The sequence below is a fragment of the Tenrec ecaudatus genome, chromosome 17 (assembly GCF_050624435.1).
Source record: "Tenrec ecaudatus isolate mTenEca1 chromosome 17, mTenEca1.hap1, whole genome shotgun sequence".
Taxonomy (NCBI): domain Eukaryota; kingdom Metazoa; phylum Chordata; class Mammalia; order Afrosoricida; family Tenrecidae; genus Tenrec; species Tenrec ecaudatus.
The window spans coordinates 3,248,398-3,392,576 of record NC_134546.1 but is presented as its reverse complement, the minus strand read 5'-3'; the positions used below and the strand labels follow the sequence as shown (position 1 = coordinate 3,392,576).

The 144,179-nt window shown below is 39.8% G+C and overlaps 1 pseudogene; it reads left to right on the top strand.

Moving 5' to 3' along the window:
- The first annotated feature begins 55,736 nt into the window (after positions 1 to 55,736).
- On the top strand, positions 55,737 to 134,650 carry LOC142430996 (etoposide-induced protein 2.4 homolog; annotated as a pseudogene).
- The last annotated feature ends 9,529 nt before the right edge of the window (positions 134,651 to 144,179 follow it).

Here is a 144,179-nt window from a genome sequence, read left to right as displayed (position 1 = left end):
GCCAAATTGCATGATGGATGGCTGGCTGGATGGATGGATGGATGGATGGATGGATGGATGGATGGATGGAAGGAAGGATGGATGGATGGATGGATGGATGGATGGATGGATGGATAGATAGATAGATAGATAGATAGATAGATAGATAGATAGATAGATAGATAGATAGATAGATATATAGATAGATAGATAGATAATTGTAACAACCTCTCTATGTGTCAAGAAACCCTGGTGGCACTTGGCTTTTTAGTGGTTTAGCAAGTAAGTGTAAACCAAAAAGTGCACCATGCTAAGCCAGCTTCTTCTCTAAGTGAGAGGATGTGGCAGTCTGCTTCAATAAAGAGTTACAATTTGGGGCATCTTGGGAGCAGGTAGATTTTGTCATGTAGGCTTCCTGTAAGATGAAATCAATTTGACAGCAATAGGAGTATTATGTTTGTTTATTTATGTACAGGCTGGAAAAGAATACAAAGTCATCCACGTGTGTACATGTGTGTGTGTGCATGCAGTTTTGAGCCAATGCAGGTTCATGTCGTCTTCTATTCCAGAGACCAAGGTTGGGTTCTCAGTCAACGCACCTCATGTACAGCCATCTCATGCCAATTGAACCTGTGTGCTGCCATGGCGCTAAACAGGCTTCAGAGAGCTTCCAACAAAGAGAAACGAGGAAGAAAGGCATGGTGCTCTGCCTGTAAGTAGGTGAGAGCCCTGTGTACCCCAGCAGTCCCACCCACAACTGATTGTGCAAATGGTGCAATGCCAAGCAGCACTTCATTCTGGGGCATGCAGAGTGGCCACCTGTTGAGGCTGACTCAGTGGAAGCTAATGGCAATAAGATGTGTAATAACATGTAAGTGTACGCATGTACATTAGAAGTATGCATATACATGTATTTGTGTATTCATTGACAAGTATCCATGTCTTCAATCACATGTCTGAGCATGTTTTAACCATTTTGAGAGATGCATCCCTTCCCCCTTCTCTCAGTGGTCTTCCTTTCTCTCCCTGCGCTCCAGCCTTCCTGAATTTGCATAGAATTGAAACAATCAAACACCCATATCAGTCAGTAACATCACCTTTAATGCTGAAAGACTCCTGTTTTGTTGTAATATATTTATGTCTTGTGTTCATCCTTCATATTCTTCCTTCTCAAAGAAATTAATTCTAAGTAAATAAATATAAACATAATATAATTTAAGTACAGTACAACTTTTTTACATATTATATATATAATATAATTTTGTCCAAGAGAAGAGGGAGAAAGAGGAGACGTAGAACAGAGAGTTGAGGATCGAGTGATTATTTTGGTTTGGTTTTGTTTTAACCTACTTATTTCAAGACAATGTCCCAGCACCAACCAACACAGAAAATATATTTTTGCTCCATTTATTGTTGAGTTATGAAAATATTCAAAGTGCCCTAAAAACCTAGTGCCATCGAGTCTCTTCTGACTAATACTGGCCGTGTGAGGGGGTTCTAAGGTTGTCGATCTTCACAGGCATACACAGCCTTGTCGGCCTCACCGAGAAACTGCTATGGTCGAGCTAATGAGACAGGCATATATGACTCTGTTCCTTGGATAGGGTCATGTTTACTTTGTTTACTACTCTCCACCAGTATGAAGTCTATGATTAAAACATATGACGGCTCTATAAATACCTACACGGAGACCCATGTCCTTCCCCCCACCAAAATTATCGTAGAGAAATTTCAAATTTTCATACAAATATAGAATATATGCTTCAAGTCTGCATAAATTTGCACGAACATTTTGTGAAAGATAAAATAATTAACATTGGAAGATAAAATTCCTTGCTGAATATGTAGCATTTGACCAAAAATATATCTGTGCGTTTTTATAAATATATGAGGGAGCTTCAAAAGTTCATGGGAAATTGAATTCAGCAACACTGGAATTTTCATGAACATCTGGAAGCCTTCTTTATGTATACAAAACATCAGCAGGTTATCTTCGTCAAAAAAGACGTAAGTTCAACATGTAGTTTTGTTTTCTTGTGTTGCCTACTCTTATTTTGACAACATGCATGCATGCTAAGGAGCCCTCCTGGCCCAGCAGGTTAAGCATTGAGCTGTTAACTGTAGGTTGACCCTTCAAATTCAACAGAAGCTCCTAAGGATAAAGACGAGTCTGCCTGCTCCTATGAAGATCTATAGTCCTATATTTCTACTCTCTCATAAAGGATCGCTATGGGGTGGAATCTGCTCAGTGACAGTCAGCATTATGTAGTAGGGTAAATCAGATTATTGCTACAAAATAATAGAAATATTTCTTAGTCAAAATGTGAGGCCAGTGTTTCTATACATGCCTCTAAGTCTATGCACTTCTGAAGGTGATGCTTTCATCGCTCTACCCTTTGTTCCAAAATTCTGAACTCTTAATTTCGTATGACGTCAAACGGCAGTTGCGTTGTCCTTGAGGTGCTCAAATGGTTTTCCTTTTAAATACTCGTGGACTACGGGTTCCCAACAACACTTTCCTGGAGCCTGGTGACCCTGAAACGGTGAGTGGGGCATGTTGCCCTTACTGAGGAGCAAGGTTCAAAGCCACGTGGTTTTCAACTCAGTCAAACTTCTTCATAGCAGGCCCCAAAGACATTCCTGTGATCGTTAAGGAAACCTATCACAATAACCCCTTTGGGATGTCCCCAAGAAATCGCCAAATCTTTCAGAACTGACCTCTCTACCTTAAACTACTGTCTCAGCAGATCCCACAGAAGCTATGGTTTTGAAGGAATCTTCCTTCCTTCCTTCCTTCCTTCCTTCCTTCCTTCCTTCCTTCCTTCCTTCCTTCCTTCCTAACTTCCGTTCATTCTTTAAGTCACTCTAGTGAGATTAAGACCAGTGTATTGTTGGGAGAATTTGCCTACAACCATCCACTGATCAAAGATACATATAAGCACATTTTGTTTAGAGTAAACCCATGCCCATATGAACAGGAATGCTAGTAATAATATTTGATGTAGTCTCATATGGTACATAACTGTATATTAGATGAGGGCCTTTCATTTTATCCTTCCAGTCATGTGAAACTCTATATTCTAGTATCTGCTTACTTAACTGTAAATGGTTTGTCTTAAATTATCACTCAACTTAATCATTTAAATTGTCTATGCTTTATTACTATGAACCCTTTACCACGAGTATAGATGCTTTTTTATCCTTATGATAGCTTTGCCTTACATTTTACCTGGGCTGATGTTACAGTAGCTTCAGTGGTTGCTGTTGGTTCCTATCCAGCTGGCTCGGACCCTCAAAGACCCCCGCAGACAGAGTCAAACTGCTCCCAGGGGGTTTCACGGCTGTGATCTTTCAGAAACAGACTGCCAGCCCTCTTCTCAGGCAGCTCTAAGTGGGCTTGAACCTCCAGCCTTTCTATTCAAAGACCATTAAGAGTCATATCCACTAGGTACAACTTCTTTCATTCACTAATTTTTATTATAAAAGTGCTTGTTATTGATAACAGATTGCTGGATTTTATGTACATATACTTTATGGAGAGTCTCAGTCTTCTCTTCTTTAAAACCGTGGTATCTTTTATGCCCTGATTAGCTTTTAAAAATTATTGAAAAGATCTTTTTATTTTCCTCTCTTTTCTTTTCTACCTTCTTTTGGCAGATCATGTTTTCCGTTGAAGACTTAAACATTAATCACGTTTGTTCTTATGGTTCGCTCTAAAATATTTAGAGCCATCATATGTTTAAGCTACTATATTGCTTTTGGTAGTTTGTTAAAATTGAGGCATTCTGCATGAATAAAAAAAATATTTGTTTCATAATCACTGGCACTAATCTCTCTTGAAACCAGAATTTTAAGAGCTTTTAATCATTTTTAGTAGAAAACAGAGCATTTTATTAAGCTATATACTATACTTTGTATACTCTTTTAAGTTGATTTCTATTCTGCTGAAACATATCCTCAATGATGCACTTGTCATTAAATATATATATATATATATATATATATATATATATATATATATATACATATTTATCCCTTATGACAGGCTCTTAAATTATACTGATGCTGAGACCCAGGATGCCTTGGTGTTTCCCTGCCAACTGGATTGCCTGGCACTAGTATGGCTGCTTTACGGGCATTCCTTCAGCACCAGGACTGTTGTGGGTCCGTGTTCGTGAACCAGCTCTGACTCACAGTGCCCTCTGCACTGCAGGATAAACACTCCTTGGGCTGGCGCCATCCTCACGATCGTTACTGTATTTGAATCCCTGTGACAGAGATTGTGACCATCCATCTCACTGAAGACCTTCCTCTTTACACTTAATCTCCCCAAGAGCATCTTCTTCTCCAGAGACTGGGGGTCGTGGCAACATGTCCAAATACATTAGAAAAGGGAGTGATTTACCCAGCGCAAGATGGACAAAACAAGACGGCAATACGATTTGCCTTTCCCATTTTCTGTCCTTAATACTTTTTGAAACTACCATTTAGCTCCGCAGTTTCTGCTTTCAGATGTTTTCAAATGAGCATAACTTTATTGCTGTTATTAATGACAGCCTTCCTCTCTCTTCTATGCATCCTCAAGATTGCATTTTGTAGTTGCTCAAAAATAAAAAGCAATAGAATTTTAAATTTGTAAACATGAAAACAAGGTGGAAGGCATCGTAATATCTAATACCACCCCCAATCTGATTTTCTTTTGGCTTTTTTTCTTTTTAGAAATAAGATTCAGTTTGAAATGTACTGGACTTTCGTGACTTAGTTTCTTTATTAGATGCTTGATGTTTACTAATTCGCATAAGATTTATGATACACATTTTTATGATTTACGTTACAATTTAATATCAACTGAGAAAAGCAGGCAAGTTTGATGAATGGTTAGAAAATTTAATATCTGTTCTTTCAATATAATGTAGCAGAGAGCTATATATCAGGGGTTAAATTCAGTCCATTTCCATATAAAATAACTAATTAAAAATGACTCATTCTGTGATCTTAAAAATTTGGAGCAGGATAATAAAATATACAAATGTCTAAGAAACACTCCAAATTTAGGATATCTAATATCTGATATAGTAATACCTAAAGATATTATAGAGAGATACACTATATTATCTGTTTTTGAAGGAAAATCTGATACGATAAATAAAGATGTGACAAATAAACTATAGAAATGTTTTGTACACTTCATTTGAAATGTCTTCATTATACAATCATATTTTGTTTGCGTAAGTACATAATCTATGTTGCAATGATAACATCCTGTCTAAAATTAACATTTGTGTAAAACTGCAATGTGAGTCCATAAATCAAAATCTTATGCTAAAGATAATTGAATAAAGGTGTATAGCCATACAATAATAAGTCATTACAGTTGCTATGATGATAATGTAATGGTTTCTCATAGATTAACTTCTCAATGTCAATTCTTACGAGCTTTCAAATACCCAAATACAATGTTAAATAGATTATAAACTGAATTTTAATATTACTTATTGAAACAAATTGGGAAAGCAAATCATATTTCAAAAACCATTCATTGCTTTTTCATGACCAATGCTTGGGATTTTGCATTAATGATTTTGTGTTTTCTGTTCATTTTTCTCCACAATTAATATGTGTAGTTTCCATTGGCTTTTTGAGAAACTGATTCATCACATTATGAACGTAGAATACCATGCATTCTATTTAGCCAATAATTGGTTAAATGATTTTTCAGCAACTTATGCTGTCTTTTAAAAAGTGAGCAGAAGTTTCTTAAATGGTTTATGTTTATAGAGGGTATAATGAATATATTCCACCGGTGAAAAGCTATAATATGAACATAAAAATATGATAAATCAGAATATACTGGACTTCTGAAATTTGGTATATGTTTTATTCTTTCCACAAACCATTGTCATTGAGGTATCTGAAAATAATTAATAAGTGAAAATATAATGCTAATTGCATCTGCTATGATTTTATTAGTGGTTAATGGACAATGAGTTGTTTCCAGACTAGGAACTTCTGACTAACCTGACTAGGAACTTCTGACTAAGGTGAAAATTCTTGTTCTTTTACATTGTCTGCACTACTAGTTCTTTAATTTACTACCAACTAATTTTACAATTAAATTGATGCAAAATTAAATTCATGTTTAATTGTTGTTTGATGCTATCAATAAAATGAGGTAGTAACTAGCTTTATAGACAAGGTAGTTCAGTGTTTAAGAGCATGAAGCATAGACATATCTCGAAAATATGTTCATTTTATTTCCAATGAATCCACATGAATGCTTTAGTTAAATATAAATTGAACAAAAAAACAGTTGATGCTACACAGCTTCAGCTTATGTTTAGAACTGTCTTTTGTTAAATACCAAGCCTGTTATTTTCATAATTGTTAGTTTATATTACCTCATTGAGTTTCATTCTGTAAGAATTTTCTACTGACTCTTTATGACCCACTTTGAAAATCTATATTATTTTATTCATGGATATTTTAAAAATAATAATGTGCATATAACTTATGTGTGTATTTTATGAAATTGGAGAGTCTAATTTTATAGATGTGGAAAGAGGCCTGAGATTTTGTATTTCTAACACCTTTCAAGAAGATGTTGACATTGCTTGTTATGAACTAGAGTGTGAGGGTCAAGTCCCTTTAGCATTCATGACCTGAATGACACAAGACATCCTTTGTTTTTTTTTGTGTGTAGTGATGCCACTGAATGCTTTTCTACACGAGTGGCAGTTTGCGACTGAGTAGAACTGCCCCACAGGGATGTTAGACTCTCATCTCTTCAGGAGTAGGCCACCAGGCCTTTTGTCCACACAATGACTAGTTGGCTGGTAACTTCTCAGTTGGCAGTCACATAGTTAGACATGTGGAGCTCTGGTGGTGTCGTGATTATGCCTTGCATTGCTGATCACAGGGTCAGTAGTTCAAAATCAGCAGCCACTCAGTAGGATAAAGACAGGGCTTTCCATTCCTCTAAACCTGTGGTCCTCAACCTTCCCAATGCTACCACCCTTTCATACAGTTCCTCAGGTTGTGGTGAACCCCCAATCATAACATTATTTTCGTTGCTACTTCATCACTATAATTCTGCTACTGTTATGCATCAGGCGACCCCCACGAAAGGGTTGTTCAGCCCCCAAATAGGTCATGACTCACAGGTTGAGAACAGTTTCTCTAAACAGTTACCGTCTCAGAAACTCAGAGGGGAAGTTCTACCGTGTCCTATAGGGTCACTGTGCGTTGGCATTAACTCTATAGCAGTGGCTCATTAGTCATTTGTACCATTAAGGATTCCCTACCTTTTTTGCTCATTATTTTCTATTTATATATATATTAAAATCATGTCCCAAACGAGATAGAAAGCTCTTAAAATGGTGTGGTGGCCTCCCTTCACTTCCGATGGTCACACAAGGAAGGAGATCCCATCTCCACCTCAGCCCCAAGCTGACTGCCGTCCTCCTCATCCTCTGCTCTGGGGCCGACCATTCCTCCCATGATGATCCCCTCCTCTCCTGGGCTTGATAATCCTTGTGTTGGCCACATGACCTCTCAGTCAACACTCACAATTATGATGAAGAAAGTTAACAGGTTACCACAAGCCAAGACCGGAAAATATTAAGGATAGAGTCATTGGTCCACAGCATTGCCTCCTCTCAGCCCCCAGCCAGGGCTCTCTCTCCTTAGTCACTCACTCCCTGAGCTTCCTTGGCTTAAGGAAGCCTGCCTGCCCATTTGCCTCCGGGCCCCCAGGTCTCAGAAGCACACCTTTCCGCCCTTGTTGCCCTGCCATTTCAAACAGAGATCTCATTTAGCCTCCTCTGGTAGCTCCTCTTTCTTGATGGTCTCTGTTCCTGAAATGGCAAAACTGACCAATCCCTGAGTTGGAATCTTACTTCATGGTCCCACCCAGTGATTTGGTGGGATTTATAGAGAAATGGATAGAAAGACCATAAATAATTCATTTCACAGCACCACAAAAACATCCCTGCAGCAACAATAACAATTGCTTCCTAAAATTTTTGCATAATCAGAAAACTTATTAACTTCAGGTTATTTTTTGGTGCAACCAATTATTTGCCAATCATATAGATTCCCAGATAGAGTGAGAAAGAGACGGGCAGGGCCCTCGGACTCATACGGTAGTCTACATGTTAGAATCAAGAGCGTCTTTGGATTACTCAATGATTTTAATTGCACTGGAAACTGGAAAACATCACCCACAGTGCTAACCATGCACGACAACAGATGTGCGTGAACTTAGCTTCCTTACAAACATGTTAGTAGGAGAGGCAGACCAATTTGAGGTTCAAGGGATCATCTTGCTCCAACTTAAGAAGTTAAGGACAGAGAAGTAATATAATTTTAGAATAGTATGTTGAATAATTTATATTTGTTTTACTGTCTATACATATTAAATATGTCACATAATGAAAAGAATTAAATAAAAACAACCTTTTTTTAGTGGCTACAAGGAAAAAACAGTAAGAACCCAACTCAGTTGGGTTTCTTGTCTTAAATGTAATGATATTTAGAAATTACTTGCAAATTGTGTGACTATTTAAAACTATGATATCTTCGTATAAAAGAGCATAAAAACCAAATGAGCATAAATTTCTCATTAGTTGCCCTGAGGTTGCCTCTGACTCATTATTATTCCATATATAACACGCTAGAAGGCGACCTGGCCCTGTGCCATGCTTGAGAGCTTCTTTTAGACATGACCTTGAAGCTTTCTTTTCTCATTCACAAGAACATATTTCTATTTATATCTGTCACCTTTGCTGCTGAGTGGAATCTGATGCAAGTAAGCAGCAGGACAGAGTAGAACTGCCCCAGGCTGTCTCTAAGGGTTTCATAACCATGTAAGACCAGCCAGTCCCAGTCTCTCTCCCACGGACTGGCTGACGGGTTCAAGTCATTGGCCTTTTAGTCAGCATTAAAGCACATGTGTGCCCAGAGAGCCTCTATTTATAACTATATCTGAATGTGTACTGATAAAGGGTACATAGGTTGTTTTCTATTTTTAAATAATTACACATTGTAATGTCTTAAGCATCATTTTAACTTATTTTGGGGAAGTATTTTTTGTAATGCAGTATTTCAAGGAGAACATCCTGACCAAATGTTTTATACAGTTAGTTATTTTTAGATTTTGAGAATTATGCTTAGAAAATATAACACAAATTTATATTCCAACCGATTTTTTTCTATTCTTGTCTTTAGCGTTTTTCCCTCTTATTTTAATTGAAAGTAGAATTTTTATCTGTGACTAGTCAAAACTAGTCTGTGTTGGAGGAAACAGAGAACTGTTAGACTGTGTTGGAGGAAACAGAGAGAGAACTATGTGGCTGTTTGAATGCACTCTGTCTCTCCATGATTAATAATATATAAATATTAAATGATATATGAATTATATTAAATATGGGAATTTAATAGATGAATAATTATAAATATTTCAACTTATACCACATCCAAACAGCAGCTTGAGTATCCTAAAGGAACTCATGTGGTATTAATGTTCAGTGTTCTTGGAGTTTTGGAATGAAAAGAAGTCTGATGCTTCCATCTCAGAGCTTTAGGCTGTTTGCTACTGTGAAGGTTCACAAACCTCAGAAACCTTGCATAGGATGCTCTGCACCAGAATCAGCTCGGCCCATTAATCTAGGGAGATGTGGTAAGACTCCCAGTGAAATATCTTTGAAAAGTGAGCGGTGCCTTTTCATGAGGGAAAGTAAACTCTTGGATGTAACTTTTCTGGCTTTTTCCTTCACCAATTTAGTTTCCCATTTTTATAAAACATCTTCCTAACAAACTCTATAATCGTCCTCTTCCCTTCAAAAAATCAATGTTATCCCTTTGCGAAGCAATAATAATAATAAAAAAACAAACACCACAAATAGTCACCATAAACTTGTGAACTGACTTTTCTTTAGATTTAATGGGCTCAGCAGATCCCCTCCGAAGCCAAGGTCGTGGTTGGACTCAGTTTCTGAAGACACGCTAGCAAGACTAGAAAGTGCTATGTCTAATAAAACGTGTCTACAACATACGCTGATCTCAGAGTCATGTTAAGCATGTTTTGTTTGGAATAAGCCCATGCTCATACGAACTGGAACCATGGTACCGATATGTATTGACTTACCTGCAACTTTTGAAATGAACGATAAGCGGGGGTGCTGTGAACAACTTGAGGGCTGATCACAAAACCCGAACACGTTCTGCCCTTTAGTCCATCTGGACTCAGAGCGACCCCGTCGGAAAGCTGGCACTGCCCCGTGTGTTTCCCAGACCGTTTCGTGGACCAGGAAGCTCGTCTCTAAACGAACGGCAGCCCTTTGCCCGCTTCCGTCAGCAGTCTAATGTGGATCCACCACACACGGCCGCAGTTTGTCTGACTGTCACTGAGACATTTGATCTGAAAGTTCATCATTTTGAATGCTGCTCGCTCTGAACGAGTTCACCCCTAAATTATTAACAGTCATTATAGTCCTAGCAGGTGTAACTGCAGATAGCAAAGATTTTAATACTTTGATATCAATATTAATGTAAATTTCTAGAGGTGTTCATACATCAAAGACAGTAATCTTGAAAACTCAGAATTTAATTTCAGGAGGCTATTAGAATGGTGTGCAGTTTTCCAATTCTATCCTCGGACTATTTCCCTGTGTGTGTGTGTGTGTGTGAGTGTGTGTGTGTGTACAACATGATTAGACAGTTACCAATTTCCATTTATCTAGGGAAATGCTTGTGGTTTAATTGATCAGAACAAACATTGGAACTTTATGAATTTTAGAGAATTTTTTACACGGGTTCTGTGTTAATGCTAATTAATATAGACTAGGGAGCAATTAGCATTCCTAATCCCTAGTGATTACAGGCAGCTAATTGCCAGGCCAGCAGTTCAAAACCACCAGTCACTCTGATGGGAAAAGATGGGGCTTTCTATTCCCAAAAAGAGTTAGAGTACTAAAGCTCACAGGGGCCACTATGAGTCAACCTTGACTCAATGGCCGAGCTTTGCTTTTGGTTGGACACTTTTTACTGGAGTAGAAAGCCTGTCTTTCTCTCACAGAGCAACTTCTGGTTTTGAATTCCTGACTGCGTGGGTAGCAGCCTCACATGTAACCACTATTCCATCAGGGTTCCTATCAAGTGTCAAGGTGAGATTAGACATCTAAAATATTCACATACTTTCATACATCAAATTAATACATGTTTTAATTGAGTAGCAGCAGATCCAAAACTTAATTGTGAAAATAATTTTTATATTCAGAGAACATTTTTCCATTTAATAATTCTTACAAATTTTATTTCATCTTATTCATTGCAAACCCTACAATATGACATCACTTACCCCACTTCATCGCTGGCTTTCCTGTTTGCATTCTTCTTTTCTGGTCCTTCTGAATGTTGCCCTGGGGTAAATGCGACCCTTTAGATCACAAAGGGTAGATACGTAGTCTGAGCCTGCACAGCAAGATCACCTGTGTTAGGGTTCCCCTTACAGACCTGTGTTTTACTGTCTTAAAATTGAACTATGAGCTTGAGTTCAAGTTCAGTTCTGAAGGATGCCTAAGGACCGTAGCCTCAAGTCTCAATAGTCCCAATTCAAACAGCACGTCTTGTCTCCTTAATGATTTTGAAGGTTTTTTTTTTACCACGTTTTTATCCCAGTCTATCCAGAACTTTCTAAAATGTTCCTTTTCAGATCTGTTGGTGGTGATAACTGGGCACCACCTAGTTGTTTTGGTGTCGGGGTGATGGAAACGGTAAAACAAAAAAAGAAGAAGAAAGAAAAGAAAACTCAAGCAAGCAACACCAAAGCAACTACATAAAAGTCTCTGCGAACAGCTTCCAGGCATACAGAAAATAAACAAATGCATTCCAAAAATATGCTTAAACAAATGCATTCCAAAATATGCTTAAATAATAGAGTATGTAATATTTGAAGAAGGATTAGTTCCTGCGTTTCCTGCATTATTTCAGCATGATGGAGACTCCAATCCAGATTGCTGCAATCTAGAACATAAGTCTCCTTCCCCTCAACTCCCTCTTTCAGAGGTTAACTTCTAGGATATACTGCTAAGAGATGAGGTTCTTTCTACCAATGCGGTCCCACTTTCCTACAGAGGCTTTACTTGGGAGTGGCAATGCTTAGGCCACAGTCCCCTTCCATTGAGTCCATTCTGATTCATTGTGACCCTCAAGGTGTAACTATTTACAGGACCGGGGAGTTTTCCCTCTCTCCACCAAACTCAGGGTGGGTTTAAACTGGATTTTGTAGTTAGCTGTCTAAAACTCATCCGATATTGCCACCAGGGATCAATGCTTACAGAGTAATACCATTCAAACAGATAAGTTTGAAAAATGTTTCCAGGAGTGGAATCGCAGATTTGACGAGTGTGTTTCAGTGTCACGGAGAGTACTTTGGAAGTGATAAGGTTGTTTTATAAAATACACACACACACACACTGTGTGTGTGTAGCTTTGGGGGGGATCCCCTTTTTGGGGTGGGTATCCCTCTTTGATTGTGAACATGAGAGCAACCAAAGGGCAATGGCATGTCTTGCTTCTAGAGTACCCAGCAAACTAAATTCCAGAACTTGGGTGGTAAAGGTTGTCAAAATGACTCAAATTATCAGTGATGTGATAGGAGTCAAAGTTCTGTTGACGAACATGTGGAGAGATCACTTTTTTGCGTGTGACTTTCTATTATGTATTAGAAGACAGCTTGTATAGTGGTATAATGGTTACTCATTAGGTTGATAACTGCAAGTTGAGCAGTTTGAAACCACCAGCAGCTCCATGAGCAAAAGATGAGACTTTCTACTCCCTTAGCCCTATAACACCGAGTGTGATGTTTTTGTAACATTTAATTAAATGTATATATTAATATATTGATAAATATTAAAGTAAAGAATAAAAACAAATTTTGTGAAATTAAAAATTCAGGCATTATAGGGTTAAAATTATAGTGTCAGAAACTCACAGGGGCAGTTCCACATTCTCCTGCAGGGTTGTTGTAATTCAGAATCAATTCGATGGCAATGTGTTTATCATGTACTGATTATATAAAGTTTAAGTGCTTAACTACGAATGAAAAGGTCAGTAGTTCGGACCTACGAGCCCCACTATAGGAGAAATGACCTGTCAGTCTGGTCTCATACCAGTCCCACGCTTGGGAGCACAGTGGGGAAGCTCTATTCTGTTATACAGGGCTGCCTCGAGTTCAGATTCACCTGAGGACACAAGAAAGCAACAAGGTGAACTGAGTCTAAACAGGAGGAACTCGTTTGAAATTTTTCTAAATAAGAGCTATAGACAAGATGTGAGTACTGAGTTGAATAATGTACTCCGAATATTTATGACCAACCTGAATTTGTGAAAGTGACTTTATTTGGAAATATGTCCCTATCAGGTACAATCAAGTTAAGATGAGATTATTCTGGATAATGAAGTGACTTATCCAAATGACTGGCATTCTTATAAGGAGGAAGCCTGGCACGGGGAGAGTGCTATGTGATGACTGAAGCAGATACTGGAGGGAGGAACCTACAAGCCTGAGAATGCCAACAATTGCAAGCATCCCCAGAAACCAGAAGAGGTCAGAAAGGGTTCTTTTCTGCAGCCTTCAGTGGATCAGGTAACTGTCCTCCAAATGGCTTGGCATACACGAGCGAGTGCTTCTAGTGTTTCATCAGCCTGTTGAAACATTTCCGTTGTGGAAACATCCCATCCATCCCCTGGTTTTTGGCTAGTGTTCTTGTCCATATGCTAACTTCTGAAATGGTTGTCAGCTTGGTTTTGGCACATTGAATCTGTGTATCCTTTCCATCTTCTCTTCCTGCTTCCTGCGTCATTCAAGATTTTACACGTAGAATTTTTCAGTATTGAAGCACAAGGCTGGCATCTTTCCAGTAGTTATTTCAATGCTGAATGTGCCCTTCCTTTTTGGTCTTCTAACTCTATGTACTCTCCTTGCTCATTAAATGATAATATTTGACTTTGTCTTATTAAGATGTCCTTTGACATTTTCAGTTCAGCTCTTTGATTCCATTTGATTTCGCTACTTTAAGATTAAGCACACGTTTCAGAGTGTCCTCTGAAATTATTTTGGTATTTTCTTTCTGTCACATTTTTAATGACCCCTTGTTTCTTTGATCGGGGTCGTGGTGTCATAGTGGTTATGTGGTGGACTGGTAACCCAAGGACAGCAGCTTGAAATCAGCAGCCACTCCATGAGACAATGGTGAGGCTTTCCACTCTCGTATGCATTGTGATAAGAGCTGTTAGAGCCCCCAAGAAAATAAAATTTAAAAAAAAGAGTGACAGTCTTGGAAACCTATAGGCACAGTTTTACTCTGACCTACAGGGTTTTCCTGAGTCAGAATTGAATCTTATGGCAATGAGTATAAGTTCTTTCTTTATAGATGATGTTCTTGGTGATACCCACAGCGCCTCAGATCTTTTTGGTCACTGTCTAATGAATCAAATCTGGTCCTGATGTGTTCTCAAAATTCAGGTGGATAGACTCCAGCTCATATTTTGGCTCGCATGGACTTTTAGACATTTTCTTCAGCTTTATCCTGAATTTAGGAGCAATGGGTGGTCTGCTCCATAAGTCAGTTTATGGTCTGGTTTTAGCTGCTGGTATGGATCTTTTCCAGCATGTCTTCCAACCAATGTAATCAACCTGACTTCAGTGTAGTTGACTGAAGAAATCCACGTGTACAGTTGTCTTTTGAGTTGTTGAATAAGGCATTTCCTATGAACAAGCTGTTGGTCTTGCAAAATTCAATCATGCAGATCTCCAGCTTCATGTCTATCACTAAAACTTTATTTTCCTATTACTGTTTCTTCCTCTTCATTTCAAATTTTCTTATTCCAATTGCCAATAGTCGTTACTTCATCTAGATTGCATATTTGATCAATTTCTGCCTGAACTCATTGGTAGATTTCTTCAATTCCTTCTTTATAGTTTTTATGGTTGGTGCATAAATTTTAACAGTAGTTCCATTGATTGGATTTCCTTGTCTGTGGATAGCACTATCCTGTCACAAACAGCATTATGCTTCAATGTAGATATTGAAATCTCCTTTTTGATGATGAGTGTAACGGCAATTCTCTTGTTTGTGCCATTCTTCCCAGAGTAAAATATATTATTTTCTTATTCAAAAAGACAGTTTCAGTGCATTTAAACTCACTAGTGCCTAGAATATGGATCTTTATGCCTTCCATTTCATTTCTAAGAACTTACAATTTTCCTAGATTCGTGCTTTTCACATTGCAAGTTCCAATGATTACTTTCTGTTTGTAACTGTTTCGGCCCATTTTGAGGCCTGCCTCATCAAAAATAAGGTCCCTTAGGTCCCTCCTGCAGGCATATGATCATCATTTACTCCTTCTGCAACATATGATCAAGTCTACGTTAAGAAGGTATCACTCCCTCAGTCCTATTATAAATGCCTTCTGACATCAGTGGCTGATCTTCTGGCCCTGTCTCTGACATTACTCTGCTTTTGTTCATTAGGTTTCCAGTAAATGGCAAAGACCAGGGAGCTATCTTTTAGGTTTCTTTTCACAAAGAAAATATTTTCAGTGCTTCATAAGATTATTGAGACATTTTAATTAGTATTCCATCAATTCCTAAGGCCTACTTTTATGCTAATCAGTGAAACTGGCCATCTGTCCTTAATCATAAACTACCTCTTGAAATGCTTGAATATCAACCAGTTCTATTTGGTACAGTGACTCTGGGTATTTCTTCCACCATGTTTTGATGCTTTCTGAACCATGCAATATTTTCTTCATAGAATCTCCATATAGCCACCGAGGCTTGAATTTTTCCTTTCAGTTTGATATATGCTGAGCCTGCTCCTTCCTTTTGTGTCTCTCTCTCCGGGTCTTTGCAGATTCCATCATACTACTTTACTTTCTCTTCTCAGGTGCCCTTGAAATGCTCCTTTCATTTCATCATTGTTTCCATTTGTTGTAGCTTTCTAAGTCCTATAGAAAAGGTGGGTCTCTTCTAGCACCCACTTTAAACTTTTCTTTCTTTCCTCTTTTAAATTACCTTTTGGTTTCTTCTTGTATGATGTGCTTGATGAATCCCACAGCTTTCGGGGCTTCTTTCATTGGTCTACTATTGAAACAATCTCTAAGTTCAGATGGGATATACTCAAGGTTGTATTTCCCATCACATCGACTTGTTTTAATTTTGTTCAATTTCAACCTAATCTTACATCTGAGTAATTATCAGTCTGTTCTGGAGTCAATGCCTGGTCTCATTTTAGTTGTTGATATTGAGCTTCTCCACTGTTTCTTCCCACAGATTTAATCATTGTGATTCTTGTGTGTTATTCCATTTGGATTAATGAACATCTATAATGTTCATTTAGTTTCTTGAAAAAAGATAATCACAACGAAGGAGCCATGTCTCTCTCCTAAAGTCGATTACGCAGCATAGCAACCTGATAGGTCAGAGCAGATCTGCCCTGTGGGTTTTGGAACCTATCCCCCTTTAAAGGAGGAGAAAGCTCCTTCTTCCTCCCATGGAGCAGCTGGTGGTTTCTAACTGCTAACCTCAAAGTGAGCAGCCCACTGTGTAACGCAGTACAGCAACAGGGCTTCATGCCATCGGTCTTACAAATAGTATCATGCAACCTCCAGCTTCATTTCTATCACCAAGGCCACATTTCCCAACTACTGTGCCTTCCTCTTTGATTCCACCTTTAGCATTCCAATCAGTAATAATTACCAATGTATCTTGATGGCATGTTTGATCAATTTTTGATTGAAAATTTGGTAGCATTCTTCAGTTTCTTCATCACTAGCTTTAGTGGTAGGAACCCCAGTGCTGTTGAGGTTACTTTAGGGCCAGGGATTAACAAGGTCAGCAGTTCAAAACCACCCACTGCTACTAGCGAGAAAGATGAGGTTTTGACTCCCATAAAGAGCTATAATTCCAGCAACTCACAGGACCAGGTCCACTCTGTCCTAAAGTGTCACCAAGAGTCAGCACTGACCCAATGGGAGCGAGTTCTTTGAGAGTTTTATTGGTTGTTGTGTACCCATGTGAATAGTAGTTGTATTGACTGGACTCCCTATTTGTGTGTAGGTATTACCCCTAACAGTGCTGTACTTCAAGAGAGATCTTGAAATTCTATTTATGGTGATGAATGCAAGGCCATTCCTCGTGAATTTTATATTGCAATCATAGTAAATCACAGAATCATCTGATTCAAAATGGCCAATATCAGCTCATTTCAGCTCACTAATGCCTAAGGTATCCATCTTTATGCATTCTATTTCAGTTTTTATGACTTCATATTTTCCCGGTTTCATACTTTGTATATTACATGTTCTGGTTATTAATGGATGTTTTTGGTTGTTTCTTCTTATTGTGAATCATGCCATCAGCAAAGGAAGGCCCTGGAAACTTAACTTTCTCCAAGTCATTGTGTCCAGTTCTATTTTGAGAAAGCAGCTCATCCTAAATATGTTTGAGTACCTTCCAGCCAAGGGCCTCATCTTCTAGACTGCGCTGTTCTTAGTGTTTTAGTATGTCCTTCAGAAGCAGACTGCCTATTCCATCTTCAGAGTCAATTCTCAGCCTGGAAGCTCTGCTGAAACCCACTCACCTGGTCAACCCCACCATTTGTCTGTCAGCTTGTCACACGGGAGTGGCTCACATTTAGCTGATGTTCAAGGAGATGGAGTGACACAATGGCTGCAACCATGCACTCAACTATCACCGTGACTGTGCGGCTGATGAAGCAGCAGGCAAGCTTGCATTTGGCATTGGTGGGGTTGTCGTGAGTTGGAGCTGACCTGAGGTCACCTAAGAAGAGTAAGTCAGGAGAGTTGAAAATGTAACTTGAAGAGGAATTCTTGTTCATTTTTCTTGTTGTTATCCTGAGCCTGTAGGTGAGGTGGCAGACCACAGAGTATAGTCTGCATCTCTCACTGAGACTTTCTTCTGTGTTGAAAATCTTTAACCCTTTCATGATATTTATGTCTGGTTATGATTTTAAATTCAGTCTACATGCCTCAACATTGGCCAACTATTTACTGGTAGATTGTCTTCAGGTTTGTTTTTTGACATTTTCTAGCCTGTTATTTGTAGTTATTTTAGTGAACAGCCTTCATGAAGCTTTTGAATTTGGATACCATTTTGAGGTTAGCAAATTAGTAATGTGTTTTAGATTTAATTTTTGCTTAGAGTATTTAAATTACATATGTATATATTATATTATTTATAATATAATAATGTTGATGAACTTAAACCTCTTTATTGAGAACAGAGACAACATTTTATATAAAAGTAGTTTTAGCTTAAAGTAAGTAAATATAATTTAATTTGAGCAATCATATTCATCAGCAAATTATTATCTGCTTCCTCTAGAATAGACTATCTCAATTTATTTTTGATTCCTCAATATTCTAAGTGTACAAAAAGAGTAATTCCTTTTCTAGTATTGTGGAATAAAGCTCCCCCATGTATTAATTTTTGTCTTGTGGAAAAATAAAGCAACTTTTGTCAGCAAACATTTATTTGTTTGCTGCTACCCCTGTCTTCTTTTCAGGACAAAAATCTTCTAGAGATAATGCACCCTAGGGAGAGAGTAAACAAATTATAGAAGAGCAATACAATTCCTCAGAGCAGGCTGGCAGACTGAATTGTGTATCTCTGGTTTGTTACACTCTGGCGAGAAATCTGTACGGGAGCCATTCTTCCTTGTCAGGGGCAGCACAAGCAGTATGTAAAAAGGTTTATATTCAGTTCTGATAAATTGAATGTGCTCCTTTGTTTAAAACACCGGTGGGTATTGGAGGAATACTATTTAATTCTGTTGCAGGAAGGGACATTCATCCAAACCACAGCCACTGGGTTGATTCTGACTCACAGTGACCATATTGAAGGTCTAACCATCACCAGAGCAGCTAGCAGATTAAAAAACAACCCAGATCCCTGCCAGCACGTCCATGCTGACTCACAATGCCCCTGTGGGTTTCTGAGACTGACACTGTGTATGGAAGTAGAAAGCCCAGTTGGTGGTTTTGAACTGTGGACCATGAGGATCACAGCCCACTGCATAACCCCAGGTAGCTTCATCATCTTCCCCAGGAGCAGCGGCAAGGTTCAAACTGCTGACTTTGCACTTTGTAGCCCCGCTTATGTCCCAGGAGCTACCAGAGTTCAAAACTAAATACAAGGACACAGGGAAATTGCACAGCATGATTGCAAAAGAGCAAGCATTTAAAGTTGTTTGAATCTAAGGTCCAAAAAAGAACAAAACTAAACTTGTCAAGTCAAGTCAGACTCATAGAGACCATATAGGACAGGGTAAAACTGACCTTGTGGGTTTCCAAGACTCTTTACTGGAGTAGGATTTCGAAAAGACAGTAGAATAAGATTGTGAGTGATCTTGAATTTGAGACCCAAAGAACTTGTATTTCAGTTGCTAGAAAATGAGACTCCAGAGACTAAGATGATAAAGAGGGGTTAAAGTGAAGCAACGGCAATCTGAGGAATGGCCCAGGAATGGCTGATGTCAAAGCCAAGGGCAATGGGGATAGAGAATTTGAGAAAAATATTGAGGAGTTTGGAACACAACAGAATTATTTCATTTCAATTAATATTTTATTACTATGTGCTAAGATCTTGTTCAAATGCATTATGTAATTTGATCCTCATGACAGGCCTACGGGTAAAACTATTAGCTCTGTTTTGGGGAGAGGTAGATGGTCCCAGACCCAAATTCAGGGACCAGTGGACCTCAGCTTTGACTCCCATCTTTCCGACCACAGAAGCTTCCCCTGTAGCCGCTGTGCCATCCTGGGACCTGCATAACGATGGGAAGACACAGCAAGGTGATTCTGACATTAGAAAAATTATTCCCAGACACAGTGACCAAAAGATAACCACAGAAATGTGGCATAATACAAGGGATTTTGATAGTTAGGTTTGTTGTGCCAACTAGGCCTCTATAGGAACACGTGGGCTGAGTTTAATCAGGTTGCAGCTTGATTGGAGGGTGACCGAGATAAATACTTCCTATGGCCAGCATCCCATCTCTCTCTTCCTCCCAGGTGATGGGACCAGCCTGCTGCTGCTTGAGCCAGTTCCCTGCCTTAACTGTGTGCTGCAGTACACCTGTGTGCCAAGCCCACCTGTGGATCCTTTTGCTGGAGTTTGGCCTTTGAGACCTGCTTCATGTGCTGCTGGTGCATACATCACTTGAGTTTGAGATCCCACTGGGCCTGCTTTGCTGAACTCTATGCACTCTTGACTGTTGCTGCCCCACCCTACTTGTTTTGTCTGAGGTCAGATTCCACTTTGCTTTCTACTTCCTTGACTTTGGACCGTTGACTTTGGACCGGCAGCCACAGTGAGTTGAAACACTTTCATTGTATTAACTTTTCCACAAAAGTGAGTTAAACTGAGTCCTCTACTGCTCTGTGGATTAATTAGCCATTATATTCCTTCTCGCGGTGTAAATCAATCTATCTATCTATCATCATAATTGTCCTGGTTTTGTTTCTCTGGAGAGCCCTGCCTAACACAGGGATTTTGAGAAATCTAAGGTGAATATAGTTTGGGACATGTTGAGTTTTAATCCTTTTGGAATACAAGCTTAGAGAAGTCCAGCAGGCAGTTGGAAATGCAAAGTGAGCTCAGGAAAGGAGCCTGGGGAGATACATCCCAGAGTTACCTCAGTGGAGGTGTGGAGGGTGCCAGGAAAGGGCACGAAGTTGACAGGGGAGAAAGGTGCAAGGAGGAAAAAGCAGGCCAAAGACAGGTCCTGGAGAAGTCAGGACAAAATGGCAATTACAGCACGAGACATGCACGGTTTCATTTCGGAAAGCTGAAGCATCTTCTGGAACACACATCCTCCCCTACTTGGAGAAACCACTGCACCGTAGGACACCAGGAGCCTATAAATCAATTAAACCCAAATTACAAAGTCAAATGGCATCTGTTCTCGTCCCCATGACTTGAAACCTGTTAAGATGAAGGCTCTCTAGCTGCAATCCCTTAAATGTTTTATAAGTTGCTGTCCCACTGAGCTGTTTCCTTCAGACAGTTTCTACGATGAAGAGCAGACTTAGGGCTAGAAGGGTCCTTGGAGATGACCTGGTTTAAAGCCTTCATTTCAAAGGTAAGACATCTGAGGCTCAGAGAAGTGACCCCAGGTCACAAAACTAGTTTTTCATAAAAGAATTCATTTATATTTATGCACACTCTTTGGGGACTAAACAGTTTGTATTTCATAAGGTTACTTACCTGAGAGTATTATTGAAATGAAATGCTTCATAATGTGTGGCCAGAAAATTTATTGAGAGTTTACCTTGTGGACTTTGTCCTCTCCCTTCACCAAGAAGGTAAGCATAATTCTTATTTATTTTGTTTTCCTCCGGGAAATTTTGGTTTCAGGGCAGAAAGTCAAGGTTTTTCTCAAGCAAGAGGCTCCCCAGCCACCCTCTCCTGAGATCACCTGAGTTCATTTAGTGGGTGGAGGAACAGGAGAGGTAGGTAGAATATTGGAAGAGAAGGGAAATGAGAGAAAGAGAAGAAGTTAAGAAGATGCCCCAAATAATAGATCTAAAATGATTAGTAAAATCAACAAGGAACTAACTTACTTATCAGTACAGTCAAACAGAGGAGATCAAAAGGGCAACCCTCATCCCCAAACAAAGGTCACAAAGCAGGAGGAGGGCAATCAAGGACAAATGAAAACAAGGACTGGAACCAATGTCACAGAACAAGTCATGTATAAATTGTTTAAAGAAAAGCTCTGAAACTTTCACCCAAAATATAATTACATAAATAGACAGGGATTCTAAGAGACTTAGTGCAGCTGTGTCCCCTGTAAGAATGTTCCTTTCTACTGTAGATATACTGAATTGCACTCTAAACTTCAACAAGTGATTCTTATGTGTAATCTCAGGGATTCTTATGGGTTTAAGACAAGGGCTAAAATATATTCTGATTCCATATACTTAGAGTGGAAATGTAAATTGTCAGCAATAAGTTGGGCCAGAGGATTTATGGGACTGCCCTACTCTGTCACAGAGGGTTGCTATGAGAAGGAATTGACTCAATTGGATACCAAAGCTACATTCTTATCAGTAATGTTGTGAGTTGCCATTGAGTGGGTTCCAGTGTAGGGCCACCCAATGGGCATTGAGCAGCACAGTTCACTAGGGCTATTGGGCCTGTGCTCTCTCAGCAGCAGCATCACCCGGAGGGAATGAGCTTCAGCAGAGCTCCAGGCTGACAACAGACCCTCGAGGAGGAATAGGCTGTTCACGCCTGAGGACCTGACCACCGAAACCCTAAGGAACGGCAGCAAAATATGGTCAGATATAACACCAGAGAGGAGCCACTTATGCCCCAAGGCACTTAAAATATGATTAAGAAAGTGCTGCCCTCTCAAAGTACTGTTGACCATAATGACGTGGCTGGGATAAAGCCTGCGGGTCCTTCATTTACTGATGGGGCACAACTCAGAATGAGAAGAGACAGCAGCAAACATCTATTAAAAACTGGAACTTGGAATGTAAGAAGTATGAATATAGGAAGATTAGAATACAAAAAGATAAAAATGAAATAGAATGCATAAAGATAGATATTCTAGGGATTGGTGAGCTGAAATGGAGTGGTAGCATCCAATTTGAATCTGATTTAAACATGGATTACTTTTTCAGGAATGACAAATTCATGAGGAATGATGGTACATTCATAGTCGAAAAAATCATTTCAACATCTGCCTTGAAGTTTGCTACTATCCTGATAAATTAATATTAAAATGTATACTACACTTGATCTTAGCCCAAAGGCCCAAAAGTGATATATCAAAATGTGTACAAGGAAATCCAGTTAGTACAACTGTTGTTCAAATTGATACATGAAGTAGTAAAGCTACAGATGAAAAATTGAAGAATTTCAGCATTTTCTGTCAGAAATTGATAAAAAAATACAATCAAGCTACATTGAACTATTGGTGATTGAATGCAAATGTTGGCTACAAAGAGGAAGGAACAGTAGTTGGAAATTATGGCCTTGGTGATATAGGCAAAGCTGGAGATGCCATGATAGAATTTTGTAAGACCAAGTATGAGTTACATAACCTGGTGTCAACTTGAGACTATTAAGAGTGAAGGGGCGGAATTTAGCCTATCAGTTAGGTCGCAGCTTGATGACCACATTCAGAGGCAGTATGGAGATAAATAACTCACTGGAGGCCAGACTCACACTCTCTGCTGACAAGACACATAGAGCCATGCTGATGGAGACAAAGCCCTGGAGCCGGAGGAGCCATGTGGAGACCCATGCCAACACGGAGAGCTTCCATCATGACTGGATCCACAAGACTTTCCACCCGCTGGCCTCTAATCTTCCTGCATTCAGCATCATTGCATGAGTCTGAAGAGGAATTTATAGACTGGTATTGGACATATGGGCTAATAGGGAGCTTATGGACTTGATCTGGACGGGGCTGGAATGTGTCCTCAATATACAAAACCTCTTTGATAGAAAGCTCTCTCTTAAACACATACGAGTGTCTCTGGATTTGTTTCTATAGTTACCCCAGATGAACACACCAAGGATTTCATCATCACAAATATCTTTGTTCAACAACATACGCTGCTGCACATAGATGTCTCCAGGTGAAGTACTCAGAAATCAAATGGACCACATCTGTGGTTAGAGACCACGGAGAAGCTCAGCACCAGGAGCCAGAATGAGGCGGGGCTCATTGCACAGGAGACTGTCAATTGCTCAGCAGCAGATTCAAGTCCACCTTGAAGAAAATTAAAACAAGCAAGTGCCAAGAATAGAACTTTGAGTATATCAGACTTGAATTTCAAGAAAGTCTCAAGAATAGATTTCACTCATTGATCACTAATCACAGAAGACCAGACAAGATACGGGTTGATATCAAGATCATCATATATGTAAAAAGCATAAACATCTAAAATGCAAAAAAGAAATAAATATCAAAGTATATGGCAGAAGAGATTCTGAAACTTGCTCTTAATCCTATATTAATGAAAGCAAATGGAAGAAATGATAAAGTGAAAGAGCTGAACATGTAAATGGCATCTGGAGAAGATGAAGGAAGGTACAAAGAAGCAAGTTAGATCATCAAAACAAGGAAGAGCATGCTCAGTGAGCCTTGAGCAGGAAAACGTAAAGAAAACACTCACGCCTCAGGTTGCCACACTAAACGATTCTATGGCAAAATGGAACCAATCAGCATCAAAAGAAGGTGGAAAGAATATACTATATTGAAGTGTCACTGTCCCCACAGCCAGAGGACGTTAAACCATTTCAAGAATTATGACAAAAAATACACGATTACAACTATTGATCAAAATGCATGATACAGAAGGTATTAGTGGGGGCAAAAGGCTCCAGAAATGGACAGAAGACCAATTGAAATGTCTCAACAACCTGAAGAAGCACTGGACACACTTACTATCTCTCCTCAGAAATTTAGCGTCACCTCCCTGACCAACGTACTGGGAGAGATCCCTATTTGCACTGATTCAAGAAAAGGATACCATAGAATGGAGAAGCTATTGAAAGACATCATTAATATTACATGCAAGTAAAGTTTTGCTGAAGATAGTTCCACAACGGTTGCAGCAGGACTTTGTCATGGAACCGTGGGAAATTCAAGCTTGAGTCTGGGGGGGTGGGGCGGAGGGGGGAGGAACAAGGGATATAGATCTGGTTGAAAGCAGAGATACTAAAATGTTGTTGACTTTGTTTAATTGACTAAACAAAGGCATTGACTCAGTGCATGGTAACAAAAGCTGGGTGGTCTTGAGAATAATGGGAATTCTGCACTGTGGTCATGTATCAAGAGGCAGTTGTAAAGCAACAAGGAAATGCTGCATGGTTTAAAATCTGGAAAGGTTGCATCCTCTCACCATATTTATTCAATCTGTATGCTGAGCAAATAATCTAAGGAACTGGATTATATGAAGAAAAGTATGGCAGCAGAATTTTAAAAAGGCTTAACACCATCAAAAGCAGATGACACAACCTTGCTTACTGAAATTGCAGATTATGTGAAGCACTTACTGATGGAGGTCAAGGATTATAGCCTTCAGTCTGGGCTATATCTTCATGTAAAATAAACAAAAATCTGCACAACTTGACCAATAGTTTGTGCCAATAAACACAGAGATGAATGAAGTTATCAATGATTTTATCTTACTGATGGCCATGATTAAGAAATCAAATGTTGGGGGGAGAAAGGAGGAACCAATCACAAAGATCTACATCTAACCCCATCCCTAGGGGACAGACAACAGAAAAGTGAGTGAAGGGAGACATCGGTCAGTGTAAGATATGAAAAAATAATAATTTATAAATTATCAAGGGTTCGTGAGGGAGGGAGGGGAAAACTGAGTTGCTGATATCAAGGGCTCAAGTAGAAAGAAAACATTTTGGAAATGAAGATGGCAACAAATGTGCTTGACACAATGGATGGATGGATGCGTTGTGATAAGAGCTATATGAGCCCCCAATAAAATAATTTAAAAAGAAATCAAATGTGTTGCATTTGGCAAATCCATTTGCATAAGTCCTCTTTAAAAGTATTGAAGAGCAGGAATATAACTTTGAGGATTACGGTATGCCTGACCCAAGCCATGGACTTTGTATATATACATGTGAAAGTTGGACATTGAACAAGGAAGGCGAAAGAGGAATCCATGAATTTGAAATTGTGGTGTTGGAGAAGAATATTCCAAGTACCATGGACTACCTAAAGAACAAACCAATCTGTCTTGGAAGAAGTGCCACCAGAATTCCCCTTAGAAGTAAGGATAGTTAGAATTAGTGTCCTGAACTTGGGTGTGTTGTCAGGAGAGATGAGTCCCTGGAAAGAGAAGGGCAGCACAAAGGAGGGAGAGTCTCAACAAGGAGGATGAACCCAAAGGCTACAACTGTGAGTTCAAACATCATTGTGAGGATGGACAAGACAGTGTTGCTTTATGTTGCATGAAGGGTCCCTATGAATCGAGTTCAGTTGGCGGCACGGAACAACAATACAGATAAATCAATGGCAAGGCTCAGATATCCCTTAAATAACCAAAGTCTGATGATCAAGTGTTGCCCATAAAAAAAGTAACAGTCTTAGATTGACTGCTACAAACAATTCATAGTCATATGGCTTTTACTACTATGGCTCCCTCCCACTCTTTTCAATTTGTCTCTTAATCCTACTTACTGAAGTGAATTTTGAGAGGAGATGTTATCCACAGAAGAATAGATGAAGGCAAGAAGAAAATAAAATAAAATCCATTTTTTCCACAATACTTTCGAATCGCTGATCCTGCAGCTCACAGCCCAGCGCAGGGCCCCTAGGCCACCAGGGGTCTGCACAATAATAAAGGAAACACAGTTTAGTTCTTGAGATTGGTAGGGTAGAGAAACCATCGTGTATATGGTACAAGTGATTATAGAGTTTGTTCTGTACAGAGAAGGGTCTCTCCTTAAGAGAGAAACTATTTTAAAACTTGCCTGAGAGATATTCGTATGCTACTTAGATTTCATAGATAACCCCCTTTATGTTAAAACACAGGATTTTAGTTTTCTCAAGTGCTTTCTAAATCAGAAGTTGATTATTTATTTTTAAATGTAGCAATGATGATTAGTGTACCTCCAGTCTCAATTCTAATTTCAAATACTGTTCAGGAAAGTGGATCCATTAGTCTCTCGTATCTCCTAAATATTAACAATATATAGGCTAGGAGAACACAAAAACAAGAATATTTAATTCATATCAAAACAAAAATGCATCTGCTGTGCTACCCCATTCCTCTTAGTTCTCTTAAAGCCTGACAATTTGTCATAAACACCATCTTTATTGATAAAGCACCTATCACCCAGGACAAATTTGTGCATTTAAGAAATGTTCTTGTCATAGGAAAATTTATCCCTGGTTTTCAAGCATTATGTTTGGTCATATTTTATGATTTTGTTTTCACAAACTGTGGCTGCTAAAATTGATGAACTACACTGGTACACAAAGCATGAGCATCCTGTTTCTGCCACCCCAAATCCATCACATTGCGAACATAAGTAAGGTGAAGGCCATGTGTGAACCCAATAGCAAAGGTAAAACACTGAGACTTGGGAACACGCCTTATATTTGTGCAGAGACGATGTCTGCACTCCGCGTGCTTCTCAGTCTTTAATGTGTGTAGAAATCGACTAGAATGGGACCTGCTACTGCCTCTATTTCTGCCAGACGCGGCTGACATTCACCGTCTGATCGCTCGGAACACAACTGCCAAATACGGTTTCTGTGTAAGTTTTCCTTTGAACCTGTCTTGGCTCCACGCTGGTATTCATGACTTGCCTACAAATAAAGCAGAGAGAAACTATGAGCATTTAGGGGTTCATCCTACCCTGTAAATGGATATGTAAGGATTCTCAGGTCATCTTTAATTAAGTACCTCATTACCTCTACCTTAGACTCTAGAGAGTTTTCAAATTTTGTTACTTTCTCTACCTAGATGATACAGATAGTTTGTCATTAAAAAAGTAGTTTTTCAGTGTAAAATTTCCAAGGGCGGTCTTCTAATGAGCTGGTGATAAAACTACTCTGAGTCTCTGGACAAGCAATATTCTGACTTGAATTAGGATTTTGCCCATGTGTAAAGAAATTGAGTTATGTGGCAATAAGTTAATAGGTTCTGTAACCAATGGAGCAAACTAACTGCTGCTTTAAAATTAACCCTGAACCCTATCTTCATTCTGTAGTTAATGAAATTGAGAGATGGGATATTTTATGTGCTATTTATAACATTAATAGAAAAATAGAATACACATAGCCTGACTTCATCTCCTGTGTCTTTAACTCTCTGAATCATTTGGAAAAGCACGGAATTTCAAGGAACTCTCATGAGGCTAATTAGTACCAGCATTTAAGAAATGCTTAATATATCTAAGCATGCATTACTCTGTGTATTAATTCCATGAGTCTTTACGAGGTTTAGGCAATTGTTTTTTGTTTTCATTGTAAAGGAAAGAACACTGAAGAGAATCGTTTAGTAATTGAGCCTATATTACACAGCTCAGCGGTGTCAGGGTTTGAAGGGAAGCATTTTGTCTAGTGTGTCTGTGCTCAAAACTACTGTGAGATTCTAGCTTACTGTAGGTATGCTCCTTTATCACCATTCCTGGCCCAAACTCCCATAGACATGAAAGCCTCACATATTTTGATTATGTCCTCCACATTTGGTTCCCTTATCAAATGTAGCATGTGTAAGCTCAGCAGACATGTCCATTTGCAGCAGAAAGATTTCTGTGTAAACAGAACCCTTTATTTGCTTACACCTAGACCTTACAGTCCTGGAGGAAAGAGTCACCATGGCTCCCCTCGATGTCATAAGACATTCTTCAGTCTTAGTCGAATGCCACAGAGGCTCAGAAGCATATATTTGGAATAGATCCTTGATATCATTGCCACTCACTTCAGCCCCGCCACCTCACCTTCTTCTGGCTCTCAGTAAATATCTCTGGCTCATGTTTCCCACAGTTGGTACCAAATCCCCCAAACTTCTTATTCTTGCAAACATCCTTGTACACTTCTGTCCAAGCTGCCTCGCCCTGCTTTCTGTTGGCATCCTTGAAAGTGATGTCCCTTCACGCATTACAAACTTAGCCTTATTTCTCTCTTATAGCTCAGAGCCTTTTACTCTGAAGCAAAGATTCGTTTATGTTAAAGTCTATCTTACAATTAACAGAGAAACAGCAACAATACTCTGAGCTGTTGTCCTTGTGAGGTTGTGTTTAGTCCATTTGAACTCACAGTAACCCTGCATTCACCAGGATGAAACATACTCCAAATTGTTCTTAGGTTGTGTCCCATTGTTGCACGCACCATGTCAATGCTTCTTTTTAAGGGTTGTCTGCTTTTTCACTGCCCTTCTGCTTTACCCTGCATAATGCCCTTTCCTTGGACCTGTCTCTCCTGACAACATATCCAGAGCAAGTGAGATGAAGTCTCGCCATCTTTGCTTCTAAGGAATGTTCTGGCTGTACTCCTTCAAAGACACATTGTTCTCTATTCTGTGCTTTCAATAGTGTTTGCCAGCATCATACTTCAAAGACACCGATTTATCTTCAGTCTTCCTTATTCTGAGTCCAGCTTTCACATGCACATGATGCAATTACAAACGCTATGGTTTGGGTCAGGGCACCTTCAGCCCCAAAGTTACACCCATACTCTTCGAAACTTTAGAGAGGTCGTCTACATTTTAAAGAGTTCTTGCAGGAGATTTACCCAATGCAATGCAATGCTTTGTCTGATTTCTTGACTGCTGCTTCCATGAGCATTAATTGTGGAGCCAAGCAAGATGAAATCCTTGACAACATCAATCTTTTTTCTGTTTATCATGATATTGCCTCTTGGTCCAGTAGTAAGGAATTTGGTTTTCTTTATAGTATATTATAATCTGTACTGATGCTGAAATCTATATGTATCCTGTATGCCATCTTGTTCACTCTATTTTTACTCCCACATATCCACCACAAAAAATACTTGAAATAGAAATATACACTATCTTTGCATTTTTATCTCTTTCTCTAATCAGTCTTTATGTTTGATTTAATTGTTGTTTTTTTTCAAAATCACTAATGTTGCTAACCTAATGTTTCAATGTATATCTTCTTTAATTCTTCAACTTTTTGCATTAATGTTATCTCCCTTTTTCTTAAATCTACTTTTTGGCTTCTATAATAACTTTCAAATGCAAGTAGTTCTAATAGGACAATGCTGACAGAAGGATGGAGGTGGCCAGAGCAATAGAACCAAGGGATCAAAGAGCATATATATTGCATTGAGTGAATCTGCTGCACAGGGTCCTCTTTACAATGTTAAAGAGAAAGTATGTTGTTTTGAAGACTGAGGTGTACCTGGTTTAAGCTTTGGTATTTTCAATTACTTCATATGCATGTGGAAGTTCAACTGGCACAGTGTCTGACTGAGAAGTGGTGGTTCCCACCCATCAGACGCTTTGCAAGAGAAAGAAAAGGTCTCTATTAGTTGGAATTGACAAGAATAGGATTTAAGATGTTCTACCTATGAACTTAGAAATTCTAAGGGAGAGACATGCTCGGCATATATGAAGCTGGAAGAACTGAAGAAAAATTCAAGCGTTGAGTGACAATGTTGACTGATTCTAAAGCAAAATACTGACCAATGCAGGAAGCATCAACAAGCATTGAAAAGCATACCCACAGTCATTATACCAAAAAGAACTGGTTGACATTTAACCATTTTAAGAAGTAGAATATAACTAACAATTGATACTGAAAGAAGTCCACGCTGCACTGAAGGTATTAGTAAAAAAAACAAGGCTCTGGGAATTGATAGAATACCCATTAAAATGATTCAGTGAACTTATGATGCACCAGAAGCATTCATTTGTTCATCTATGCCAAGAAATATTATTTTTTGCCATTCCAAATAGATTACCAAAGGTAATTCAATGACAGTTGCAATGAAAAATTGACAAGAAGCTGCCAGAAATTCAATGCAGATTCAGAAGAAAACATGGACTGAAGATATCATTGCTGGCATTAGATGGAGCTTGGCTGAGATAAGAGAAAAACAAGCAAGATAATTATCCCATTACATTGAAATTTATGTTCAACCATTATTATTGGTTTCCCAAGTTCTGTGAATAAATGTTGTGAGACACCACTTCAGAGATGCTGTTATAGTGGTTCTTTGTAGGTTCCCCCCAAAGTTTTACTGGCACATAACTTACATATCATACAATTGAATAGTTCATGCATTGAATCATATCAGAGGAACTGTACAATCAGCACCACATCTATCGTAGAGCAGACCCCGCCCCCATGGTTACATAGCCTTTAAAATGAGCAGTGCAATCTTGATCAGTTCTAGAGCTCCCTCCCCCTCTCCAGTCTCCAGTGTTTCCTCCTGAAATCCCCTTTCCCTTCTATCGCCCCTCCCCTCCCCTGCACAGCCTGTAACGCCTTGGATCAGTTATTATCATTATGCATCCACTCCTTCTGGGCTTCGTAGCTGGGAAAACCAACAGAAAACAATGATGAATAGACCGCACTAAGGTGGTAAGGATAAAATCATATTAGTATAAAGATAAAAATGCAAACAATGCTTGAGAGGGAGAAGACCCCATCAACTTTCAGGAAACCAGGGAAGAATTTTCTGTCAGGGAACATCGAAGAGATACTTGCACCCAGAGGTGCTGTAGGTCCTGTCTATGCGGAGGAGGTCCTGTCTATGAGGAGGAGGTCCTGTCTATGAGGAGGAGGTCCTGTCTATGAGGAGGAGGTCCTGTCTATGAGGAGGAGGTCCTGTCTATGAGGAGGAGGTCCTGTCTATGAGGAGGAGGTCCTGTCTATGCGGAGGAGGTCCTGTCTATGCGGAGGAGGTCCTGTCTATGCGGAGGAGGTCCTGTCTATGAGGAGGAGGTCCTGTCTATGAGGAGGAGGTCCTGTCTATGAGGAGGAGGTCCTGTCTATGCGGAGGAGGTCCTGTCTATGAGGAGGAGGTCCTGTCTATGAGGAGGAGGTCCTGTCTATGAGGAGGAGGTCCTGTCTATGAGGAGGAGGTCCTGTCTATGAGGAGGAGGTCCTGTCTATGAGGAGGAGGTCCTGTCTATGCGGAGGAGGTCCTGTCTATGAGGAGGAGGTCCTGTCTATGAGGAGGAAGTCCTGTCTATGAGGAGGAGGTCCTGTCTATGCGAGGAGGTCCTGTCTATGAGGAGGAGGTCCTGTCTATGAGGAGGAGGTCTTGTCTATGAGGAGGAGGTCTTGTCTATGAGGAGGAGGTCCTGTCTATGAGGAGGAGGTCCTGTCTATGAGGAGGAGGTCCTGTCTATGAGGAGGAGGTCCTGTCTATGAGGAGGAGGTCCTGTCTATGAGGAGGAGGTCCTGTCTATGAGGAGGAGGTCCTGTCTATGAGGAGGAGGTCCTGTCTATGAGGAGGAGGTCCTGTCTATGCGGAGGAGGTCCTGTCTATGAGGAGGAGGTCCTGTCTATGCGGAGGAGGTCCTGTCTATGCGGAGGAGGTCCTGTCTATGCGGAGGAGGTCCTGTCTATGAGGAGGAGGTCCTGTCTATGAGGAGGAGGTCCTGTCTATGAGGAGGAGGTCCTGTCTATGAGGAGGAGGTCCTGTCTATGAGGAGGAGGTCCTGTCTATGAGGAGGAGGTCCTGTATGAGGAGGAGGTCCTGTCTATGAGGAGGAGGTCCTGTCTATGAGGAGGAGGTCCTGTCTATGCGGAGGAGGTCCTGTCTATGAGGAGGAGGTCCTGTCTATGAGGAGGAAGTCCTGTCTATGAGGAGGAGGTCCTGTCTATGCGAGGAGGTCCTGTCTATGAGGAGGAGGTTCTGTCTATGAGGAGGAGGTCTTGTCTATGAGGAGGAGGTCTTGTCTATGAGGAGGAGGTCCTGTCTATGAGGAGGAGGTCCTGTCTATGAGGAGGAGGTCCTGTCTATGAGGAGGAGGTCCTGTCTATGAGGAGGAGGTCCTGTCTATGAGGAGGAGGTCCTGTCTATGAGGAGGAGGTCTTGTCTATGAGGAGGAGGTCCTGTCTATGAGGAGGAGGTCTTGTCTATGAGGAGGAAGTCCTGTCTATGAGGAGGAGGTCCTGTCTATGCGAGGAGGTCCTGTCTATGAGGAGGAAGTCCTGTCTATGAGGAGGAGGTCCTGTCTATGCGAGGAGGTCCTGTCTATGAGGAGGAGGTTCTGTCTATGAGGAGGAGGTCTTGTCTATGAGGAGGAGGTCTTGTCTATGAGGAGGAGGTCCTGTCTATGAGGAGGAGGTCCTGTCTATGAGGAGGAGGTCCTGTCTATGAGGAGGAGGTCCTGTCTATGAGGAGGAGGTCCTGTCTATGAGGAGGAGGTCCTGTCTATGAGGAGGAGGTCCTGTCTATGAGGAGGAGGTCCTGTCTATGAGGAGGAGGTCCTGTCTATGAGGAGGAGGTCCTGTCTATGAGGAGGAGGTCCTGTCTATGCGGAGGAGGTCTTGTCTATGAGGAGGAGGTCCTGTCTATGAGGAGGAGGTCCTGTCTATGAGGAGGAGGTCCTGTCTATGAGGAGGAGGTCCTGTCTATGTGGAGGAGGTCCTGTCTATGAGGAGGAGGTCCTGTCTATGAGGAGGAGGTCCTGTCTATGAGGAGGAGGTCCTGTCTATGAGGAGGAGGTCCTGTCTATGAGGAGGAGGTCCTGTCTATGAGGAGGAGGTCCTGTCTATGAGGAGGAGGTCCTGTCTATGAGGAGGAGGTCCTGTCTATGCGGAGGAGGTCTTGTATATGAGGAGGAGGTCCTGTCTATGAGGAGGAGGTCCTGTCTATGAGGAGGAGGTCCTGTCTATGAGGAGGAGGTCCTGTCTATGAGGAGTTCAACTGGACAAATACTTGAGTTGGTTGCAGCATAATTAAGATTACAGTGGCCTCTGCCTGATAGGCTGTTTGAGACTATTGCCTGTAACCACAGTGATCTGCCAGTTGCTCAGCCTGACCAGATACTCCCACCGCCCCCCAGGGCCAAATTGGGAGTTCATAATTTGAGCTCTAACACTTTTCTCTTCACCATAATCCAATTTTGTAATTGTCATTTTTGAATCACACAAGCTGGTGTGCTTTTTCCATAAGGACTTAGTTGACTCCTCACTTAGATGGCTGCTTCTTTGAATACAGCCCTTTAAGACCCCAGACACTATTCTGATTGATAGCAGGGCACCATCTACTTTCTTCAGCAGACATTGCTTTAGCATCCTTATCTTCAGTGATCCTTTTGCGAAGGTGAGAATCCAGCAGGCCCATGATAAAAGAACAATTATTCTTCAGTTGGAGCTAGAATTTAGTGTGAGCCCAGAACTCATTCCTGGATCTATGCCTTTTTTCTTTTTTCTTTTTCTTTTTTCGATTCGTCTTCCTTTTTAACCCCCCTAATATTATATTTTGTCCTCTCCGCACATTAAAATTACTAAACAATAAACTGTCTGATCTTTGTCATTTGTTTACCACATTTTCAAACCCATGTTTCCATAGGGACTTTCAGTTCTTCATGATTATTTTCACATAACACATAATTAGTGAATAATGTCTGCCAATCACGATGCGCATAATACCACATAGTACTATGAGCTAAATCCCAAGGTAGCAGGTTTAAACATACTTACAGAAAATGAATAAACAAGCAACTAAATGAATATTATTCATAATGTCTTAGAAAAATGGTGTATGTGGAGGAATCAAAATGTTTATGAAAAAATGAAAGATAATGGAATATTTCCTTGAATGTTTAAGGTTATTTGTGTATATATAATGTGTATATATATAATATATACGTAATAAAACCCACAAACTAGTCTTCAGAAGAAAGATGAAGCTGACGTTGCTTTTGTATAGATTTGCAGCCATAGAAATCCTGTGGACCAGTTGTCCTCTGTTCCATAGGGTTTCTGTGTATCAGTATGGGTTCAGGGCACTGGGTTTGGTACACACACACTTACCATCCAGGTGACTCTGACTCATAAAACCCATGTTACAGTTTGTTAGGCTATAGCATTTTAGAGATGCAGACAGCCTCCAATGACTATTTGATAGCACTTTAACCTTTTCCTTCCTCCCTGTTGTTAAAATGACCTTTTAATTTCTTCTTGCGTGACATTTTTTATGTCCTCTCACACACAACCCGACTGGTCTTCTCTAATTAGTGTTCAATGTATCAAACCTGTCATTTGGATCCTCTCTAAATTCAGATAGGATACACCAAGGTCATAGTTGGTCTTTCATTGGGTTTTAATTTCCTTCTGCTTCATCTGAGCAGTTTATGATCTGTCCCTTAGTAACCCCTCACCTGATTTAAGCTGATGACATTGAATTTCTCTATCAACTCTGTCTACAGATGTAGTCAAATTAATTTCTGTGTATTTCATCTGACAAGGTCCATGTGCATAGTCAAGAAAGTTATTGGAAAAGGAAAGGTATTTGCAATGAGCAAGTCATTGACTTTACAAAATTCTATAATCGATTTCCTTTGTTGTTTTTATCACAAAGGCAATAATTTCCAACTATTTATCTTTCCTTTTGTTTTCTTTTTCTTAATAACCACCAGTAATGACCAATGCATCTAGATTGCATATTTGATCAATTTCAGACATCAGAATTTGGTAGAGTTCTTCAATTTCTTCAGGATTGGCTTTAGTAGTTGGTACATAAATTTGAATGATGGTAATAAATATTGCTAATTTCTTCAATTATCCAGTTAAGGAAAATTGTCTTATTCTATTATTTTGAATTTGGGGTAAGCACTAGACATCTAGACACCCTGGTGTGGTAGAGATTATGCACCAGCTGTTAATGGAAAATTCTGCAGTTCGAATCGACCAGTTTCAAAAAATTTAGAATTACTTTCTTCATGTTCAATTTATGTATATTTTTATTCATTATTGGTATCTCCCTTATTCTCAAAATCTAAAGATGCCACTCCGCTGTTATACTTTATGTCCAAGTGATAAATTTAAAAACAGTGTTGCCAGTCCCAACACTCAGAGAATTCCTTTCTCAGAAATAGAGAAATTTAGGAAAACTATTATTTTTGTATGTGGTACAGTTATTATACTGGAACACAATTTTAAATTCTCTTTTCTCTTGGTTATAATATGTATCATCTTTGAATTCTTTTCTACCCTTGATGGAGATTTTCCTTTCTTTATACATGATGTTGTTAATGTCACCCCATAACTCCCATACTTTCCTGACTTCTTTGCCAGTTACACAGAGAGAAATTCATAGTTGAGCTTTTATAGACAGCAATGTAAGCAAAACGGCATCCTCCTCAGACATTCCTTTCTTTGTTTCCATGCTTTCTACAAAATATGCAACCATTTGGTCTCGACTTTGTATAGTTGAGAGGGTTTGACACTTGAATTTTGTTGTTGTTTTTCTGTTGGTTAAATATGGATGGTAGAAGTTAAACAATTGTACACACTGAAATGTAAAATATTAAAACCAAAAGCCCTCTCTGCCTTGGAAACATGTGTGCTGACTCAGTGATACTGCAGGACAGCATCAATCTACCCCTGTGAGGCTCTGTGACGGTACTTGTTTATGGGAGTAGAAAGCCCTGGCCTTCTACCACGGAGCATCTGGTGCTTTTGAACTGCTGACCTCAACGTTAGCCATCCGATGTGGAACCACTATGACACCGGGGCTCCTATGCAAAAATTAGTGGACTTACCATATTCCTTTCTTTATATCTGAGTATTCTTTCAACCTCCATGTGCATTTTATTTTATGAAGTCTACAAATGATGCCTTTCATTAAGGCTATGATATAAAATCCACAAGTCTTTTCTTGCCACATAAATTACTCCTTAAGTAGCTTTATTCATTGACATTTGATAGTGATTAAAATAAGAATGGAAACCATTATATAAAATAGTTCTTCTTAAACCTAGGAACAGAATGGATAATAATAAAATTCTGCATTGGTTCCAGGAAGTGAATGACATTCACGCCATCAGAATCCAAGTAGAAAATAATGCTTTCCATGGAGAAGTGGAAACGCTCCTTAAGATGAGATGAGAGTCTGGAGGGAGTTTGAGTTTTGGACTAAAGGGATCCCCAGGCTGCATGAAACACAGATTGGCTAGAGTGTGTTTACAGGGATGTTGGTAAGGGGGCCAGGAAGGAATGTTTGGGTGAGGTGAATTCTCAATTGTATTCTAACAAATAAGTGATCCCAGATGGATGAGGAGATGTCAGAGACAAAGAGGTCAAGTAATATATGAACAAGAAGGAAATAACTTGTGGATGGACTATTTCTAACCATTTTTACTGTTTCTATGGTGATATACAAATGAATTGCAGATACACATTTGTATCCATATGTGCAAGGAGATATGGATTAAATCAAGTTTCCAGATGTTGTATACAAACTTAGCCATTTCACTGCTCATGAAAAGACTTGATTTAAACTAGAAATCTCCAGAAACCCCACTATAATATTAAGATATTTTATAACATCATTTAATAGTGGAAAAATTCATGTCAGTTTTGCATACTATATTAAATTTTATATCATATGCTCTTATCTCTTGAAGCAGAAGTGTTGCCATATGAATGATGAAATCCAGGATATTGAAAAAGAGCCTTCAATTCAGAAGCTACTCTATAGTAGCATGTTATACATAAAAATGTAAAAGTCCTAGGAAGTGCTAGAAGCACAACAAACTAGTCTGAGTATTATGGCTTATTTTTGAATGACAAACTAACTCTGGTTTTCCCACTAGTTAATCAACAAGAAGACATTTACTTGCACAGACTGTGATGCCACAGGGAAATGGGAATAGGCCATCTTTGTACAAGTTTTACAAAGGACAACATCGCTATTAAAAGTAGACTCTGGTACTCTGTTTTCTCTCTCTTGTCAGAGTGGAACAATCCTGAGTCATAGCTCTGAAGTGACTTCTTTGTGATGTCCATGATTGTTGTCATTCTTAATCATCTCATATCCTCAGGTATCTGGACTTCAGAGTGTTAAATGATGTTGTCTTTCTTGTCAGAGAAGACGAAGCCCATTCTTCCACAAAAGGAAAGCAAACTGTATCTCTGCGGCTGTGATTAAACCCCAGGTCCGTCATCCAAATTTGCTTCAAAGAATAGCTGTTTGTCATCATGTAAGGGCCTAGAAGTCGAAAGTATATAATACCGTGCTGGTCCCTTCTGTGTTTTCTGAGACACTGTGGGCTCCAAGGGTGGATTACTAGAGACAAAGAAAAATTATGCAAACCTCTAGCTTGAGCATCTAACCCCCTGCCAGTAGCTTGCAACACTGCTCGCGCCCGTCCAGGGAACTGTGACAAGTGTTGCCTCGGTTGTGGTATTAATTGCATAAAAATGATTTGTTCATAAACACGAGTTTGTCATCTGTTTTATGAGACATTGCAAGACCTCAATAGCTGCCCTTAGCTGTCCGTCCCATGTTTGCTCTCTAGCTTATCTAGCGATTCTCTACCTGGGAGGATTTTTACTATTCCAATGGAACACGTGGACAGTCTAGAGAGAGCTCTGATGGTCACACTCAGTGTGGGGAGTGGCTAGAACCAGACATCCATTTCACCATGTGATCCATTCTCAGCCACAAAGAATTATCCAGTCCCCAAATCCATGATGCCATGATTGAAAACCTTAAGCTTCCTCTTCAGGATTCTGCTAGGAGAGCTCCACAGAGTTGGTCCCACGTCTCTTTTCATCTCAAACACTCAGTTCTTTTGGTCTCCGTATGTTCATTTGGAATTTCAAAAGAACATTTTGTACAACATTGTATCAAATAGTCTGTATCAAAATAGACCAGACTATTTACTTGAATAAGCCAGAGTTGTTTGCCTGATACATTCCATTAGCTGCACAGAATGGTGACGCTACTAGCCCCTGTCATTGTCCTAAGAAAACAGGGGCAGAATGAAGCGAATTTGATGCTTCTCTTGTGGTTAAATGTGGAATCTCTGATAATCATCAGGGATTATTAGGATTGTTTAAATTGCATCAAATTTAGATCCTGAGTTTTTAGATATCAAAAGTTGGCCCCTGATTCATTACCATCGTACATTCTAGCATTGTGGTGCATATGACTCTGATTAGCTAATTTTGGGGAAGTCGTTAGGAAGTTCATCTTACTCTTAAAGCTCTGCTGATACCTGTTCAACCTAGAGAAGCAGGCAAGTCTCCACACACACAGTGGCGACTGTGCGTGAAGGGCATCAGCCATGACTTGAGCACCGTCTCTTCATGCAGTCTAAAAGTTCTACCACTGAAGCACTTGTATCCACTAAAACATGCTCAATCCACAGTAACCGGGGTTATATCTAAAAAAAAAAACTCATCCTTCAGACACACAAACAATGCTCCTTTTCAACGTTCCTGAGCCTGGAGACCAAAGGGACCTAAGAAAGGACAAGATCAAGGCTAGCGTGTGGACGGGGAAGCAGGTTTCTTTCCCATTGCACGGTCCTTGCTACCCCGGACAAACGGTAGGCGCATTGTCGGGATGGAAAGCATTGCCTCAAAGATTTGTTTCCTCACCAATGGAATTTTTATCTAAAAAAAGCTTCATAATCTACCCTTGTGATTGTCCTGTGTCCTTGAAGACTCTCCACCTAGATTTCTCCCAAACAGTGAGAACCTTCCAGTGGACATGTGTCCTTGAATTGTACCTGCCCCGCAGATCCCTTCAGGGGCCAGTGCCTTGATTGCACTTTACTTTCTGGGGAGTATTGGTGAATACTCTGGTGGTTATGTGTTCTATAAAACCCCCTTTGTTGCTTTTATCATGAATAAAAGACTGGTAGAATGAATATCGCTTTTTTAAACGTTTTATTGTGAATTGGGTGAAGATGTACAGAGGATATACATTTTCCATTCACAAATCCATATGTTTTTTTCATGTCATCGACAGTAATCTCTACCTTGTAATGTTCCCTATCCCACTTTCTTCTTGTGTTCCCTGTTTCAGTTCCCCTTCCTGAACTGTGTACATGGAATATCATCTCCGAGTGAGCTGATCTTTGTCCAATAGCACCCATCCAGCCAAAAGCTTTCTGAGACCACAATGTTTTCCTTCCCCCTCAAGGTACAATATATTTTTATATATATGCCATAAGCCTAAGGCAAATGGGCCACTGAGAGAAATGGTCGCCAGCCTTCCACTGATGACAGACACATTTTACACCATGCTTTGCTAGGCATTTGTGAACCATCGCCCTTATAGAAAAGCAGTTGACATCCCCTTTTGCATCGAAGAGAATGCTGTCCTATTCTTGACCTAATAATGGTCCACATAATTTTCTCATGATTAATATGAGATGATTTATAGATGTGCATTTCTGCAGCAAATACAACACAGCAGCTCACATTAATAAAATGACCCTAGGTGAGCAGGGAGGAAAATATTATATATTTGATTGTGCTAACGATATATTTGAAGCAATTGTAGATTGATGGCAAACATCACATAATCAGTGGCTAAGTAGAATTTTAGCATTCCACATGCATTTAATTTAGTTAAGAAGCAGTCAGAAATTTGCCGAAAAATAATTCAAGTGTTTCATTTCTGAATTTAAACAAAGTGACCCACTTAAGTAGATTAGCTCTTTATAAATTTGAAAACATGCTTGTATTTAGCAGTAATTTGCAAGTTCTCTTATGGTCTTGGCTACAAATACATTCAGTGATGCTCTTTTTCAATATCAATGTCAAGGTTTTTAATATATGAAATCTCTGACATTGAGATCAAGCAATTTATATTTGGAGGGTTAAAATACCTGAAAACACATGGTCCTTTTCTGTTTATATGACAGGTAGTGAAACAATTATTCATGGCTATTACCGTATTATGCTTTCAGACACATATGCTACTTTAATTAGGTCATCCTGAGCTAATAGATGCAAATGGAGTGTGTAACCAGACGTTAACTCTTTGTGGAGCAGCAGTGCAGTGCTGAGACACAGAGCACTGTGCTCTGGGCTCATCAAGAGAGAAAGATGGGGCTTTCTGCTCCTGTAAAGAATTTCGGTCTCGGAAACCCTCAGGGGACAATTCTAACCTGCCTTATAGGGTCTCTATGGCAGGGTTTCTCAACCTTCGCTGTGTTGTGACCCTTTAACACAGTTCCTCATGTTGTGGTGACCCCCAGACCACAAAATTATTTTCATTGCTTCATCATAACTGTAATTTTGCTGCTGATATGAATTGGGCGACCCTGTGAAAGAATCATTCGACCCCCCAATGGGCCATGACCCATAGGCTGAGACCCTCTGCTTGATGAGTTGGCACTGGAAAGATTTCAGTGAACTTGTTTGTTTGTTTTTGAAAGTTTGGTGCCTTTTCAAGGACATGAAGATTATGATTGAGTTTATTCAGTAGAGTAAGTCAGGGTATGAGGTGAAGTTAGGAATTTAAATTTCAGTTAATGATAATGTTTACTGAGTGCCTACTATCTGTAATGGACTTGTACAGCACTCGGAAGTAGTGGCTGAGCGAGTTGCCTCTGTCTTCAAGGAAGGTGTCACAGTGTGGAGTCGGGACGCAGTAGCCACAGGGATGTAGCATTGGATTACAAAATGAGCGTCAGACAAAGGAGAACTAGAGTTATTTAATCGAGAGAATGACATTTTTCAATTGAGGAGGAAGATCAGTTTGTTTTTTCCTTTGAACCAAGCCAACTATTCCTGAAAAGATTTAAATTCTTTTCTATTTTTAGCCATAACATTCATATTATTTAAAGACACTAATACATCCCAAGAGCAACCATAAGCAAGCAATGCAATTATGCTTACTCATCACACACTCCCCTAGTTACTCTGCTCCATAGAAACATAAATGTGAGGGTCCTCTTTCTCTAACTGCTCTAGGCAAACAAGTACTCTGATGGTGGTAACTAAACTCCAAGCACGTTCCACCTTCTCCTGCCCTCCCAGTTATTAGGTGGTCTCCAGTGCTCTATTTAAAGTATAGTAATGAACCCAAAATATTCCTACCTTAGTTCCAGTTCTTACAATCACAGGTTTATCTCCAACCAAACATGTATAAACACGTCTCTATGGTTAGCTAAAGGAGTCCTGGGGGTATCATGGTTCTATGTTGGGCAGCTAACAGCAAGACTGGCAGTTCAAAACCACCAGCCACTCCATAGAAGAAAGATGAGGCTTCCTACTCCCTTAAAGAATAGCTAGTTAATCCTGGAAACACACAGGTCGGTTCTAATCTGTCCTATAGGGCAGCCTGGCGTCAGAATGCACTGGATGGCAGTCAGATAGTAGACGGATGCAGACTCATTCTCTCAGGAATACGTGTGTGTTGATCTCATTAGGGCACCTTCAAAAGAAGGTCCAATCAAGAAATGGTTCATGAAGGCAATTGCCAGGCCAAATTTAAGGCCAAGAGGTTAGCTCAGAGGTTAAAGTGACTGTTTTTGCTGATTACAAATGGGAGTTATCTTAATAGATTCCCTTGAAAGACACAGGACAACTGTGGGGGGCTTCTTATGAAGAATTTTAAGAAAATTGAAAACTCTGTTGATGATAAAAAAGTAAAGAAAGTTGTACCAAGACATTTTCCCCTCTTCACATGGATGCATCTGGTTGGTCTTTGTGGAGAGAAAGGCCTGTCCCATGTGAATTTTATCAGAGAACCCCATCTACCTTAGCCTTCTGAGCTTGTCCCTTCAAGATTTTATGATTTTCCCCCAAACTCAAGAACAGTATGCCAACCCTACCACTGTGATGTGATGTAAATTTAACCGTGAAAAATGATCCTTTGGAGAAAGGTTAGAGAGATGTGAGCATTACCTTCAGAAATGTCAATAACTAGTGGGAAGATATGTTGAGAAAACAATAGCTTCACATTTTTGTTTAATACAATTTCCTGTATTTTTGTTGCACTTCTTTTTGCTGACTCACTTGCCTTACACTGTGGGCGTACACACTTTGGACATTTTATCAAGAGAAGCCGCTTTCTTGAAAAGTGCATCCAGCTAGGTCAAGCAGAGCAGCAGCATGGAGCAAGAGGAAGACCCTCTGTGAGACAGATGGACACGGGGGCCACAACAATGGGCTCAAACCTACCCCGATTTGTGAGCATGGTGGACTATTAGACAACATCTCGCTGTGTTGTTCGTAGCATCACTATGAGTCCTAACTACCTTGATGGCCCCTGTCAACAAGAGCATCCTCTAGCTTCCACATGTCGGCTGATGTTTAGATCATTGGATGTGCTATGCTCCAGATTAACTCAACAAGGCTCTGGAAGTGGACGGTAGCATTCTTTCAACTATTCATGGAGATTGAGAGTCACTCTCCCACAGTAAACATTTCTAAAAGAGATTAATTGTCCCGAGGGACATTCTGACACTGTGCACAATAAGAGCCACTGCCACTGAGGAACATGTAAAACGTATGATCAGCCTCCGATATAAATGTATGAGCAATGGCACTCACTAGATCTTGGGGCCCAGGCATGTTGCAGTGTTGTAGGGAAAGAGAACCACTAGTCTGGAATTAGTATGGTCAGTTGGTCAGTAGTCCAGTGTGTGGCAGAACTGGTGCGACTGGAAGGCAGTGGACGTGATACAGGGAACACTGCTCCTGGTGGTATGAGACCACATCCTCACCACAACCACCTGAGCCAACCTCTTTCTTCTCTAGCACACAGGAATTCCAGCTTCCTGTGGAAGCCAGGGCAGACGGGTGGTTTAGGATTACTCTAGAATGATACTTCTTGGATGACACATCTTGGTAGTGGAAAAGACTGAGAGTGACATTTTTCAGTGTCTCTCAGAAAGTTCCCTGAAGACACTAAAAAAAAAACAACAACAAAAAAACCCACTGGCCCTAGTAATTGCATAAGCCAAATTACAGCAGATACCTCCAATCTGTAGGTCACATGTCCCACAAAAGAATGGGATTGAGGGCTAAAATTTTAGGATAGATTAACAGATTAAGACTAGAATGAGATCAACTTCAAAAGCTTTTGACTCCTTCCCTCTTCCCCACCCCCGACACCAAATTTGAAAATCCTACAACCCTATGAGGTAAGCAGCATGCGAGTCTAGAGTACGCTGATGGAAAATGACTAACAGCAACATCCTGTCTAAGATTGTACAAAGGTTAGAAAGCAGTACGCGAGTCAGATTAATTTAACACTACCCTAACTGTCTTGCTATATTCTGTTCTGACAGTGTGGGGGCCTCCAGTTGGTGTGGCAGTTAAATGCTCAGCCACTGGCTGTCAGGTCAGTGGTTGGAACTCACCATCTGCTCTCTGCAGAGATGTGGCAGTTCGTGTCCATAAAGATTTACAGCATCGGGAGCCCTATGGGGCAGTTTTACAGTCCCATAGGCTCATTATGCGTTGGGGTGGACCGAAAGACAGTGGATTTGGGGTTTTCTGTTTGGTTGGTTGGTTTCCTCTGACAGTGATAGAATTTGTGGACTTAATTTCACTAGGCGTTCGTGGCTGGCACAAGTGTTTAATGGGCTCAGGTGCTGGCCAAAGGGCCAAGAATTGCAGTCCACTGAGAGGTGACTTGGAGGAAAGGGTTTGTGGGCTAGGAGAATCTGCCCTCGAAAACCCTGTGAAGCACAATTCTACTTGGAGGCTCCCGGGGACTCCTTGAGTTGGAACTGACGGACGCGAAGTCAGCTGTTTGATCCCACCGTGTTGGGACATGAAGAGTCTAACAGATGTGTAGGTGCTTTGTCTATCTAGTAAGCATGTGCGTTGAAATCGCCCATCTCATTTGATATCAGGGTTTCTACAGAAGAAGGAACAGACAAACGGAAAATGAGAGAGCCACAGCTAAACCACGTGGGCCAAGAACTGCAGGCAAATAAATGAACTCATATGCAAATTAAGTGGGACAACATTTATAAAATGGTAAATCTAGATTTTGATTTCAGGCTAAAGAAACTCTAAAAGCATCTGTTTGTTTTCCTGAATTATGGATGAGAGATTGGGATTTCTGGACTACCCTGGAATGATTACTGCTAAGGGAGTGCTAAGGACGTAACTGCACTATTAGTTTAGACAAACTGCACTCAGAGGAGCCATCCCATATATACCCCAACCTGCCAGCTTCAATCCTCGCTTTGAATGGGTTTGGTCAAAGTGTACAGCGATCATCCAGCTCACTGGGAGTTATCCACAAGTTCTTCATACCTTGATATCCCTTTTAGCAATCAATCTGAGCAATCAATTGTCAGTAGAAAGCCTGGTTCTTTCTTGCTCATTTTTATCTTTTAGATTTCTTTTATCAATTAAATTTCATGACAAAGAAACAGTCGTTTGAGTCAAAATGGTGCAGGTGACACTAGTTGGCACTCTCTGCTCTTTCCTTCAAGGAGGCAAAGGACATGCGAGAGGGACCCACATTTCATCTCCCTATGATGCATTTCATCTCTAACTCCAGTATCATATGCATATATGAAATTCATATCTATGTCATATATCTATATCATTAATATAAAATACAAAATTCATTTCTTTAGTTATATGCAAACAGAGAGTGTTTTCTCCCTAGAAATTTGGAAAGCAAAAGCAAAACTCATGAATCCCTCTGCAGTAGAAACATCAATGTGAAGATAGTATTACTGAGTAAAGAAAATAATCTTTCCCTTTGTGTCTCTAAATCTCAATTTATTTATTTACTTACATTATATAGTCTAATGTTGAAAATATTTAAGGGGTTAATTATTGGATTTTTACATGGATTCACCATCAATACTCACGGGAGGAGCAATCAAAAAATCAAATAACATTATTGCATTGGGAAAATATGCTGTAAAATATTCCTTTAAAATATTTAAAAGCAAAGCTATTACTTCAAAACTAAGATATATCTGACTAAGAAATAACATTTCAACTACCTTATATGCATGTCAAAGCTGGATAAGGAAAAAGGTAGAGTGAAGAACTGATACATTTGGATTATGATTTTGCTGGAGAATATTGACTATATATTGGAAGAAACTAGCCACAATGCTGCCTATGGACAGGTGTCGAGAGACTGTCCCCACGGCTGTGGACTTGTCATCGGGAGAGGAGAGCCTTCGCGAGAGGCTCCGCACTTGTAAAGTGGGGGAAAGGAAAAGAAAACCCTCAATGAGACTTATTCGCACAATGACTACAAGCAGGGGATCCCATAAAGGGATGCTGAGGATGGCGCAGGAGTGGGCTGTGTTCCTCATGCTATCCAGACGGTCAATAAGCATCAGAACCAAGTTGACAGCGCCTAACCACTGTATGACAACATATTCTAAGGGGATAGGACATGCAAATATGTAGATTCATAGTCCTGAACTTGATCAGATAAGTGATGTGTTATACAATGTATGGCTTCATTTGCAGTTAGGGTACATGAGCTTGAGTAGGGTTCACGAAAGTGCATTCTTGAGCCAAGCTACCTGGATCCAGGGGGCATATAAGACAAGAGTGTTCTAAGAAGCAGATATAGTGGGAACTTTAGAGAATCTGTTCCAGTGCTAGTGACTCAGGAGAGCGATACCAGCTTTATTTAATTCAGAAGCCAAGTCGATCCTCCGCATGGTAGGCAGTTCAAAGCCAGGAGCAGCTCGGAAGGAGAAAGGCAGTCTTACTCCAGTAAACAGTCTAGGAAACCCCCAGGGGGTCACTATGCATCAGCATTGACTCAAAGACAGTGTGAGAGAGTTCTCTGCCAGAGTGGCATGCAGTGTGAGTGCGGGCACCCATTGTGCTGTGCAGAGAATTCCCAGGGGGATGCAGACATGGAGACTCAAGAAAATCTACTGGAAAATGTTCAACTTCCATATGCACTTGTTCCTAAAACAGATTTGTCTGAGAATAAGTCTGTGGTTAAGGCTTCATATAGCAGTCTGTTTCTGTTTTATTTGTATATTGTTTTAAAAACTTTAAACCAAAGTGTATATTTTAAGATGATACAAAGAGATTTCCTTAAGAAAAGGGAGGCAAAAGCGTTAGGAGTCCAGGGAGGACAAGTATGTTTGGAGACTGATTATGGAAGCAATCAAACAAGTCTGCTTGATGTGATTGGACTATGCTATAGTGCGACATATTTTTTTAACTCCCAAGTGACAACAAATGAAAAAACAAAACAAAATATAACAAGATTCTATGAAGGAAAAATGGAAGACAGCAGTGAGTGGACTTCAACTGAAAGAAGCTTCAAATGTATAACTCTGAAAAAGTGCCTATCCCAAGGATCTCTTCACAAACCGATCACATCAATTGTCTCTGAATGTTTTAGAGGATAGGGAGCAATTGGACCATGGTCAGATGAGTGATTTACAATGAAAATGGGAAGCAATCTCAGTCTTACTTTTCTTAGCTACATAAATAAGTATTTAATTTCAGAGTTTCAGGCAGATACAAACATTCTTTACCTTCTGTAAGGATCCAGGAAAATAAGCAAATAGTTGCCATGACATTTAGTCTGTTTTTTATGACAACCTACTGTGTGTCAGTGTAGACCCGCACTTCATAGGAATATCAGTGACTGATTTTTAAGATTGGCAGGTATTTCTTCTGAGTTACTACTGGGTTGATGAGAGCTTCCAACTTTTCAGTTTGTAGCTGAGTACCTTAATATTTGCTACCCCCTCCCCCCAGAGATTCTTCCAGGACTAATGACAATGGATAATTCTCTAGAATTCTTTCATATTTTGGCTTCCTTGGTGAGAGAATAGGTTTTGTAAAAGGCAGTTATTTGGGGTATAACAGAACTAATCTAATTGTGAAAGAGGATTCAAAGTTTATTGAAACTCTATGCCAGGACTTGGGGTTAGAATTTAAAAAAAAGAAAAATGCTCATACCGCTCAGGTTTTCTCTGGGAACAGATGGTGTGGCCCAGTCATAGCATTATTAGATTATTTCCTTAGAGTGCTTTTAGTCCAAAGTGATAATAAAAAGAATTTTGCATAATTGCCCTGTAAATCACATTTATTGGGTCACATTCAAGAATAAAATTGTAAAAGAAATAAGCTCTATATAAATTTTATCATATTAACTTATTCCAGGCAATGCGACTGCATAAAATGAATCTTTATGTCATCTTTGCCATGACCTAATTGTACATTATTAATCTTTAAATAAAAACAATTCCCTATAGAAAGATTAAAATATATAATTTTAAACCTTAAAATATACAAAATACTTTTTATATTAAATAAGAAAAGTATGTTTCAGGCTCAACATGGATTGACCACATTTTTATTTTATTAGTGTATGGATTTAGTATTTCTGAAAGCCAATATTAAAAATTGTACATTTTAAAAATCCAACAACCACCACCAAAAAAACATTCAATTGAGTCTATTCTGACTCACAAGGGTCCTATATAAGGATGTCTGTGGTAGTTACATAATCTGTTGTCAATTTGACACTGTCTTAAGAGTGAATGGGGTGAAGTTTAGCCTGTCAATCAGGTCACAGCTTGATGACCTCATCAGGAGTCGCTAAGGTGCTAAATAGCTCACTGGCAGGCAGCTCCACCTGGAACTGGAAAAGTCAAGTGGAGACCCCTGCCAATGCAGAGCTGTTTCCACTGCCACTGGATCCACAAGACTTTCCACTCACTGGCCTATGATCTTCTTGCATCCAGCATCATTGCATGTGTTGTGTGAGTCTGAAAAGGGCCTTACAGACTGGTGTCAGACATTTGGGCTAATATCGGATGCATGGACTTGATCTGGACTGGGCTGGGATGCTTCCTTTTTTCGTATTAATTGTTTATTATGCCATATTTATTATATACTAAATTTCTATGTGAACTTTTATCTATTTCTAAGTTTTATGTTCTGTTCCAGTGGCCCAATTGTCTATTCTTTTAAAAAAAACATTTTATTAGGGACTCATACAACTCTTAACACAATCCATACATATATCAATTGTGTAAAGCACATCTGTACATTCTTTGCCCTCATCAATTTCAAAGCATTTGCTCTCCACGTAAGCCCTTTGCATCAGATCCTCTTTTCCCCCCTCCCTCCCCGGTCCCCTTCCCTCATGAGCACTTGATAATTTATAAATTATTATTTTGTCATATCTTGCCCTGTCTGACATCTCCCTTCACCCCCTTTTCTGCTGTCTGTCCCCCAGGGAGGAGGTCACATGTAGATCCTTGTAATCAGTTCCCTCTTTCCAACCCACTCTCCCTCTACCCTCCCATTATCACCACTCACATCCCTAGTCCTGAAGGTATCATCTGCCCTGGAGTTCCTGTGCCTCCAGCTCCTATCTGAACCAGTGTACATCTTCTGCTCTATCCAGATTTGCAAGGTAGAATTCGGATAATGATGGTGGGGGTACGGGGGGCGGATGAAATATTTAGGAACTGGAGGAAAGCTGTATTCATCGGTGCTACATCACACCTTGACTGGCTCATCTTCTCCCCTAGGCCCCTCTGCAAGGGGGATCTCCAGTGGCCGACAAATGAGCTTTGGGTCTCCACTCTGCACTTCCCCCTTCATTCACTATGGTAAGATTTTTTTTTTCTGATGATGCCTTATACCTGATCCCTTCGACACCTCATGAACGCACAGGCTGGTGTGCTTCTTCCATGTGGGCTTTGTTGCTTCTGAGCTAGATGGCCGCTTGTTTACCTTTAAGCCTTTAAGACCCCAGACACTATCTCTTTTGATAGCCGGGCACCATCAGCTTTTTTCGCCACATTTGCTTATTCAGCCGCTTTGTCTTCAGCGGTTGTGTGGGGAGGGTGAGCATCATAGAATGCCAATTTACTAGCAGAAAGTATTCTTGCATTGAGGGAGTACTTGAGTAGAGGCCCAATGTCCTTCTGCCACCTTAATACTAAACCTATAAATATAGGCACATAGATCTATTTTCTCATCCTCATATATATAGTTGCATATGTACATGTCTTTATCCAGACCTCTGTAAATGCCCTTTGTCTCCTAGCTCTTTCCTCTATTTCCCTTGACTTTTCTCCTGTCCCACTATCATGCTCCATCCCCACCTGGGTTACAGCTATACCTCTTTGTTACATTACCCTGATCATTCCCTACCAGGCCTGCCACACCCACCTCACCACCAATTTGGATAACTTGTTCCCTTGTCCCTGGGTTTGTTAGCACCACTTCCTTACCACCCACCTCCCCCTATCTCATGTCCCCCCGGAACTGTCAGTCCCATTGTTTTCCCTTCAGATAATTCATCCAGCCTATCTTATTTAGACAGACCTACAGAGATAATAACATGCACAAAAAGAAGACAGAGCAAAACCAAGCAACAGTATACAACAAAACAACAAAAACTAACCACTCACAAAGAACAAAACAAAACACAACAAGAAAGAAAAGCTTGTAGTTAGTTCCAGGATTGTTTGTTGGCCTTCAGGAGTGTTTTCCAGTCCAGTCTGTTGGGGAACCACGCCCTGGCCCCAAAGTCCACTTTCAGCATTCCCTGGGGACCTTGCTACTCCATTCCCTTGCTGTTCTGCTGCACTCCCCCAGTGCTTTGCCTCCCAGTGGGTCAGTGAGGGACTTCATATCTCACAGTGTGGCTGGTCATGTGGTCCTCTCTGTGGACTGGCTGCTAAGAAATACACAGGAAAGAAGAATATTGTTGGAAAATGCCATACTACGTACAATTTGGCAATGATAGTCGTAACAACCAAAAATTACACAAGTGATTACATAGCTATGTATGCATTTACATGCTAAGAAAGATAATTAAAAGCCCCCAAACCTCACTTCCATCGAGTCAATGCCAACTCATAGGACCCTATGGGACAGGGCAGACGTGCCCCTGTGCGTTTCTGAGTCTGTAGCTGTTGATGGGAGGGGATGACTTGTCTTTTCCCACAGAGCGACTGGCGGCTTCCCACTGCTGCCCTCGTGGTTTGCGGGCCAATGTGTCACCCCCATGGCATCAGAGTACCTTTTCTTAAGAAAGGTTCCTGTGTAAATACATGTAAGCATATGTCGGTGTTTCTGTGTCACGTCTCCATTAGTAAGGGATATGTGTGCCTTTCTTCAGAAATCAAGCGCATCTGGGGCACAGAACGGGGTATGTCCCAGCATAATCAATCACCTTGCAGAAGTGGTTTACTGGTTTCTCGGTCATTTAGCACAACCTCATCTATAAAGCTTATCAACTACATTCTAGTCTTTTTAAAAATAATGTGTCCAGAGTCTTAAATGTGTCTTAGAGGAAATCCAAGATACCACTATTGATCTCTCTTCTAGTCTGCAATGAAAAAGAAGGAGACCACAGATCAAAGTGTAAACCCCTCTTTAGGAATGACATAAACTATGACCTCATCTATCCAGAGACCAAAGGATTAGATGGTGCTTAGTTACCACTATAACCAGTTTGACTAGGGTTCCAAATAGAACACAACATTGTAAGACAAAACTAAAAACCTTTTTCAATGGCTAGACATATTGGATTTGCAGAAATCAGGTGGCTATGAAGACTATCAGCTTGAGACACTCTTTACATTTTGAATTGAAACTACTGCAAGAGGTCACCTTTCAGATTGTCTCAAAAAATGAAAAGAAAATCATCCCTGGGAACTATAATACACACATATGTATATATATTTGAGAACAAAGGGTTAACATTTACCCTAAACAAAGACATAAAGATCAGATTGGTCAGGGAAGCAAAATTAATGGAAACACAACCACAATGCAAATAATGAGAATGCAAATAAAATATGGAAAATTTAACCAATGTCACTAGAAAATTTACATAGTTACCAATAAATGGGAACCTAATCTTCCTTGTATTCATTCACCAAAAACTCAATCTAATACCCCTCATACATTAAAAAGAAGGTGGGACCACAGAATTTTTATAGACGTGTGTTAAGCATATTTCTCCCTTTTGAGTTCTGGGTCTATCGAGTGATTCAAAATAAATGAGGTCAAGCTTCCTAAGGCTAAAATGACAAGTACATGTAAACCATTAGTTGCTGTCATGTCAATTTCACCTCAAGGTGACCCATAGATGTCAGAATGGAATTATAATCCACAGGTATTTCATTGGATTGTTTTTGGTACTATATTACCAGATCTTTATTGCTAGATATCTCCAAATTTTGGTTTAGCTGTGCCATATTTAACTGTTTGCCAAACCCAGGAATGCTATCCATTCTACCTATCTATCTACCTGTCTATCATCTATCTCTATACATACATATGAATGTATAGCTACACATAGACACATATATATCAAAGGACTTAGCAAATGAGGTAGATACAGCGCTTTGTTGCCATGGTTGTTAGAGGTCTTCAGCAGGTTCCAACACAGAGTGATTCTCTGGACAATAGAACAAAGCACTGCCTGGTCCTGCGCTGAACTCACAGCTGTTCCTATGCTTGAGCCCATTGTTGCAGTCACGGTGTCACTCCATTTTCATGAGGGCTCCTTCTTTTTCTCACCCTCTCTAGCTGACTAAGCACGATGTCCCTTTCCAACGGCTGATTCCTCCTGACAACATGTCCAAAGTATGTAAGACAAAATCTTGCCACCCTTGTCTCTAAGGAACTCTGGCCATAATTCTTCCAAGTCAAATAAGTTTGTCCTTTTAGCAGTTCATGATGCTTTCAAAATTCTCCACGCTGCAATTCAAATGCATCACTTCTTTGTTCTCCCTATTCAGTATCCAACTTTCACATGCATATGAGGTCGCTGAAAACGCCATGGCATGGGTCAGGTTTAGCTTAGTCTTCAAACTAACATCCTTGCTTTTCAACACTCTAAGAGGGATTTTGCAGAAGATATAGCTAATGCAATGTGTGTTTCCAGCAATTCACTGCTTCTTCCATGAGCATTGATTGTGGAGCCAAGCAAGACAAATACCTTGTCAACTTAAAGCCTTTCTCCATTTATCATGATGTTACCTTTTGGTCCAGTTGTGCGTATATGGGTCTTCTTCACAGTGAATTGTAAATCCATACCGAAGTCTATAATCTCTGATCTTCACAAGCCGAGGATGTCTGCTCCCATCTGAAAGTCAGTCAGTTGGAGGGTCCTAAACAAATGCACATGTCCAAAGGACTAGAAAGTGAACCTTCACGGGCTGAGAGCCACTCATCGATATTTTTAAATAGCTCATGGGGGATTTTAATTTCCAAATCAAGTTTGAAAGCTAGTTTTTTATATGTTATTCCTTATTTTCAAAATGCTTCATTAGCTTGGTGCACAGCAGTGAGTTTATGGATAAAAGTTGACACCTCTCAGGCTTCAGTTTTGCCAGTAGCACTTCATTCAACAATAAGATGTAATACCCCATAGAGCCAATTTCCAGTTACTTTGTTTAGTGCTAACGTGTGTTATTAATGCAAACCACCCTATTTATTTAAATAAAATATCTCTTGCATAGTGTGAGCTTCTTAATTTAAAACACCCAAAACTTAATTAAGTTCTAAGTCACTTATTTTATAAATTAGTTTTACCAGCCTAACTGCAGTAAATATTTATTACATGGTGTTACCTAAAATGTGTTCTATTTTAATAGGAAAAAAATTAAACTTGGAGTTAGGGAAGCTGAGACCTGTCCCAATATTTTCCTGTTTGGTATTGATAGACTTAAGGGAGCCAATGCAGTTCCGCGGCAGGACGAAGGTGCACTTGACCCAGGCCACCGCATTTTCAATCATCTCAGATGCCTGTGACAGCTGGCCATTGAACAGGGAAGACCGTGGCAATGTTAATGTCTGCTGTTTCTCAAAGATGTTGCTCATTGATCCATTTGGGGATTTTTCTCCTTCATTTTATCTGTAATGAAGACTGCCTTCTTTGGCCTTCTCCAGTGAGTGCTCTCCTTTCTCTCATTCGGCAATCAAGCTTGTGGTGTCTTACATAGTGTTTCAGGCTGTTCGTGAGCTTTCCTCCAATTTTGATGCTGCATTCTTCTTCCTCCAGTGCAGCTTCCGGAGCTATTGCTCACCAGCAAGATTAACTCAGTACGGTGAGAGCATTCACTCCTAACACACCTCTCTTCTGACCTTGAACCAGTCAACATCCCCTTAGTGCTTCTGAGCAACTCCCCTGTGCTCAAGGTGCAGGTTCCACATGAGCACAAGTCAGTGTTCTGGAATTGCTGTTAGCTGTTGAAAGAGTGTCCATGATTTACCATGATGCACCAGCTGAATTTTGCATAATTAATAAAACACATGTCAACCTCTTTCGGTTATTTTCTTCTTTCAGCTAAGATTCATCTGATATCAGCATTGGTATCTCTAGTTCAAGTTCTCTTCTGAATCTGCCTTGAATTTCAGCAGTGCCTGTCTATATAGTGATATAACCAATTTTTAATTATCTTCAGCAACATTTTTCTTCTATGTGATACCAGTGATGTTGCATGATAATGTCTGTATTCTGTCAGACCATTCGGACCTATGGTGGCATTGTGGGTTACAAGGGGACTGCTAACCACACGGTCAGCAATTCAAAACTGAAAGCTGCTCTGTGGGAGAGAGATGAGGCTTTTTATACCCAATGAGATTTAAAGTCTTAGAAACCCACAAAGGCAGTTTACTCTGTCTGATAGGGTCCCGATGAATTGGAATTAATTTGGTATCTATAAGTCTAGTTTTATTTGTTTATTAGATCTTTCTTTGAAATGCACACCAATATGGGTCTCTTCCAGTTTTGTGGTCAGGTAGATGTCTGCCAGACTTCTTGGTGGAAGTATGAGCACCCCGGTGCTATAGGTATTTGTTGAAATATTTCCGTTCATATTCCACCAATTCCTCCCACCGTTAGTTTGCCAATGATTCTAGTGCAGCTTGGATTTCTTCATTCAATACCATTTATTATTGAGCGCACACCGCGTCCCCAGATGTCTGAACTTCTACCAGCTCTTTTAATACAGTGTCACTGTGTGTTCCTTCCATCGGCTTCGGACACTTCCGGTGTCAATTTGAATCCTAAGTGCTTCCTTGGTATGTAAATGGAATACCTCCAGAAGTCATGTTTCCCTGAGTAGCTCGGCGTTTGAAAGGGCACTACCTAGGGAGACCACGCTAGTCTGCCCCTGAAACACACAGCACACATGGGAACCAGTCCAAACAAGGGCACTACCTAGGGAGACCACGCTAGTCTGCCCCTGAAACACGCAGCAAACATGGGAACCAGTCCAAACTCAAACCATCTGACACCCCATCTGACCCTCCAGAATCCTCTTTTCTTAGAGCAACTAACGAGGCATATAACTACAGATCCAAATTTCCCGCTATGTGACCAGTAGACTCTTTGTCTTAAAAGTCTAGGACTTCTTCTTACGTGATTATGGAGCTATCCAGGGTAGCTCATCTCCCCCATGACGAACCAAACACATGAAAAAATGTAAGAAAATCATACACACGGTACGGAGAGACCCACCAGAGTTAGATTTACAAGTCATGTATCTTTCTGGTTGAAAGTCAGTCCTTCGAAGATCTCTCACACTCAGTCTACCTGGCTGGGCACACTGACAGTGCACACTCCTGGCGGATTGCTCTTTGGCCATTTCTTAAGTTTGTATTTACAATAACCACTTACAAGACATGATATTTAGTCTCAATTTGGAGCAAAGACAGTTTACTATTTGTTCTAAGAGAAAATTCTACTTCCATTATATAATCCACTGCATTCTGTATAATTCATCTGTGCTCTCAGCACTGGTTCGTTGGATTCGTGGAATCAGGAGAACAAATGTGAACATAATATTCATGCTGCTTGGAGTAATAAAACCTTTCACTTATGACTCTATAATCTCCCATCTTCTGCCAGTATGAAATATTAACAATGATGTAAGTCATCATGCTGTTGTTGCTCCTGTTGTTGTTGATTTAGGTGCCATTACGTTTGTTCTGGCTCATAGCAACACTACATTCAACAACTGGTCCTGCTCCAACCTCACAGTTGTTCTCCGGTATGGTGCATTTCTGCAACACTGGGTGCAAGCATGTGGCTGAGGGCCTTCCTCGGCGTCACGGAGCACGCTTTCCTTCCCCTGGGACTGCTCTGATTGCTTAATTTACTCGCTAGTATGAAGCCAAAAGCAAACTCCAGGGCTTGAGAAGTCTCTCCAGTGTCCATTGACCAATTTCGCCTAATAATACCTTGGGTTTTTATGATTGTTTCAGAATCTGCCACAAGAATCCTATTATTTGTTGTCTCCTTGGTTTATCTCACAAGTCGCACTACTCATCCTCGATGAAGGGTGGAGGGATAGTTGATACTCCGAGATTATGTGGTGTTCGCCTTAAGGAGGAATTCACCTTCAAAATCAGTGTCCGCAGTGGCTGTCAGCCTAATTTAACCAGCCTTGTCAGTGACACGGTCCCCAAGCAGAAAGTTCACTGGGGTGGACATGTAGCAATTCCTGACATTCTCAGTGTTCCCAACGATCCCATCCTCTCCAAATCTTCTGAACAGATACAGGTTTGTCTCTTCGTCTCACGTCCCACCTTTTCACTCACTGCTCACAACTCCACAAGGAAGAGATTCTTTGACTTCCCTTCTGAATGTCCCTCTGGAAGGCAATGTGGGTTCCTGCCCCCTTGTTTACACAAAGGAGTCAGTGTTCCTTTCATTGTACACTGGCTAAGTTTTAGTTACTCTTTTCAAGATGGAGAAAGAGGAAGCTTTGCCAAATTACATCAAAATAAATAAATGGGGCAATTCTACTCTGTCCGATAGGATCATGACAAGTAAACTTTTCTCTACTGAAACAGAAAGCACAGCAAACAACAACGATGGAACAGAAACAACAATATGGAAAAGACAAACATACCCAAACACATTCACTCACTGTCCCAAACATGCTTGAAAATGCTAGTTTAAAAAGCCAGCAAGTGCATGTGGAAAAGAAGGGTTAAAATACTGAGACGATTGAACTAATAAAGTGTTGGGTTTTGTTTAGTTTTTAATGGGAAATCCTAAGATATCTCCCAGGTAGCAGAAACAAAGAAGCTTCTATTACAGCCATCAGAGACAACACAGTGAAAAATGTAAACTTCAAAAACTTTGGCTCTAACAGTTGTTTAAATACTGCAAAGCCACGAAGACTGAAAAAAAACGAGAAGATAATTGACCTGTTGGTTTGAGACCAAAGAGCAAAACTGCCAGCAACCACCTCCGTCTTGGAGAGAGTCCCATTTCAGTGTATCTTCCAGAGAAATTGTCAAATTCTCAGAAATAGCTCTTTCTACCTTTGAGTATTAGTATTTGCTGGTCTGATTTGAAGTATCGGTTCCTTTTTCAAAACCTTCATCTGTCAAGCAAGCCTTCAAGAGTAGAAGAGAAGCTGCAAATGATTAACCAGCAATGTTGCAAGAATTAATTGAGGTAATGCATTGAATTATGGACTATGCATTGGAGTAACTTTCATTTTTATAAAATAAATATCCTTTATAATCAAGTGCCTCAAAAGACAATATCTCTAAACAAGAAGAACTTGCCCAGGGGCTTAAAGCTGTCAAAGATGATTTAACTCTGATATTCCGCAAGAGCACAATGGTGCACATCATTCATATTTGGTGATGCAGCTTTCATCAATTTCAGATACCTCTTCTTCCCCTGCTGCTCAATAAACAGGTCAGCTGCAGTCCTCCTGATACTCACCTCCACACACATAATTTGCATCTTTTTCAAGATTTACATTGTCATATTTTTAAGTCCTTTATGTAGTTCTTAACCATGTAGTATATGCAAACCTATATTATTATTTTGCATTTAATTCCTATAATTTAAATGTTTAAAAACACTTTATTTTTAAATATTCCTATAACTAAAATTTTATTGGAATTTGGTTCCTAACAATTTGAAGGTTCTGAGTGTTGTCCACCTTACCCATTTTTCTAGAAGGTCTGCAGTTTTGTTGCACATGTTTGCATAATTTGGTAATAATTGGTAACCACCTATGCTGTGTTATCATTAAATTGACTAAAATTTAATCCTTGAATTCTTCTCTGATATTATTTCACTCCCCTTTTATGCTTTAATAAAAATTACCTTTAATTGTTGGCACTCTACGATTTAAAAGCTGCTATACCTAAAAACTGTTCACTGAAAAATACATATAGGCATTGTGGCAAAGTACACAGTAGTGTCAAAAAGGAGATTACTGCCTAGAAAACTGTGGAGAAATTTCACTCCATTCAAGAGGGTCACTCTGAGTTGGAATTGACTTGAGGGTAGACAACAACCACAGATCAAGAGTTCTTCAGGATTGTTGAGCCTGAATGCCACTTAATTGGCATACGTTCTTTTCTGTATTGCAGGTTACAAAGAAAGCTGGCATCCGTCTTGCCAGTGTGATCTGTTTCGCCAGCTCTCTTTCACTGTCTTTGCCTTGCTTCCAGAAATTGCTTCCTTGATGAAGCAGCTGCCATTCTGAAGATCTCCATGAGACAAGGACTTATTGGAAGAGAATTTTGCCTCAGTTGAACTAGAAGTGAGTCAGTTTCTGACTGATACATTGATGACAGGCTTGTGAAGGACATTAAAGTACAGAGCCCCGTTGACCTCTGCCCGGATTCCTATGTGTGAACCCCAGCTACTCTGAGATAATAAATATGTATTAAACGTATACAATTTGAGGTGCTTTCTGCAGCAATAGATAGAAACAAAGTTAATACATCCTCTAAATTAAAAGTAAGGAAAATCATTGTAACAAAGTAGAGTAAGAGAATGCTTCATGAAGAAGGAACACTATATAGGAATCTTAAAGGACAAATATTTATAATTGTTCACTTAAAGTTGCACATTTATAAGTTGCAATAAACAGCTGGAAATAAAACTGGCAGGATGCAATACTTGTCCATAGTGAAATGATAAAACGTGATGGAAAGTAAGAAAAGTCTATTGTTGATGAAAAGATAGGAGCGCCATTAGAGAATTACTTTTTAAAAATAATTAGAGAAAGGGTTTCAATTTGAATAGCTTACCTCTTACATATACGGTTTTAAAGTGCGTTGTGATCCTTATTGCCATTAGTAAAGGCATTGGGTTATTCTAGCGGTCATTATTGGAAATTAAACATTTAACAGCTTGCCTGAAGAGAAGAATGTGCCCATAAGTATGTGTTTCAAAAATGCAATAATTGTTGAAATACATATTTTAATTTCAAGAAATATTGAAATATTGAAGTGGAAAGAAGAGGTATTTTGGGGTGGTTCCTCTAAACTCTCTTTTTTAATTACCAAAGATGAACTATGTTGGCATCCACTCATTCCGTGATTCGTGTAATGTACATTGCTGTCTCCAGACCCAGAGAGGAGGTTTCCATGGCAGCAGCCACGATGTGCAGAGGCAGGGAGACAGGCATCTGTGTGATTAAGGGATAGGACACCAGAAGCACCGAACTAGGTGGATATTAATAGAGGTAAAAATGGCAAAGCACGATTTAAAATGTCGACCCAGGCCACCTACGTTTTTCTGACTGAGTTTCTGCATGCTGCCATATATTAACATTTAAGACAGAGCCCCTGGTGTGATGGTTGCCCACGGGCTGAGATCCATGGTTGGTAGTTTGAAACCACCGGCAGCTCCACCGGACAAAGACTAGGTTTTCTACACTTTAAACAGTTTCTGAGACTTCAAAAGCCCACCAAGAGGTCTCTTTGACTCGCTGACAGTGAATGGACAGTGGACTTAGTAACACAAAGATGAAACATATTCAGTCAATAATGTCTGCTCTGCATGGCTGTGTTAGAAAACCCACGAATCTTCTGATGGTGAAAATCCATATGGTATCCAATATCAATTATCAACGAGATGACATTTATAATTGGAAAAACTATAAAGAACATTTATGCAAATATTCTTTATTTCTTCTGACATGACATTCTCTAGAAATGTGTATCTGGTGTATGGTATGAGGATTTTCCTAACCTCTTCCATAGATCTTATCTGGACATTCCTATCTCTATTTCTGGATTCTGATGAATTGACTGAGCGGGTCTACAAGGATTTACAAGCAAAATCCTTTGAAACAGCCCCTTGTTCAACTGAGTTTCCTAAACATTTGATCTGGAGGAACCAGAAAAGGATTGTTGCCTCAACTAAATATGCAGGAAATGCGTTCATGACAGGTTGCTGTTGGGTGCTGCCAAGTTGGTTCTGACTTGGTGACTTTGCATAAAAGGATTAGACAGTGCCTGTCCCTACTCCATCTTAATTATACTGCTATAGTCCAGCCCACTACTGCAGCTGCCGTGTCCAGTCACCTCACTGACGATCTTCCTCTTCTTCACGGACACGCTCCTTTATCAAGAATGACATCCTTGTTCAGGAATGACCCCTCATCATAACACGACTTAAGTAGAGGAGATGGAATCACAACATCTTTGTTTCAAAGGAACATTCTCACTGTATTTCTCCTAAAATAAATGTGTTTGCTTTACTGGAAGTCCATTGAACTTCTGATACTCTCGGCCCAAACCATATTTCAACTGTGCCCATCCATTTCCAGTTCTTCCTGATTCACTGTCCAGCTTTCATATGTATATGAGACAATGAATGGATCAAGTGTGTATCTGCTCAGACATCTTTTTTCCTGAGTAGTTTAAAGAAGTGTTGTGTGGTAGATTTGTCCAATGTAATACATTGATTTTATGACTGCCGCTTCCATGAGATTTGTGAGGCATTTCTATAGCCCACATGCATGTGGTCTCTCTCTCCCTTTCTTACACACACACACACACACACACACACACACACACACACACACACACACGCTTCACTGATTTTACTTCTATAGAGACCTGGCTTAACACAATTTGCACTGAGGGTGGGTGAAAAAGAGGACCTCATGCAAAGGGCTTAAGTGGAGAGCAAATGCTTTGAAAATGATGAGGGCAATGAATGTACAGATGTGCTTTTTACATAAGCCCTTAATAAATGTTTTAAAAAAATAAACCCCAAACCAAAAAAAAAAAAAACACAATTTGTACCAGGGGTCTGCTTGTCTCTGTATCAACAGGCAAAGCAAAGAGTGACTGTGAGGGACTGAATGATTGACCCTGGATACTAAGGAAACATCAGATTGATATTAAATAATGCAGGAAAAGAAGATTTATCTGAAAGGCTCTTGGGTTGTCTCTTAGTATTTTGGAATACTAAGATTTGTCTGGAATCCTCTTTGATTGTCTCTTAGGCCCTGTGGTTAAATTCAATATCAGATATGACCATAGGGTCAGTTGCAGAAATGAGGTCTGTAATTGTTTTAAGTATTTCCTCCTCATATGCTTTTTCGGTTTATTTTGTCCTTTGTAAACTATAAGATAGAGATGGGGTTAGTGAGTTTTTGGCTGCGCAAATGTTGCTTGCATTATATGAAGTGAATGTATAGCTGTGTAATTGTTTTTATTCAAGGAATATGTTTTTAAGCAAATCTGGATATTGTATGTCATGATTTGCCAATTTCATTTAGCCACTAAGAACTACCAAATTTCCAAGACATTTCTATTTGTATTTATTTAATTTCGGGGTATGTCATAGCAGTACACCACTTAAAGGTACAATCTCCAAAAACCAAGCTCACTGTCATTAAACAAATTGTGCCTCATAAGGAGCCCTAGGGGTTAGTGGGTTAGGAGATGGACTACTATCCAAAAGGTTAACAGTTCCAATCCATCAGTTGTTCTTTGGAAGAAAGATGAGGCTTTCTGATTCCATAAAGATTTCCAGCTTCAGAGACCCACAGAGGTTTCTGTCCTACCCTGTAAGGTAGAAATGAAACAGTACAAGAGTCTGTATTAATTTCATATTTCTGCTATAACAAATTTCCATATAAATAGAATGCAAATTTCCATATAAATAGAAAGGGAAACTGTAGGAATGTGAACAGAGACCAAGAGTAGAGTGAGCGGGAATACCAGATAACTTATTAAATCATAGTGAAGTTATTCACATTTAAACACAGTGAAGTTATTTACATAATTGACAGGGCTTAGTTCTAATACAAAACTTTAGAATTCATTGGTAGTAATGCTTGAAGTGAAGCTACGGTAACCATGAGTGGATGAGGAAGAGTTTTTGCTGAAGGGGGTATTGAGTTCCTTTAATGGTGGGGTGACATTTGGAGAGGGGTAGCAATAATGGTTGTACAACATGAAGAGTATGATCAATGGCACTGGATCATACACATAGAAGTTGTTGAACTGGTGAATGTTTTGTTGTGTATTTTGTTGCCAAGATGGAAAAAAATTGCAGGAATGACAATGAGTATGGAGGAAAAGCAAATGTTTTAAAATTGATTGTGGTAAAGATTGTTGATTTTGATAAAGATTGTTGATTCTTGGTATGGTTGAATTATTGACTCATCATATATGGAGAAGTGCCAATACAATTATTTTTAAAAAGTAAAGGGTATGTGACTAATTTTCTGCCATGAAAAAAAGACATACCATTGTATGTCCATGATCTAGTCTGTAGCAAAGGAATGCCTCAATCAGTCTCACATATGCCCATCTAGTCACATACCAGCAGTAGGTAAATTTGAGCACTCTTATTCCACATGATTACAAAAATTGAAATAGGTTTTCAAAAAATAATTTTTATGAATTCAAATGTGGAAGGAATCATTGGGGAATGCTACCTTGTAAGATACTTAATAATGACATATACCTCAGCTTATGTTGTTGTTCGACATCTTCAAATCCTTTATGACCCCTACCAACCATCTACCCAACAGAACCAAACACTGCCCAGTCCTGCACACGCCTTACAATCGTTCCCAAGTCTGAGCTCACTGTCAACTGACAGCGTTAGTTCATATCCTTGACGGTATTCCTCTTTTTTCTTCCCCTCCTTTACCAAGCTTTGTGTCTTTCCCAAGGGACTGACCTTCTTGATAGCATATCCCAAATATGTAAGACAAAGTCTCACCATTCTTGCCTCTAAGGAGCATCCCAGCTGTCCTTCTTTTAAGATTAATGATTTACTGCCTCATTATTCAACATTTAACATTGACAACAATAATGAAAATTAAAAAATGATGAGTATGTTGTGATGTATGCAATCAAGTTGGCTCTAACTCATAGTGACTTTCTAAGGTAGAAACCCTAAAGATAGGGTTTGATCTTTAGGGGAACAGATTGCCAGAGTGATGGGTGGGTTTGAACCACCAACATTTTCATTTGCAATCCAGTGGTGGAGTAGTGGGTATGCGTTGGACTGCTAGCACCAAGGTCAGCAGTTTAAAATCATCAGCCACTTCACAGGCAAAAGAGGAGACCTTGTATTCACGTAAAAAAGTTAGTCTCACAAACCCACAAAGGAAGTTCTACCCTGCACTACAGGATCATTGTGAGTTGGAATCAGCTCCATGGGAGTGATTTGACTATTTTGTGCTTTAATGATATGTGTTTGACAGTAATGAACTTAGTTGTGAGGCGAGAGTAACACTCACTGTAATAATTAAGGTTATGCCAATTTGATTAATTTGAGTCAACAAGTTCAATTTGGCTGGACCGTGGCTTTAGTGGTTTGGCAATCATATAGTGATGTAATTTAGCTATTATATAACAACATAATCAGCCTCCATTTTGTGATCTGATGTAGTCATCTTCCATTTTTTGCATAATGTTGAACTTTGGATGTGACTTGACTTTCAAACCAGGAGAGTGGGGTGAGTATAACAAATATACTGACTCACTAATTGAGGAGTATATGTAATAAGCTTACTGACTCATGATACGGTACGCAGAAATTTTGCAGGACTGACTATTGATTTTAAAACTAATTACTGGTAGGTAAAGTGCAGTAATAAAGTTCAATCTTTCAAATTTACCTAACAGAGAGCAAACAAAGTAGAAAGATGAAACTACATTCTAATGCATCTAGTTTGTTTTTCTTGCAAAAGACAAAGGAATAAAATTCAATATAGATAAATATCTGAGACTATAACACATAGATAAATTGGAAGAATTTCCACTTAAAGAAGATATTAGGGGCTAAGGATATTAAGAGGTCATTACTGAAATTTTCTAGTTCTTCAATTAATGAAAATAACAGTGAATACTATATTTAGTAGCCTTCGGGGTTAATTAGCATCACATCAGATACTAGGGTTAGAAGGCTATTCGGTCTTGAACCAACTATTAATTAATGATACTGAGATATGTTAATAGAGTTCTGCAAGCATTTTTATGGGATTGACTAGGTACATATATCATAATTTCACATAAAACTTGATGAAAGGATTTTTGAAGAATTCATGTTTCCACCTTCTAGAAAACCCACATTTTAGACAGTTGAAGGCAGCCTTCCCGGGGTCCACAGTCCATAGAACACGCCTTGAATTTTCCACACTGATCCTGAAAGTCTTTCCCTGACCACAGATTTACTTTCTCTAAAAGAGTTCCCATTTGTCATAACATTTTTATTTCATGTATATCTAGCTGGTAAAGATATGGTTCTATTAAACTTATGTATGGCTGGAGGAACCAGCTTTAACTTCCCCACATTGTCTGATAGGGAGCTCAGTCTAATCCATACATAGTTTTCTAGCTACATGCTATTGCACCAAAATTCCCATTGCTATTCACACTTACTTTTATGCATAACTTATACTAAAAACGCAGAACAAAAACCCTCACTCCTTTCTCTTTTGTGGCTTACCATGATCTAACCACATTGGAGGAGAAGTGGAACTGACTCTTCCTTTACCTGTGTAAAGAAAGTAAAAAGCCATTGCTAGCTCATCAATTTGGGCTCATGGAAAGCTCACGGTGTTGTAGAGCAGATCTGCTCCACGAGCTCGTCTTGGCATGGTCATTTCAGAGCAGACTACTGGGCTTTACTTCTGCAGGCAGTTCAGCAGATTCGACCCATCAACCTTCCCAGTAGACATCATCCAGGGACCTACATTATTGTGTTAGTCTGGGTAGACTAGAGAAACAAATCCATGGACACACATATATCTATATATAAGATATAGATATATATACCAAAGCAATTAAATATTGAGAAAATATCTCAACCCAGTCCAGTCCAAGGCCATAAGTCTGATATTAGCCCATAGGTCCAATACCAATCTATAAAGTCCTCTTCAGACTCAAGAAACACATGCAATGAAGCTAAATGCAGGATGATCACAGGCCAGTGGGTAGAAAGTCTTGGGTCCAATGGCATTGTAAGCATCTTAGCACTGGCAAGGGTCTCTCTGTGGCCTCTCAGGCTTCTGAGGTCTGGTTGCATCCATGTGGCTTGTTTTCTGCAATGTCTTCCAGGGAGTGGCAGAGAGATAGAAGTGTCTTCCACCTCCAAGGAGGAAGTCCCAGATGTCCAAGATCTCAGGGGAAGGCCATGCCCACGTTGGCTTTCATCCAATTGACAGACTAGACTCCAGTCCTTCACTCATAATATTTTCAAATAGACAATTATATAACTACCTCAATTATGTCTTCCATTTTATTGGATTCCAACAAAACAATGCTCTTGGTAAGGGTATAATTGCCTCATGCTGTTTCCTATGCTTTATTCATTATTAAAAAGAAAATCAACTTATCTTTACTCCCATGTTGACCCCAGCACGGCTGCCTTCAGCTTTCTAAAATGCGGGTTTGCTGGAAAAATGACTCTGAATTATGGAAATATCTATATGACTCAACAAATAATAATGTGTGTTCGTGACAATGAGTATTTTAAGAGGGGTATTTATGACCTCTTAGAAGCCCTGTCAGTTAGCTCTTGTACTGCTGTGATGGCAGACGCTTTTTCACTAGTACTTTCAATGTCAGTAGGATCACTGAAAGTAGAAAGGTTTCAGAAGAGCTTCCAGAGTAAGAACAGACAACAAAGAAGGAAGAAACTGTCCATATCAGAAGAAGTAACCTCTGAAAACCTTATGCACAGCTTCAAAACATGGTTCACTGCTAGAAAGTCTAGTGAATGGAAGTAGAACAGTTGTCTGTGATGGTGCAGGGGAATGGGCCCATGGGTAGGAGGGTACTCGAAATGTGACTGTGGAGGAAACGCTTTCTCAGAGTGGAGTCATCAATCATGGTGACTATCACAGGGTCACACATGTGGGAATGGAGCCTTCCGGTCCTTCATGTAGCAACAGGGCATGACTCAAGGTAAAGAGAATCAGTTGCAAACAGCTGCTAAGGATCAGAATGTGAAAGTGCGAATTAACAATCTAGAAATATTAAAAGCCAACAATGAAATGGAATTCATCAAGATTGACAGCACAGGGATTAGTGTACTGAAATGGACTGGTATTTGCCATTTTGAATTAGAAAATTTCATGGTTTATTATGTTGGGAATACACAATCTAGATAAATGGCTTTGCCTTCATTGTGAAAAAAGACATTTCAAAATCGATCCTGAAGTACAACACTATCTGTGATGGGTCTATCTTGCCTTCAAGATAATCCAATTAATACAACTATTATTGAAATGCATGCCCCAAGCACAAATCTAGTCATAGAAAAATAGAAGAATTCTACCAAGGCCTTTGATCAGAAATTGATAAAACATGCAGTCAAGATGCATGGATAATTATTGGCTAGTGGAATGTAAAAGCTGGAGACTAAGAATGATCAATAGTTCAAAAATGCAAACTTGGTAATAAAAACAAAGGTGGAGATTGTATGATAGAGTGTCACAAGACCAACGACTTATTCAGAGCAGATACCTATTTCCAACAACACAAAGGGCACATGAACTTCAGCAAATGAAATCCACACAAGTCAAACAGTATGTCAGTGTGAAGACACACAGAGGATGCATTGTCAGAAGTTAGAACTAGACCAGTGGCTGACCGTTGCATAGCCCAATCACTTGTTCATTTTTAAGTTCCGATGAAGCTGAAAAAATGAAAACAAATCCATGAGAGCCAAAATATGACCCTGAATCTAGCCCACCTGAATTTGAAGACTATCTCAAGAACAGATGTGATGCATTGAACACTAACTACAGAAGCCCTGATGAGCTGTGGGAGGACATGAAGAATATCTTTTTTGAAGAAAGTGGAAAGTCATTAAAAAGACAAGAAAGGAGGAAAATAATCGATGCATGTGAATTACGGCGATGGGGAAGATTATGGAAAGTACCACAAGCTGCTAAAAGAGCAAACGAATCAGTAGTCAGAGTGCTTCTTAGAGGCAAGCATCTTGAGACTGCACCTTACATACTCTGGACATATGGTCAGGAGAGACCAGCCCTGGAGAAGCACAGCATGTTTGGACAGGATCGGGGCGGGGCAATGGGAAAGAAGCCCCTCGAGGGGATTGGCGGGTGCCATAGAAAATGCTGACACAGGAAGTACTGTGAGAAAACATTGAACTCACTAAGAAAATCGTGACAAATGCTCTTTAAAGTGACCACCACACGTGCACGTTGAAACCCACTGCAGTCGAGTTGATAGTAACCCTCCAAGACACAGTGGAACGGCTCCACAGTTCCCAGTCTTTAAGGAAAAAGACTGCTTCCTCTCTCCAGGAAGGGGCTGGGGGGCTCAAACTCCAGATACTTTGATGAGCAGCCCTTGGATCACCAGGGCTCCTTACGGAAGTCTGGGGTTTGACAAATCATTGAAAAAATAATTGAAGTCAGAGCATGATATCAGAACGCAAGAAGAAGTTGAATTCCAACAAAAACAAAACACTTAAAAATACGCAAACATAAAATTGACACAGTGATCACAGATGAAAGAAAATGGAGATATAAAGCGAGATGAAGAGCAACATAAAGTGCAAATATATGTTTAATCTAAATGGGCACTGGCTAAAAGAAAATGACCATATAGCTTCATGCTGTTTAAAATGCAGAACAAATTAAAATATAGCAGTCATGCAAAATTCATGGTATTAAATGGAATCTAGTTTTTAAAATTATTTACATTACTTAGAGAATGATAATGTACTAAATATATATTATACTTTAAAAATGTCAAAACATGTATCTAATTAATAAGTTAATTGATGTGGAAATGCAATAATAGCAAATAATACTGAAATGGAAAGCAATGAGAAAAAATCTACAACAAAATTGAAAGCAATATTACAATAATACATTTAAACAATATATCAATTACAGATAATGCTGTAAATCTTAAACCAATTAAAGGCAAATAAATTCAAACAGTATATAAACCTGAAATTCAACAACATATTACCTTGAAGTAACGTATTTTAAATACACACATATAGAAGTAGCTAAAGAAATAGAATTGAAATATATACCAATGAAATATTAATAGAAAAGTAAAACTACCATAATATACAGAGAAATAAAGAGGGCCACTGCCTAATAAAAAGTGTTCAATTATTCAGGATGTGTTAACATTCTGATTTTTATATACTCATATTGCAAATCGATAAAAGGGCATTAAAGAAATGTAATGTTTGAAAAATACAGGCACAAATTTAATCTACTTGAAAGATCTATCCCAGCACTAATAAAATACATATATATACTTTGCACATACAAATCATCACTCATCAATATTGGTTAAATCCTGAAACATACAGCAAGTCTCAACAGACTTATAGTGGGTCTGTTTATGTGTCAGTTTACCCTCCTGTGTTCTCTTGTGTGTTATTTCAATGTTGAAATGTATGCCGTCAGGGTAGAGAAGTTTCAGCAGAGACTTCACACTAAGACAGACTCGGAAGAAGGGCTTTATTATCTACATTATAAAAAATGGCAAATCATAACCTTATGTACAGTAGTGAAACTGTTGGATCGACCAAAGGCCCCAACTCATCTCCCTTCAGTATGATTCTTCTTGCACACGAGGAAAATAAAATCCTCAAGGGCAAAGGCTGCAGTTTGAGCCACCCAGTGGCTTTGCCAGGAGAAAGAGGGGACCGTGTGCTTCCGTGAGAAAGGACGCCTGGGCGCTCCACGGGCATTTCTGTTTTGGTCCATGTGGTGGCCATGAGTCAGAGTTACGGTGAAGACACCTAGAACAGCAGCAGTGCTTGTTCGCCACGCACTCCCTGTCGGTCTAAAGGGGAAGTGATTGCAAAGCCATACTAGAAAGGAAGCACTGCTTGCTGGTGTGAGATGCTGGTGAGTGAATTTTCTGTGTATATCAACCTCCTGAGCCATCAGTGCCCTCATAAGGATTTATGGGCTGTCATCTTTGCTGAACAGATATGCGAGGTCTTTCTCTCCCAGATCCACTGGATGGGGTTGAACCACTAATTTGCTTGCTAGCAGTGCAATGCTTAACCAGCACCCGGTATGTATGACAGGAAACGATTATGCATTGTTGGTATCTTAGATAGAATAATGTGTTGATTTCCTTATGTGATATTCTAAGATGATCTAATGAGATAAATTATATCCCTGTAAAGTTAATAGAAGGGAGCACTGGGTTATGCATTAGGCTGCCAACTACAGGGTTATCAGTTCAAAACAATAAGCAACTGTGAAAGAAAAAGAAACAAACAACAGCAACATACTGCCATCAAGCTATTGAGCTTTGAGGTTCTGTAAATCTTTTTTTCCTCCTTCAGAACAGTCGGTGGTTTTGAAGTGCTGACATTGTGCGAAGCCACTAAACCATTAAGAATCCCCTCTCGGGATGAGTGGCAGTCTTGAGAACGCACAGGGGCAGTTCTACCCTGCACTGTAGGCGCGCCATGAGTTGGACTAGACTGGAAGGTGGTGAGTTTGGTTTGGTTTTAAAGTTTATAGGGTAGTGAGCATTTCTAAATCAAATAAATAATAAGACAATGAAAAATTAACAAAGCGAGAAACTTCACTGAAGTTGCATCTTCCTTCAAAAATCTTTGGCGCCATATAGAAGGTGGGTGACATGAAGCTGTTCTCCGTTGATTAAGAGTAGAATTGGCAGAACAAACACTGCAGTCACTGTAAATCTAAAGGTGATCACTCTAAAGGCTGGGCTCATTTTGGAAGGAATGAATCTGCGGTTCTGAGAAATAATCAAAGCTAAATTGTGTGACCTTCTACGTGAAGGGTTCTATTAGTGGAATAGGCTGGAAGAGACAGGCCCAGAGTCTTCTCACCCTGACATTTTCTGAATTAAATGATGTGCTGTCGAGAGGTGGTAATAATCTATAAAATAAATTATTGTACGTGTTTTCCTCTCCCAAATCGTTGTCAAATGTTGACCCTTCTCATTTGACGTGTCATCATCTATCTTTTGGGCCTTGTGAGTGAGTATCCCATGTGAGATGGCCCTAAGCCATTAATGAAGCACCATATCTACTGCATATTCTCTGTCCTCCCGAATCTTCAATATAGAATTGGAGGACTGTTGGGAGAGATACTATAAAGAATTATCTAGACAAAAGTAGCACAGAGCAGACTGGGCTACAAATGATAAAAATGTAAAAACAGATCAAGTGACTGAGTGGGTGATCTGTGTGTGAGAATAAGCTCCAGATGCTGCCTCTTCCATCCCTGCCTTGACTGGAGCCTGTCCGCAGGCCCGTCTCTGTCTTTCCGGCCAGTGCAACATAAAAGGCCTTTTTCTTTAAAGAAGGGAAGTGGTTTCAGTTTTTGAAATATCTTTAGTTCAGTCATACTATTTGGAGTATCAGGCACCGCTAACTTAATCACAAAATTATTCCATATCATATTACTCAAATAACAAGATATTTTAATATTAAAATCAGGGTATGCCTTCCTTGTATATGTGGAGAGAGATACATTGAACTTATTGCAAAATATATGCTGTGATGTCAAGTGCAGTTTGGATAAGAGTTTCAGGATGTTCAATCTGTCATTTTTGCTGTATTTCCCTTGTGTTCATTTCTTCAATAATATTTACACTAGGAGCATTACTTTAATACAATTATGACAACAAATTTATGTGCACTTTGCCTTGATATGTCATAATCTTTGAACAATTAGATAAATATTTCTCAATTTCATTAAACAAGCACAACGCCTTCTAAAAAGCTTCAGGAGAAACAATAATAAGCAAAAACAAATTACATTTTCATATATACTGATTATCTTGTGAGCTGAATTCTTTACTCATGATAAATGTATTTCTCAATAGCCAACTCAGGGACTAAACAGCATAGAAATAGATTTATGAAAACCAAGTGCATTCAACTAAGATACACCTGACCCAAGCCATGGTATTTTCAATTGGCTCCTATGCCTGCGGAAATTGGACATTGAATAAGGAAGACAGAAGAAGAATCAATGCAGTTGAATTATGGTGCTGGTGAAGGATATTGAAAGTACGTAGAGTTTCCAATTGGGGAAATACAAAAGTAAATAAATGTATGTAAATATATGTATAATAGGATCAAATAGATAAGCTTTTTTAAGAGTGTTTGGGGGACACAAGATGATCTACGGTAGTATCAGTAAAAAGGTACTGACAGCGGGACATTCTCTGCATTCCTAGTTTCCTGAAAGCCCTCCTCCTTTTGGCTATTGAGTCTTAAGCAGAAACTTGCTTCAGGACATGAGGATTATAGTTTGCTTTCTGGTTAAAGAGGCAGCCATCTGAAGAAGAAAATGATGAAAATTCCCTTGAATGCACTTATGTCATTTAGATTGGCTTCAAGCATTTTAGATCCATGGAACAAAACAAAACAGAACCCACTGCCCTCCAGTATCTTTCTACCCATAATGGCCCAAACTATATTCGGTTTGAGGAAGCAAATCTTTATATTAGCAGAGTCTCATCTTTCTCCCACAGAGTGGCTGGTGGATTTGAACGTAGAGTTTAATGACCAGCATAATGCTTTATATCTATGAAGACAAGCACAAAGTCCCAAGTGCTGAGACTGGCACAGACCACTCCTTTTCTTCATGCCTTGAATAAGAATCTGAAGTGTATGGAAGCGGCAGCTCTCTCTCCTGTGATCACGCAATGAAGACACTGATGAGAATAAGGAGGAAAAGCAGGGGGAATATATTCTTGATAACAATTTTCAATTGGTGACCTTCATCCAAATACTTCAAGCGTAAAATATGTGGTTTGTAATGTGTGATAGTTACATAATCTGGTGTCAATTTGGGACTTGAGAGGATTAAGAGTGAAGGGGTGGAGCCCAGTCTGCCAATCAGGTCATAGCCAATGAGGCCTCTGTGTGGGCATGGCCTTCTAAGAATTCTGGGATCTCCTGGATTTCCTCCGGGAGGCGGGAGACACACACTCTCTCTCTGCTCACTCCCTGAGAGGCACTCTAGTGACAAGACACATGGCACTATGCCCTGGGAGCTGGAGAAGCCACTTGGACCTTCCCCGGTGCAACCAGACCTCTGGAGCCAGAGAAGCCACGTATAGACCCCTGCCGGTGCTGAGATGCTTACAACACCAATAGAGCCACAAGACTTCAACCCCCTTGGCCTATGATTCTCCTGCATTTGTCATCATTGCATATATTTTATGAGTCTGAAGAGGACTTTATAGATTAGTATCAGACATATGGACTAATATTGGACTTATAGACTTGATGTGGACTGGGCTGGGACATTTTTTCAATGTTCAATTGCTCTTGTATATAAGTCTCCTTCTTATATACATATGAGTGTCTATGGTTATGTTTCTCTAGTGTACCCAGACTAACACAGAATAAGAAATATCCATCAAATTTAACAGAATAGAGAGTGGCTATTTTTAAGTGTAGGTGCATTGTTGCTGAAACAACCCCATATATTTTATATGTTGACCATGCAGTGTGTACAATCTTCATTTAACATTTATGCATCATTCATTCCAGAATCCCTTACTGTGGTTTCTCATGGTAAGTGATTTTCATGATTCTGTTTGAGAAACCTTTCTTCTGCAATTGACATTTTCCATACCATTATTAGCCTGTAATATCCCAGTGTAGAAAATAGAAATAAGGACATGTGGTTGAAAAGCATGCTAAGCAAAATATCCATCTTTATTAAACGTGTTGCCTGAGTAAGAAAATTTGCAATCTCACTTCAAGTATCTACATAGGTAATCTTTTAAATCAAATAAAACAGCAAAATGTATATATTGAATGCATTGTCTACAAAATAATTGATTAACTCATAAATTAAAGAAAATGTCTCCCAGAAAGCAAAACCCTATAACTATTTGAGGATTGAAACAAATACACCTAAAATTTAGATTATTTAGCAAATAATAAAAAGAGCTGAAATTTAGCAAATAATACAAAGAGTTGAATAATAAAAAGAGTCATTGGACAATTTTGAACCATAAAGAATTCCATTTTATAAAACACATACGAATGAAAGATATTACATTTTCTAAAATAGATCAAATTAAATATTAGGTGGAAAAAGACCAGAAAAATAAAAAAATTATGACAAATTAAATACATTTAAGATACTAAAATGTCATTAATATTTAAATCCAAATGAATTATTTTATAAGAAGTCAATAATCACAATGTCCATGGAAAAACTATTCAAACAAAAATTGCGATTAAGTATAATCAGAAGTAAAACTTTACATGTTTCTAAAAGTGGACAAGGTATAAAAATCAATTAAATTAAGTAACAGTGGAAAGATAGCAAATTTAGTATACATGCATGGCCAACTTTACTGGCCACCTACTTGCAAAACTTACAGAAGTAAAATTAGGTGTTGCTATTGGTAAAAAAAATTACAGTAATTTTATCTATCAATTAAGGTCGCAATTATGTAAGAGGATAGATAGATAAGGGAGTAAATTTGGAACCAAAGGGTTAAAATTCTAAAATTTTTAGAAATGTAGTAAGGTTTAATGTTATGTGTGAGGGTTCTTTTTGTTGCAGGATATGATGTTGGTCTCTGGCAATTATATCCAAATATTACTAAGCCATCCTAACCCTGTGACGATGCTGTTCCTTGGAGAGTCACAGTGTTGGCATATTCAGTTGACTCCATTTCATATAAGGAGAAGAAATTTAAGTTACCAAACTTGTCCCTATAGAGATCTATGAAGAGGAATGCCTTGAGGTTTTGAAAATAATTTAATACATCTCTTGATAAGAAAGGCATTACTGTAAACTATAACATGCACACATGTGAAGGTTTTTGGTTTTGTCTTTGTTCTTTGAATTTTAAGTTCTAAATTTTAGAATATATGTTTTTACCATCCCACCCGATTAAGGAAAGCACAATCTATCTTGAGTTTAATATCTTAGTGTAGTTTGATCCTTAGCAAGTTCAAGAGCATCCATGCATAAACTTTGATTGAAAATTGATGAATAAAATAAGTTTTCTTCTCTAAGTTAAATTATCCCAGTTTTTTTTTCACATATTCTGAAGCTAAAATAAAATCTTTTCAACAACAAAAAGATGATTGAATTAATTAAATGATATAGTTAGTACAGGTTCCTGAGCTAATGCCCTGGACAATTAAGAAATAGTGTAAAGCAATGCAGAGAAAAACTATTATAAAAGATATTGTAAGACAAAATATGAATATTAATTTAAATGACATAAAACGTCATATGAAAAGTAAAAGGGACAGATAAGAAGAGCTAATATAGAAGCAATGTATCAAATATTTTCTTCTTTTAAAGACAGACTTGAGCATAGAATTTGAAGATGCTTATAGGTAGTATTTCCAGGGGGAGGAGGGGAAGCAGGTGAATTAACCCCCTGGGGAATCCCCCTGATCATGGACCAGGGATGTGAAATGTCTTGCTATCATGCAGAGTACATTGGAAAGTCGATATTTGTAGATGTACTTAGGTTAAAATGTAGCTCCCTATCATTTGATCTCCCTTATCATCCATTTCAATTTGTTCTAGTTTTTAATCGGTACTACTTTCTTTCCAATTGAGGTTTTACTCTGTTTTTACTTTGCTGATGTTAGTTTTTCTTTCATTTTTTAAGTTTTTTTTTTCAACCTATGAAAACCACTGATTCAGTTCTTTGGAGATACGGCAGGCAAGGTGGAGGGGCAGGATAATAACGTGTAAATGAAGAAAATGTTTTTAAACTGGGGTGAGGATTGCACAATGCTTTTTGTTATGATTGACCTAGTGAATGATAGGATATATGAAATCTATGCCAATAAAGTTGTGAAAAGAAAGATTCTGCTGGCTTGTAACCTGCGACAGGGAGCACCCAAAAGGCTCTGGGAAAGTGGAATTTTTACATGAGCTTACTGAAGACCTCTTGTGTATTCATTTTATGATTTTGTATCTTTTACATGGATTCAGTGTCTAGAATTTTGCAACTGACCTCTTTTACTTGTGAGATTTATCCATTTTGTTGTATCTTGCTATTGAGCATTTGTTTTCATTGATATATAGACTTATGCATGTGGATATACACAGTTATTAAATCAATTTAAGCACCTCTGAATGTTACATGGCACACACAGGATCTAAGGTACACCATTGTGTTAGTCTGGGTATATAAGAGAAACAAATCCACAGAAACTCATGTATAAGAGAGAGTTTTATATAAAGAGTAAGTGCACATCAAGAAAACATCTCAACCCACGTTGCCCAAGGCCACAAGTCCAACATTAGCCCATATATCCAACACCAATCTACAAAGTCCTCCTCCATTTTAAAAAACACACACAATGATGCAGGAGGAAAGTCAAATCAGTGAATGGGTAAGCAGCTCAGTGCTGGGAGGGGTCTCAACGCAGCTGCTCCAGCACCCAGGGCTGCATCAGGGTAGGTCCATGTGGCTTCTCCTCAGGGATGTCTTGCAGGAAGTGAGCCTTTCCAGCCATCACAAGCTAGAGATCTGAGAACTCGAAAGTCATTTATCACTATGCCCTTCAATTAACCCCACATGTGTTTATTGGCCAGGTTGACCCAATAAGCATTAACTATCTCAACCATTTTCTTAAAATGGTTATCAAAAACATACCAATAAAGACATCTAAAGAAAATTAGATGTGAGCATCAATCTTTATTTAAGGTATGAAAAGTAGAGATACCAGGAGGATTAGGGGAGGGAGGGGGAGAAATGGGAATCACTCACAAGTATCAACCTAGAATGCCCTCTCAGGAAAAGTGGTTGAGGGGCAATAGAGGACGATGTAAGATATGAAAATAGTAATCTATAACTTATCAAGGGTTCATGAGGGAGGACATACAGGGGAGGGAGGGGGAAGAAATTGGGAGCTGATATCAGGGTCTCAAGTGGGAAGAGAATGCTTTGAAAATGATGGCGGCATATGTGCAAATGTGCCTGACACACTAGATGAATGGATGGACTGTGATAAAAGAGATGCGAAAGCCCTCAATCAAAGTACTTAATAAAAAATGAAAAGTGAACATTTATTATTTATAATGATAACATGAATCTCACTTGTTTGTACTTAATTTTTTTACAAAAAGTGGGCCATGTGTTATAATCTTACTGTTGCCGCTGTTACTAGACACCATTGAGTCTATTCTGGCTCATAGGGACCCCATCTGCCAAAAGAGCCCTGCGCCCAGGGCCTTCAGCACTGTTATCTTTACCGATGAATTGCGCCACAACATTTCCATTAGTAGCTGAACACTTACGACGGTTCATTGGTCTCGCAATAACATTGTCCAATCATGTGCACATATATTTAGACATAAAAATAGGATATAATTCATATAATTATCTTAAGGATGCTACACACTTGCCCAGAATCAAAGGTCAAATGAAAAGAAAATTACTAAGAAGATTCTGAAAATACAAAATCTATGTGGCATAATAAAATTGTACTTAGATGATAACATTGTATCTTTAAATGCCTGGATAACTAAGAAAAAAGAAATAGCTTAGTGTATGTAACAAAATTATCTTTAATATCACAATTGAATAAAATTATTGTTACAAAGAGAATTTACAGGTTTGTATATTCTGGATTTCATGTACAGAAAAACATTTAAAAAGCAAATAAGCAAACATAATTAACAAGAATAACAGAACAAAACATATTTAAACCTAATAAAAAGCAGAAAATATTTAAAAACTAGAACAAATTTAAATGGATCATAGGAGGATAAAATGATAGGATGCTAAATTTTAACCTAACTTCATCTGCAACTATCCACCTTCCAGTGCCTTCTGCATGGGAGTAAGGCTGTTTACAGGCCTGGTCCATGGTCAGAGAGGATTCACCAGGGCCCAATCCATTTGTATTTCCCCTTTACTTTTTTTTTTAATTTTAACAATTTATTAGGGGCTCATACAATTCTTATCACAGTTCATACATATACATACATCAATTGTATAAAGCACATCTGTACAGTCTTTGCCCTAATCAGTTTTTTCTCCTCTTTTCTTTTTTTACATTTTATTAGGGACTCATACAACGTTACTTTTCTTTTTAACGGAAACAACTTTATAATTAGTCCAAAGGGAGATCAAATGTCAGATAGTGTACTTTAACCTAACTACATCTGCCATAATCAATCTCAATGTTCTCTGTCTGAGAACAGGGCTATTTACATGGAAATGAGTGTTCACTGTCCTCCATAGCCTTCTGCAAACCAGGTGGTCACAATTTAAGCTCCAATACTATTCCCTCCTATTGGTTTTTAAAACTCTTTTTGGTGTGATTGAACTATTGATTTGTATAGTATGTGAATTCCAGGCCAATAAAACGTGTTGAAAAAATTTTAAGGAAAAAAAATTCTCATCACAAAATAAACCAACCACTTCCTACCAAAATAAACAAAGAAAGAATTTTCATTAAATCTCCTTTTAAATAAAGAAGGCTTAGAATGAATTTATCTTAATTAAATTTAGACTATTTGCCTAATTTTGAAAAAGAGAGACACAAATCTACAACAAAATATTAGCAGATAGAGTCAGGAATATATTAGATAAGTAATAAACCAATATGAAAATAAAACTAGGATAGCAAAGAGCAAAAGAAGTAATCTCACATTCAAAGATAATAAAAGGCAAATGAAAATTTAGTTCCCTTGCTTGATTAAACATTTAAGTAATAAAGAAATGGAAAAACTTCCCAATGATTTTTATTAAGCAACTAGTCCTAACACCAAAACAGATCCAGCATCATAAGAAAAAGGTAAATACAGACTAATGTCTCTCAAGAGTATAAGCACAACATTCTTTAAACATCAGAAAATTAAATAAACAATATAAACATATACTACCTCATGGCCAAGCAATTTTTTCCCCTGAGAATGTAGAGTTTAGTCAACATTTCGCCATAAAACTAGAATGAAGGTTTATGAACATATTATTCAGCCAATGAAGAAAAAGCATTTTACAAACACCAATACCCATTCTTGTAAATAAAACTATGGATACTATTTCAACCTGAAAAGGGGAATCTAAATAAAACATTATTACTATATGTGGTAGTTACATAATCTAGTGTCAACTTGAGACTATTAAGAGTGAAAGGATGGAGTTTAGCCTGTCCATCAGGTCGCAGCTTGAAGACCTCATTTGGAGGTGCTAAGAGGATAAATAGCTCACTGGAGGACAAGACCCACACTCTCTGCTTCGTCTTCCTGCCAACAAGACACACGGAGCTGCACTGATGGAATCAGAGGCCTGGAGCTGGAGGAGCCACGTGGAGACACCTGCCAGCACTGAGATGCTTCCATTGCCACTGGATCCACAAGACTTTCTACCCGCTGGCCTGTGCTCTTCCTGCATTCTGTGCTGTTGCCTGTGCTGAGTGAGTCTGAGGAAGAATTTCTGGACTGGTATCAGACATTGGGCTACTCTCAGACCTACAGACTCTATCTGGACTGGACTGGGCTGCAATGTTTCTTAATATACAATTGCTCTTTGATATACAATCGCTCTCACACACATATGAGTCTCCCTAGATTTGTTTCTCTACTCTACCCAGGCTAACACACAATATGATAACATTTTTAACAAATGCTTTGCATCAAAATTCTGTAAGTAGGAAATATGTCAATTCTTAACATTGCTATTTAACACCATACAGGACTACCACCCACTGTACTGAGACATGCAGTATAATTATTTTTTCATCCATAAAAGCAAGTTTGTATAAGTGCAAAATCATAGAGAATCTTTAAAAAATGATTAGTACAGTTTTTTAATGAAGTAGTATTGAACAAGGTAATTTTTCAAGAAATGATACTGTGTTCTATAAAGAAAACATGCAGTATATATCTTGGTAAATGTCCGTGATAGGAAATTTGACATATGTATTAAAAATAAGTAAAATAGTGATGATGAAGCTAACAAGATGAAACGATAAAAATAAGTGGATTTCCCAAACGCCGATTACTATTCCCAGGCAGTGACAGAGAAGACAGGTCCATTGAAGCACAGAGGGGTTGTGGGCAGCCACTGCTGGGGAAAGAGCACTGACAGTCTTTCAAATAAGTGCTGAGCTGTTAACTTCAAGGACCACAGTTCAAACCCACTAACCGGTCCATGTCAGAGAGATGAGTCTCTCTGCTCCTGTGAAGAAGCCGTAGGGACCCTTCATAGGACTTCTGAGTTGGAAAGAACTTGGTATCCGTGGTTTCTATTATCAGCTGGCAGTATCAAGATGCCAGTCTCCCCTTCTTCTGCTTGAGCAGTATTAGAAGAACCTGGTAAAAGACAAAGTTGAAGTGCAATATAGCATCTCAAATATAATACCCAAAATGGCCAGGTTTCCATTAAAAATTCACTAATTATACAATAATGAGGAATATTTAAAATGGAAGTGGGAAAATGAAATTAATAGATACCAATCATGAAAAGTCAGATATGGTAGAAATGACAGACAACATTTTAAAGAAGGAATCATAATAATGTACCAATGAAAGTTTGCACAATGGCCAAAGTAGATAAAAGTATGGCAATTAACACAAAAACTAAATTGAAAATTCAAAATTGTAAAATATAATAGCTGAAAGAACAAAAGGAAGCAATTCAATGGATGAACTGAACAGCAATATGGGAAACAAAGAAGAAAGAAACAGTAACCTGGAACTTATAATACTAGAAATGATCCAATTTGAACAACACAGAGGAAAAAAAATGATTGGCAATTAATAAGCAGAGCTGTGGGTATATGTAGAATTACAAGGAATTATCTAACATCCCAGTCATTGGAGTCCCTAAAGGAGAGCTCAAAAGGGGGTTACTGAAAAAAATACTGAAAGAAATAACACTGAAACATTTCAAATGTGGCAAAGGACATAGGCTTTCAGATTCAGTAAGATATGCAAAACCAAAACAGAATGCCTTCAGCAAGATCTGCACAAAGACCCCTCATACTAAGCCTGTCAGGATTTTAGAAAATGAAAACCAATAATAACAAAACCAAATATCAGAAATAAAATGAGAATGAAGGAACATTTCACTTATGGTGGGAAAATTACCCAACAACAGCAGGTTTCTCTTCGGAAACAATAGAGGACAAATGCAGGTGGCATTTTTGGGGGGCGGAGAGATATGAGCTGCCAATCCAAAATTTTAGTTTCACTAAAACTATGCTTCATGAATTATGCAAAGTAAGACATTATCAGTCGATTAAAAAAGGAATGAATAACGTCTCCAATGTGTTGTTGTTAGCTGCCTTCAAATCATTTGCCACCGATAGCAGACTTAAACACCACCCAGTCCTGAGCCGTCCTCACTACTGTTGCTGCGTTTGAGACCATCATCGTCACTGCGTCAATCCATCTTGGCGAAGGCCTTCATCTTCCCGCCGCCCCTCCACGTTGTTAAGCGTTAGGTTCTTCTCCCTCTTGGGAACATGGCCAAAGTTCCGGAGACAAAGCTCACCGTTCTTACTCCTAAGGAACATTGTGGCCGCCCTGTTTCTAAAACAGATTTTTGTGTTCTTTCGGCAGCTCATGGCATTTCAATATTTTTCGCAGGCACCATAATACAAAGGCATCGATTCTTCGGTCTTCCTTATTCAATAGCCAATGTTCGCATGTGTGTGAGTGCAATGGAAAATGATATGGTTGGTAAGCAGGGCATTTTGATCCTTTGCCTTTTAAGACTTTAAGGAGATCTAGTGCAGAAGATGTAAATGCAATGAGTGGCTTTATCTCTTGAGCAATGCTTCCATGAGCATTGATTGTGGATCCAAGCAAGACAAAATCCTGGACAGCTTCAATTGCTTCTCCATTTATCATGATGTAGCCTATTGGTCCAGTTGTGAAGATTTTGGTTGTCTTTACATTTAGTTATAACCCATACTGAAGGCTATAATCATTGATCTCCATCACCAGGTTCTTAAAGTCCTCCTTACTTTCAGCAAGCAAGGTTGTGCATCTGCATATTGCTAATATGCAGAATATTGTTAATTAGTCTTCCTCCAAGCCTGATGCTGAATTCTTCATGTAAACATTCTCTGATAATTTCCTCTGTATCCATATCGAGAGGCTACAACCATGATGCACACCATTGTTTCTGTTCCCATGACCGCTTCTTGATCCAGGTACGAGTTCCCACATGAGCACAATGAAGTGTTCTGGAATTCCCTTTCTTCTTAAGGCTCCCTCTAGTTGTGATCCAGAGTTGAATGCGTTGGCATATTCAATCAAGACACAAGTGACCATCTTTCTGGTATTTTCTGCTTTCAACCAAGATATATCGCCCCTCAACAATGACATCCCTTGTCTACATCTTCTTCTAAATCCAGCCTGAACATAGGCAGTTCCTTGTCAATGTACTACTGCAACTTTTGTTGGATGACCTTCAGCAAAATTTTATTGCAAGTAATATTGGTGATATTGTTCTATAGTTTGAGCATTTTGTTGGGTTACCCTTTTTGAGTGGGTACAAATACAAATTGCTTCCATTCAGTTGGTCAAGTAGCCTTCTCCTAACTTCCCTGGCATAGACCAGTGAGTCCTTGCAGTGCTTCATTGGTATATTGAAACGTTTCAGATGGGTTTCCAATGATTCCTGGAGTCTTGTTTTTAGCTCATTCTATCGTTGTAGCTCAAACTTCTTCCTTCATTATAATTGACTCTTGAGCCTACACTATTTATTGAAATGGTTGGATTATCAACTAGGTTTTTTTATTTTTTGGTACCCAAAACCATAATAAAATTCACTGCCATCAAGGAGCCACTGACTCATAACGACCTTAGAGGCAGGATAGAGCTGCCTCATGAGTTCCTGAGACCATTATTGTTTACAGGATAGAAAACCCTACCTTTCTCCAGAGCTGCTGGTGGTGATTTTGAACTGCTGACCTTTCAGAGTGCAGTTCAACTTATAACCACTGTGCTATGAGGGCTCCCTTCTTGTTACAGTGACTGTGTGTTCTTGCCATTTTCTTTCATGCTTCCTGTACCACTCAATACTTTCCTTATCAAGCATTTCAATATTGCAACTCAAGGCTTAATATTGTCTTGAGTTCTTTCAGGGTAAGTTAGGCTAATTCTCTTCTTTCTGGTTTCTGACTCAGGGTCTTCACACAATTCATTATAATAACTTTCCTTGTCTTCTTCAGGTACCCTTTAACATTTTCTATGCAGCTCCTTGACTTCATAATTTCTTTTTTTTTAAACATCTTATTAGGGGCTCATACAACTCTTATCAAAATCCATACATATACATACTTCAATTGTATAAAGCACGTCTGTACATTCTTTTCGCTAATCATTTTTCTCTCTTTTTTTTCTTTTCTTTTTTTACATTTTATTAGGGGCTCATACAACTCTTATCGCAACATGATTTCTTTCATTTACCTCAGCTACAATATAATCAAGAGCAAGTTTTAGGGTCTCTTCTGACATCCACTTTAATCCTTTCTTTCCTTCCTGTTTGTTTATTTGTAGTAATGTTTTGCTTTCTTTATGTACAATGGTCTTGTCATCTCACATCTCATCAGGTCTGCTGTCTTTAGTGTTCAACGTGTCAAATCTTTTCTTGAAATGTTCAACTTTGGGTATGATAGCCTCAAGACCATATTTTGGCTCTTTTAGACTTGTTTTAATTTTGGTGAGCTTCACAATCAGATGATGGTGTTGTGCTAATGATAATGTGCACAGTTTGCAGAATCGGTGATGAAGGCAGTGCGCTCTGCATCTCTGTTCTCCAGCAAAGCTTCTCTGCCATGCACAGCTTTGTAGTGAGGAAACAGTTATTCGAGCGTTCAGGGGCGGGGCCGATAGAAGGGTTGGTAGTCCAAGATAGAGGCGAAATCGCTCAATGACAAAGGCAAAGTAGGTGTAACTTGGAGGGACACAAGAGTGCCTGAGGGAAATCTCTTTTGTTCTATGTATAAAGGAGGCTCACTGTGGTGGCATTTGCACGTGGAAGGCTAGAGTCAGTGTTGGCAGACCTGGGCAATGGATGCAAGCAGATTTTGCCTTTCCTGCCAGTCCCTGACCACCCTTCCAGGAACAATCTTAAACAGAGGGTTCTTATGGTTACCTGACACCTACTATGACACGCTAATTTCCTTGTTGTCAACTCTGCTTTCCTTCTTCTTCCTGTTTCACATTCCGGTGATCTGTTTTATTGTTATTTTAAAAAGTTTTATTGACACAATTCTCATATCATACAATTCAATTATTTAAATATTATAAAGAGAGTTGCACAATAATTGCCACAATCAAATTGAGAATGTTTTCTTCATTCTTGTACCCATTACTATGTGCACATAATAATGAATATGTAATTATTCATATGAATATGACTAATGAAGCTTCAGAAGCTAGTCTTTCCACTAGCGGGGCACCATATTTATTTGTCATCACTCTGTATGTATAGCTTTAGCTAAATCTTTGGTAATAACTTTGTGCATCTTCAGTAATCAGCAATCACTTCAGGAGGACAAATGTCAAGTGGGACCACATCGTCAGAACTAATTGTTCATCGGTTAAGGATTACAGTTAAGTGAAAACCCAAAATCCATTCATCTACCTAAAATTCATAAGCATCCTTGGTTCACTTTAGAGATGGCACTACCAGATTTTTGAGAAATAATATAGGAAATCTCTCTATTACCATATATATTCGAGTATAAAGCTGACCCAAATATCAGCCGAGGCACCTAATTTTACCACAAAAACTACATAAAAAATGTGCTAAAAAACTAGGCTTATCCATGAGTGTACACGGTGTTTGAATACTTTTCTCCTCCCATAACCTAAATCTAAAATCCATGAGAGCCAGGAGAGTAAGTCTGTTTATTCACTTCTGTACTTCTAGTGTGGAAGAGTTTTATAAAATAGTAGGTGCTCATAAAGGCTTTGATGAAACAGGAAAGGAGTTCTTCTACCGAATACTTTGTAATTGTCATGGCTTACTAACAAAAATGTGTTACTTCCCCAGTATACATTCTGTTTTGAGTTATTGCTGTTTTCACAACCCCTTTGGTCAGTGGTTCTCAATTTTGGCTTATTACTTCAGAATGTCCACAAAATAGTGACAGCGACCTTCCGTCATCAAGCTCCCTATTTCATTGGTTTGCAATGTGTATCCATACTTTACAGATGTATCCTCAGGCTATTCCTATGTTCAACTATGCATGAGAAACCCCAACCTAAATCCCTGCAGTTGCCATTTATACACAGCTTTTAATGCCTACCAGCCCGACAGTTTAGGAAAGAGAAAGCAAGAGCTTAAGTCCACTAACAGGCAAAATTCTGTTAACTCAGTTATCTTCACCAGGCTGCCCTCCTTCCATTCCTTCCAAGCAGATGTTCAACCTTAGACTTAAAAATATTGAAGTTGGTGTCTCCAGGACTTATAAGTAGCAAATACAAGGGTTTGGAAGACCAAATACATTAGTTTGATTCCCACGTAAGTCTTCAATGCCCCCACAGTCAATGACAGTGGTCTCAATGCAGTCTTCTAGCCACAATTATTTCTGGATGGGAAAGAATCACTAGCATAGTTAATCTGTCCTCAATAGTCAGGTAAATAAATGAAAACACTTGTCCTGCCATGAAGCAGACTATGACTCATATGTTTTTATTCCTGTAGGTTGTATAATTATAGTTTCCAAAATGGTAACTCCAGAAGAGATGTTAAAATAAGAAAATATAGATAGAAATATAACCTATTATATATAACTATAAATACATAAGTGCTTCAAAGAGTTCATGGAAAATACAATCATATTTTCATTTCACTTTTTCATAAGGATTGTGAAGTTGAAGCCCCTATGTGTGTGTGTGTGTGTGTGTGTGTGTGTGTACATACATACAACCCCAAACTACAAACCAAACTCTCTGCCATAAAGCCCATGCCGACCCATAGCGACTTTACGAGGCTGGGTAGAACTCCCACCATTTACATTGGAGACTGTAGCTTTTTCCAGGATTGGAAAGCCCTGTATTTCTCCCAAAGACTGACTGGTTGTTGGTCTAGAACTGCTGACTTTGTGGTTAGCAGTCCAACGCATTTCCACTGTGTCACCTGGCCTCCTCCATGTATGCATGTACTGCATGTAAACATACATTTCCTGGTGGTTGTTATGCTGGAACTGCTATTGGATTACTTTAATCAATACTGAAGTTCTCTTTACATTTTCTGGTTGGTAACAATTCTTATGCATCCAACACTCATTTAACAATAGAGATATGTATCCACCTGTTGTACTAATAGTGGCCCATGAGGACTTGTCAATCTTAAAAATAAATTCCTCAGCGAGATGCAAGGAATGCTCATTTTCATCCTAATATGATGAATGATTAAGTTCATACCATTCAAACAATTTTTAAGATTTTTTTCCTCAAACACTGAAATTGTGACTTACACTAACAATCTGAAAAAGAGAATGCTTAAGGAAAGAAATTCATTTCTTTGTTATAGAAATACAAAGGAGGAATGCTGCATCATCACATTTATGGTTTTAGAACTCTCCTGCCCCTAAAAATAGCGGAACCAATTTAAACTAAATCCGAGCTTAAAAAATCATGGCACACTCAAACTGTATCCCCATGTGCTGAGTTTCTGTCACAGAGTCTGTTTCATTGTGGACTGTCAAAGACTGGAGGGCACTTACGACACAGCTGAGGTAGCCACCTTTGGTGATTAGGTTGAGGTCACCCACAGTAAGGTAATACATGGTGCTTACAAGTCAACCTTTGTACCTTTTGAAATTAGTGAGCTACTGTTTAAAAATCAGCTCCCATATTTGTGTTTCACAAACCAGGTATTCACAATAAAATAATTTACCTGCTAAGGTGAACAAGGGTCTTGTTTAGTAATCAACAAGGAGATGCCATTCCCTAAAACTAATTTTGAAACTATTACCTGTGAAGAATACAGAAAAGGGTAATAAAGGGGAAAGACCAATAGATTTGAGTAATGCACAAATTCACAAATATATACATATATAATTATTGATGTATTATCAATATAGTTCAAGTGTAAATATTTGGATCACATTCTAACATTATATTATATGACACAACATACTTTACTAATAGTTATAGAAAATGTTTTCATAGGAATGAAATTTTAAAATACTATTCTACAGGTGAGTTTGTATTAATATGATTTTTATATTAAAAGACACAAATAGTATAGCCTGGGCAAGGTTCATCCATTCACCCAACAATTATCAAGCATTTTCTAGTGGCTAGGCACTATGTTAGGTATTGTTTTGTTAGGCTGAGTTGACTAGAGAAACAACTCCAGAGACTCTCCAATATGCATAAGAAAAGTTTTAGATAGGGAGTAATTGGATATGAAGAAAACATCCCAGCCCTGTTCAAATCTAGTCCATAGACTGATACTAGTTCATAAATCCCTCTCCACACTCATGCAGCCATATGCAGTGCTGGAGAATGCAGGATCACCGGCCGATGGGGACAGAGCCCTCTGGATCCAATGGTGGTGGAAGCATCACAAAGCTCTGGTAGATATCAGCCCACATGGTTTGCCAGCAGGAAGGTGAAGCAGAGAGAGGGGACAGCCCCCAGTGAGCCATTTATCTTGGTGGCATCTCCAAATGAGGTCAATGAGCTGGGACCTGATTAGTAGGCTAAACTCCACCCCTACAATTTATTTATCAAGTTGTTGTGGAATTATGTAACTACCACAGTTGTTCTTAATCCATGTTTCATAAAAGTTTTTTTCTCATGTTATACTGTCAGGAATTAAGTTTCTGCTTTCCTGTATAAAACTAACTTTCTTCTTCAGAAGTATTTCATACTTTTTCATAGAAAATTTGCATAACTTATAAATTGGTTATATAATTTCTAATAATCCAATAGATTGCAATACTCAGCTTCTGCTCCTGATACCAATCATGGGAAATAAATGGAAAACTCCCCCAGTAGTCTATAAAGCAATATTTCACAAAAATGAATTTCTAAATCCCTAAGCAATAAAACTAATGATGCTTGACATTGGTGGCTGAAATTATGTCTAACGGGATAATAGTTGCTTCATGTTCTCATTAGACTTTGCCATCTACCGTCATCAAGTTGAACACAAACCTTCAGCCGAACTAGACTGTTGATTTTTCATTGGACAGTGGCTGTACTTGCACATTACCTGGCTGACTGGGAGCATTTAGTTATGCTACAGAATATACTTCAGTCACTATGAAAGCAACTCTGATGAACACAAAACAAGAGAGAGGAAGGGAAACTCTGCATTTGTCAAATTCCCTTTTGGGTTTTGCTAACATAACACTGAACTTGTCTAGATGGGTTAGGTTTTCAATATCCTGCTTATATGTACTTGATTTTCCCTCATTGGAAGAAGAGACGGGGTAAAATCTATCTATTCATCCATTTAGTTAATTATTTTTGTGTATACACACACTGGATTGTGCATAATGATTAGCATATGCCCCTAGAATAAGGATGTGCCCTGTGCTAGTGAGTAGATTCTGACTCATTGCAATAGTACACAATGGCCCTGAGATTCTCTGTGATGCAGGGTGCCCATCTAGGATTTCCAATGCTGTAGATCTTATTTGCCCTTGAGAGTTGTTGGTGTGTTTGAACTGCTGGCCTTGTGGTTAGAAGTACAGTTATTACTGGGCAGAGTCACTCAGATTCCTCATAATAATAGGGACATAGGTACCTTTGAAGGCTTTCTCTTTCATTTTATTTTAATGTGAACCATGAGTCTAACTGGAGTTGTCTATTAATATACTTGACATGATATAACTCTCTTCCCTGGCTCAGTCTTTAATGGCACCTATGAAATATTGTCTTATTAATGCCATTTAATAAAATATTTAACTGATATTATTGGCGAGTTGTTGATTTTGATAGAAATGTTTCATTCTTATTATCTATTTCCAGAAATGAAAACTGTTTATTAATTGTACAGATTAAGTCTATTGCTAAGGGGCTCAGCCAATTAGATAATTCTAAAAATGTATCACACTGCCTCATGTTTTCATTAGCTTTATTTTAGTAGATAATATTTTGCATCTGATCAGTATATGTAAATATTTATAGGATTGAAAAGTAGAGTATTATTAGTGCTATTCCTTTATTAAAGCCTATTGACTTATTTAGTAGATATTAAGTACCCACTTGTTCCAGTCACCATTAATAAAATTATAGCTATAGCTGTAGATACATATCTATCTATAGTGGATTTGAACTGCTCACCTTGCACTTAGGCAATCCAATGTTGACCTGACAGCATGGGAGGGCTCCTTCTACTGGTAGAGAATAAACAGAGCCGTCACTAGTGCAAAATGGTGAAGGCTTTGTAGTGGAAGAGTGCTCTGATTAATAAAATATGGGAACATGGCCTGGGAAAATTATTTTAAAACTGAGACTTAAAGGATATTTTAACTAGGTAATGACAGAAGAAGAATGTCACCAGCAAAGGAGGTGACATTTGCAAAGATCTTAAGGCTGGAAGAAGCTGAAAGCACTTTGAAAATTAAAATGCCAGGGATATTGGTTTTAGTAAGATTCCACCCTCCCCCCTTTGTCAACATTCATTTGGGTATGAAATAACAAGTGGAAGCAAGATCGGTACTAGTTTATGTGACTTTTTAAAACAAAACTTTAAGATGTGAATGCAACATGCTGGCATGGAGTAGGGAACCAGTAGAGAGGTCTGAGGGGCTGGCCCCAATCCCAACCACATGGACACCTGCCCCTCTCCCCAGAAGAATCGATTTCAGAGGACAGCACTGAAGCTGCAGCTCCAGGAGAGGGACATATCTGATCAGAGCTCACAGGAGCAAATGAAGAGGGAGGAAGAGAGAGTGGAGCACGACCTGGCCCACCAAGCCTTGAGAATGACATTCCCACTCAGAGCAGCCAATCCACAGAGAAGACCATATGGCCAGCCTCACTATGAGACATGACACCCCCCACTGACCCATGGCCCTACAGGGACAACACTGGAGACACAGTGTGGGAATTCCGCCCAATCTGACCCCACCACACGGTGGCAAAAGACTAAGGGTGTGCAGCAGAAGAGCAAGGGGAACAGAGCAACGAAGTCCCCAGGGAATACCAAAAATAGACTTTGGGGTCAAGGCTTGGCGCCCCATCAGACTTGACCGAAAAACACTCCTAAAGGCCAACAAACAGTCCTTGAATGCAAGTTTTATTTATCAAAATCTGATTAAAGATCATCATGTAAAACAAAAGAAAAGTAACACTTGATTCATGTTAATTTGCTGCCTCGAGAAGAGCTCATTTAAGATGACTTTGGCTAAATTTTAGGGCAACATCTTTCATCGTTCATTTGTACTATAAGAAAGATGAAACTGTGTTTAGTGTCTCTTCCCTCAATCAATCTTAATAGTCTCTGAGGACTGTGTTCAAGCTTGGCCAGAGGAGTCCCCGGCATCGAGTGCTTCTTTTGATGCAACGCGATGCTGTGTACAGTATGGCTGGGGGCTTCTAGCGTCGCCTTCTCGCAGAAATCATTACAGAAACGTTAGCAACTTGGGAAGGAAGGCTGTGCCAGCTCCTGCCTGAAATGATTATTGAGTTGCTGAAATAAAGTGCTGTTGGAATATTTTCACGTAACCAACACATCAGCTAATAAATGGAACACAAGGTGTTTTTATATTAGTAAGTCTGAAGTTCTTCAGATGAAGCTCCTAATAGATTTTATAGACTAGAATTTAATAAGGTATTAGATCAAGTATGTATTGGATACTGGCCCTATGTCAATGAGGACCTATTCTGAAACATATAGCCAGATTAATCATAACCACTTAATCTATTTAGGACAGTGTAACTTGCAAAATAATTCCAGGAGTTTATTGGGTGCTTAGGATATGTAGATGAAACAAAATTTCAATTTTAAAATTCCATGGATTCCTCTGCCTTTTCATTACAATACCAAGTGGAGCGATTGGTTATATACTTGAAGGGTGTGAAACATAATTAGGCCGGTTTGATATTCAGGTGCAGTGGCTTCTCCCAAGCCGTCCCTGTGGCGACTGGAAGAGATGCATATGTTGTGCTCCAAAGTGAGAGCAAGAAGGATTTATTACGGCTCACCCCGGGACTACCAACACAGCTAGTGATGGATGCAGTTCTGTTTCTATACTGTTTCCCTGTAAAATAGGGGCTGGCATGGAGGGTCTCTCTAAATGCATTTTTTTAATAACATAGTCTGTTGTAGGGACATAGATCCAGTAGAGCGAGACAAAGAGCCAGGGTATGGCAAGTGGGCGGTCCATGACTGGCTGCTTCTCTAAAGTGGGTGGTTCAAACGCACTGCCTCCCCCCAAGGAAGGCCATCTGGCATCTGGGTGCAGACCATGCCCATGGGAGCATAGAAAGGGCCTGGCGCTTCCCAGACCGAGTGAGATTACTCCTGATGTTCGGCCACTTGTATGTACACGTGGCAGACATAGCTCCTTTGACACCAACATGCTTGCCTCACGGGTCATTTAATTATTCTTGACCCATTATTCACTGATCCAGGTCGGCTGGGAAGGGTGGTATATTTGGAAAGAACTCCTTTGGGAGTAGTAATACTACTTATCCTTTGCCGTGTAACAAATGACTCCAAGCAATAACTACTTAAAAAGTCATTATTATTATTTTTTAAGTCACAAAGTTTATGAATGAGGGCCTTAAATCTGGAAGTGGTTCAAATGGGTGGCTCTGGCTTAGGATTTGCCATGAGATCAAAGTTCACCCATCAGCTGGCTCTGCAGTCCCCTGGAGCTGATGGATCTGCTTTCAAAATGATTCATGGGTTTTCTGGTGGGAAACTTGAATTAGTCTCTTCACAAGACCGCACATGACATGCTAGCTTCCAGGGGAGCACAAGAAAGCATACCCCAAACAGAAGACAAGATACAGTTAAAACCCAAGCTCAAAAGAGATTGGCCAATTTTCTTTGCATATTCCATTGGGCACACAAACCAGGCCGAGTGTACTGTGGGAGGAAGCGGCACACAGGAGAATAAATACCAGGCAGTGTGGACCAGCTGGGCCATCATAGACTCTGCATGCCACTTGAGCCAAATTAGATTGTTAATAGCACTTAGCCTGAATAACTGCTTCAGTCAGTCTGTGATGCGAAAATAGTCTGGAACCTTTTCGATTGTAACCGGGGAGAAAGACTTTGGGAGACATCTAGTCCTTGCGAGATCCAGAGGGAGATTAGGACAAGAAAAGAAGCCATCACGTTGAGTCCACAGCAGCAGCTGTGTGTATTCCTCATGGACTTTCATCATCTTAGGCTCCGTTACTGGTACCTTGCCTGCTTCCCATCAAAATGCCAGGAATAATATTTATTGGAAGAAGCACTTTTCACACTTGATAACCTGGTGTTATTCCTTCAAATTGCTTAAACCTCTGGCTGTGGAGATAAGGGTGTCTTTTGTCGATGTATTCATGAGAGCGCACACACACACACAGAGCAGAGCCAAACTCTCTGGTCAGTTCCACCTCAGAGGCCTCTTATTCAAGGAGGGGAACTACCTCAGAGGTTTGCCAAAGCCAAAATCTCTACTGAGGCCACTGATGCATCCTTCGACTGAGCAGCTGGTGGGTCCAGACTGCTAAATGTTTAGTTAGCAACTGAGGACGTCACCACTGTCTGCCCAGGACTCATAAATATCTATGCATGCATACATAGGAGGAGGCTTCAGAAAGGATGCTGAAAATGAATTTAAAGGATAACGCAATTTCTCCACAATTATTGAAACCCTCTCGCATATATAAGTGTGTATGTGTACACATATGTGTATACGTGTGTATATGTGTGTATACGCGTTGGTGATACAGCTGCTCAGTTCTTGGCAACTTCAAACCCAAGGTTAGTGGTTCAAACTCACCAGTGACTTCGCGGAAGATAGATTTATCAATCTGGTTCTGTAAAGATTGCTTCCTAGGAAACCGGTGGAGCACTGCTGCTTTGTCAGATTGGGTTTGCTATGAGCTGAAATTAACAGGACAATACCTAACAATGACAGCACTGGGTAAATCAAAAGTATCAAAATGTGCAACCTCTGTTTCATGCCATCCCCTCTATCCAAGCCGATACACTTCGGAGGGAGGTGTTTCCTTCGTTCTAACCCTTCCTTGAAGAACTGTCCAGACTGCGATGCACATCAGCTGAGAAGAGTGGTCTTGACATTCTGCAGGGACTCCCATCTGGTGCCTTTTCAATGGTTCCGTGCTTGGGGAAAACCAGACGTGCGAAAGGAAAGTTCAAAGTCCACCTGGCCTTTTCCCACTTAACCAATCAGTTTTCTTAAACCATCTGAACAACAAGCCCCCTCATCATCGTGTGCTCTTTGAGAAAATTATTTATATCACTACTTTGAGTGACCCCCAAACAGTTTCCCTAACTCTTGGCTGATCTCTGCCTTAGAATTATGTGACCCTGCCGATTCTTTGGGGCTTTTTGTAAGGCACTCAAATGGTCTTCAGCCTGTCAGGATTTGTGTACAGTCATCTAATGAACAGGAACTTTACGGACAGCAGTGGAGCACTGCTTGGTCCTTTTCCATGTCGATCCCAGGTGGCACCTACTGTGTCATCCGTCTTGTCAAAGTCCTCCTTTTTGCTGCTGGCCACTTTGCCCAGGTTGATGTGCTTCTCCCTCCTGACAACATGGCCAAAGTCTGTGAGATGAAGTTTTGGCATCTTTGCGTCTAAAGAGCATGCTGGGTGTACTTCTTCCAGGAGACATTGGTTTGTTCTTTTGGCACGCCACAGTCCTTCCATCTTCTTTGTTAGCACCATAATTCAAACGTATTGGTTGTTCTTCAGACATGCCACTCAATGTCCAAAGTTCAGTAGTGATTCGCATGCATATGAAGCAATTGAAAATGCCATGTCAGGCACACCTGTGAAAATGTGGGCCAGGCACACCTTACTCCTCAAAGGAACCTCCACGCTTGTCTTGTTCGAGATTTCCTCAAGGCAATGTGTCATTTTATCTCTTGACTGCATCTTTCATGGGCATTAATTATGGATCTAAGAAAGATTAAAAATTCTTGGCAACTTCAATCTTTTCTCCATTTATTTTGACGTTCCCTACTGATCCAGTTGTGAAGAGTTTGGTTTTCTTTCCATTGAATTGTAATTCACCCTAGAGACTGCATCCTTGACCTTCATTAGCAAGTGCTTCAAGTGCCCTTCACTTTATGCAAGCGAGGTTATGCAATTTGTGCAGCACAGGTAGTTAATCAATCGTCCTCCATTCCTGATGCTGCATTCTTCTTCATGTAATTCAGCTCTCTAATTATTTGCCCAGTATACAGATCGAATACGATGAGAAGCTACAACCCTGACCCCCCCCACAGTTCCTGATATTAAGCCATGCAGTAGCCCCTTGTTCTGTTTGACCCACTGACTCTTCATCCATGCATAAGTTCTGCATCAACACAATGAAGTGTTCAGGAATTCCTATTTTTCTCATAGTTTGTTATGATCCACATAATTAAATGCCTTCCTAGTCAGTAAAACACAAGTAAACATCTTTCTAGTATTTTCTGTTTTCTGCCAACATCCATCCAAGGTCAGCAATGATGTACCTTGTTCCGAGTCCTCTTCAGAATCCAGCTTACCCGGCAGGCAGCTGCAACCTTTGTGGGGCCAACTCCAGCAAAATGTTATTTGTATGTGATCTTAGCGATGGTCGCTCTATGAATCGAGCATTCTGTTGGGTCATCTTTCTTTGGAATGCGCACAAATATGAATCTCTCCAGCCAGCAGGTCAGTCTTTCAAATAATCCGGCACAGAGGACTGAGGGCTTCCCGAGCTTCATCAGCTCGTTGAAATAGTTCCATCGGCGTTCCCTAAGTCCCTGGATCCTGTGTTTGGCTAATGCTTTTGGTGCTGCTTGAACTTCTTCCTTCGGCGCCACGGGCCTCGTACATACGATGCCTTATGAAGTGGCCGAATGTCGCCTCGTTCTTTGTGGTACAGGGATGCTGCGGTTGCTGTGAGTCAGAACTCATGCCATGGTGGGAAATTGGCTTTCCTCTGCGTTACTTCTGGGTGGCCTTGAAGTGACAACCTTTCAGTTAAGTGTATGTACCCCTCTGGGTGGAAAATAAGAGTGAAGAGTTTTCTTATTATTTCTGTGACCATTGCTCCCTTTCCCCTTGGTGGTTCTCCTGAACCCCAAGACCCTCTGGGTGCAGGAAAGAAAGCCACATGAATGAACTGTGAGAAAAGGAACTCAATAACTTCCAGATTGGCTATTAAAGTGAAAGCATCTATTCCGTCTTGTTTTAAGTGTTGAACAAGTTTTCACTCACTTTCTAGCAAGTCTAAAAAAAAGAAAAGAAGAAGAAGCTGAAGTCCTTACTTCACTAAAAGCCATTCAAAATATTCCATTTTAAAACCTATTTCCTCCTACGGCGCTCTGAGATTTCTAGTAAATGTTCAATTGTGTGCACTGTTCTATAGCTGCGATCTTTGAAACCAGCAATAAAATGATATTTCAGATATGGATAGCCATGTCAGTAGGACACTCTATAAAATCATGGAATAAAACATAAAACTTTATTTACGTTCCATGCCATACCTCACTTTGATTTTATACTGCAAATATTACTTAAAAACCATGTGCCTCCAAGTATAGAAGTAAGTAATGCTGCTGAAGGAAGGCTTCTCATAAAGATTAACTTGTGAGAACTTTTACTATTGTGTTCAATTTATTTCTAAGACAGTACGCCCATTGCTAGTAAGTTGATTCTGATTCTTAGCAAGCACGTAGCACAGGGAAAAGCTGCCCCACAGAGCTTCCCAGATGGTCCACAGAAGCAGACTGACCACTTTCCTCTGAGGAACTGTGGTGGGTGTGAACAAACGGTTGTTTGAGTTAGCATCGACGTGCTTTAACCCCTGTGCTATCAAGTCCCCTTACACGATAGACATTTTAACATAACTATTATGCCTTTTGAAGATGGAGAAGTCACTTTAATCAATGATGTGAAGGCACAGAGAGATAAGGTATTTGGGGGAGCTACTAAGTGAAAGACTAGCAGTTCAAATCCACCAGCCCCTCCTGGATAGAGCGATGAGGCTCTTGGCTCTCCTATGAATTATGAACACCCAATATGGAGAAGGCTATGGAGGAGAGTGGGAGCCCACACCCAGCTGCAGAGTACCTAGTCAGGCCACACCTGTGGCAGAGGGCCCGAGTCCCAAACAGCTGTACTCTCAGACAGAGCTCACGGCAATCTCGACCATTCTGGATGGAGCACGATCTCTGGCCCATTGACCTCCCTATAGTTATGACCTGCGTTTGTTCTGGGTGCAAGTTTTTCCACGACAGAAATCTCTTCTCTGGCTTTGTGAATGTTGATGGGGGTCTTCTCCCACAGACACTTTTGTATTTTTGTCTTTATACAAATATGATTTAAACTTTATCACCTCAGTGTGATTTATTTTCCATTGATTTCTGTTGGGTTTCCCAGCTTTGAAGCACAGGAGAAGAGGATGTCTAATGATAATAACTGATACAGGTATAATAGAGAACGCAATGGGTGGGGGTGGCGATAGGGAGGGAAAGGGGATTTGGGGAGTAAATAATGAAAGCAGAAGGGGGAGGGAGCTCCAGAACTGATCGCGATTGCACAACTCATTTGAAAGGCGATTTAACCATGGGGTGTGGGGGGGGGTGCTCTAAGATAGATGTGGTGCTGATTGTACAATTCCCCTTGATAAGATTGAATGACTGAACTGTTCAATCATGTGATATATGAATTATGTGCCAATAAAATTGGGGGGGGCGGGGAAGTCTCAGAATTGCCTCCATAGCCATGGGGGTATGACAGGAGAGAATATGGTGAAGAAGAGTGACAAGCTGTCTCCTTCTGTGAATGTAGACCCTGTCAGATTAAGGTCAAGAGCATCTTGCAGGGAAGCAAACTTATAATGCTAGATGCAGTTATCTCTCATTTTCTCTAGCAGTAAAGGCCTAAGTTATATGGTAAGCCTTAACACTAAATAGTGATGAAAGAAGAATTAGCCTTTTCATACACCACTATGCTCAAGGGAAACATGGATGCATATAAAATAATTGTTACACAGAGTAAATTATGTTTACATTTTTCTTTTATTCAAACACCTTTGAACAATTCAATCTAGCAACTGATATTTGCATTATCAATTTATGGCACACATTTATTTATATTTCATATGTTTCTTTATTAATTGTTACCATTTATTGATCAAGCACAAGATGTAAGAATTGCTATGGAGGACAAAATAGAGACTGTGAGCCCCCAACTCTTCCAAGGTCAGTGTGGTCACAGTGGGACAGAGACTCAGGTCTAGGAATACCAACTCCCATCTCATCTCTTGCCACTCTGCCGCCCAGCTATGCACAGCTGGTATCAGAGATCATTTTTCTCTTTTGCAATCTCAATCTGAAAACAATGATGAAAGTCATGCTTACAGAGGTCAAATGTAAAACACAGTGATATGACTTTACTCCAGTTTTTTACCATATCAAAATATCATTAAAATGGTATTTAGTAAATAGTACTTGGTGCATAAAATTTTTCTTGGTTTCTGATTTCATCTTCAAAGGTAACACATGTGAGCAATGGAATATAATGCTTGACAATTAGCACTGAAACATAAGTACATCCAGGAAGCTACTGGGTTTTGGAGGAGCCGGGGTCCCTCTTGCTAGGATGTCATGAGGATGTACTAAATTTGTCCTGCAGGGCCATCGCATATTCAATAAAGATAATCCATCAAACAGACAATTTGAATGACTTTTTAAAATATTCATGATTCATATCTTACTCATTGGTCCAATTTTGTATTTCAAAAAATCTTTAAATAATCATCTCAATCAACAGTTAACTACAAAGACATCCTGTAATAGAAAGATGACACATTTCCTGTGGAGAGAAGGTTTGAAAGAACCCCGGCCGTGGCACTGCCGAGGCACTGCCAGTGCTGTGCTTCTGTAAACATCACGGCCATACTCGCCATCTTACACCAGTGAGGAGCCACTGGGCTCTTAAATCTGTGAGCAGTCATCAAAGGTGAACCTCGCTGTCTTCCCGTGCACAAGAAAAAACGGTAATAGAAATCATGGAAATGGGAACAATTAGTCCAAGGGACTAAGGAACCACGCAAGCATCCATCTCTATAAGCCTGAGACCAGAAGAAATAGATGGTGCCTGACTGCTATGGCAAAGTGTTCCTAAAAGGATCACATTAGAAGGTCCTTGACAGCGTGGGAGGAAATGTGGAACCAAATTCCAAGTCATAAAACAGATTAGGCTCATTGATAAAATAGGACGGGTGAGACTTCAGAGATTAGGTCTTTTGGTCACCTTTGGGGCCTGGGGCTGACTCAGCCCTGTGGTGGAATAAGCAGCCCTTGAAGGCAAGAAGGGTAGTGGTTATTCCAGGCCAGGCCTTAAAGAGCTCAGAAAGAAGGGGGGGGGGGGTAACAGAAGACACAGGACTAAGCGGCATGAGTATCGGTACACTGAGAGGATTCGATAGATGAGTTGAAACAAAATGCAATAAACAGTGAGTAAAAAAAGGTAAGAATTATGAAGGGTTAATGAGGGAGAGGGAGCAGGGAGGGAGGGGGAAAATGAGGAGCTGATGCCAGGATATTACATGGAGAGCAAGTGTTTTGAGAATGATGAGGATAATGAATGTACAAATGTGCTGTATACAAGTGATGTATGTAAGGATTGTGATAAGAGTTGTATGACCCCTAATAAAATGATTTACAAAAACAAGTGATGATCTATCTGTATCCGTTAACTCACAATGAAACACGTTTAAAAATGTAAACAAACAAACAAAAATACGGCCAACAAAACTCATGGAGAAGTTCAGCTCCATTACCCAAGTACACTGAAAAATTATAAGTTAGAATTTACTCACTGCAATGGGTTTGGGTTTTAGTTTAAGCATCAGGTACTATGCCTGATACTCTGCAAATGATACTTTCTTACTTAATCCTCACAACATTTAAAAAATGTTATCATTATAGCCTAAATTTAGACAGGTAGACACAGGTTCTCCAGGGCAGAATTTCCAGGCAAATAGGAATTTGAAATGTAAGAAAACATAGAATTGAGGTGTTTGGATCAATATAATAACATGATACTTGGAGACAAGCGACCAAAAAAATCTATGTCCTGCCACTGGGTGGCTCTGTGACTTTAAAGAATATTCTCCACTCTTTCTGTCCTTTAAAAAGAAGATGACTGTCTGCTACCTTAGTACTTAGCATATAAATATTGTACATAAATCTATTTCCTGATCATAATATATAAATATATTTACATATGCACATGCCTGTATTTAGACCTATATACATGTCTGTGCCTCCTAGTTCTTTCCTCTATGTCTTTTAATTTCCTTTTGTCCCATAGACAGACAGTGGGCCTCTACTCAAGTAGTCCCTCAATGCAAGAATACCTTGTTCTAATATGCCGGCATTCTGTGATGCGCACCTTCCTGATGCAATCACTGAAGACAAAATGGGTGCATAAGCAAATGTGGTAAAGAAAGCTGATGGTACCTGGCTATCAATAATAGATAGCCTGGAGTCGTAAATAATGTGACCAGTTGTTAACATTGGTAAAGCGGGACACCAGAGGGACACCATTGATAAAACTCATATCCTGGTGAAATAGCCACATGACAGCTGAAAACCGTATACCCTAGCTTGTCGTGCATTCTTTCCTAAACCACATGATGCGGGAAAAATTGTTAAAAATCGGGACTGTCATGCCAAAAGCAGGATGTCTAGTCTTAAAGACTTGAAGATAAACAAGCGGTCATCTAACTGAGAAGCAACAAAGCCCACATGGAAGAAGCATGAGGTGTCCATGGAATCAGGTATCAGGCATCAAAGACCCAAAACAAAAAAATCACATCAATGTGAATAAAAGGGGGTGTGGAATGGAAACCCAAAGCCCATCTGTAGACAATTGGACACCTTAAAGAATGATCACAAGGAAGAGACGAGACAGTCAGTGTGCAGCATAGCACTGATGAAATACACAGCTTTCCTCTAGTTCTTTAATGCTCCCCCACCCCCACCCCACTATCATGACCTCAATTCTACCTTACAAATCTGGCTAGACCAGAGCATGTACATGGGTACAGATAAAAACTAGAAACACAGGGCATTCAGGACAGATAAACCCCTCAGGACCAATAGTGAGAGTAGTGATACTAGGAGGATAAGGGAAACGTGGAGGGAGAAAGGGGGAACTGATCACAATGATCAACACATAACCCCCTTCCAGGGGGATGGACAATAGCAAAGTGGGTGAAGGGAGACAGCGGTTGGTATAGTACATGAAAAAAATGATAAATTATCAAGGGTCCATGAGGAAGGGAGGGTAGATGAGGGGGAGATGAGCTGATACCAAGGGGTAAAGTAGAAAGCAAATGTTTTGAGAATGATGATAGCAACATATGTACAAATGTTCTTGACACAATGGATGGATGTATAGAATGTGCTATGAGCTGTAAGAGTCCCCAATAAAATGATGTTTGTTTTTTAAAAAGGAGATGTTGGGGACTACTGAATTTATGAGGCTTTTTCAAAACTAATTGATGATTATTTCTATCCTGGGTTGTGAGTGTTTTTGGGTACAGAGAAGCACCAGGGGGGGGGGGGAAGCAGCAATGGCTACAGAAATGATTATGAGAAATATCCTTCATTCTATTTTCTTTCCTGAGTGGTACAAACACTTCCTTTAAAGAGTAGAGCTTCAAGTCTACCCAAACACCTCCTATTAACACTAGTACCACCACCACAGCGTGGGTTGGGACTCTCAGAGACCACAAAAGACAGAGTAGAACTGCCCGGTCGAGTTTCCTGGACTCCGAGTACAATCTGGATGGGAGCAGAGAGTCTTCGCTCACTCCCAAGAAAGAGTGGTGGATTTGAACCACTCACCTTGAGTTTAGCAGCCCAATGCTTAACCCACTTCACTACAAAGGTTCCTTGTTCAGGGGTGAGACCGGGGGATTAATTTCCAGAGAGCCAGTCATCACAATATGCTACGGAGGGCAGTCCTGCTATAACACACAGCTGATTATTATGAGTCAGATTTAGCTCAATGATAATGATCTTTAAAAATGATCTTCCTTTACCTTGTTACACTCTTCAAACAGCTCTTTATCTTATTTCTTTCACCATCACTTACTTCAATACTGCTAGAAACATTGCCAGCGGAGCCCTGGGGTGCTTGCTGTGTGCTGGTCTACTAACCGAAGCTCCCTGGGTCGGTCGGCCACTTCTCCTGTGGCAGAAGGATAAGGCGGTCCTCATAATTTTCGACAGCCTTGAGGACCCCAGATGTGGCCACCATGATGCTCAACCAAATCAATGGCAGTGGTGTGATGTCTTTGTTGGGTTTGTCTTATTGTCTTAGCGTGACTCCATATGTGCAAACAGTCTCTTTGTCCTTCAGAATGGAGTGTGTTTTTGTTTAAATGTTCTTGTTTTATTTAGCCTTAGGACACTTACCATACCGATGATGTCCTCTTTCTGATTTTAAGCCTCTCCTATCAACCTTTCTGAATTCATAGCCAGTCTGGGCATTTGCCCCTTGGATTAAGAAGCTGTGATTTCAACCAGGCATGTAAGTGAAAAAAATTAATTTGTAGCTTCAGTAACTCAGAAAATCTGAACTAAAAATATAGATACTTTATTTCAGTGCATGAACTTCTTCCCCCTATCACCCAAGCCTCTTCTTTACATTAAAGGGAACTTTTGAAAACGTGTCGCCCTTTCCCTGTCTTTCCTCAGACTATGCTCAGCTGTGCAGCCTCAATGTCCTCATAAGGTCCCTGGACACAGTCTTGGCCCTGATCCTGACCCAGTGTTAACAAGAACCCAGGCTCACTAGTCAGAGCATTTTGGAATCACCCTTGCTGCCATAAGGCAACGATTCAAATGACCTCTACTGTACATCCATATTTGGTTGCCAAAGGGTTCTTCTGCAGTTTCAGAGCCCTACCACATAGTGCGGGTCCTTGTGATGGGCCTTGTGTGATGTTCCTTATAAGCTGGTGGTCAAGTGGTATTTTCCACATGCCTGAGCCACATCCTTTCACTTGGACACACCATATGACTCATTTTACAGTCCTCCCCATGCGGGAAAGTGTGGTTCGACCCCTTACAATCACCTGAAAGCATGGGGGTTCACTACCTTGCTGTGGAACTTCTAAAATCACCGCCCATCAATACTATCACTGCTGTTCCTCAGTCCCGTCCACTGGTGTCCTTTAGGTCCCCAAACACAGTCTCTGTGGGTGCTGATTGGAACTGCTGTGAAAGGCAGCCAGGACCTGACGCTCCTGCCAAGGTAGCTCTTGGTATGCACATGCAATACCTGACTCTGAGAACTGGTTTCATTTGTAACAGGTCTTCAGTTATCCGGGTCCCTCCAGGGAATCAGAAGTGGGTCATCCACTAGTAAATGGGTCATCCACTAATCATGTTAGGATTTTTAGGACATATCCATATAAGTTTTAACAGCTTCTCAACAATTGTAGAGAAACAAAATAGCCATACAAGATGTAATATAAGTATCATTACTTTACAATAAAATTTTGTAACAATTGTAACCAATTCGAATCTAGCCCACATGTAGGGCATTGTGAATCATCTCCTATAGCAAGGACATATAAGCCATGGTCAGATTCTTTTCCAGGAATTTTCAACTGGAATCAGAATGAAAGTTGCTTATTGGTGTTACTGACATAGTTGTCTAGGCAGGCTCATGCCACACTCTTGACGATGATCCTTTGTGAATGAGAGGCATTGGAAGTCCTGCCCTATCCCTACGCTGACTGTGTACATAGCGTCTAGTCACTTTTGCTTTCCATCTGAACAGGTCAGCAATCCATGGAACGTGGTGAAAAAAGCTGGCCAATTCAAGCCACTTCCTTTTCCAACAGTGTCTTAAATTCTATACCATTGTTAACACTAGCGATACTATCAACAGAAATGCCTTATACCTCAGAGGGATGACTGATAAGATTCTCCAATAAAATGATAATTTTGTCTCTCAAGTAAACCAAGGACATATAGAAGCCATCGATACATGCAGGGATTTGGGACTTCCTTTCAATCATAGTCCTAATCTAAGAATAATTAATTCTTATGACTTGGCTCGACTCCACTCTCATCCTCATGAAGAGATCACTTAATATATGGGTGCTACAGCAAAGTGGGTAAAGCAATCAGATGATTACTAACTATCAAAAGAAGGGCATTTGGAATCTTAGAGACTTGTTTGCACGCACACTCCTATCTAAGTGAGGCATCAACCAGGTCCACACAGAAGCAGCACACCAGTCTGTATGAGCCAAAGATTATAAATAATAAAGTCCAAATCTGGCGGAAGGGATAATATGAGAACATAAATTCTGATCATCCAGTGTTCAGGAGGTGAAGGATGAGAGTGGACGTCCAAAATGCTTCTTTTCGGGTCCTACCTGTAGTAAGGCTCTAGTGAATGCCCTCTGATCATGGCTCAGGGATGTGCCTGGCCTGGCGATCAGACAGAGAGCACTGGGAAGTCAGTTGTGGCACATCCAGTTAGGCTAAAATGTAACACCTTATCATTTGACCTCCCTTTTGACACATTGTAAATTTTTTCCAACTTTTAATACTTTCTGCTTTCTTTTCAATCGAGTTTTTGCTCATTTTATTTTGTCATTGTTGTGTGTTTCTTGGTGGTGGGGGGGGTGGGTTCCTGTTTTATTATTGCTTTTGTTTTGCATATTTTTCTATATATGAAATCCAGGATACATAAATCTATAGACTCAGTAATTGGATTAGTAATTTCTTCGAGGCATGGTAGGAGAGGTGAGAAAGGGTCATAGGGAGCTAACAATGTTTTCAAATTGATCGTGTTGATGCTTGCACAACTTTTCTTAATATAAATGAACTACTAGATGGTATGATATGTAAAAGGTGTGCTAATAAAACTGTTCTTTTAAAAAACATCATCACTTCAAGATTGTGCTGAATTTCTTTTTCACTATTGTGGCAGTGTGAAAAACTCATGGTCGAAATTTAATTAAAATTGAATGCTTTATTAATGCATCAAGACATTTTCAACTCAGGATCACTGTAGCCTAAGAAAACGAAACTGCGAAATCTTGAGTGAAGTTTTATCATTATTTTTCTGAAACAAAGGACAGAAAACCAAACTCAGGGCCATCGAGTCAACACCAACTCCCAGGACGGGGGAGAACTTTCCCACAGAGTTTCTTTACAGGACTTGAAAGGCCTGCATTTCTTTTGGAAACAAATAAAGGGGTCTTTAATATTATGATCCATGTGTTAGTCCAGTTAGTCTCAAGAAACAAATCCATGGACACACATATGTGTATAAGAAAGAGATTTATATACAAAAGCAATGGAACATTGAGAAAACAACCCAGCTCAGTCCAGATCAAGTCCACAAGTCTGATATTAGCTCATATGTTCAATACCAATCTATGAAGTCCTCTTCAGCTTCACAAAACAGATGCAATGACACCAAATGTAGAAGATCACAGACCAGTGGGCAGAAAGTCTTTGGATCCAGTGTCATTGAAAACATCTCAGCGCTGGCAGGGGTCTCTGCACTAGGTGGGTCCATATGTCTTGTCAGCTGCTATGTCTCCCAGGGTGTGAACAGAGAGACTCCCACCTCCAAGGAGGAAGTACCGGATTTCCCAGAATTCTCAGGAGAAGGCCATGCCCACACAGAGGCCTCATTGGCTATCTCTGGATTGACAGGCTAGATTCCACCCCTACCCCCTTAATCCTCAAATTGACACCAGATTAGGTGACTACCACAATCCGCTTGCTTGTAATTTGTAAAAGTCAAAGAAAGGGATTTGTATAATAATTGGTTCAGAGATGTGTTGACTAGTTAACACTTGATAATAGGTGTTTTCCTGATTAGTTACTACTTAGTTGCCAAGGAGGTTAACAAGATGGGGTTTTACAGAGCTTTGACAAACATTCATTTCTGGAAATGCAGACCTTGCAAAAAGAGTAAATTGACAACATTTGATGTTAATTGGTTACAAAAGAAAACATTCTCTTAGGTATATCTGTTTGATGTGTCGCTTTTTAGAGGGGTGTTTTCAAAATTGTAGTGAAGTTCAGATTCAGTGATAGCCTTCCTTTTGGTATCTTAAGGGCCTCAGAGTAGAACTTTAGAGAGTTCTTCTTCACTCCCGGGCTTTGAACATCATCCCATGTGCATCCCATATCACTGTGAGCACTTCTAACCATCTGTCTTCTCCGTCAGGTATCTTATTTTGTGATGTGGTCAGCTCTATGTGTTTTGATCTGTAAGATAGGACTTTGACATACAGGACACAGTTCTTTGGTTGATAGAGGTGCTAATGTAAAAGCAAAGATCATGAAAATAATTGAATGGCAAAAACGATCATTTAAAATATGTTTTAATAATATTACAAGGGGTTCATTATAATCTGTCTCAGGAAGTAATTCTTTACCTGATTTGGATAGATATAAAAATGTTTAGAAGGTATTTAACCTATATAAAGAGATTCATTTCCCCCCAAAATGGAACCACCCCCTCCACACACACACACACACACACACACACACACACACACAAATCAGTCTCAATGAGTTTAGACTCAAAACAGAGTACACATCCATGACCAGGAATACATATCTCTTCCATCAATAATAGAGAATACACTATCATTAACAAAACCATCATTGGTTCCTGTAGCACCCAGAAGCTATATCTACCTGTGTTTTATAAAAATAAATATTTTCTTATGAAAAAATATGCAGTTTCTCCATTTCAGAGAGTCATGTACAATCAATCACTGAAGTGGAAAATGAGATCTAAGAAAAATGGCTATTCTTCCTTTATATAGAAACAGCAAAAAAAAAAAAAAAGAAACAGCAGCTGATTCATATCAAACCTTAAAGTTAACTCCAGAAACGTCCTCAGCAGTCTCTTGGTGCAAAGGCCAAATTCTCTCTCCTTTACGTTCATTCCAACCCTCTGCAGATGAGATGCATTCATTTCTCCCCCAGAAATCCTGTATTTTCCCTAAAAATTTCTCTCTCTAATATCTGTTTTCTTTAGCTGGGTTTTCTAGAGAAACAAAGCCTGCGGTATTTATATTTATATATACACTGTGATATATGTCATATATACTTGTGTATAAGCTGAGTTTTTCAGCACAGTTTTAATGTAGTTTTTGTGGTAAAATTAGGTGCCTTGGCTGATATTCAGATTGGCTTATACTCGAGTTTATACAGTAATTTGTTTCTCTGGCTGATAGTTGATGGTTAATAGGTTCATATACATGTATATGAAAACCCTGTGAGATATCTATATATAGATATAGATATATAAATTTAATAACAAAAAATAAATTTATATGACAAAGAGGGCCCACAGCACTAGAAGAAGCAGGAGAACACACCAGGAGGCAGGCTGGTGGAGACTGAGGCAAGACTGACTGGGTCTGTGGCAAACTACCAGCAGCTTCCAAGGTCGGTAGGGGCCATGTGGCAGACTGCCAGTCCAAATTCTAAGAAATGAGTTGCAACATCCAGGCCAATAAAAAGAGCGAGATCCCCTTTTCCACATCATCTCTTTATAGATATGAAATCAGCCTCATCTGCCAGGAGACCTCCTTAGACTGACCTGTACCTTGTGGCGGGAGCCTTACTGATGGGATTTTTATAAAACCAGGGCATGGTCATAGGAAATACCTTGCTTGCAAGAACACAAACTACAACTGTCCACATTAGCTCCTCCCGATGAAATGTACAGAAATCACATGGACTACATCTGTGGGGAGAGACGATGGGGAAGTTTATAGCAGCTGCTGAAAGAGGGACAAAGCTACAATTGGTAATATGTGAGTTCAGATTGAAGCTGGAGAAAACTAAGAAGCTGAATAAAATTAAAACAAATCCATGAGCAATAAACTGTAACCTTGGGTGTCTCCCACCTGAAATTTGAGAACACTTCAAGAACAGATTTCATGCATTTAACACTAACAACAGACAACCTGAGAAGATATGGGAGGATGTCAAGCATGTCATTCAAGAAGAAGCCAAAAGCTTATTGTGAAGACAAGAGTAGAAAGATCAAAGTGGATGCCAGAACAGACTGAAACTTGCTCTTCATTGTAGAGTAGCTGAGGCAAATGGAGGAAGTTATGATGTCTACGAGCTGAGTAGAACATTTTGATGAGACTCTCCACCATACATTAACAAGGAGCCTTTGAATGGGAACCAAAGGCAGACAAAACAAACAACTAAACATAGATCCAGTAAAAGGTTTGGGGCTCACACTGAATCCTAGATCCAACAAGTAGTTCTCACAACATGACCTTGCTCTGGACCTGCCCTCAGGAAGGAAACAGAAGATTTCGGTGCTATAGCAAATTGTGGTGAGGAAATTAGATGATGACTGGCTATGAGGTAAAATAATGTCTGGGGTCTTAAAGGCTTATTTCCAAACAAGCAGTCATCTAAGTGAGACGTAAACTAAGTCCCCATGGAAGAAGCACACCATCATCAGTCACTGAAGACTGTAAATCATATAATACAAAGTCAAAGGAGGGATTCGTATCAGCGCCTAAACTGTGAGCATCTGGTTTGCAGAAGGCTGTGAGTGACGGGAACCCTCATCAAGGAGGAGTCCCGTGGCCGCTGCGACAATGGGCTCCAACATCAGGGCAATTATTGGGATGGCACAGGACTAGGCAGTGTTTCTTTAGGTTGTGTGCAGGGTCGCCAAGAGGAGGAAATGCCTTGAAGGCAACTAGCAACAACAGGCATCGCCAGACGTTTCAGTCAGAGCCCTTTGCTTTGAAGAATGCACAGCTTCCTGAACGTAAGTGCCATAGACTGGCCCAGCTGTCTGATGAGTCTTCATGGAAAGTCACATTACCCTTATTCTGTGTCACACATGTAGGTACCTAATTACATAAAAACCTGTAATGATTACTGTGATTTCTGATGAGGTTGATTCACCTTCCTTTGAATAGACTTTATTTTTCCTTTATAATACATATCACCAAAATCTAATTACCTTATAGAATTAAGTCTTACAGTTCGAGGGAATTTTACAATTATCTGCTTAATCTATCATTCAAATGTTTAAACAAGAATAGGTGTAAAAGGACATATACTCTGTTAGTGAAGGTAGACAAGAGAAAAACAAAATTCATAGATACTCATATGTGTATAAGAGTTTTATATAAAAGAGAAATTGCATATTGAGATCATCCCAGCCCAGTCCAGATCAAGTCCATAAGTCTAATATTAGCTCTAATTAGCAATACTAGTCCATACATTCTTCTTTAGACTTACTCAGCCATACAATAAAGAGGACTGCAGGAAAATCACAGGCCAGTGGGTGGGAAGTCTTGTGGATCTAGTGGCAGTAGAAGCATCTCAGTGCTGTCCAGGGTTTCCACGTGGCTCCTCCAGCTGCCAGGGCTCAGACTGCATCTGCTTAACTCCATCTGGCTCCTCATCAGTAATGTCTCACAGAGAATGAATCTGTCTCCTGCACCAGCAAGTTTTTAATTTCCAAATGCGACTTGATTGCTAACCCCCACCCCTTCACTATAAATACTCAATTTGTCAACAAATTATGTAACTACCAGATACTTCCCACAAAAACAAACAACAACAACAACAACCTGACTTCCATGGAGAAGATTCTGACTCACAGAGACCCCCTAGGTGTCCTGGTGGCATAGTTTTTACAAGCTGGGCTGTTGACCACAAGGTTTGATGCCACCAGTTGCTCCTTAGGAGAAAAACAAGGCTCTCTCCTCCCATACAGTCTCAGAAATGTGATGGGCAGTCCTACCTGTCCTATAGGGTCACTAGGAGTCAGAATCACGTGCTAGCAGTGAGGGAAGTTTTGAGAGGTTGCTTGGGGGTGGACCCTCTATGAGGTCAGATAACCTCATCTTCCTTCCTCATAACTATTTGAGGACTTGAATTGCTGACCTCGATTAAGCCATAATGGCTTAATCTAGCATTCAAAAGTATTTGAATTAAATTAAGCACAGTTATGATGGGATGTATAGTAACCTGAAATTTTGCTTAGAATCAACCCCCTCCCCCCTAGATTTTTATATTTGGAAAAATTTGACCATATTCTGACAAAATTATTTTTATCCACCTAGCATCCAGATTTTTGACTTACAGGGAAGTTGGGATAAACCACACTTTCCACTGCCTCTGGGTGTCTGATGGAATTGGTGAGTCCTGAACAAGTCGTCTCCTGAGAGCCACTTGCGTGTCACAATGTGGTCTACGGACACCAGCAAGACCATTTTGCCTGGGCCACTGCATTCTTCTGACAAGTCCGCGGTCACTTTCAGTAACAGATGCTGAATAGCAAACAGAGACCCCTGTGTGGGGTAAATCTGTAGTTATTTTCATTGTTCTTGATGAAAATGCTGTTTGAAATTTCTTCATGACCACGTGTTAATTTATTCTGTTTCCACTCTTTGCCCTTGGATAAAGGCCACCCTATTGATCTTTAGTATCTGCTCTAACACAGGGGTGAGTTTGGTTCCAGAATTGAAAGGTGACTAACGGTCATAGAGTTGGGGAGACCACCAGTTACTATTTAACCGGTAAGCCTGGTCTTTTCTGATTTTGAGTTGGTTTGCATTTTTCATCCACTCTATCCAAGACAGGGAAGCCCTGGGGGCCTAGTGGGGATACGTTGGTCTGGATCTGCAAGGTGAGCTGTCCCCTGGGTAACAGATGTGGCTTTCTACTTGTGTACACAGATAGTCTCCGAAACTCAAGGGGCCAGTTCAATCCTGTCCCATAGGGTCCCTGTGAGTCAGCATCAACTGGATGGCACTGAAAGCTATTCAAGACTTTCTAATGTGATTCTTTTTAGACAGTGGGAATGGTCGCTGGGCATCACCTCCTTCTTCAGGGGTCTGTGGAGGCTGATGTTTATGTGCTGTGGCCCATTAGTCCATTTGACCATTGCCATCTGTCTTTCAATTTTCATCATTCTTCTTTTCTTTGGATGAAGAGGGACCAATGAAGGTTGTGCAGGAGTTTCTCAGATCCCATTCCTCGTGTCTATTTGCACAATAGTATGCCAATCGACCCCGGTGTCCCCTGAGACTATGGTCTCAAAGTTAGGAAGACTTCTTAGGCATGACCAAACACCTTGAGGGAATGGGTCCCTGTGCCTGAGAAATCAAAACGCCTTTCTTGTCTCTAAAGCAGAATCCAAATAATGCCCGTCCTTAGCCTTTGCTATGTTGTTGTGAAGTTCCTGTGAAGTAATGTACAAAGCATTGTAATGCAAATGAGTATTATTAATATCACGGATGAGTGTTCATACCCTTATATTGATTGTTACGGCTAAATATCGCTCTAATTCACATAGCTTGCTACAGTTGCATTGCCGCTGCTGCGAGGCAGTGCTGTTTTCATGGCAGTACGTTGGCTTTCATGCCGGAGCACCTACTCTCCATCACCGCCTTCGGTGGCTGGAGGCTCGCGTCTTATTCTGATGCTGAACAGGTGTCAGCAAAACTTCCAGACTAACAAATTCTCAGGAGGGAGACGCAGCAATCTCGTTCTGAAAATTGACCAATGAAAAACTCGCATGTCACACTGGTCTGATCTTGAGGACGGGAGATCAGGCAGCTTGTTCCAGCGCATGCGTGCTCACGCTGCGTTGGGATCTGACTTGGTGGAAACTTACCACAGCAGCGACTGCAAGCGTCCACACTAGAAGAGCTTGTACTACCACGTTAGCCCTCAATTTTCCTGTGCATCCTTTCTCTTTATTTTCCAGTCTTCATCCTGCAGCACCTGTGGTGTTTACAGAGGCGACTATACTACTTCTTCTATGTGGAAAACCCTGTGACTTCCGACAACTCTTTGGATAAAACTGGGCTCTCTGTAACCTAATTCCAAGCTTCTCTTCGGCATCATTTCTAAACCATCTCACCAAACTGGCTCAAGGTTCAGCCGCATTGTGCTTACTGCAGGATTCTTGAGGATTTGGTTTATTTTAGCACCTCAAATCCCTAGAAATCAAATCCATTTGATACAAACTCCCATAATACCTTGTACTTTCTGGTCTAAATATGTTAGGCTTTGGCTCCAATCCTTCAGCTCTGCTGATGCAGAAAGCAGTAGGGAAAAACAAAAACATAAATGAATGTGAATGCCTATACGCTCATTAAATTTGTTTTTAAGAAATTGACTTTTGTTTTTTGCAAGCAGATTTGACCCAAACCTCTTCTAGCTCATGACATGACTGTGGACCTGGAGTGGCTGATCCTTGTTGCTGTTGGATTATGACTCTGAACTCGATACTTTTGCTGCTGTGTCTTCAGTAATGGGTTGTTCTGTTTAAGTTTTATTGAACTTAATTGAATGTTAATTTATTTTTTGTTGAATTTGACCATGTTTTAGAAGTGCAAAAGTATAATTAGTACTCCCGTGGGTTGGCTCAAATACAAATAGTAGGGCCTGTGAGAGCTCATATACATGAGGAAGTATCCCCCACCCCAAACGGGGAAAAACACTGCTAGGCAAAGCTTTCATATCCCACATTTTCCCCACTAGGCAAGCATCAAAAACTCACTCTGAGTTACTGAACCCCGTGGCGTCACCTGGGAAGGTTCTGTCAGGTCACAGTGGATTTTTTCACAAAGGCAGTTTTCTAGAACCTCATTTTTTTGTGATGGATGAAAAGAACAACATGTGACTGTAAGATTTGGTTTCCTGCTCTGGAAAAATGCTGCAGGAACTGTTGTGATGTTGAACATAGCTTAAGAAGACAGTGCCCTGGAAAAACCTCAAGCGGATGAGTGGTTTCCTGATTTCAAAATAGGTGAAATATTGATGGATGACAAACTTCATTCTGATTGTCTGTAAACATAAGACCCGTGACTGACCATGAAGAGATGGGGAAGTTATCGGTACTGTCTTAGAGCTTGTTTCAGTGAGTTTTAATGGAAGATTTGGGAATGAGAAGGATCACTGTGAACTGTGAGCCTCTGGTTCTCACTGACCATGAAAAGATCGTGGAGTGGAAACATCCCTTCCTCTGAAAGAACAGTTCCATAGAAACCCAGACTTTTTATTTTGAAGTCATTAATGCTGACGAGATATGGTGCTATTCTTCTGACCCCAAAAGCAAACGTCAATCATGCCAGTGAAGTTCAATTGAAGTGAAAGATCAAGCAAAGGTCAAGATGATGCTTTTTTTTTTTTTAATGAGGGGGGAATTCATTCCACCAGGTCAGATTGTTAATCATGCTTTCTATTTAGAGGTTTTAAAAAGATTGCTTAACAGTGGGAGGGAGGGGTGGGCTTGATGTGTGGCAGACATGGGAATGGTTTTGTCACCATGGCAATGCACCTACTCATGCACATATCTCTGTGTACCAGTTTTTGGCAAAACAACAACAGCAACAACAAAAAGACAGCATGCTTCTCTTGCCCTATGCAAACCTGACTCGCCTGATCTCTCTCTCTCTCCCTCTCTCTCTCTCTGTCTCTCTCTTTCTCTCTCTCTGATTTCTTTTTGTTTCTGCAGATGAAGAGGGACATGAAAGGACAGCAATTTGATGATGTATAAGAGGTGAAGACAAAAATGAGGTAGGTGCTGTCACCCATCAAACATATGAGTTTGAAAACATGTTTCCAATAATGGAATTGCAGATTTGACAAATGAATAATGTGTAATGGAGGGGGCTTGAAGGTTATAGGTCTGTTTTGTGAAAAAAAAATGTAAATACACAGCTTTGAAAAAAATCCTGTTTATTTTGGGTTGTGCGCTTTGTATGTTCTTTAAAATGCAAAAGAATAGAAGAGGTAGGGTATACATCTCGTCAATAACCTAATATATTTGGCAAGCAAAAAACTAACATTTCCATTATATAGGAACATTAACAACCCCCCCCCCAATCATTGTAGCTAAACAATTGTTTTTTGTTGTTTTTGGTCAGGGCTGAGTCATGGTGACCCCCATGTATAACAAAACTAAGTGTCGCTAGCTCCTGTGACATCTTTGCAATCGTTGCTGGGAGCAATGCTTCGGTTTCATGCCAACTGGTTGAATCTGAGGGCAGGTATGGATGGGGTCCAGCTTCTCAGTGAGGTCACAGACTAATGGCTTCTCCTTGAGGGTGTGACCTTAATATAGGAAATTCTGTGGAGAATTGTTTTTGTTTGTTCAGAAAATCCAGGCAGATGTGCTACATTTGAGTCCATCATTGTAGCTATTGTGTTCATCTATCTCAGTAACTGTTTCTCTCAGTGTCATTGACCTTGTACTTAGCCGAACATGATGTCCTTGTCTCAGATTGGTATTTATTTTATTTGCTCTTTAGCTGTAGAACAAACAATACATTAAAAAGGAGAAATTTGCATTTTAAACACAACAGGCCATTCTAAGATTTTATACAGACGCTAATATGGTGCAATCGCCAAACAAACCAGCCAACTTTCTGATTCTTATTTCATTTCAATATTTGAGAGAATACACGGAAATAAAAGTGTGAGTTCTCACAAAAATGACATAATTGAAGCAATATATCTTCTGTTTCCTCATCTTTATGATCACTGTACTATTATTGCTTATTTCAAATCATCATTTTAAGCACAAGAAAATGTGTGGCACCACAGGAGCTGGAGAAGAGAATTGCGCCCAAAGCCAGATCCTAATGATTGTAAACATTTAGAAGCGAACACCCTCAGGAAGGTGTACACTGCATGTGGCATGGGTGAGCTGCATAAGGGAGAATTCTTCAAATCAACTCCCAAGTAGAACAAAATGTTTTTTGAAGTATATCCTGAATGTGAAATTTTGAAAGAAATATATGCATGTTTTCCTTGGATGTTTACTCAGTGGTAACTACAATTGTTCAAAATTTATGAGAAAAATGTTAGAAGGTGGAATACTTTATCACTGACATAGTTTAGAATCATAGGCCCATGGTGATAAAAAGATATCTGATCTTAATCTGCTCCACTGTTCTTATTTTTTTCAGATTTAAAAGATTGTCTGCCTCCTGAAAGGGCCACTCTTGTTACCCTGTCCCTGGACCAAGACCTTTCAAAGTGCTCCATGATTGACACCCAGAGAAATCACTGGTAAACTTTTGAGACTTATTGGGAATATCATTGTACTTTTTATTCTGTAATGTATTCACACAGCAAGATATACACCACAGTTCTATGAAACATCCTTTTATTGATAAGCTGAGGAAATATATTCTAATCTCTCAACTTAATAACAGCATCTGCATAATAGTATGTAGAAGAGGAAACAATGTGAGTAAATATGAACATACATACTGAAATAGAAAGTGTTATGACAAATAGCAATTTTATTCTTAAAAGGACACAAGCATTTCAGAAGTCACAAGAAATGACTTTATCAATTCTATAAATCACCCACATCCAAGGATTTTATGTAAGACAGGAAGTAATGGAATTGAGAGGAAAGACAATTATATTATTAAATTGTTAAGCACTAACTAGATTGAGATTGTCAATTAAAAAGACACACACTTTCAAAGAAAATAGCATGTATTTGAGAAATTCCTGTGTAGTGTCTAGAACAGTTTTAAATATATTCATGGTTAATAATTCATCAAATGATAAACATATCATTGCAAACTTTTAGTTGACATGAAAGATTACTTTTTCATGGAAATCCAAACTACCCTGAGTATATGAAGTATTAGTAGAATATACACAGATAAATGTAACTTATTTTATGGAAAAAACTTTCTAAAGAACTCTGTAAACAAAAATGTATAAGGAAACAATACAGCTCCTTTAATTACCTGGCTCCCACTTTCATTGTAGATATGTTTTATCTTCAGTTATGATTAGGTTTTGATTGACAGACATGCTTCAAGGTTGCATAACAAGTGCCTCCAGTTCTTGACAAATGAATTTTTCATTATTATTTTTAAAAGGGAACATCAAGTAAACTTATGAAATAGGAAAAATATCATAGAAAACAAATCAACTATAAAAGGTACTTTATAAATGTGGGTCTTTGTATTGTGTACTTGTGGTGTGATTCATTTCTAAATCTCATTTTACTGCTTCTCTGTAGCAAACATTGAACCAGACAGGTGATGATATTTACTTGTAAGACTGTAGTTAAAATATTATTAAAATATAATATTTATAAATAAAGTGTACAAATAACATTAATAGAACCACAGAAAGGCATGTTTCCCTAACTCTTCTCCTAAAATATAGCTCTATTGTTCCTTTTTAAAGGTTCATATAGATTTTCTGTTTCTACACTCTGCATGGGTGGAACTATATAGTATATAGGTTGTTGTGCTTGCCTCCTTTTATCCGTCATTCTGGTTGTGACAGTAAGGCTCATCCATGCTGTTTGCTGCCTGTAGCTACTGATCAGTCGTTAACACTGCTTTATTGAGTAGTTCCCCATTGACTATACCTCCAACAGGCCTGGGGAGCTTAGTACCATAGAGCTCCAGAGTGTCTGCTAAGAACATTTGGGCTAGAACTTATATTTCTAACATGTTCCCAAATGATACTCATGTTGCAAGTAAAAGTTTGCAGATGGAAATTCCAAAATGGTTGCAGTATTTATCAAGAAGGGACTACCAGAAATTCAAGTCTGACTCAGAAGAGGCTATTGAACGATTGTGTCAGATAGATGTTGACTGAAAGCAGAGAATAACAAGAAAGATGGTTATCTGTGTTTTATTGTCTATGAAAAGGCATCAGACTGTGTGGATTGTAACAAACGGAACATAACACTGAGAAGAACTGAAGTTTCCAGAATATTTCATTGGACTCATGAGGAACATGAACTTAGACTAAGAGAAAGACATTCAAACAGAACAAGCGAATATTGCATGTTGAAAAGCAGGAAAGGTAAGTTCTAGGGTTCTATCCTTGCACCATACTGACTCAAGCTGCATGCTGAGAAAATAATCCAAGTATCTATTCTTGTCTATTTATAACTCAGAATGTATTCAAATTAGAACCACCTTACTTAAATACCATCTGCTCAACATAATAAAAAACTCTATTTCAAAACAGGATTATATCCACAAGAACAAGGGTTATAGTTCTAACACATATGTTTTTTGGAGGAGACCCAACTTAATACACAGCATATGCTATATGCTTATTATAGATTTCATCATGTCCTGAAAATATTGCGTTATAAATCCTACTCATAAACCCTGGGTGAAATCTCTTTTAGGAACAAGGTAGTCTTTGAAATGCTCATAATGTCAACTAGGCCCCAAGCTTAGAGCTTTTGAGACCTAAAAGAGCCGGTTATGCACAGGCACGTGAAAGCACAGAGGAGGCCAGATAAACGCCACTCCACATGAAGATGGAGAAGGAACCAAGGGAGTTCTTTGTAGAGAGAAACTGTCCTGCCCCGAGAGCCAGAGCAGAGAGAGCCTTCTCCTTCCTTCGGGACTATGGCATCCTGGTGGCACTGTGGATTAAGCCTTAGAGGGCTAGCTGCAAAGCCATCAGTGTACCCAGCCGCCTGGTGAGGTGTCGGCCCAACAAAGATGAACAGGGCCCCAGATATTCTTTAGAGCAGCGAGTGTTTGTTTTATCCCATGTGCAAGTGACTTAGATGCAGACGTGCAGCTTCCTAAACTGTGAGAAAATAAAGGTCTGTTCAGCAAAGCCACCCGCTAGTCTCAAGTATGTCCTACAAAACCAAGAGAGTGCTTTCAAGAATTAGGGACGTTGTGACATGAATATCTACATAATTCTACTCCTTGGGATCACCGCATGGCTTTCAGTCCTGGGCATGTGGCCGCTCCAGCTAAACCATTCTCAAACCTTACACAGCTCTCGGTGGGCATGTAGGTGATTGTCAACTCTTCCTTAATCGGTTTAAAGAAAGTTGCTAGGATTCCCTGTGTTGTAACCACACTCTTTGAACCTATTATGAACGAGTTAAAAAATTATATACGTGGCCCACTGAGAGCTGTGTAAGACTTGAGAATGGTTAGTGGCTGGAAGGATGGGGGAAAGGTGGGGTAGAAAGGGGGAACCAATGACAAGGATCTACTTATAACCTCCTCCCTTGGGGATGGACAACAGAAAAGTGGGTGAAGGGAGATGTCGGACAGTGTAACATGTGAAAAAAGAATAATAATTTATGAATTATGAAGGGTTCATGAGAGAGGGGGTTGTGGGAAGGGAGCAAGAAAAATGAGGAGTTGATATTAAGGGTTCAAGTAAACCACACATCTTTTGAGAATGATGATGGAAACCAGTGTACAAACGTGCTTGACACAGTGGATGTATGTATAGATTGTGATGAGTTGTATGAGGCCCCAATAAGATGATTGGGGAAAAAAGGAACATTGCTAGGAATGGCCACATGCTATATTGTGTGAGTATCTTCCAGAATCTTCCTGGCATGTAATTCTTATAGTGAAATCCTTCCTTTTCTGTAGGAAAACCTTTTTAAAATTAAGTATGGCAAAACACCCTTCAAAATAGCTGCACTGCTTTAGACATATACCTGCACTCAAATGGAAATAGCACTATTATTGTGTATTTCTCTGGCCATTTACTAAGTAGTACCATTTAAGTTGCATGTCTCTTATCTTCAGTTAGGCATTGCTAATGTGGTTTGTATTGTACAACTTGCCAATTGATATTCCTTGGCACTAAACATTGGCTATTTGCTTTGTCATGGCAAACATTTTTTAATCATTTTATTGAGGCTCATACAAATCTTATCACAATTCATACATTCATCAATTATGTAAAGCATGCTTGTACATTCATTGCCCTCATTCTCAAAACATTTGCTCTCCACTTAAGCCCTCTCCACATCAGCTCCTCAGTTTTCCTCCTCCCTCCCTGCTGCCCCCTCCCTCAGGAACCCTCGATAATTTATAAAGTATTATTTTGTTATATCTTACACCATCTGACACCTCCCTTCACCCACTTTTCTGTTGTCCATCCCCCAGGGAGGAGGTTATATGTAGATCCTTGTCATCGGTTCCCCCTTTCCACCCCACCTTCCCTCCACCCTCTTGGTATTGAAATTCTCACCACTGATCCTGAAGGGATCATCCATCCTGGATTCCCTGTGTTTCCAGTTCCTATCTGTATCAGTGTACAACCTCTGGTCTAGCCAGATTTGTAAGGTAGAATTGAGATCATGATTCATGATAGTAGGGAGCTGGAGGTGGAAAGGAGGAAGCATTTAGGAACTAGAGGAAAGCTGTATGTTTCCTCGTTGCTACACTGCATCCTGACTGGCTCCTCTCTTCCCACGACCCTTCTGTAAGGGGATGAACAGTTGCCTACAGATGGACTTTGGGTCCCCACTCCACACTCGTCATCATTCACAATGATATGATTTTTTGTTCTTTGATGCCTGATAACTGATCCCTTTGGCACCTCGTGATCACACAGGCTGGTGTGCTTCTACCATGTGGGCTTTGTTGCTTCTGAGCTAGATGGCTGCTTGTTTACATTAAAGTCTTTAAGACCCTAGATACTATATTTTTTGATAGCCTGGATACATAGCTTTCTTCACCACATTTGCTTATGCACCAGCTTTGTCTTCATCGATCGTGTCGGGAAGGTGAGCATCATGGGGTGCCAGTTTAATAGAATAAAATATTCTTGCATTGAGGGAGAACTTGAGTGGAGGCCCAATGTCCATCTGCTGCCTTAATATGAAATCTATAAATATATGCACATAGATCGATTTCCCCATCCTCATATATAAATATATTTACATATGTACATGCTTTTATTTAGACCTCTATAAATGCCCCTTCCCTCTGAGCTCTTTCCTCTATTTCCTTTTACTTTCCTCTTGCCCCACTATTATGCTGACTCTTCATTTGGGTTTCAGTAATTCCTCTTGCTTACATTACCCTTGATCACATCCTCCAAAGCCTCCTACACCCTCCTCACCACTGATTTTAATCACTTGTTGTTCCCTTGGACCTGGGTTTGTAAACACCACTTCCCGCCGCTTCTCCCTCTCCCATGTCCCCCTGGAACTGTCAGTCCCATTGTTTTCTCCTCCAGATTGTTCATCCAGCCTATTTTATTTAGACAGACCTGTCATGGCAATTTCCTGAAATATTTTCATTTCAACTTCTCTTAGTCTCTTTGCCCTTTATAATCTGCATTCTATCACCTCGAAGTCCCTTCCTTTCAGTTAGCATTAGCTGTACTTTCCTTGTTGAATAGGAGTCATTCATTTCTCTGCAATGAAATCCATCAATTTCTCCTTGGAGACCTCACAGCCCACTTCTTCCTCAAGTCAGAAAGACATCGACCCACCCTCTGCTTTTTAACGTTTTCGCTGTCTGCTTTATTCTAGTCTTGGCACAGCTAGACTTCCATTTTACATTTGCGTTTTGATGTTGTGTTCTACATAGCGATCCAAGTTTCTCAGTGTCACTTTCCAAATGCGATGTGTCCAATACACAGGTATCCTCCACTTTTTGAAAGTTCGCTCGACACCATTTCACATTTATGAAAGACCTATGCTAGTACCTGTTCTTAATAAACAAAGGATTGTTGCTTTTAGGGAAGATACAAAAAGTGACACTAGTGTCCAATGCCGCCTGGAGAGCTCCCCCTAGTGACCACAGATTCCCCAAGCTCCTTCCCCTGGGACCACTCTCAGCCTCGCAGCACCAAGCTGCCTCTCTTTGGTACAGTCTGAGCATCTGTGCTTTTCCTCAGTTACTCTGCACATCTGTTAGCAAAATGTGTCCACATATCTCTGCCTTCTCATGTGTGCTGTCGTCCCAGTCCTGCAGGGGAAATTATATGCACATATATGGTTTCCATTTCCTATAGGAACTGCATTTCTCATATATGATCCACGATTTCTTTTTATGTTAATGTTATTTTAAGTTTTGTGAGTCATGTGGTATGCTCCAGTAGATTATTTTTTGGGTCTAAGAACACTCAATTTTTTTTCCATACAAGTTAATAGTAATTTCTTTTTCCTTCATGACATTTCTCATATGAGAGTTTTCAAAGAAATTCTCTGCTTTCAGGTATCAGGGGAACCTGTGATAGATAGATAGATAGATAGATAGATAGATAGATAGATAGATAGATAGATAGATAGATAGACTGATTATAGATAGATATTTGAACCACACGTACATGCTAATATATGTATATACAAATGTATATCCTGTAAATATATATATTTAACTGCTAGGTTAAAGTTTCACCTGTCTTATCCAATCGGGTTGCAAACCTAAAGACACTTTGCACAATATTAGCTATTGCAAGACACTGTTGACATTCATGAGAGGTAAACAGTAAGCAGCAGGTAGAACTTCCTCATAGGAAGCAGGTAATGAACAGCAAGAACAGCTGTAATGTGAACTCCTCTCCACCAACATGAGGACCTAACCTCTCATGATTGGAGAGGGGCTGTGCTAGTCCCGGTAGACTAGAGAAACAAACCCAGGGAGACTCATAGGTGTACAAGAAAGAGGTTTCTATGCAAGAGCAATTAAATATTGAGAAAACATACCAGCCCAGTCCAGATCGAGTCCATAAGTCTGATATCAGCCCGTAAGTCCAATACAAATCTAGAAAGTCCTCTTCAGATGCACAAAACACATGCAATGACACCCAGTGCAGGAAGTTCACAGTCCAGTGGGTGGATCCAGTGGTGGTGTAAGCATCTCAGTGTTGGCAGGGGTCTCCACGTGGCTTCTCCAGCTCCCAGGGCTGCATCAGGATAGGTCCATGTGGCTTCTCCTCAGGGCTGTCTAGTAGAGAGTCAGCCTTGTCAGTAGAGAGTCTCCAAGGATATGATAAAAGAGAGAGTGTGTGTCTCCTGCCTCCAAGGAGGAAATAAAGTAATTCCCAGAATCCTTAAGGGAAGGCCATGCCTACACGGAGGCCTCATTGGCTATATGATGATTGACAGGCTACACTCCATCCCATTCATTCATAATTCTCTCAAATTGAGAACATATTATATAATGACCACAGGGGCTGAGCTGTGTGTCAAAAGGGGGCTCACTCATCCTTCCCAAGCTACCCATGCCCATTTATGTGTCCCTGGGTGGTCCCACCATGGTTCAAGTGTCAGCGGTTCTCTCCTTCAGCAAGAATGTCATTGCTTCTGGCCCAAACATGCATGGCCATTTTCATTCTCTTTCTCTCCTTCCAGGGCCTCTCTTGGCTGGATGCAGCTCCCTGTATTTTCCGGACCATCTCTCAAGCCTGAGCTAGATACCGAAGTAGACCAGCATTCTAACAGTTCTCCAGGAAAAATGGTTATGCAGGGAACCCCCATAGATGCTCAGGGAACCCCTGTATATGTGTGGGGTATCAGGCCTCGGACTTCCTCTTCACTGCCCTATCTTGAGCCCCTTGGTCCATGAGTGCCCCACTTAGCGAAAGGATCGCGGCTGTCAGCACTGAGGTGTCTGCTACGGTCCAAGGAGAGCCAAAGCAGCACCCATGCTGCCACTAGAGCTGCTCAGGGGTCTGCCTGCATGAGCCGGGGCTCGGGTTCCCCTGTCTTTATTGGGTGTTCATTAGCAGTCTCTAGCCTGGCACTGTTAAGCTTTTACCCACGGACCAACTTACCAACGGCTGGTATTTGCTGGTCTTCTGATTCCCATGGTGCTTCCCTGTCGAGAGACTCTGCTGCACTTGCCACGGTTTCAGGGTGCTCAGTTCAGCAGACAGCTTTGTTAGGTGCCAACATGTAAATCGCCATGCAGATCAACCCTCTGTACAACAGAGCTGACCTGCCCTCAGGCCTGCACATCCTCCCAGATGCTGTATGTGCACCCCCTGCTGCAGCCACTGTGCTTCACAAAGCCTCCTGGTATCAGAAGCCTGACTCCACCCAGCATGCTGCCTGTCTCTAGGGACTGCCTGCTCTTTGTTTCTACATTTCGCATTAGCATTGTCAATAATTATCGGTGCATCCTAAATGCATGCTCGATCAAATTTGACTCAAATCATCGGCAAAATTCACTAATATATTTATCTCTGGCCTTGGGGGCTGGTGCATACATTTGCATCGGAGTTTTATTGATTGGCTTTCCTTGATGGCAGGTAGATATAATCCTATCACAGACAGCCTTGAATTTCAAGATGGATCTTCAAATATTATTTTGGATAATGAATGCAACGCCATTCATTTTGATGTTTCCTTCCCAGTGCAGTAAACCGTATTTTCTGATTCAAAATGGCCAATACCAGTCCATTCCAGCTCACTACTGCCCAGGGTATTGGCATTTATGCATTCCATGTCGTCCTTTGACAATTTCATTTCTCCTAGATTCATACTTTGAACATTCCAAGTTCTGATCATTAGCAGATTTTGCAGTTGTTTCTCCTTACCTTGGAGCATGCCCCATCAGCAAATGAATATCCAGAAGCCTCCACTACCACACACTTTACCCAACTTCGACATCACTCCAATAACTAAGCTCCTCCTCAGTCACTTTGAAAGCGCTTTCCCACCCAAGGGCTCAGCCTCTTGCGCTATCTCAGACGGTGTCCTGCTTCCATCCACTAGATCTTCACTAGATCTTCAGGGTTTGGAAATCATTCAAAGTTTGCATACATCACAGCAACCCCCCAACCACCACAGTACAGCAAAATGACAGACAAGGAGTCGTTCATTCTTCTGGCCATGATATAATCAATATGCTCTATCAACATCATAATTCAGAGATATGCATCTTCCTGTGGTCTTCATTATTCATTGTCCAAATTTTAGTGCTTATGTTACATAAGGTTTAGGGGGCCTGACAATAGCAAAAACAAAAACTAAAACTAACGTACTGCCAATTCTGACCCATAGCAATCCTGTAGAACAAGGTAGAATTCCCCCTATGGATTTATGAGATTGTACCTCTTTACAGGAATAGGGATCCTTGTCCTTCTCCCATGGATCGCCAGGGGGTTTTGAACTGCTGACTTTTGTAGTTTGTAGCCCAATTTGTAACCACTATGCCATCAGGGCTTCCTGTATTGTATATGAGAAAATATATAAACATCTATTCACTAATATACCATATCATTATTTGTGATAAAAATCTTTTTTACCTATTATTAAAATTTCAAAATTTTAAACAATATCGGTGCTGCTGTTAGGTGCCATGTAGTCGGTCCTGACCCATAACAACCCCACACATACTAGAAGGAAACACTGCTGGTTCTGGCCATCCTCCCTTGGTCCACTGTGCCAATTCATCTCATTAAAGACCTTCCTCTATTTTGCTGCCCCTCTGCTTTGCTAAGAGTGATGTCTGTCTCCAGAGATGAGACACTCTGGAGGCCACGCTGAAAGCACATGAGACAAAGTCTCACTATCCTTGCCTCTAAGGAGCACTCTGGCCTTAGTTCTTCCAGGATACAGTTGTTTGAAGTTTTAGCAGTCCTTGGTATTTTAATATTCTTCTCAATTCAATTCAAGTACATCAATTCTCCTTAGGTCTTCCATAGTCAATGTCCAACTTTCACATGAGTATGAGGTAATTGAAAATACCATGGCTTGCGTCACACACCCAAAGTCCTCAAGTAGCATCCTTGTTTTTCAATTATCTGAAGAAGATTGGTGCAGCAGATTCACCCAATGCAAGGTGTCATCTGATCTCTAGACTGCTGTTTCCATGACCATTGATTATGGATACAAGCAAGATAAAATTCCTGAAAACATCGACCCTTTGTCCACTTATCATGGCATTACCTGCTACGAGCATTGACCCGGTTATGAGGATTGGTCTATTTACAGTGAGAGGTAATCCGTACTGAAGGCTGCCATTCTTGGTCTTCATCAGCAAGAGACTCAAGTCCCCTCAAGTTCAGCAAGGAAGGCTATCTCATCTGCATATTACATATGCACTTGGAACGTTCCTTTCTAAGGAAGTATTTTGAACTCTCTCTGTATTTTGGCTTTGAAATGGGTGTCTCGTGGAAAGTGAATTGTATTATGCCTTTATTTTCATGCAATTATTACATGCCATTTTCTGTGTGCAATGCGTGGAAATACCACTATGATTTGGGATTTTCTATTGCCCCTGGAATACTAGCACCTTCTGCGTCATGTATTTGAGGTCATGTAGTGTGATCATGAAAATCCATCATGGGCTTGGTCTTATTTTATCATCACTATGTTGTCTTTCCATGATATACTGAACATTTCTGATATGATCAAAAGGCCTCAGGAAAGCCAATAACGTTTGCATTCACAAGCTAAGAAAGCACCACGCTCAACCATTTCTGTTTCTGTTACCATCATGTGGGGACGATGTTTTAAGGTATAAAAAAGTAGTAATTGGAGTCCAACTGAGCATAAGTTAGAGAATGATCAAAAACAAGCTAGACAGCTGTGGTTCAAGGCAATGGCCTGGGTGCCACATGCAACTCCACACCAGCCAGAGGCCTGTGGCACAAGCAGAAGCCAGGCGCGTCTCCATCTCTGTCCTTCTTTTACCCTATTCTGACACCAACCTTTCCTCCCACAGGCCTCCGCTTCTTTTCTGAACTCAATAACCCATTGCAATGGTCACATAGAACTCAGACAATACTTATGTTTAGGAGTATTTGTTGGGGTAATTAGCAGGGTGTAACAAGCCAGGCTCAGAAAACATCAAGGACAGTCCTTAGTCGACAGCAACCCCTCTTGCTAGTGATCATCTAAGTCCCTTTCTGCTCCTCAGTCTCTCAGTCATGCTGCCTCATTGCCTCGGCTTCCATGGGGCAAGAACCCTGCTGGCCCATCTGTGTTGCTACCGCATGGTCTCAGCAGCCTGACTCCTCTGCTCCGCTGCCACCGCCCCTTCAGAGTTTATGATCAATCTATGCCCTCATCAAACAAACACTCTACAGGAACACAAAACGAATAAATAAGAAGCTTATCCTTTAATTAGAAGTAAGTTACCTGTGCCATGAATCTATAAAAGCATGTGAGACCAAGGTAAAGGGCTCCCCTGGATTGTGGCATAATGGGAAGTATGCGATCACCCACTTTATTTCAGCATTGAAAGTGGTGATTGATAATAACAAGATTTCATGGCCAAAACAAAGCCTTCTCTCTCTAGCTTCTGTCATGGGCATCAGCAGGAACAGTAGGGACAGAGCATGTATTGTCGTGACATGGCATTGTCGTTTCTTCCCAGATTCCCTAACTAATTCCATGATTCTTTGTTACTATGGAAGCACAGTTCATTTGGGGACTAATGCATGTCAACAAGAATGGAACGTGGTGGTAAGTGGCACAGGACATTTTGTGTTATTCAAAATCTGAGTCTCATAATTATCCACCAGGCAAAAGAAAAGTGAGGGGCTTCCGCAAGCAGAGAAACCCATTGAAAGACATTTAAAAGCACAACCAACAAAGTCCTCTTTTCCTTATTCATTTTTTATTGGATTGTTATAATGCTGACAATTGGCTCAATATATAAGCTGCTTTGGGCAAAGAAATATTTAGGTTGTAAATGAACTGTAGTTGAGCTTCATAACTGAGCATGAATCATTGCCTTAGCATCGGCCAAATCTTTGAGGACAGCTGTACAGATAGTTCCAACTAATGATAATTAAAAAACCGTAAACAGCAATTTGCCATGTGTCTCCAAATAGAGAATGAACTACTTATTCTTTGCAGTCACATGTCCCTCGAGGGTGAGGAAGCAGCAAACATTGTTTCCAGTGAAGAATTATATGGTAATTTTTTATAAAGCATCCGAAAACCACAGGCTATTATCCTTGCATCCTTAAATATGGGGTATAAAGCTGTCTTGGAGCTTAAAGGCACTTTAATCTTTGACACATAGAATTTTGGCAAACAACTTGTCTGCTGTTTGAGATCATATTTCATATAAATTTATAACTTTTATTAAATAATAAGGCAGTTGAAAATAAATTTTACATTAAACATCATTCTTTTTTCTTAGTTTATCATCTGGAGAAAGAGTAAATTTTATATTTTATTTTTCACTTAATTTTGATAATTATGAATCTATGAAAATTCTGTGTCCTAGTTAAAAAAAGTTTACAGAGAGAATGAACTGATTAGATTAATTCAGAGTATTAAAGCCACTGAAAATGACTTGATGACTGTATTTCAATAAAGAAAATGCCCATACAATGAAAGGAATCCAGAATAATTGTGTTGTCAGTACCATTTTGCAGCCTGTGATTTTTCTGTTATGAATATAATCAATACAGATTTAAAAAATATACTTATTGCTAAAGACTTAGCAATGTACAAAAATCAACCACATAAATTTCAGTTATATGTAGTTTTAGACTATGAATAATCTTGGACCAAGCTTGGTGTCCAAGATTATTCATAGTCTAAAACTACATATAATTGAAGTTACCTGCATAAGAAATTTTAAGGTTTTATAATTTTTGAAGGGAAAATTTTTTTCAATATCTATTGTATCTTGGACTGAATCTTTAATGAGATCCTCTGTTCTTTCAATAACAATGAATATTTGCTTTAACCTTTGCAGTCAAACAGATACTAGATTTAGAGCAGAAGGACACACAAATGCCATCGCTATTACCATTTATCATATGACTAAGGGCAGTCTCAGTCCCTCTCCTGACATCCACTTTGATCTCTTCTTTCTCTTCGGTCTTTATAATGAACTGTTTCTTTCCCCATGCATGATGCACAGTTCATGAGGTCCTGTGCTCCTGTGGGGATTGTACAAGGATCAAGAGGTAGTTGGACAAGCAGAACAAAGGATCACTCCATAGTTAAAGTCTGGAAATGTGTGCCTTACCGTAGCATTTCCTCGCCACATTTATTTAGTCTGTGTGCTGAGAGAACATTCAGAGAAGCTGGACTATGTGAAGAAGAACGGAGCATCAGGATTGGAGGAAGGTTTTTTTGTTTTTTTAACAACCTTCAATATGCAGATGACAACTTGCTGAAAGTGTGGAGGACTTGAAGCACTTGGTGAAGATCAAGGATTGCAGTCCTCAGTATCAATTATGACTCATTGTAAAGAAAATCAAAATCTTCACCGCTGGACCAGTAGGTAACATCGTGATAAACAGAAAGGTTTGGGATTGTTAAGGATTGCATCTCATTTTATCCACAATCAATGCTCATGGAAGCAGCAGTCAGGAGATCCAACCATGCAGGGCATTGAGTAAATCAAATCTGCTGCATAGAAAATCTTTAAACTGTTGCACAGCAGAGAATCACCTTGAGGACTCAATGGGGGGCTGATGCAAGCCCTGGGCTTCTCATTCACGTCATTTGCATATGAAAAGTGAAGAGGAATCAATGCAGCATATTGTTAGTACCATGCACTACCAAAGGAACAGATGTGCCTTGGAAGACGTGCATGGGAATGTTCCTTAAAGGCAAGGGTGCTGAGCTTTCATCTCATACTTTAGGCATGTTGTCAGGAGACACCTGTCCCTGCAGGAGCATCTCATGCTTGGTAAAGTAGCAGAGCAACAAACAAGAGGAAGACCTTCGCCAGATGTGCTGACACAGTGGCTGCATCAATACGTTCAAACAAAACAAGTCTGAGGACTGGGCAGTGATTACTTCCGTTGTATGTCACATTGCTTCGAGTCAGGGCCTACTTGAAGTTACCTTATAGCAACAGAAACAGCCCGGACCGCACAGTGCTGCAGAATAGATGCTGAAACACCCCTTTTGGTGATGAATGTGAGATCATTCTTTTTGAAACTGTCCCTGCGGATAAAGTAAACTGTGTGATTTTCCACATGGCCAATGTAAACTGTGTGATAATGTAAACTGTGTGATTCTCCGCATGGCCAATGTAAACTGTATGTGATTCTCCACATAGCCAATGCCTGTCCATTCCAGCTCACCAGCACCTATTGTATCGATCTTTATGAATTCTGTTTCATCTTTTCATGACTTCCAATTTTCCTAGATTCATACTTTGGGCATTCCAAATTCCAATTATTAATTAATATTTTTAGCAATTGCTTCTCATTTTGACTCGTGCCCCAAAAGCAAATGAAGGCTTTCCTCCTGAAGACTTTACTGCATTTCGGATATTACAGTCAACTCTGCTCTGAAAAGGCAGCTCTTCTTCAGCCATTTGCTAAGTGCCTTCCAACTGGAGAGTCTCGCCATCTGGTATTATATATGATAGCATCCTGCAGCCAAATCAGTCTCTGACAACATGTCCATGCTATCCAGAGACTTTCTGTGGCTAATCCCCTAAAGTGAACACCCTGTTCTTTCTTGGTCTTTAGTCTTGAAGCTCTGGTGAAAGCTGTTCACTGTGGTAGACCTGCTCGGGTTTGATAATGCCAGTGACATAGCTCTTGGCACCACACCAACACACAAGCTACTACAGTACAACCAACTGACAGAGAAGCGGTGGACACAGACAAGGAAACTTCTCTAAACTCAAAACTCGCTGAGGCAGCAGTAGATTGTGTCTTCTTGCATCTGCTTCTATGAATTTTGTTTAATCTGGTAGATTATCAGAGCCATACTCAATATTTTAACCAGGATTATATCAAGACACAGAACCAGTAATACAAATGTGTGTGTGTGTGTGTGTAGTGTGTGTGTGTAAATTCTCTGCAACCATATGGGACAAGATAGAACTGCCTCTGCTTGTTTCCAAGATCACAACTGTTTGCAGGAGCAGAAAGCTTCATCTTTTCCCTGAGGAGTCACTGGTGGTTTTGAACCACTGACCTTGTGGTTAGCAGTCCGACACTTACACGTCAGCACCAGCAGAGCTCCTGTGTACAGAGATGAATAGATACATATAGAGAAATGTAAAGAAACTGAGTAAAACAATTGTGGGTGGTTGGGAAGGGGAATTCTTGTCAATATCTATTTATAGATTAGAGGTAGAATCCATGCTAGAGAAAGCTCCTTCTATGTCTTAAGGTTTTCAGGATATTGGATGAGACTCATCTCTGTTATGGAGGGCAAGCTGCTTTACTTAAGATGGTTTAATCACAGGCAACACCATCTAGATCCCTGTTTGGTCAAGCCATAGGCACCTTGTCAAATCGACACATACAACTAGCGGTGCACCACAAGGTGACTAAGATGTAGACATTCTGAATATCTTCCAAAGGGTGAGCAATTTTATATGATTTAATACAATTCATAAACAATAGGATTTCACAAAACAAAGTCTGGGAATTTAAATACCAGCACTGTCATGAGGCTTATTGAAACTAAAACTATAGTTTGCAGGCACTTACAATCGTCCTGTTTTTCTCTTTCCAAGAATGTCAATTATCTAAGGGGATGGACTGTATATATGTTTTTGTTGTTCAATCCTTTACCTCTAATGCCTAGAGTAATTCCTGGTACACCATAGATAGCCAATAACTATGTTCATGGAAATAGCCAAGAGGATTTATAGCCACCTTGATACTTTATTCCTTTTTCAAAAATTTAATAGCTACTTATACAATTAAGTCTTATTAAATTATCAAATTTATTAATGTAGAATCATTACCAATGCTTTGTATATTTATAAATATGAAATGTACCTTTAACAGTAGGTGATGATTATTAATTATGATTTATTTAAAGTATCATATAGTTGAAAGAAATTTGCCTGATAATTGTGTGAGCTAAATACTTTTGAGGGATGTAGCAATAGGCCCTTGGTTGCGAGATTATCAATGTTCTATCAGTAACATAAACTCATGAACAACTCACGCTATTGCATTCACGCACAAATGCAGTTAGTATGAGTACTATTAAATCATCTTAGACTTCCCAGCTTCTTTGGAGAGGAGGTATTCTTGGGTAGTATGAAAGATTAAAAAAATTCACCATCTTCTAAAACCATTAATCAATTTATTTACATTAAGCAACTCTCAAGAGCATAGAAACTTGTTCTCTGTAAAATTCATAGGACATTGATATAAACTGAAAGTATGTTTCTCTTTTAGTAACTATACTTCTTCAGTTTAAGCAAGCAGTGCAGTTGAATGGTGAATGCCTTAAACTGAAGGTTTGAGCAGCTCAGTTAACACTTTCTCGGGGCTGCAATCGTGTAATACCGAGCCTCTTGCTCTCTGGAGAGGGCTTGTTCTTTGAGACCCTCACATACATTTCAGTCCAAACATTACTCATATATTGAACAAGTTACACAAACTTTCTTAGTGTTAGTTTTCTCACTTATACACTTGGTGTTAATCATTTTTGCTTATACTATATTATATTTTAAATTTTAAAATGATTAACTAATCATTTTAATTACATGTAAATTTTTATTTATTTAGCTATAGAACACCATAAACAAAACAATTGCTAGTAGCATTCCACTTCAAACATGCCCAAGGCTGTTCAAACAACATATGTTTGAACAAGCCTCTGCTGTCAACTGATGGTTGCAGACAAGTTCTTTCAGCCATGTGTTAATCTCAATCCAGTTACACACACACACACACCAACACGCAGTCACTCTCCTCAAGGTGTTTCCAAGTCACCGTGATCTCAGGGGAGAACCGCCCCCTTTGACTTCCTGAGACTTAAATATCTGCAAGTGGGTGCAGCCTCATCTTCCTACTGGGGAATGCCTGGGGGATTCCCATGGTGGCGCCTTGAGGTTAGCTGTTCAATGCAAGAACGATGGTGCAACCAGAGTGCCTTCTGCTATCGATGCTTCTTAAAAATGTGCAATCTACAAAAGGAACATCCAAGGGCATCTGCTGGGCCAGTTAAACTCAAAGCAATGGGGGAAATTCAAAGTGCTGGTCCTGATAAATTTTCTTGAAGGATAAAAAACATTCATGGTTTTTTGTTTGTTTTTGAAGAAACTTTTTTCAATATTGAAAAGTGCATTGATAGAACAAACCCAGGATTTCCCCCCTAATCAAAATAATGTGCTTGCTCATTCTTCAAGGGTAGGAAGGTCTGTTCTATAATAATTTGAGGATGCAACCTTAGCCCGCCAACACTTTAGCCCAATAAGACCCCTCATTCATTTTGTTCCGAAAACTCAAAGAACTTGTAAAAGGAACACAAATGAGCCCAAAGATGCACAAACTGCCATTTCGGCATGGTATAAATGGAAGAATGCCAAATCCCTTCGGGACCAGTTAGAGAGATGAAAACACTGCCTTCAGAACATTTAGATTTTGGTGGAGAACATATTGAGAAGCAATACCTTCATATCCTGATATATTTGTTCCATAAAGATATATACAATTTTGTAGCAATACTTTTATGTGCCCTTACACTTACTAGAGTTTTTAAATGTAAATGTCTTATCTTCCCAAAATTGTTTACTTAACAGAACATTTTGAGAAAAAGTAAGGCATATGAGTGAGATATCTATCAATGAAAATAAAGTCTAAGTTTCATTGTAAAGTGTTTTTCAATATTTGTATAACAAAAATCTGATCCTTAAGTTCTTTGCTTCTAAATTGCCAGCAGACAGGTGTGAATTTGGGCACTCCCAGAGGGAAGATGGAGCATCAATCTGAACTTTTTTCCCTCTTGATATGTGTAAGGGGTGCAGTTGGACATTGATACCATGGTTAGCAGTAGCTGAGGCATTGCAAAGTGTTTCTCTTTGATTACTCTGTCTTAGAACAGGATCTTTAAAATCTTCTGATATTTTCTATACCCTGTTACAGTTTTACACCCATCACAACTTTCACTTGAAAAGGATCATAGTTGAGCGTTTAGAAGTATAAAGGCTGCCCCAGAATGTTTGGCTTTAATTCCTGGCCTCCTGGCAAGTTATTCAATGATCCTATATGTCTGTTTTCTAAGTTTCAAAACAGTAATGATAATAAAGGTCGGCATGTACATGCATATGTATATGTGTGTAATTCAATAAACAGTGCATAGGAAGTGCTCAATTTACAGCCTTCACAATGTGTATTCAATGTTTGATGGTATTCACTAGCTGGGACTGATACTTAGCTAGTAACAGTATTTCTTTGAAATATTGACAGAATGTCCTAATAAACCTTGATCAGAAATCATAAAACACTTTCAAAAAACCTATTCTTCGTTTTTATTTAAGTTAGGGAATTAAATCTTACTGTATTGCTATACTTTTTAATATTAATCTAAAAAAATAAACAAAAAAACTCACTTCAAAAGAGCCATGCCAACTCATAGCATCCCCATACAGCAGGGTAGAACTGTTTCTGTGGGTTTCTTAGCATGTAATTCTGTATAAATATATAGAGAACATAGTAATATAGTAAGTATATAATTATTAATAATTGGGAGTTAATTCATATACAAGGAGGTACCTCCCCTCGACCAAAAAAAATGCACCAAAAAGAGCTCCCATGGCAAAGGTTTCATAGTATGCTTTTGTCTCCACAGACGAGCATCTGGAAAGTCGTTCTAAGTTAGTGCACCCAGTGGCATCACCTGGAAGATTCTCTCTGGTCACAGTGAATTTTTTTGTAAAAGCAATTTCGCTCAAACCTCTTTTTTTGTGTGTGAAGGTTGATTTAAGAGGACAGCGTGAGGCTGTGAAATTTTGTTTCCTGCTCAGGAAAAATTTCACAGAAACTGTTGTGATGTTGAAAACAGCATACAAGGACAGTGCTATGGGAAAAACCCAAGTGTATGACTGTTTTTCTTGAAATAAGAAAGGTGAAATGACAATTGAAGACAAACCTCATTTAGGGTGTCCATCAACTTCTGGAGCAGATGAAAAGTCGACACAATTTGTACACTTGTGCTTGGAGATGGACCATTGAAGAGATGGGAAGTTATCTGGACTATATTGCGGGTCAGTCCTTGGATTTTATCAGAAGATTTGGGAATGAGAAGGGTCACTATGAAATGTGTGCATCTGGTTCTGACTGAGCAGCAAACAGAGCATAGAGTGGAAATACGCCATGCTTTGAAAGAACAGCTCTGAAGCAACACAGACTTCCCCCTCACCCCCACTCCCCCCCCCACGCCAAGGTCATTACTCGTGAGGAGACATGGCCCTAATCTTATGATCCTGAATGAAAACATCAATCAAGCCAGTGGAAGATGCAATCATCACCTTGCCCCCCCAAATCTCATCAAGTAGAATCAAAAAGTAAGACATTGCTTTTTAAAAATTGCTTTTAAAAAAAATTATTTTAATGTGAGGGGAGAAGTGCATTTGGAATTGGTTCCACCAGGTCACACTGTTAATCAATCTTTCTATTTAGAGGTTCTGAAAAGATTGCATAACAGTTTGCTATAAAAAAATGGCCTGATTTGTAGCAGAGAGGGGATTGCTTTTGCCACCATGACAATACACCTGCTCATGTAGCCCTCTCATGCCAGTTTTGGGCGATAAACAGCATGCCTCTCTTGCCCCATGCACTTGACTTACCTGACCTTGCTCCTTAAGGCCTTTCCCCCCTTGAATGAAGAGGAACATAAAAGTAGAGTGATTTCATGACTTAGAAGAGATAAAGACAAAAGCACAAGGGAGGTGCTGTCAGACACCCATACAGATGAGTTTGAAAATATTTAAAAGAATGGAGTCGCAGATTTGACAAATGCTAAGTATGATGGAGTGTAATTTGAAGGTGATAAGATTGTTTTTGTAATGCATAGCTTTGAAAAATATCTGTTTCACGGTGTACCCCCTAATTTCATAGTTCAATCACATCAAGTAGAATTATACATTTGCTACCACAATTGATTTACAAACATTATTTTTCTTCCTGGACCCCTTAACTTCGTCACCCTTTTACCACCACACTCCTTCACCAACACTGTACCCCACCCCTCAAAACCCCTGTTTTATTTGTTGTCCCTGTAGTTTCATCAGTCCTGAGCTTCATACACTGAAAAACGTAAAAACATATAATACAACTTCTTCAAGGGTGACCCCCCCAATGACATAACACCTCTGAGCTACATCTAATATGAACACAACAAACATACAGAAAATGTTGAGGACCAGATCAGGTACAGTGTACATCGGGGGGGGGGGGGAAATCAACTAACAACATTTTGTTCAAGTCAGATTTATGCCTTTGATCTTCTGTACTCACCTCCAATTCACTTTCTTTAGTAACCATTTTCCTCCCATCCTTCAATTGTGGATAGAGGAAGCTCATCAGAGGCATATTTTCTATGTAGTTTCCACAAATGAGTCTTGAGCTCCTACTGTCATCCATCCATAGTGTTCTCCAAACTGGATTCTCACAATTTAGGCTCTGATACTAATCCCTTCTTTGACTTTACATTATATTAATTACAACCCTTTGGTGACTGATGATGGTGTGTGCTATAGTTTATTGTGCCAGCCTGGCCGATAAACACAAGTAGGATTAACTGAAGGGCAGAGGCTCGGTGAGCCTCACCTTGGTTGTTCTGTGCCTCAATTTAAAGGGGTACACTACCTGTGGACTGTGTCGCTGTAAGTTGAGGTCCCTTTAAGCCCACACGATTGGAATGTTCATCTCTGGAGCTGGGGACTGACAGTTGATGACAGTTGGGGACCTGCCTTGCTGTTTGCTGCCTGGGTATATATAGCCCAGCTCTCTCTACAGAACAGAAGGGGACTGGCACCTGGCAGCTCTCAAAACTTGAAGGACTGCTAGTGTCTCACTGCTTTATAATTTAACTGTTTATTTCTTGTATTATCTATCTGTGTATTATTTAATGGTTAATTTCTTCAATTATATATCTATCTTCATTAATATATTTATATATAATTACTAGCAATCTGGTTTGTCTCTCTAGGGAACCCTGTCCAATACAGTGTGCTTCTTCCAGGCAGACTTGGTTGACATTTTACTTAGATGCCTACTTGTTTAGAGACAAACCTTCAAGACCCCAGGTGCTGAAAGGTTTTGACACTGTCAGCCATCTCTTCAACATACAATCCAGCAACTACACAGAGAACAGAGAAGCATCTGAAAATCTCTCATCTCGAAAAGCCCATCAGCTCCAACTCAGGTCTGACCTTGATCTTGCCAGGGGAGTCAAGGGCTCCAATGGGGTATTTGTACCAGCTCAAAGTTGGATGCTGAAATACAACCAAAGAGAGAGGAAGTCCATCGCAGGACAAGTGTCCTAGTCCAGAGGAGAGCCCAGAGCAGAAGCCAGAGGCTGAGCCATGTATTGCTGACAGAGTTCTCTGTGCTGTGCATGGAATGGAGGAGTATGCTGGTTCCGCCTCTTGGTCTTTTACCGAGGATTGATTCCTGCACTTCAGTGTGTAACAGCACAGACTATTGGTGATCCATCACTACATGGAGATGTTTGGTCGTGGCTGGAATTTTTCCTCACGTAAATTTTCAGCGTTCTTTGGGTACTCCCGCTGTCTGTGCTTAGCAAAGTTGTCAATGCCATTTGGTTTCAGGATAGAGCCAATATGGCATTTCAGCTGTCAGGAAGGAAGATGCAACCTTTCCCTAGTTCCAGCAAAATAATTGCTGATATGCTCTTCAACCTCTGCGGCAGGCTCCTTTTATTCTTCAGGGTGTGTTTGTGAGTCTCTTCCCCATCTATCTTGTTGGTCTGCTGGTTAGTCTCCTGCACATGTCCCTTCTGCACTCATTATTCTGCTTTGAATACCACTGGTTCAATAAAGGAATTGAAATGCACCAGCAATCATCAAACATAGAAAAGGATTGGCTGGCTGCTTCGGTTTGGGTTTGCTCTGGGTTTTTCTAACAGCAATGCAGTCCTCCTACATTATCAGTGACGGTCTCTTTTCCATCCTCTCCCTTTACTTAGCATCAGCGCTAACGAAGCAGAGACCCCTGGATAAGCACACCCTTGTCAGTTGCACTTATTCTCCACTGTGGTCTTCTTAAGCAACAAAAGCTTCCAGAAAATGGTCTACCTGCAGTCTGTCGGGAGTGGCCTGGCTTCTGCAGAAAAGGCCTCTTCCCCACATCCAGCTCCTGCCAAACGGAAGGCTGCTTCAGGCCACCCATCCCTGCCTGCTGTGGGGAAGGTGTAGGAGAAATGGAAAGGAGGATGTGGCAGCTCCTTTCCCTGTTCTGGCCCCACCCAGGGAAGGCAGGGTTCCCAAGGGCACTCTGCACATTCCCTGCTCTGAGGAACTGGGATTTGGGATCTTCCTGATACCAGGAGGTGGATTTTTAACACCTTGAGTCTGAATAAACCACAGGTTTTTCTGTAGCTATTTTTCAGCAGTTGCTGAACCCTGGGCCGATTTGAAGTGCTCTTTTCTTTCCTGTGTCATTTATCCTCCCACCTTCCTTCCCTGCCTCCCACCCTGGGATGAAAGGATTTGAAATCTAGCTGCTGTGATTCACGGACTTGTCTTGTTGCTTTTTCGGTGAAGCCCAGACCTTGGATGTGGCTGCTAGGGGCATCAGGGAGTATTTCCGTTGCTCCTGGACACCCCTTTTACAGCCATGACGGTCTTCTTTTTTTGTAACTCCGGTGAGGTGTCGGTCTTTTGCTGGTTCCACTGCAAAGGAAAAAGAAAAGATGCCCCTGAAGGGACGCACCCGAAGGATGGATCTTGAAGGGACGCACCCGGAGGATGGATCTGAAGGGATGCACCGGAGGATGGATCTGAAGGGATGCACCGGATGATGGATCTGAAGGGATGCACCGGAGGATGGATCTGAAGGGATGCACCTGAATGAAGGATGCACCGGAGAATGGTTCTCACAGATCTGCTGGGCTTTGAGGCATGACTGTCTTTCTTCCTCTGGAGGAAAGGCCTTCTTCACGATACTTCGAATTCTCCAACTACGGAGTGCTCCCAGTTCTGGACAAGTGCCACACAACCCAGAATGCCCAGTGACCATTAACTCTGGAAGCCTGAGATGTGCCGTTGGCCATTGCTGGATCTGTGCATTATTTCAGAGGATTATTGGGTGCTGAAAATAGGAACTCAAGGGGTAATATTAAAAAATGATAAAGGGATGAGTTTATTAAAGCCATAAACCTGAAAAAAAAAGACCTCAGGTGCAATTTTATCTGATAGCCGGGCAGTATCTAATTTCTTGGCCACGTTTTGCTGTAGCACCCATATCTTCTACGTTCCCTTTCTGAAGACATGATGTAAAACTAATTGTTCTTCATTTGGATCTAGGATAAGCCTTTCCAATTCCACAAAGATAGTTCCTCTTATTTGGATTGCTCTCACACTCTTGTGCATTGGGAAACATCCTTTTACTGAGGAAGACTAAAGTCTAGGCGCATTTCTTCTCTTACGTCATCTCAAAACTTAAAGATGATCTGTCCTCTCTTTTCCCATCATTAACTTCTATCTATCTCTAACATAATATTTTTTACATCACATGCCTTTCAATCTACTGGTTTGTCCAAAGAACTGTAAACTTCCAGGGGGGATATTGTGTTGCTCAAAGCCAACTCTTTCTCTGCAGAGATTCTTGTTCATTGAAAGTCAAGACATGTAGAATGGATAATAGTCTGGTTGGACAATAGAGAACATATGGTCTAGCAGCATGAAGAGACAGTGAGTCCATGATGTGGGGACCCTAATATTTCATGCAAAGTCGAGACTACAACATCATCTGTGCAAAAAGGGACATGCCTGGTGGGCAATGAACACCAGGAGTGCCATTCAACATGCTTCTCTTTAGACATCATGGATCTTGTTTGATTAAAATAGCAACAGGGATTGTGTGGGGTACTTATTGTCCATCAGTAAAGATGTAGGTTGTTAGCAAATTGAGTACAGACATATACTCCACTTTCCCTCACAGAAAATTTATAATCCAGATGCAAGCATGTTCAGTATTCTCTTTGAAGTAAAATATTTGTTGCAAAAAGGCACCTACAGTTATTACCAGTGGCATCACCAGTGGGTGCCAGGGCACAGGCCATGTCACTCTACACCGACACCAACGGACCGTCTAAATATGTCTGTGCCGTGTTTCCGTCGTTAAAACAAACAACCAAATATCTGTGGTGTTAGTTGTTAACAATGAAAGTATTTTTAAGCCCTGTGCCAGATTTCTTTATTGCCAAATTTCCATGGTCTTTCAAATCATGGGGACTTGTCTGCACAAGCCATGGCTCCACCCTGTCTTTCCTACTGCTTCCAGGGTTTTGTAGTCACTGCTTTTACCAAATTTTCCTATGTTTTAGCTAAAATACCGTGGCAATTAATATCTATGAACCTATATCAATGAATTTTTAGAGAATGAAGTAGTAATTACAGAGAAAGGGGAGAAAGAAGATGGGCTTCAGCTCACTCACTAATAATGTTCCAACTGATGACATAATTTAATGCAGAGATAGTTTACAAAGCAATGGGTTGTTGCTATTAATATCATCTCAAAAAGTTACTTAGGCAATTTAAAATGACATTTATCGCCCATTACCCTATCATTAGAATTGAGAATAAAAATTACTGAGAAGTGTGCGGTCAGGCAGGGAAGGAGGTCCCTAGGGGGAGCGGGGACACCAGGAGTTATCATGGTGAGTGACACCAGCCCTATGACCCCATGGCCAGTGTAGCCGAAATGCATAGTTTCCTGATCTAGTAGCCTTTAACATATGCGTATTTATTAAAATGTATGATAATGAATCTGCTTTAAAGCCCTGTTCATTTTTAATCCTGACAAATCATGGTGACAAATATGTTTGTTGTCAGCACTTACAACTAAAAACCGTTTCATCTTATCATGCGATGAAAACTTTATGTAAAATTGGAAAACACTGTCACTTCTGTCTATATGAAGTTGCATATCCTAGATTGTTTATGATGCCGGTGTGATTATCGATGTCTGTGTAAGGAAAATGAAAATTTAAATTTTAAATATTGAAACAGTCACTGAAATCTGAGCAAGCTACGTGCTAGAATATTATTATCACACAGTAGCACTTTTCCAAGAAGTATGCTGTGATGATGCATTTACCCAAAGTTTCAAAACCACATCTGAATAGCAAATCATCAGAGAGAATTTTAGTTAAAATATCTCAGTGTGATCTCAAAGTGAAAACAAAAGCCCAATAAATTAATTCGGTCTGTCTAATTGTGAAAGAATCAGAGCCGATTCCATCCTTCTTGCTGTCGTTGGATACTGCAGTGTCGGTTTTGCCTCAGAGGGACGCTACATGCAGCAGAAGGACACATTTCCCAATCCAGCATCATACTCAAAACTATTATATTTGACGCCATGGTTGCAGCCATCGTGTCAGCCCACCTGGTTGAAAGGCTTTCCTGTTTCATGGCCCCTCTACCAAGCAGGATACCCTTCTGCAGGGACCGGATGCTGTGATACATAACACGTACAGAGCACACTGCACAGAGAGCATCCCCTGTGCTAAGGCGCATTCTGGCCATGCTTCTTCCAAGACAGATTTGTTTGTTCTTCTGACAGGCATTGGTAGATTTAATTTTCTTCTACAACATCAACATGTTAATGCATCAACTCTTCTCTAGGCTTCCGTATTGCCCAGCTTTCACATGTATAGGATGTTATTTAAGATACCATGGCTCAGGGTAGGCACATTTTTATCTCCAAAGTGACATCTTTGCTCCTTAACCTTTCAAAGAAGTCCCTGGCAGCAGATTTGGGCAATGTAGTGCCCCATGAGTTGGAAATGCCTCAGATTATTACTTCTTTTTTTCAGTTTAAAACACCATTTGATTTCTTGACGGTTGCCTCCGTGAGCATTGATTATACATCCAAGTAAAATAAGATCAGTGACAACTTAAACCTTTGCTCCAGATGTTGAGAGTAGTTTACTGGTCCAGTTGTGAGGGGTTTTGTTTTCTTTATTTTGGGGTATGTGATAGTTAAGGTTTATTATGCCAACCTGGCCAATGAACACATGTGGGATTAATTGAAAGGCAGTTTAATTGAAAAGCGGGAATATAAATGGCTCCTCTATCTTTGCCTGTGTGGTCTCTTGTCGGATAGTCTGACCAGGTACAGCTGCCTTAGTCAGTACCCTGCCTCAGCTGGCAAGGCTCACTTCCTGTGAGACATACCTGAGGAGAAGCCACATGGACCTACCCTGATGCAGCCCTGGGTGCTGGAGCAGCCGTGTGGAGACCCCTGCCAATGCTGAGATGCTTACACGCTCACTGATTTGACTTTCTTCCTGCAGTCGGCGTCATTGCGTGTGTTTTGTGAGTTTCAGGACGACTTTGTAGATTGGTGTCAGACATACGGGCTAATGTCGGATTTATGGGCTTGGACTGGACTGGGTTGGGATGCTTTCTTAATGTACACTTACCCTTTATCCTTATAAATATAAGAGTATAGGTATACTTATTCTTAAAACTCTCTCTTATACATAGTATATGAGTTTCTGTGGATTTGTTTTCTCTAGTCTACCCAACCTAACATAGGGTGTATTCCATGATCCATGATTGGTCTTCATCAGTAAGTTCTTAAAGTCCTCGTTGCCTTCACTAGAGAAAGCATTATTTCTAAAATTAATAATGGGATGTTTAAGAGGTTAAATTAGCAGGCCAATGCAGACCAGTGACAGGCAGGAAAATCTAGCAAGAATTGCTTCCAAAAAAGAGACCTGGAATAATCTCATTTTTGCTGACATTTTATTCTAATTCTCACCTAAAAATAAATTTGCATCTGTAGCATTGTAGAAAATCTTCATGTCAATTAGTTTTCTCATTCAATTAGTTTTCTCATTCTCTGTGAAGCATGAACGAACCCATTTTTCTGAGTAATTTCACATATGTAGTATTGTCTTTTCAGTCATATAGAATAAGAAAATTTAATTTCTGTTTGGGAAAAAATGTGCTTGGAACTACATATTGACCCAAAATCAATAGTCAGAATTTATTACAATAAAATGAGCCTATTTTCTATGGGGAATATTATTTTTCTCAGAGACTGGACAACTCCTTTACTTTACAATGCATGGGCTTTTGGAGAAAACTAGGAAATGTAAGGACAAACTGGAAATATGTATTTTCTTATTTCATGTATGTGTTGTGTGATCATATAGTATTTTTCCATTTGCAACTCACCTGCTCTGCTCAGGATAATATTTCTAGATTTTTCTAAGTTTGTGTCAAGACTTCATTTCTCTTAATGACTGGTAATATTCTATTAAAGGAACTCTGGTGGTGTCGTGAGCTACACACTGAGGGGCTAACCACAAGGTCAATAGTTTGAATCCGTCAGCTAATCTGAGGGAGAAATATGAGGCTGCCAACTTCTGTAAATATCTAAAGTCCTGGGAAGCCAAAGTGGCCATGTATTCTGTCCAAAAGGTCACTGTGAGTCAGAACTGATTCAATGACAGCATTTTGGGGGGTATATTCTATTCTAACAATATTTAATTCCCTATATCATTCTAGTCTGTTTAAATTTTCCAAAAAACACTGTCTGCATAATATTCCATTGTACATGTATTTACTGTGACCCTTTAATACAGTTCCTCATGTTGTGGTGACCCCCCCATCATAAAATTATCTTTATTGCTACTTCATAACTGTAATTTTGCTACTGTTATGAATTGGGTGACCCCTATGCAAGGGTTGTTCAAGCCCCAAAGGGGTCACAGCCCACAGGTTGAAAACTGCTGTGATATATATATGCTATATATATATATATGTTTGCTATATATATATATTTGCTATATATATTTGCTATATATAAATATGTATCCTGTGTATGTGTGTTGTCCCTACTGTTTGCTGATGCTGACTTATGATCATCTATTAAGTTCCCTCATAGACCTCTTTAATGATGGGAACTGCTGTGACTTTTGTGTGTACTTTGCAAGGAATTTCAACCCCAGAAGTGAGTGCTGTGAGAGGAAGCATGGATCTCAGAACAGATCAAGACTGGAACAAGGAGGCGAGTCTGAACCCTGCTGCAGGGCAATAGTGAAGTCAGAGGAGGTCAGGTGTGTCCCACGAACCATGTCATGTGTATATATATATATATATATATACACATAAATACACATATATATATGCATAATACATATAAACTCGTGTATATATGTGTTATATGTATAAACTCATAAACTCCTATAGTAGCTTTATGTTTTTGACAAACTCCAAATTGCTCTGCACAGTGGCTGTACCATTCTAAATGCAATAGATGAAGGTTTCGGCTTTTCCAAAACCTCACCAAGGCCTCCCCTTTCTTCTTTCTTTCCGTCCTTCCTCCTTCTCTCCTTTTAAAGTGATCTCCATTTAGTAACTATGACATGGTATCTCTTTGCGATTTTGATGTTCATCTCCCTGTTCTGTAACAGCTGTAAGCACCAATGACTAATGTTATTGAGCAAAATTTCATGAGATTTTTGACCATTAGAATATTCACTGGTGAAATGTCTGTTCAACACCATATGTGTGTGCATTATATGTATATGATGTGTTTTATATATATATCACATATATAAGATATTTCCTATATATTTTCATGTATCACTCATTGACCTAAATTTACTAGCAGGGAACAGTAGAGAAATAAAATTCACTCCACTTCCTTATGTACTGTTCCTCTCCCATTGATTTACTTATATTAAGCCAATCAATCTTCGCAGGAACACTTGAGAGGCAGGAGTGTTTCCATCTCTAATTGACAGGTGAGACAACTGAGGGTCAGGGACATCTCCAAAGCCAGAGGTTATTTGTATTTTTGGCTTGAAATGGTTACACACAGGGCGATGTGACTGTGAATAACATAGCACACCGCTCCCATTACAGCGCTCCTCCGTTTACCTCCCCGCATGGTTGGTGGGCCGGTTGGAGTGCGTTTCAAGTCACAGGGACCCCATGCACAAGGCAACAACACTCTTCCTGGCCCTGCTCCATCCTCACAGTGGCTCCTCTTCTTGAGCCCCTGTTTGCAGCCATGGCTTCAATCTGCCCCACTGAGGGCCTTCCTCTTGCTCACTCTCCTGCCCATTTACTAAGATTGACATCTTTCTGCAGGGACTGGTCCCGCCTGAGAACATGCCCAAGGACATAAGACGTCGAAGTCTGGCCATTCTAGCCTCTAAGGAGCACACCACCGTCCTTCTTCCAAGACAGATGTTTGTCCTTCAACAGTCCGTAGTACTTTCCATCTTCTTCCCCAGCACCACAAATGAAATGCATCAGTTCCTCTACAGCTTTACTTTTTTCAATATCTAACTTTCCCATGCAAATGAGGCAGTGGACAACACCGTGGCTTGGGCCAGGCGAACTTTAGTCCTCAAAGAAATATCCTTGCTTTTCAATATTATACAGAGATCTTGTGCATTGGATTTTAATTTGGATGCTGCTTCCATGAATACTGAGTGGGGATCCAAGCAGGCCAAAATCCTCAACAGCTGCACCTTTCCTCAGTGGGATGTTCTCATCAATTCTCATCATTGATTTAGTTATAGAGCTCCTTAGGAGATGAATAAAATTAATAGATCTAAAGGCCAGTGCTAGAAACTATGGAACTAGCATTCCTTGCCACTTAGTGTACTTTTAAAATAATGATGAGGATAAATATCATACAGGAATTTATGTAATACAATAGAGGAAATTACATAGGTTAGGAATTGATCAAAATGAGCTTACCTTCTAGTATGATAGGGAAACTCATGACTTTCCAATTTGTGTTTATTGATCACAAAGTCTTTTTTTAACAGAAAGGGGAAAAATAACTATATGCAGTTGAATATTTTGTTTAAATATATAGAAAAGTAGCTTTGTAAATTTGGGGATAATTCCTTCCATTAATTCTTTAGAGATATTACAAGTTCACAAGCTAATGAGATGGTAGCAATAACTTTTTCATAATTCCTTTACAGGCCTTGTAATTTCAGTGATACCAATGTAGAATAGAAGGTATTAAATATAGATTAGTCTGTTTCTATTAAAGTGAATTGAAAATGTCTTAAAATATTTTCCATAAATGCCTAATCAATTAGTGCATTATCATCTACTAGATATTTGAATTGTATTCATGTGGAAATGTTTTATTATCTTTTTTTTCTTTTCCACATATCTATGTTAGGTCATTAGGAACCTTGGATGCATAAAGTGCTTTGTTCTGGGCTGCGAACTGAAAGGTAAGTAGTTATAACTCACACTCTCATAAAGACTCACAACCTTCTGCATCCCAGGGCCAGTGCTACTCAGGGTCACTGTGAGTTGGAAGAGGCTCAAGGGCAATGAAATTTTTTTGGTTGTGGATGTTTAGAAATTATTTTTTCACGTACATATGTAGTCAATATACATTAGGGGGTGTCATTCTAGAATTATGAGTGTGGGGGCAGCAAAGGGGGGGTAGGAGGATGAAGAACGCAGTCCTGTGCAGCTTACAAGAACTGGCTCTGTAGCAGTGGGTCTGGGTGTGCCTCTCTCATGAGAAGACAAGGCCAAGTAACTACAATACAGTGTTGAAAGTGCTATAATGCAGGATATGAAAAGGAATTTTGAAGTCTAGGAGTTAATCTGTAACATACGAAATGGAGGTAATTGGTATATTTCCAGAATAGAGTGACACATCAAAAATATAGATACAAAAGATCATGACAAAATCAAGAGATTACATACTACTGTGGTATGACATAGCACAGAAAGCCCACTAGGGAATAGGGAAAATCTGATTGAAAGAGATCAATTAAATAGCTCCTGTTTTTCACTCAAAATGTCTCCTTCCATATATCTTTGTTAAATAATACATTTTGTAAATTATTATGACAAGGAATGTTACTCACTTCCAACTTTTCTCATGTTAATTTATAATTGTAAAGGGATTCTAAGTAACTTAACATAGAATAAAGCAGTAGTAGTTTACTACTATTGCTGGCAAATTATAAAAACAATAGACTGTAGCCACTCTGGGACCTAATTATGGAAATTCCCGCATGTAATGAGATTATTCATTATGTAGTCATATAGAAACCATTGAAAGTTTTCACGATCATTTAAGTGCATTTTATTTTTTTCATTATTGTAATTTGGATGAAAGTTTCCAAAGTAAATTAGTTTCCTGTTCAACAATTTTTTTAATGAATTTTGTTTCATAATGTGGGTTGTCATCCCCTTGATGTAACAGCATTTTTGTGTTTTCTCCCTGGATTCCCCATTCCCATAGGCCTTTCTTTTCTCCCTGCTGAGCTTTGTTTTGGGTGAATACACCCTCCTTGGTCTCATGTGACTAACTGAGGTGTAAAGTTTTATGCTTTTGAAAGGACTATCTAGGCAGAAAGACTTGTTTTTCTACTGCTTTAAAGAGTTACAGTCTTGGAAACCCAACCCTGTCCTATAGGGTCTCTCTGAGTCAGTGGCTCTGACTGATTAAGGACTATCTATCATTTTGCTCAAAGTTAATCCCTGGGAGTGACTCATTCCCAAACTTGAATGGTGTCTGAAAGCCTAAAAGTCTCTATGAGAGCAATAAGTCTGATCTGTTTTATGATTGTGAATGTTTCCCACTCTTTTTGTTTTTCTATCTGTCCAGTACCTTCTATTGTGATCCTGACCAGGCTGATATTAGTGGTAACCAGCTACCATCTGAATCTGGGTTCAGGGCAGAGGAAACTGTCCTAACTAATTGTTTCCTTAA